The sequence below is a fragment of the Coptis chinensis genome, unplaced genomic scaffold, assembly GCF_015680905.1.
Source record: "Coptis chinensis isolate HL-2020 unplaced genomic scaffold, ASM1568090v1 utg2560_pilon_pilon, whole genome shotgun sequence".
NCBI lineage: Eukaryota > Viridiplantae > Streptophyta > Magnoliopsida > Ranunculales > Ranunculaceae > Coptis > Coptis chinensis.
In genome coordinates, this window is record NW_028238131.1 from 14,056 (window position 1) to 135,737 (window position 121,682).

The 121,682-nt window shown below is 35.8% G+C and overlaps 20 protein-coding genes and 1 pseudogene across 29 annotated transcripts; 11 read left to right on the forward strand and 10 right to left on the reverse strand.

Moving 5' to 3' along the window:
• The first annotated feature begins 11,252 nt into the window (after positions 1–11,252).
• Positions 11,253–14,744, forward strand: LOC147473399 (Haloacid dehalogenase-like hydrolase (HAD) superfamily protein). Its single transcript, XM_086587477.1, has 7 exons — positions 11,253–12,086; positions 12,162–12,231; positions 12,313–12,472; positions 12,587–12,668; positions 12,846–13,062; positions 13,558–13,622; positions 14,072–14,744. Exons 1-7 carry the CDS (start codon positions 11,892–11,894, stop codon positions 14,324–14,326), a joined length of 1,044 nt encoding a protein of 347 aa, XP_086443603.1. The 5' UTR covers positions 11,253–11,891; the 3' UTR covers positions 14,327–14,744.
• LAP3 (Calcium-dependent phosphotriesterase superfamily protein) lies at positions 14,245–17,303 on the reverse strand. The gene is made up of 4 exons (XM_086587475.1): positions 16,181–17,303; positions 15,780–16,064; positions 15,514–15,681; positions 14,245–15,406 (listed from the first exon to the last, which is right to left on the reverse strand). The coding sequence occupies exons 1-4, from the start codon at positions 16,546–16,548 to the stop codon at positions 14,998–15,000; spliced, it is 1,230 nt and encodes a 409-aa protein (XP_086443601.1). The 5' UTR covers positions 16,549–17,303; the 3' UTR covers positions 14,245–14,997.
• A 531-nt stretch (positions 17,304–17,834) lies between these two features.
• LOC147473401 (inositol polyphosphate multikinase beta pseudogene) lies at positions 17,835–19,921 on the forward strand (annotated as a pseudogene). 2 transcript variants are annotated; one of them, XR_015210454.1, is made up of 3 exons: positions 17,929–18,022; positions 18,759–19,695; positions 19,785–19,921. The product of XR_015210454.1 is annotated as an inositol polyphosphate multikinase beta pseudogene, transcript variant X2 (transcript). The 2 variants fall into 2 exon arrangements; XR_015210453.1 differs by having other exon boundaries at positions 17,835–18,022; positions 18,759–19,921.
• Positions 19,922–22,165: 2,244 nt separating this feature from the next.
• LOC147473402 (uncharacterized) lies at positions 22,166–25,310 on the reverse strand. Its single transcript, XM_086587478.1, has 7 exons — positions 25,170–25,310; positions 25,017–25,087; positions 24,869–24,933; positions 23,400–23,506; positions 22,791–22,840; positions 22,572–22,654; positions 22,166–22,493 (listed from the first exon to the last, which is right to left on the reverse strand). Exons 1-7 carry the CDS (start codon positions 25,225–25,227, stop codon positions 22,379–22,381), a joined length of 549 nt encoding a protein of 182 aa, XP_086443604.1. The 5' UTR covers positions 25,228–25,310; the 3' UTR covers positions 22,166–22,378.
• Positions 25,311–25,382: 72 nt separating this feature from the next.
• Positions 25,383–31,128, forward strand: LOC147473403 (uncharacterized). The gene is given in 9 exon segments (XM_086587474.1): positions 25,383–25,511; positions 25,590–26,029; positions 26,362–26,547; positions 27,050–27,157; positions 27,462–27,665; positions 27,746–29,604; positions 30,542–30,594; positions 30,697–30,950; positions 30,953–31,128. Coding segments are annotated over 9 exon segments (3,315 nt in total). The 5' UTR covers positions 25,383–25,435; the 3' UTR covers positions 31,088–31,128.
• A 148-nt stretch (positions 31,129–31,276) lies between these two features.
• LOC147473404 (protein IMPAIRED IN BABA-INDUCED STERILITY 1-like) lies at positions 31,277–34,627 on the forward strand. The gene is made up of 4 exons (XM_086587479.1): positions 31,277–31,747; positions 32,895–33,179; positions 33,530–33,847; positions 33,925–34,627. Exons 2-4 carry the CDS (start codon positions 33,009–33,011, stop codon positions 33,937–33,939), a joined length of 504 nt encoding a protein of 167 aa, XP_086443605.1. The 5' UTR covers positions 31,277–31,747; positions 32,895–33,008; the 3' UTR covers positions 33,940–34,627.
• Positions 34,628–36,045: 1,418 nt separating this feature from the next.
• On the forward strand, positions 36,046–44,487 carry ETFQO (electron-transfer flavoprotein:ubiquinone oxidoreductase). Of its 2 annotated transcripts, XM_086587427.1 has the most exons (18): positions 36,055–36,367; positions 36,450–36,526; positions 36,619–36,725; positions 36,973–37,054; positions 37,131–37,239; positions 37,723–37,769; positions 37,865–37,939; positions 38,990–39,106; positions 40,161–40,229; positions 40,958–41,050; positions 41,424–41,526; positions 41,615–41,739; positions 42,260–42,309; positions 42,397–42,463; positions 43,116–43,195; positions 43,566–43,694; positions 43,790–43,856; positions 44,225–44,487. In XM_086587427.1, exons 1-18 carry the CDS (start codon positions 36,079–36,081, stop codon positions 44,306–44,308), a joined length of 1,770 nt encoding a protein of 589 aa, XP_086443553.1. In that variant the 5' UTR covers positions 36,055–36,078; the 3' UTR covers positions 44,309–44,487. The 2 variants fall into 2 exon arrangements, with proteins under 2 accessions (XP_086443554.1, XP_086443553.1); XM_086587428.1 differs by lacking the exons at positions 42,260–42,309; positions 42,397–42,463; positions 43,116–43,195; ... (1 more) ...; positions 43,790–43,856; positions 44,225–44,487 and adding an exon at positions 42,050–42,253 and having other exon boundaries at positions 36,046–36,367.
• Positions 44,488–45,229: 742 nt separating this feature from the next.
• PEX13 (peroxin 13) lies at positions 45,230–47,728 on the reverse strand. Its single transcript, XM_086587429.1, is given in 6 exon segments — positions 45,230–45,422; positions 45,424–45,599; positions 45,769–45,861; positions 46,734–47,056; positions 47,133–47,360; positions 47,586–47,728. Coding segments are annotated over 6 exon segments (879 nt in total). The 5' UTR covers positions 47,602–47,728; the 3' UTR covers positions 45,230–45,379.
• A 634-nt stretch (positions 47,729–48,362) lies between these two features.
• LOC147473407 (3-beta hydroxysteroid dehydrogenase/isomerase family protein) lies at positions 48,363–51,958 on the reverse strand. Its single transcript, XM_086587472.1, has 12 exons — positions 51,657–51,958; positions 51,490–51,579; positions 51,265–51,398; positions 50,998–51,168; positions 50,715–50,831; positions 50,547–50,626; positions 50,201–50,396; positions 49,811–49,928; positions 49,347–49,521; positions 49,091–49,244; positions 48,851–48,917; positions 48,363–48,768 (listed from the first exon to the last, which is right to left on the reverse strand). Exons 1-12 carry the CDS (start codon positions 51,913–51,915, stop codon positions 48,590–48,592), a joined length of 1,740 nt encoding a protein of 579 aa, XP_086443598.1. The 5' UTR covers positions 51,916–51,958; the 3' UTR covers positions 48,363–48,589.
• Positions 51,959–53,127: 1,169 nt separating this feature from the next.
• FPA (RNA binding protein) lies at positions 53,128–64,343 on the reverse strand. The gene is given in 7 exon segments (XM_086587436.1): positions 53,128–53,370; positions 56,563–57,440; positions 57,443–57,981; positions 58,383–59,362; positions 60,080–60,202; positions 60,764–61,009; positions 63,891–64,343. Coding segments are annotated over 6 exon segments (3,099 nt in total). The 5' UTR covers positions 64,239–64,343; the 3' UTR covers positions 53,128–53,370; positions 56,563–56,577.
• A 211-nt stretch (positions 64,344–64,554) lies between these two features.
• On the reverse strand, positions 64,555–66,378 carry LOC147473409 (uncharacterized). Its single transcript, XM_086587438.1, has 3 exons — positions 66,107–66,378; positions 65,886–66,023; positions 64,555–64,905 (listed from the first exon to the last, which is right to left on the reverse strand). Exons 1-3 carry the CDS (start codon positions 66,233–66,235, stop codon positions 64,717–64,719), a joined length of 456 nt encoding a protein of 151 aa, XP_086443564.1. The 5' UTR covers positions 66,236–66,378; the 3' UTR covers positions 64,555–64,716.
• A 1,350-nt stretch (positions 66,379–67,728) lies between these two features.
• LOC147473410 (stearoyl-[acyl-carrier-protein] 9-desaturase, chloroplastic-like) lies at positions 67,729–70,674 on the reverse strand. Its single transcript, XM_086587437.1, has 3 exons — positions 70,424–70,674; positions 69,115–69,616; positions 67,729–68,648 (listed from the first exon to the last, which is right to left on the reverse strand). The coding sequence occupies exons 1-3, from the start codon at positions 70,660–70,662 to the stop codon at positions 68,088–68,090; spliced, it is 1,302 nt and encodes a 433-aa protein (XP_086443563.1). The 5' UTR covers positions 70,663–70,674; the 3' UTR covers positions 67,729–68,087.
• Positions 70,675–73,149: 2,475 nt separating this feature from the next.
• On the reverse strand, positions 73,150–80,089 carry FAS1 (chromatin assembly factor-1 (FASCIATA1) (FAS1)). Its single transcript, XM_086587421.1, has 12 exons — positions 79,347–80,089; positions 78,361–78,460; positions 77,527–77,665; positions 77,312–77,435; positions 76,428–76,789; positions 75,984–76,346; positions 75,552–75,633; positions 75,332–75,472; positions 74,312–74,725; positions 74,037–74,174; positions 73,904–73,949; positions 73,150–73,577 (listed from the first exon to the last, which is right to left on the reverse strand). The coding sequence occupies exons 1-12, from the start codon at positions 79,755–79,757 to the stop codon at positions 73,417–73,419; spliced, it is 2,481 nt and encodes an 826-aa protein (XP_086443547.1). The 5' UTR covers positions 79,758–80,089; the 3' UTR covers positions 73,150–73,416.
• Positions 80,090–80,244: 155 nt separating this feature from the next.
• Positions 80,245–87,462, reverse strand: LOC147473412 (C2 domain-containing protein / GRAM domain-containing protein). Of its 3 annotated transcripts, none has more exons than XM_086587424.1 (18): positions 87,066–87,462; positions 86,279–86,329; positions 86,000–86,097; positions 85,522–85,597; positions 84,947–85,075; positions 84,813–84,859; positions 83,945–84,056; positions 83,721–83,837; positions 83,534–83,563; positions 83,261–83,360; positions 82,367–82,473; positions 81,964–82,104; positions 81,777–81,881; positions 81,509–81,655; positions 81,344–81,397; positions 80,936–80,999; positions 80,580–80,641; positions 80,245–80,477 (listed from the first exon to the last, which is right to left on the reverse strand). In XM_086587424.1, exons 1-18 carry the CDS (start codon positions 87,303–87,305, stop codon positions 80,364–80,366), a joined length of 1,794 nt encoding a protein of 597 aa, XP_086443550.1. In that variant the 5' UTR covers positions 87,306–87,462; the 3' UTR covers positions 80,245–80,363. The 3 variants fall into 3 exon arrangements, with proteins under 3 accessions (XP_086443550.1, XP_086443549.1, XP_086443551.1); XM_086587423.1 differs by having other exon boundaries at positions 83,261–83,417; positions 87,066–87,415; XM_086587425.1 differs by having other exon boundaries at positions 83,261–83,417; positions 86,279–86,348; positions 87,066–87,205.
• A 3,893-nt stretch (positions 87,463–91,355) lies between these two features.
• Positions 91,356–92,564, forward strand: RBL13 (RHOMBOID-like protein 13). Its single transcript, XM_086587419.1, has one exon. The coding sequence runs from the start codon at positions 91,560–91,562 to the stop codon at positions 92,373–92,375; it is 816 nt and encodes a 271-aa protein (XP_086443545.1). The 5' UTR covers positions 91,356–91,559; the 3' UTR covers positions 92,376–92,564.
• Positions 92,565–92,833: 269 nt separating this feature from the next.
• On the reverse strand, positions 92,834–97,805 carry LOC147473414 (Ypt/Rab-GAP domain of gyp1p superfamily protein). The gene is made up of 10 exons (XM_086587418.1): positions 97,593–97,805; positions 96,834–96,990; positions 96,558–96,735; positions 95,933–96,003; positions 95,621–95,758; positions 95,428–95,519; positions 94,463–94,734; positions 93,588–93,673; positions 93,337–93,438; positions 92,834–93,250 (listed from the first exon to the last, which is right to left on the reverse strand). The coding sequence occupies exons 1-10, from the start codon at positions 97,697–97,699 to the stop codon at positions 93,089–93,091; spliced, it is 1,365 nt and encodes a 454-aa protein (XP_086443544.1). The 5' UTR covers positions 97,700–97,805; the 3' UTR covers positions 92,834–93,088.
• A 49-nt stretch (positions 97,806–97,854) lies between these two features.
• On the forward strand, positions 97,855–101,208 carry LOC147473415 (FKBP-like peptidyl-prolyl cis-trans isomerase family protein). The gene is made up of 7 exons (XM_086587420.1): positions 97,855–97,979; positions 98,871–99,148; positions 99,534–99,617; positions 100,162–100,211; positions 100,411–100,459; positions 100,694–100,768; positions 100,906–101,208. The coding sequence occupies exons 1-7, from the start codon at positions 97,943–97,945 to the stop codon at positions 101,023–101,025; spliced, it is 693 nt and encodes a 230-aa protein (XP_086443546.1). The 5' UTR covers positions 97,855–97,942; the 3' UTR covers positions 101,026–101,208.
• An 834-nt stretch (positions 101,209–102,042) lies between these two features.
• On the forward strand, positions 102,043–106,865 carry PTAC4 (plastid transcriptionally active 4). The gene is made up of 11 exons (XM_086587411.1): positions 102,043–102,325; positions 102,648–102,742; positions 102,829–102,939; positions 103,260–103,324; positions 103,406–103,487; positions 104,421–104,495; positions 105,200–105,270; positions 105,365–105,447; positions 105,576–105,640; positions 106,187–106,261; positions 106,402–106,865. Exons 1-11 carry the CDS (start codon positions 102,214–102,216, stop codon positions 106,519–106,521), a joined length of 954 nt encoding a protein of 317 aa, XP_086443537.1. The 5' UTR covers positions 102,043–102,213; the 3' UTR covers positions 106,522–106,865.
• Positions 106,866–107,289: 424 nt separating this feature from the next.
• Positions 107,290–111,975, forward strand: LOC147473417 (pentatricopeptide repeat-containing protein At1g55630-like). Of its 2 annotated transcripts, XM_086587410.1 has the most exons (3): positions 107,355–109,395; positions 110,581–110,927; positions 111,531–111,975. In XM_086587410.1, the coding sequence occupies exon 1, from the start codon at positions 107,791–107,793 to the stop codon at positions 109,261–109,263; it is 1,473 nt and encodes a 490-aa protein (XP_086443536.1). In that variant the 5' UTR covers positions 107,355–107,790; the 3' UTR covers positions 109,264–109,395; positions 110,581–110,927; positions 111,531–111,975. The 2 variants fall into 2 exon arrangements, with proteins under 2 accessions (XP_086443535.1, XP_086443536.1); XM_086587409.1 differs by lacking the exon at positions 111,531–111,975 and having other exon boundaries at positions 107,290–109,395; positions 110,581–111,415.
• A 104-nt stretch (positions 111,976–112,079) lies between these two features.
• Positions 112,080–115,699, forward strand: LOC147473418 (transcription factor bHLH153-like). Of its 4 annotated transcripts, none has more exons than XM_086587417.1 (6): positions 112,080–112,355; positions 113,592–113,711; positions 113,934–113,999; positions 114,503–114,568; positions 114,866–114,913; positions 115,040–115,699. In XM_086587417.1, exons 2-6 carry the CDS (start codon positions 113,613–113,615, stop codon positions 115,166–115,168), a joined length of 408 nt encoding a protein of 135 aa, XP_086443543.1. In that variant the 5' UTR covers positions 112,080–112,355; positions 113,592–113,612; the 3' UTR covers positions 115,169–115,699. The 4 variants fall into 4 exon arrangements, with proteins under 4 accessions (XP_086443543.1, XP_086443541.1, XP_086443539.1 ...); XM_086587415.1 differs by having other exon boundaries at positions 112,227–112,355; positions 113,596–113,711; XM_086587413.1 differs by having other exon boundaries at positions 112,234–112,355; positions 113,575–113,711.
• A 518-nt stretch (positions 115,700–116,217) lies between these two features.
• Positions 116,218–117,887, forward strand: LOC147473419 (B-box zinc finger protein 24-like). Its single transcript, XM_086587412.1, has 3 exons — positions 116,218–116,810; positions 116,965–117,267; positions 117,404–117,887. Exons 1-3 carry the CDS (start codon positions 116,628–116,630, stop codon positions 117,632–117,634), a joined length of 717 nt encoding a protein of 238 aa, XP_086443538.1. The 5' UTR covers positions 116,218–116,627; the 3' UTR covers positions 117,635–117,887.
• Positions 117,888–121,682: the final 3,795 nt, after the last annotated feature.

Here is a 121,682-nt window from a genome sequence, read left to right on the forward strand (position 1 = left end):
TGTGATTCAATATTAGAAAAGCCACAAAAAAATATTTGAAATTTTTTTTTTTTCCAAAAATCGTTGATACATCATGTGTTATAATACACCAGTTTGCTGACGAAATTGGAAAAAAAAAAAAATAGTGAATTTTTTTTTAGTCCTAAAAATTTTCCTTGATATTCCATATTAAAAAAACAACGCAAAAATCGTTGATACAGCATGTGTGTTGTAATACACCAGTTTTCTGATGAGATTGGAATTAATAAAAAAAATAAAATAGAGAACTGAATTCTTTGTCTTAAAAATTATACTTGAGATTCTATATTAAAAAAGCCACACAAAAACCGTTGATACATCACATGTGTTGTAAATACACTAGTCTGCTAAAAAAATGGGAAAAAAGAGAACTAAATTCTAATATACTTTAAGTTTCTTAGATTTGTTTTCAGAAACTTGTGGATCTTTTTAGAAGTTTGTATTGCTTTTCAGAAATCTCTACATTTGGACTTGAGGCTCGTAATTTTCCACGTTAGTTTTATAGAATAGTTTGCTCACGTTAACGGTCCTTGATGAAGAATATTGGTTGCTTATATTTCCATTTCAATTATTTTTCTTTCATTGTTGAGCAGTACAACAACAACTTATCTTTTATCAAGCCCAATTTGACTTTCACCTTTTTGAGTAAATGTTTGTTAGTTTTTGCATGTGTGCCTGGAATTGGTGATTGTTTCACCTTTATGTCCTAAAAATTATTATTGCGATTCAATATTAGAAAAGCCACAAAAAAATAGTTGAAACTTTTTTTCTTCCAAAAACCATCGATACATCATGTGTGTTATATATACACCGGTTCTTGTGAGAATTGGAAAAAAAAAATGAATTCTTTGTCCTTAAAATTATACTTGATATTCCAAATTAAAAAAACACCGGAAAAATCGTTGATACAGCATGTGTGTTGTAATACACAAGTTTTCTGATGAGATTGGAATTAATAATAAAAAATAAAAAAATAAAAAAATAGAGAACTGAATTCTTTGTCTTAAAAATTATACTTGAGATTCCATATTAAAAAAGCCACACAAAAATCGTTGATACGTCACATGTGTTGTAAATGCACCAATTTGCTAAAAAATATGGGCAAAAAGAGAACTGAATTCTAATATATTTTAGGTTGCGTAGATTTGTTATCAGAAACTTGTGGATCTTTTTAGAAATTTGTATTGCTTTTCAGAAATCTCTCCATTTGGACTTGAGGCTTGTAATTTTCCAGGTTAGTTATATACATGAATTTGGTCACGTTAACGGTTATTAATGAAGAATATTGATTGCTTATATTTCCATTTGAATTATTTATCTTTCCTTGTTGAGCAGTACAACAACAATTTATCTTTTATCAAGCCCAATCTGACTTTCACCTTTTTGAGTAAATGTTTGTTAGTTTCTTTATGTGTGCCTGGAATTGGTGATTGTTTCACCTTTATGTCCTAAAAATTATTCTTGTGATTCAATATTAGAAAAGCCACAAAAATATTTTGAAATTTTTTTCCAAAAATCGTTGATACATCATGTGTTATAATACACCCGGTTCTTGTGAAAAAAAAAAAAAAAACAAAAATTGAATTTTTAGTCCTAAAAATTTTCCTTGATATTCCATATTAAAAAAACAACGCAAAAATCGTTGATACAGCATGTGTGTTGTAATACACCAGTTTTCTGATGAGATTGGAATTAATAAAAAAAATAAAATAGAGAACTGAATTCTTTGTCTTAAAAATTATACTTGAGATTCTATATTAAAAAAAGCCACACAAAAACCGTTGATACATCACATGTGTTGTAAATACACTAGTCTGCTAAAAAAAATGGGAAAAAAGAGAACTAAATTCTAATATACTTTAAGTTTCTTAGATTTGTTTTCAGAAACTTGTGGATCTTTTTAGAAGTTTGTATTGCTTTTCAGAAATCTCTACATTTGGACTTGAGGCTCGTAATTTTCCAGGTTAGTTTTATAGAATAGTTTGCTCACGTTAACGGTCCTTGATGAAGAATATTGGTTGCTTATATTTCCATTTCAATTATTTTTCTTTCATTGTTGAGTAGTACAACAACAACTTATCTTTTATCAAGCCCAATTTGACTTTCACCTTTTTGAGTAAATGTTTGTTAGTTTTTGCATGTGTGCCTGGAATTGGTGATTGTTTCACCTTTATGTCCTAAAAATTATTCTTGTGATTCAGTATTAGAAAAGCCACAAAAAAACAGTTGATACTTTTTTTTTTTTCCAAAAACCGTTGATATATCATGTGTGTTATAATATGCCTGTTTTATGATGAAATTAGAAAAAAAAAAAATGAATTCTTTGTCCAAAGAATTATACTTGATATTCCATATTAAAAAAAACCACACAAAAATTATTGATACAGCATGTGTGTTGTAATACACCAATTTTCTGATGAGATTGGAATTAATAAAAAGAAATAAAAAATAGTGAACCAAATTTTTTGTCCTAAAAATTATAATTGAGATTCCATATTAAAAAAACCACACAAAAATCATTCATACAGCTTGTGACGTTGTAATGCACCAGTTTTTTTATTAGATTGGAATTAATAAAAAAGAAAAAAAAATAAAAAATAGAGAACTGAATTCTTTGTCCTAAAAATTATAATTGAGTTTCCATATTAAAAAAGCCACATAAAAATGGTTGATACGGCACATGTGTTGTAAAGACACCAATTTGCTAAAAAAAAACGGGCAAAAAGATAACTGAATTCTAATATATTTTAGGTTGTTAGATTGGAATTCACCTTTTTGAGTACATGTTTGTTAGTTTCTGCATGTGCTTGGAATTGGTGACTGTTTCACCTTTATGTCCTAAAAATTATTCTTCTTATTCAATATTAGAAAAGACACAAAAAAACAGTTTCTCCTTTTTTAAAAAAAAAACCGTTGATACACCATGTGTGTTATAATACACCAGTTTGCTAACGAAATTGGAGAAAAAAAACGGAATTCTTTGTCCTAAAAATTATACTTGATATTCCATATAAAAAAAACCACAAAAACATCGTTGATACAGCATGTGTGTTGTAATACACAAGTTTTCTGATGAGATTGGAATTAATAAAAAATAAAAAAAATAAAAATTAATTCTCTGTCCAAAAATTATAATTAAGATTCCATATTAAAAAAACCACACAAAAATCGTTGTTACAGCATGTGTGTTGTAATACACTAATTTTCTGATGAAATTGGAATTAATAAAAAAACAAATAAAAAAATAAAAAAAAAATAGAGAATTTAATTCTTTGTCCTAAAAATTTTACTTGAGATTCCATATTAAAAAAGCCACACAAAAACCGTTGATACATCACATGTGTTGTAAATGCACTAGTTTGCTAAAAAAAAATGGGAAAAAAGATAACTGAATTCTAATATATTTTAGGTTGCGTAGATTTGTTTTCATAAATTTGTGAATCTTTTTAGAAGTTTGTATTACTTTTCAGAAATCTCTCCATTTGGACTTGAGGCTTGTAATTTTCCAGGATAGTTATATACAAAAATTAGCTCACGTTAATGGTCCTTGATGAAGAATATTGGTTGCTTATATTTCCCTTTGAATTATTTTTCTTTCATCGTTGAGCAGCACAACAATAACTTATCTTTTATCAAGCCAAATCTGACTTTCACCTTTTTGAGTACATGTTTGTTAGTTTCTGCATGTGTGCCTGGAATTGGTGATTGTTTCAACTTTATGTCCTAAAAAATTATTCTTGTGATTCAATATTAGAAAAGCCACAAAAACACAGTTGATACTTTTTTTTCCGAAACTCGTTGATACATCATGTGTGTTATAATACACCAATTTGCTGACAAAATTGGAAAAAAAAAAAAAAAAAAAAAAAAAAAATGTCCTAAAAATTATACTAGATATTCCATATTAAAAAAAAAAAAAAAACAAAAAATCATTGATACAGCATGTGTGTTTTAATAAACCAGTTTTCTAATGAGATTGGAATTAATAAAAAAAAAATAAGAAATAGTGAACTGAATTCTCTGTCCTAAAAATTATAATTGAGATTCCATATTAAAAAAACCACACAAAAATCGTTGATACAGCATGTGTGTTGTAATACACCATTTTTCTGATGAGATTGGAATTAATAAAAATTAAAAAATAAATAAAAAAATAGATAACTGAATTCTTTGTCTAAAAAATTATACTTGAGATTCCATATTAAAAAAACCATACATAAATCGTTGATATGGCACATGTGTTGTAAATACACCAATTTGCTAAAAAAAATAGGAAAAAAGAGAACTGAATTCTAATATATTTTAGGTTGCGTAGATTTGTTTTCAGAAACTTGTTGATCTTTTTAGAAGTTTGTATTGCTTTTCAGAAATCTCTCTATTTGGACTTGAGGCTTGTAATTTTCCAGGTTAGTTATATACAAGAATTTGCTCACGTTAAAGGTACTTGATGAAGAATATTGGTTGCTTATATTTCCCTTTGAATTATTTTTCTTTCATTGTTGAGCAGTATAACAACAACTTATCTTTTATCAATCCCAATCTGACTTTCACCTTTTTGAGTACATGTTTGTTAGTTTCTGCATGTGTGCCTGGAAGTGGTGATTGTTTCACCTTTATGTCCTAAAAATTATTCTTGTGATTCAATATTAGAAAAGCCACAAAAAAATAGTTTATAATTTTTTTTTTTTCTAAAAATTGTTGATACATCATGTGTGTTATAATACACCAGTTTGCTGACGAAATTGGAAAAAAAAATTAAAAAAAAAATAAAACACTAAATTCTTTGTCCTAAAAATTATACTTGATATTCCATATTAAAAAAACCACACTAAAATCGTTGATACAGCATGTGTGTTGTAATACACCAGTTTTCTGGTGAGATTGAAATTACTAAAAAAAAATAGTGAACTGAATTCTCTGCCCTAAAAATTATAATTGAGATTCCATATTAGAAAAACCACACAAAAATCGTTGATACAGCATGTGTGTTGTAATACACCAGTTTTCTGATGAGATTGGAATTAATAAATAAATAAAAATAGATAACTTAATTCTTTGTCCTAAAAATTATACTTGCGATTCCATATTAAAAAAGCCACACAAAAACCGTTGATACATCACATGTGGTGTATATACACCTGTTTGCTAAAAAAATGGGAAAAAAGATAACAGAATTCTAATATATTTTAGGTTGCATAGATTTGTTTTTAGAAACTTGTGGATCTTTCTAGAAGTTTGTATTGCTTTTCAGAAATCTCTACATTTGGACCTGACAGGGGCGAACCCAGGAGAGGGCTACACCAGGCTTCAGCCCGGGGTCGTTTGAGTCAAAAAAAAAAATAGTATGTATAATGTATCTAAAGCCCAGCCCAATTATAAATAGAAGAAACTAGCGACAAACAAAAACAAAATAATAAAAATACAGCGGATGAACAAACAAACAACCCGACGATATCTCTTGATTCTTGAAGTCTTGATTCTTCATTCCTCACTAATAACTTTAATTGCCTAATTCTAATCCACTTTCTTCACTCATTCTACTATTCGTTCGTCTCGGGTAATTTATTATATATGTTTTTTTTTCCTTTATTTTTTTAAATATGAAATGTTAATGGTTAATTGGTTTTTGTTTTTGGTTTTGATTATTTGTAGCCATCTGATAAGATTAGTAAAGTGTTGTTTATTTGTTTGGTGGTCAGCTAACTGAGGAAGAAGCATAAAATTTTAGGAGGTGAGTTTTTTAGTGTAAGCTAGTTTGTTTATTGTGGATTTGTGAAATTGTGGAAAGAAATGATTTTGGTTATTTTTTTTTAAATTGCATTGCTTGATTTGGTGGAATGTAGGTTTTAGATATGTGAAAATTATTGTTTGAAAATTGAAATGTTGATATGGTTCACTGGTTGTAAAATTTTGTATGTTATCTGTTAATGTGTTGTCGTGTCGAGATGTATTGGATTTGAATTTTGGTGCTTGTTAGAATGGAAGTGTGTGAGTGTTTCTTACTCTTTTATTTTAATGTTGTTTCAGACGTCTAAAATGTCAAAGGGAGTGGGAAAGATAGATTCATTCTTTAAACCAAAAGAAACCGACACATCCAATGTTGATAGAACTATTTACTTGTTTTACAAGAAAAATAATATTGATATGCCTAATATGGATGCACGCTATACGATGGGCACGAGTAGTTCTAGTCAGTAACATTATTGCATAACGTTTGAGCATCGGTATAGCATTGATATATATAACTATGCCATAGATTCACCAAGTTAAGACTGGCTATCGTTGTTTAGCCCGGAGAGAATTGAAATGCTGGGTCCACCCTCGACCTGAGGCTTGTAATTTTCCAGTTTAGTTATATACAAGAATTTGCTCAAGTTAACGGCCCTTGATGAAGAATATTGGTTGCTTATATTTCCCTTTGAATTATTTTTCTTTCATTGTTGAGCAGTACAATAACAACTTATCTTTTATCAAGCCCAATCTGACTTTCACCTTTTTTATTACATGTTTGTTAGTTTCTGCATGTGTGCCTGGAATTGGTGATTGTTTCACCTTTATGTCCTAAAAATTATTCTTGTGATTCAATATTAGAAAAGCCACAAAAAAACAGTTGATACTTTTTTTTTTTTCCAAAAACCGTTGATACATCATATGTGTTATAATACACCAGTTTGCTGAAGAAATTGGGAAAAAAAAAAAAAAAAATAATAATAACTAAATTCTTTGTCCTAAAAATTATACTTGATATCCCATATTAAAAAAACCACACTAAAATCGTTGATACGGCATGTGTTGTAATACACCAGTTTTCTGATGCGATAGGAATTACTAAAAAAAATAAAAAAAAAAATAGTGAAGTGAATTCTCTGTCCTAAAAATTATAATTGAGATTCCATATTAAAAAAACCACACAAAAAACGTTGATACAGCATGTGTGTTGTAATACACCAGTTTTCTAATCAGATTGGAATTAATAAAAAATAAAAAAAATAAATAAAAAAATAGAGAATTGAATTCTTTGTCCTAAAAATTATACTTGAGATTCCATATTTAAAAAGCTACACAAAAATCATTGATACACATGTGTTGTAAATACACCAATTTGCTAAAAAAAAAATGGGAAAAAAGATAACTAAATTCTTATATATTTTAGGTTACGTACATTTGTTTTCAGAAACTTGTGGATCTTATTAGAAGTTGTATTGCTTTTCAAAAATTTCTCCATTTGGACTTGAGGCTTGTAATTTTCCAGGTTAGTTATATAAAAGAATTTGCTTACTTTAAAGGTCCTAGATGAAGAATATTGGTTGCTTATATTTCCCTTTGAATTATTTTTCTTTCATTGTTTAGTAGTACAACAACAACTTATCTTTTATCAAGCCCAATCTGACTTTCACCTTTTTGAGTACATGTTTGTTAGTTTCTGCATTTGTGCCTGGAATTGGTGATTGTTTCAACTTTATGTCCTAAAAATTATTCTTGTGATTCAATATTAGAAAAGCCACAAAAAAATAGTTGATACTTTTTTTTTCCAAAAATCGTTGATACATCATGTGTATTATAATACACCAGTTTGCTGACGAAATTGGAAAAAAAAAAAAAAAACTAAATTCATTGTCCTAAAAATTATACTTGATATTCCATATTAAAAAAACCACACAAAAATCGTTTTTATACAGCATGTGTGTTGTAATACACCAGTTTTCTGATGAGATTGGAATTAATAAAAAAAAAAAAATAAAATAAAAATAGTGAACTGAATTCTCTATCCTAAAAATTATAATTGAGATTCCTTATTTAAAAAAACCACACAAAAATCGTTGATACAGGATGTGTGTTGTAATACACCAGTTTTCTAATGAGATTGGAATTAATAAAAAATAAATAAATAAAATAGATAACTGAATTCTTTGTCTTAAAAATTATACTTGAGATTCCATATTGAAAAAGCCACACAAAAATCGTTGATACGGCACATGTGTTGTAAATACACCAATTTGCTAAAAAAATGGGAAAAAAGATAACTGAATTCTAATATATTTTAGGTTGCGTAGATTTGTTTTCAAAAACTTGTGGATCTTTTTAAAAGTTTGTATTGTTTTTCAGAAATCTCTCCATTTGGACTTGAGGCTTGTAATTTTCCAGGTTAGTTATATACAAGAATTTGCTCACGTTAACGGTCCTTGATGAAGAATATTGGTTGCTTATATTTTCGTTTGAATTATTTTTCTTTCATTGTTGAGTAGTACAATACAACTTATCTTTTATCAAGCCCAATCTGACTTTAAAATTTTTTTAGTACATGTTTGTTAGTTTCTCCATGTGTGCCTGGAAGTGGTGATTGTTTCACATTTATGTCCTAAAAATTATTCTTGTGATTCAATATTATAAAAGCCACAAAAAAATAGTTGATACTTTTTTTTTCCAAAAACCGTTGATACATCATGTGTGTTATAATACACCAGTTTGCTGATGAAATTGGAAAAAAAAATGAATTCTTTGTCATAAAAATTATACTTGATATTCCATATTAAAAAAAACTACACTAAAATCGTTGATACAGCATGTGTGTTGTAATACACCAGTTTTCTGAGGATATTGGAATTACTAAAAAAAAAAAAAAAAAATAGTGAACTGAATTCTCTGTCCTAAAATTTATAATTTAGATTCCATATTAAAAAAACCACACAAAAATTGTTGATATAGTATGTGTGTTGTAATACACCAGTTTTCTGATGAGATTGGAATTAATAAATAAAAATAGAGAACTGAATTCTTTGTCCTAAAAATTATACTTGATATTCCATATTAAAAAAGCCACACAAAAATCGTTGATACATCACATGTGTTGTACATACACCAGTTTGCAAAAAAAAATAGTAAAAAAGAGATAACTGAATTCTAATATATTTTAGGTTGCGTAGATTTGTTTTCAGAAACTTGTGGATCTTTTTAGAAGCTTGTATTTCTTTTCAGAAATCTCTCTGTTTTGACCAGAGGCTTATAATTTTTCAGGTTAGTTATATACAAGAATTTGCTCAAATAAACGGTCCTTGATGAAGAATATTGGTTGCGTATATTTCCTTTGAATTATTTTTATTCCATTGTTGAGCAGTACAACAACAACTTATCTCTTATCAAGCCTAATCTGAATTTCACCTTTTTAAGTACATGTTTGTTAGTTTCTGCATGTGTGCCTGGAATTGGTGATTGTTTCACCTTTATGTCCTAAAAATTATTCTTGAGATTCAATATTAGAAAAGCCACACAGAAACCGTTGATATATATATATATATATATATATATATATATATATATATATATAAAAAATTTCATTGATACAGCATGTGTGTTCTAATACACCAGTTTGCTGATGAGATTGGGAAAATAAATAAATAAATAAAAAACTGATTTTCTGTCTTAAAAATTGTACTTGAGATTCCTTATTAAAAAAAACCACACAAAAATCATTGATACCGCATTTGTGTTGTAATACACCAGTTTTCTGACTAGATTGAAATTAATATAAAAATAAATAAATAAATAAAAATAGAGAACTGAATTCATTGTCCTAAAAATTATACTTGAGATTTCATATTAAAAAAGTCCTACAAAAATCGTTGATACATCACATGTGTTGTAAATACAACAGTTTGCTAAAAAAATGGGAAAAAAGATAACTAAATTATAATATATTTTAGGTTGCGTAGATTTGTTTTCAGAAACTTATGGATCTTTTGAGAAGTTTGTATTGCTTTCCAGAAATCTCTTCATTTGGACTTCAGGCTTGTAATTTTCCAAGTTAGTTATATACAAGAATTTGCTCACGTTAAATGTCCTTGATAAAGAATATTGGTTGCTTATATTTTCCTTCGAATTATTTTTCTTCCATTGTTGAGCAGTACAACAGCAACTTATCTCTAATCAAGCCCAATCTGACTTTCACCTTTTTGAGCACACGTTTGTTAGTTTCTGTTTGTGTGCTTGGATATGGTGATTGTTTCACCTTTATGTCTTAAAAATTATTCTTGAGATTCAATATTATAAAAGCCACACAAAAATCGTTGATTAATTTTGTTTTTATTTTATTTTCAAAACCGTTGATACAATGTGTGTTGTAATACACCAGTTTGCTGATGTGATTGGGGAAAAAAAATAGAGAACCAAATTCTTTATCCCAAAAATTATACTTGAGATTCCATATTAAAAAAACCACACAAAAATCATTGATACAGCATATGTTTTGTAATACTCCAATTATTTGACGAGATTGGAATTAATAAAAAAATAATAATAATAAATAGAGAACTGAATTCCCTGTCCTAAAAATTATACTTGAGATTTCATATTAAAAAAACCACACAAAAATCGTTGATACAGCATGTGTGTTGTAATACACCAGTTTTCATATGAGATTGGAATTAATAAAAAAATAATAATAATAATAATAATAAAATAGATAACTGAATTCTTTGTCCTAAAAATTAAATTTGAGATTCCATATTAAAAAAGAAACACAAAAATCGTTGATACAGCACATGTGTTGTAAATACACCAGTTTTCTAAAAAAAAATGGGTAAAAAAGATAACTGAATTCGAAAATATTTTAGGTTCCGTAGATTTGTTTTCAGAAACATGTGTATCTTTTTAGAAGTTTGTATTGCTTTTCATAAATCTCTCCATTTGGACGTGAGGCTTGTAATTTTCCTGGTTAGTTATATACAAGAATTTGCTCACGTTAACGGTCCTTGATGGAGAATATTGGTTGCTTATATTTCAGTACAACAGAAACTTATCTCTTATCAAGCCCAATCTGACTTTCACCTTTTTGAGTACATGTTTGTTAGTTTCTGAATGTGTGTCTAGAATTGCTGATTGTTTAACCTTTATGTCCTAAAAATTATACTTGAGATTCTATATTAAAAAAACCACACAAAAATCGTTGATACAGCACATATGTTGTAAATACACCAGTTTGCTAAAAAAAACTGGAAAAAAAGATAATTGAATTCTAATATATTTTAAGTTTGCGTAGATTTATTTTCAGAAATTTGTGGATCTTTTTTGAAGCTTGTATTGCTTATTAATTATTATAATAAAGTGTATCCCTTTGTGTGTGTGTTTTTTTTTTTTTGCAGTTTCCATGCGTAGTTTTACGGATTCATGGCATTAGGCTTATCTTTTATATATATCATTATATTGGTCTATCGGGGTAATTCAGCCGCATTTGGATGCATTAATAATTATTTCTTATTCTTTGAACAGTAATCTATGGATGGTGAGAAGACGGACTTCTTTTCCTGTGAGCACATAGTCAAACCTTGGGGTGTGTATATTGGAAAGGAATTACCAACTTAAAAAACAGGGGACTTGGATTCTCTTTCTCCTCCTTCATAGTTCTTAGAAATCAAATTTTTTACACCTAGCAGAGTCTTTATAAAGAGTTGAGATATTCGGGACTGTGTACAGCAAAGAGAATTTCTTATTTGTTTTTTTTTTTGGGATATCGTTTTGAAGACTTGCTTAGATGAATTGTATATACTAATTATCTCATTGTATATACTGTTAGATCAATTGTGGATGTATAAATCCGATGGAATAGTGAATCATTTTTGGTGTGAATTCTCTTAGTACTGTGTAAAATGATCTTGTGAAGTGACCACATAAAGCTGGCCATCGCCTTGCTTGTATTATTTCAAATCTTTCGACTCTAACGCTCTTTGATTTGGCTCAGTTCCCACGAGTGACTGACGTTTGGCTCATGGGCTGTGATGACTAATGCGCACATATCAAGTTTGCTATTAAATGAATTACGCACATACAAGACAAAGGAAGAAAGAGATGTAAAGAAAATGAAGATTGGGAACAAGTAAATGAAAACACAACAACCAGTCTCTCACAGCCAAAGATACATCATATATAAATCATCAGACTATCGACGACAGAGAGTTGTGACTGGGACATTCCAAAGGAAAATGAGACCCAAATGTTCGATTTCTTCGAATGAGGTCCACTTATTCCAGAGCTTGAATGGGATTCGTCAACTTGCAGAAACTCGCCAATACAAGGTACTTATTATTATAATTTTTTTTACGCACGTACATATTCCAATCATTCATCACTCTTTCTTATTACTACTGTAGGCATGGTTGTTAGATCAGTTTGGAGTCCTTCACGATGGGAAACAACCTTATCCTGGCGCCATTTCGACATGTATGTGTATATATATCTTTTTATTCCATTCTTTCAATCAATTCTTGTTTTTTTTAATAATAATGGTAATTCATCTAATAGTGAATCAGCTAGCAAGCAGTGGTGCCAAGATGGTTATCATAAGCAATTCGTCTAGGCGTGCTTCAACCACTATTGAGAAGATGAACAGCCTCGGTTTCGATTCTTCTCTATTCCTTGGAGCCATTACTAGTGGTGAATTGACCCATCAATGCCTTCTCAGGTTTCGAGACTCCCTCACACATTCACACTTTCAAATCTTATTTGCTTTCTGTTTGTTTGTTCAGCCGCAACTTTACAACATCAACTTATTTTCTGTCTTTTGCCATGAAAAAAGGAGGGATGATGAATGGTTTGCAGCACTGGGGAGGTCTTGTATTCACATTACTTGGAGTGACCGTGGCGCAATATCTCTCCAGGTACATTTAACGATTAGATTCTTTCAGGATAACTAGTTTTCTTTCCAAGCATGATCACATATTAATATGGAGAAACACGGACCAGTTCGTTAAAATGGACTAGTCCTATTTATATTAAATGGTTGATACGAAGTGTTGATTTGCCCCAACTAATGATATGAAGATTTCTTCCATCAGGGGCTTGACTTACAGGTTGTGGAGAGAGTTGAAGATGCAGATTTTATTTTAGTTCATGGAACGGAAGCTCTTGGCCTTCCTTCTGGTGCCGTACTTCCTATGGAGCTGAAGGACCTTGAGAAAATGTTAGACCTTTGCGCATCAAAAAAAATACCCATGGTCGTTGCTAATCCAGATTTTGTTACTGTTGAAGCAAGATCTTTGCGTGTTATGCCCGGTAAATGCCTTGTTCATCGGTAATGCGACTATAACATGTCTGAATTGTGTTACACGCTAATGAATGTGGTCAGTAATAATGCATCTGTAGGCATGGGCATGGTTGTTGATTGTTTAAACTCTATCAGTTGGGTGGCTATCCTCTTCTATGAGATTCACTCCAAGTTGAAACCAGTTAAAAGATCAATTTTAATATGTTAAGGCCATATTTCAAAGGATACAACCATGCAAAACTCTTTAAAATTTACAAGAAATAAGCCAAAAGGCCCAATTTCTAATTTTAATCATAGTCTAGGACAGTTGGGTTTTTAATCAATAACCCAAAAAATCACACACTATTCTTTATTTTTTACTTTTCAAGTTTTTCTGTTCCGAATCTGTGGTTGGCATTCTTGTTCTTGCTTATCTTCTGTCTTAATAATAGTGTTATATTCTTCTTAGGTACTCTTGTTCTTGCTTATCTTCTGTCTTAATAATAGTGTTATATTCTTCTTAGGTACTCTGGCAGCGAAGTATGAAAAACTGGGAGGTGAAGTTAAATGGATGGGCAAACCTAATAATGTGAGCACCCCCTAAACTAAGACATTTTATTTTGGAATCATGCTGCACATGTAATAATCATAATCACAGATTTATCAACATTTTGTAACCACATGAAAGTGGTCTGGTATATGCTCTTTGAAAATATCCATTCAAGATGTATAAACATCAATTTTCTGCTTAGAGGTGCTTGGACTATTGTCATTATAGACGTTATAGATGTTCCTTGTGCAAACGCTCCTTTGACAGAGTAATCTCAAGCAGCCATTACAAATCACATTATATTATTAATTATTGTAAACGTGGAGCCCAAAAGGTGAAATTACACTCACTACATTTACACTACTCCTATGTTTGATGTGCAAATATCCTGATCAACTTTTTCCTTTGCCCTTTTGTTCATTTTTTCATTTTATTATGTTCTTCCTTCAACAACTATGGGGTTAATGCTTTCTAACATTTATGATCAGGTAATCTATAGATCAGCAATGGAAATGGCAGGTGTAGATGCTTGTGATTGTATTGCTGTGGGTGATTCTCTCCACCATGACATAAAAGGTGCAAATACAGCAGGAGTTCAGTCAGCATTTATCACTGGTGGGATCCATGCCAATGAACTTGGAGTATGTAGCTTCGACGGAGTTGCCAATGTATCTTCTGTCCAAGCTCTCGCATCCAAATACGAGGCTTATCCATCATACGTGCTGCCATCCTTTACGTGGTAACATCTCAAAGCTTTTGGTATGGAATCCACATCTGCTCCATTACGGCATAAGATGCATTTATTAACAAATTCAAGGCATGTAAGTTGACAGTTTTGGGGATTTCAGAATCAACTATTGAATGTCAACTGAGACCATCAGTGACTGGTTTGCTTGGTTGTTTTGTTGGCGTGCATTGAACTCATGTCCATCTTATGGAAATATACTAGTACTCTGTTTCTAGTTGTTCATATTCTGTTCAAGTATTGCTTCCTCACGAATATGTTTTGTTGATCACAACTTATTCTCTTCTGAGAAAACACCCTTCTATTGGAGAAAAATGGTGTCCACTTATTTCTTCCAATTTCAGGTTTCACTCTCAGGAATAAGAGGTATAACATTGTTCCAAAATATTTCTAATTCAATTCATTTTTGTATCTAATGAACTTGTAGTTGTCCTAATGTTTGAAACTTTGGTTTTTCTGTAGGAAGTTGTATCTTAGAATAGGAATTTTTTTTAATATGATTGCAGAAAAAAACTGAAGTAATCAACTTAATGGCCGTTATAAGAACTAGAAGCTCACTACAGTATCTGAAACTAAGATGCTCTTTCTTTCAAATTCAATTAAGTTAGATAAATTTGGAAATGTATGAACAGGAAGTAGATCAGGGACGAGCACAAACTGGATGGGGAGCTAAATACTGTAAGGGTAAGGAAGAGTAGCAATGTGGTTATGGGCTACTGTACCAATCCATAGCTTTCCATTCACCTCTTTAACTTCACTAACTAGTTTCATAACCTCACCCTTTTGATCTTCAAGGACTTCTAAGATGTCACCTTTCTCATTGAATAAGGATATTACTGTGTACATCTTCATCCCCATCATTCTAGCCAAGAAATTCATTGTTAAAGGCAACCGAAAGTAGAAGCTTTTGATCCAAGGATTACGTGAAAGTATTTCTTGGGGTGGGGTTCGACAGCAATCAATGGCGACCCAAAATTCGCCTTTATCATTTAATCTTACATTGTCTGGAAACCCTGGCAAGTCTGCAACGAGATCCACTAGCCCCCTTCTAGGGCCCTCTAGCCAGTATTTCATTAGCCTGCGATAGAAATATATAAATTTACGTTAAATGTTAATATTAGTAGAACTTGTGAACGAGTCATATTTCGATGCTAGAAGGCTTGTGTATGAGTTTTGCTACTGTACCTGCAGCTTGTGGTCTCAGTAAACAGGAGGAAGGATTGGTCCTTAGACAGTTGAACTCCGTTTGGAAATGTCAATCCATTTAGTACAATGTGAGTAGTTTTGGAGGGAGGATCATATCTAAGAAGTCTCCCCGTGGCTTCTCCTTCCAACAAAATGAAGAAGTGGTTCCTGCAATATAAGTTTCAAATGAATTTTAAGTATAATACTACCATATACAGTATAAAGAGATAGCTAATGAATTTCATAGAACCAATTCTTAAACTTACGCCCTATTGTATCTCTTGCTAGTATCCGTGAAGAATATGGAGCCATTCTTATGGATATCGAGGTCATTAGCAAAGAGAATTGGTTTTCCTTGGACATGAGTTGCCAAAGGAGTAGCAAGGCCTCCCTCTGGTCCTACCACCAATAGTCCATAGTAAGCATCAGCTATGTACAAGTCTCCACTATTTCTGTCAAACCTTAAGCCTAGGGGACGACCACATCGGTGCTCTACCTTTACTTGTTTGGAGGTTGTCGAGTCGATACCATTAGCACACAGCTTCTCTGACCTATCGTCAATGGGCCACATTTTAGAATGGTCATCAGCATGTACAAATCAACACTAGTAAATTTTTTTATAGGTATATTTATATTTATATTCTTATTTACGTTGTAATTAACTCACCAGTTGGCTGTGACAAGAGCAAACGTTTCCCAACCAACAGTGTCACCCATCCATCTAACTACCCTTCCATCGGCTAAACCTGTGTAGGGTCCTCTTCCCATGAGGTCAAATTCCAAGGACTCGGGGCCATAGACTTGGTCTACAAATTCCAATTTCCCAGACCCCAACCGACTCCGGTTGTCCCTAGGCCAATTGTTCATGACTTGCTTGTATGGCGCAACGATGTGCTTCACTGGTCTGTAGTCGCGACCACCCAAGGGACCGAGCTTTAAAGGGTCCATGAGTATAATTCCCAGTACCAAAATCAAGGAGAGAACCAACGGGTGTTGCACTACTCTCTCATCTCTCAGTGCCCATCTCTTCTCCATGAGGTGTACAGGTTGGTCACAGGGTAACAAGATGTGTAAGCTGTTAAAAATTTGTCTTATAAGATGAGATACATGCACAAATTTTGTGTGATTGCAGGTGTGGTTGAGAGTAGGTTGTCTTGTAGTTTGAGCGTGTTTTTGGCATTTTTACTGGAGCTTGAGAAGGCAAGTCTCTCATCATAAGTTATTATATAGAGAGCTAGGAAGTTAACAAATATATATGTTTTGCCGCGATGGTTTGAACTAGGAGCTGTTATATGCAGGCCTTCTGGTGACTAATAATTATTAAGAGTTTTCAGTGCTGACATTGCTTTGGCAAATATAATTCATTTTTAGTTAGTATTCAGCTGTCACTAGTAAACTCTTTATTAGGTGTCAATATGCATCTGCTGAACATGCCATGTCTCAATGAAGTAAGGCACTAGAAAACTCCAATTTATTCCGGTATACATGTGCCTATTTATATCCTCTTTTCTGCCAAGCCTTGCAATATATATTGGCAAAATTTATATATAAATAATCAGAGGTCCGATTTTATGTTAGATATCGATACTGTAGGCCTTACTATGTACGAAAGCAAGGAAGGGGCATTATGTGCTACAAAAGAATGTCACTTTGTCCAAATTTCAACATGGGGTGAGATAGATGATAAACCAAACTCATAAACAGACAATATTAATTACTTGCATGTTGTCATAGAGTATTTAAGTCCTAAAAAAGTAAACATACAATATTAATCTTTGTCCAATTCTACACTTGAAGATTTTCGATGGTAAGACAATAACATTTCTCTAGTATTCAGATTCCAACTACAATAATGCCCAAAAACAAACCATACGACATGCTAGAAAACTACTCGAGTATCTATAAAAGTGTAGAAAAAAATGACATCCTGCAGTGCAATCTATAATTCCTAATGACATCAAAATTCCAAATGGGATCACGGTCTATAATAATGCCTTAAGACATCTCTTGTTGACATTTAAATCTGGTGGCGCCATGTCATACATTTTGCTATATGTACAATTCTTTAAGAATGAATTTTCATTCTTGTTATATCAAAGAAATTAATACTAGCCTTACTACTTCAATCAATCAAATAATAACATTCACAAGCAGGGTTGGTCAAAATCATCACCCAAATAAACATTGGCCCCAGTACAAAAGCATGGGGCATTAAGTCTTGGAATCAGTAGTCAGAATCTATAATACTTTACTGTAGCTACACTTGAGCATTTGAGCAATTGAGCTACAACTTCTGTGACTCAACTCTCAAACCTCGGAAACCATTTCTGTACTTTTCCCATCTTCAACAGTTGGGCCAAAAAGCCCATAAATTCGACTTTAGGCATTGGGCTTTGGGCTGAACATACGTAATATAATGTGCCTCTATATTACTAAAGCTAGACCGTAGATTCGTAGACCAATAGTAGCTTTTCAATCTCTTTCCTTATCTGTACATTCGTTAACTACTGTAAGTACTTCTTGCTTTAAAAGTCACGTGCATTATTGAAATTTTGTTCACTGAACCTTAGTTTTCTGTTTTAATTTGTTATATATATCTTATTTTTAGTTATAATGTATGTTCTGGAAGTGGTTTTGTGAATATTTTATGTTGTTACAATGAGTTTCTTCATTTTTAATATTACTGAAATCATGACCTGGAATTATTAATGTGTTTTTAGCGAAGTATGATTATCATATTTTTTTTAATTATTATGAAAAGAACGTTGTGAGGGAAGAAATAATGCAGCAAGTGAAAAAGGCTTAAATGCTATTTTTGTTATGACAAGGTTAATATCATTGATACATTCAAACGAAATACTGCATGTACGTCTTTCCATGTCTGTGAATGTTGAGTTGAGGGGGAAATTTGAGACACAAAATGTTGCCATGATTTTGTTGCAAGCATATGCACAACTGAAATTGCCTTGAGTAACTTTAGTAGAATAAACGATAGCAACCGTCATAATTTTACAATATTGGGTGCATTGTGTCCGTTGCAAATGTATATTGCGTTGATTGCACTTGTGCATTTAGATATGAGGAACTCTAAGAAGGATTGTGTTTTCTTTCTTTTTGGCTGTTATTTGCAGTTTTTTTGTGTCTTATCGTGGAATTGACTGTTGTTCTGCAACTTCATTTGTGTATTCTTGCTCTTATCTCTCTCACATATTAGTTTGTAAGGGACTTCATACTCCATCTTTCAGGAATAAAATCTTTGGGCTTGGGGAGTGAAGAACATATTGTACTAGCTGTTGGTATTATATTATATCATCATTATGCTTAGGGTCCCGGAACATCAAGTGGCAGGTCATCAAGCTAGTGACGGAAAGCTTGGTCCACTTATAGATGATTCAGGCCGCTTCTACAAGCCCCTCCAAAATGGTGAACGTGGATCCAGAGAGGTGGCATTCTACACTAAGTTCTCCTCCAATGCTAATGTCCCAGATCACATCTGCCAATACTTCCCTGTGTTCTATGGTACTCGGCTCCTTGAGGCTTCAGATGGGTCTGGTCTGCAACCGCACATTATTTTAGAAGACCTAGTCTCGACTCATGTTCACCCATCTCTAATGGATGTCAAGATTGGTTCAAGAACCTGGTACCCTGAAGCACCAGAAGAGTATGTTCAGAAATGTCTCAAGAAAGATAGAGAATGCACAAGTTTGTCATTGGGTTTCAGAATATGTGGTTTGCAGACGTATGAAAGTGAAGAGTCAGGATTTTGGAAGCCTGATAAGAAGCGTCTACAGGATTTTACTTTGGAAGATGTCAGGTCATCTCTTAGGAGGTTTGTATCTTCTAACCCATTGTCGGACTCAGAACCTGATTGTTCTTATGCATCTGTTGTTTATGGTGGTCCCAAGGGGATTTTGGCACAACTGTTGGAGCTGAAAGCATGGTTCGAGGATCAAACTTTATTCCAATTCAACTCTTGTTCCGTCCTTATGATTTATGAGAAGAAAGCTGCCGAGGCAGGGATATCAAGTGCAAAGGTGAAGTTAGTTGATTTCGCTCATGTTGTTCATGATCAAGGTGTCATTGATCATAACTTTCTAGGAGGCCTCTGCTCTTTGATAAAGTTTGTCTCTGAGATCCTTGCTAGTCCAGTGGACAAATAAGATACATGGTGGTTTCCATCATGTGAGAAGATCCCATTTTTTACTTATGCACCTGAATTGCTTGTCATTTTTGAAACTGTTATTGAGTTTCTTGTATTTGCTTCATTGAAGGACGAGCATCAACCTTCAGAGTGAACACGAAATTTTCACAACTCTCTGTGACTTTTGAGTTTAAACTCAACTCGGACCAGTGGACTTCTTGAACAGAAACACCTAACAGTTAAAATGAGGCAAGATCTTCAACGAAATTTTGTGGTCATGAATTCATGATGACTATTTTGCTTGGACATAATCAGGATGAAAGCATAAGTTTCTATGAATTAAACTCTGAGAAGTGAGAACTACAGCGTACTTATAATTTGTCCTTTCCTTTTATCGACCATGCACTCTTTGTGAGTGATGAAACCTCCCACCCTCTTGCCTTTAATAATTTGCTTGTGTCATCCTCATATATCACAACGGCATACCAGGATGCAATCTGATTTCTGGAACCAATTCTATATTTAAACACTGTAGTAATGTGCAACATGCCTAAACAACTATTTGATTAAAATTAAATTCCAACTCTTCAAATGTTATACACTTGCTACATGCCCTACATGAACCTTTTATTACCAAATTACCAACGCTTACTAATACGCTCATACACGATAGCAAGCATCAGATTACATGCAGACCCTTACGAAGTTCCCATGCAAAATCTAGCATTAGCTGTTAGTTGATTTTGACCTAATTGATTAATAAATTCAAATTTCAATTTAACAGGCCAGCAGATTAAGAACAGTAACAAAAGTTCGTAAATACCTCGAAGAACTTGCATGCATGAAGGACACCCTAGAAGAGATTATAGTACACTTCTAAGATACCAAGCATGGCTCTAACTCGTATTCTGAGCGTATGCAAAGTACATTGATGCTTCTAGTACTTCACATGGTACAAGACTACAGGACCTTTTTGGTCATTGGCGTAAAAATTTACAGACTGTACGATGCATGTTTTTGTTAGAACGAAGTTGTCTGGTGAGATAGTGACCATCTTTTGCATACTACAAATAAATGCATATTCTAATAAAAATGACACAAAAATTCAAGCTCCAAAAAAGTCTTGAGATAATCAGCTTTCTTAAGGTTCAAGCAATTTAAACCTAATGAAAAGTCTTGAGATAATCAGCTTTCTTAAGGTTCAAGCAATTTAAACCTAATGAAAAAGATGTGGTTTAATTAATTTCTTTTAACTCATTCCAGGCCAAGTTCCAATCCCAAATCACAAAATATTCAAGCAATCACAACCAACCACAAACAAATCAGTCAATGGACCTAATGGCAGAGACAGAGACCTTTTGATATCGTTCATTGGACATTGCGTGTTCAAAAGCTGTGGCAAGAACTATTTCTTAACCTTTTATTTTTTAACTGATTCTGTATGTTACATTCAAACTAGAGAGATTAAACCATGGCTTCCAATCAGTTATGGTGCACACCAACAAAATAGAACCGTAGAAACTACAAGGTTCAAAAAGGAGCTGGACTGTAAAATATTCAGTTACCAAGTTTCCAACTGTGTTGAACAAGGAGCATGTTATTCTCCTTGGTCTTACTAAAGCAAAGTGTTCAGCAGATAGCTTTTTCAATTAGGTAAATTGTTATAGTCACACTTACTACCAGTATTTCCAAACTGACATAATCTAGTCTTGAATTTCATCATTCTTACTCAAAATTGGAGTCACCAAAACTGTTCACCTACCTTAAGGCTGTTTGACTACAAATACAAAGTTATACTTTGATATAAAAAATCGAACAATTCTTTTTGCTTTAAAATACTAACAGTATTTGACATTTTCTTCTCTTGGCTTTTGACTTCTGGCTTCTCATACAAGTAAATTCTCATCTATCTCACCTCATGTTGAAATTTAGACAAAGTGACATTCTTTTGTAGCACGTAATGCCCCTTCCTTGTTTTCGTACATAGTAAGGCCTATAGTATCGATATCTAACATCAAATCGGACCTCTGATTATTTATATATAAATTTTGCCAAAAGGCTTGGCAAAATAGAGGATATAAATAGGCACATGTGTACCGGAATAAATTGGAGTATCATCCATTTATGACAACAACAACCCAAATTAGAGGTTAGCTTATCAAGAATGAAGAGTATTCTTGGAGCATCACTTTAGCTGGTAATAATCATCATCATTGCCAGTCAATTGATTTAACCTTTCTTTTAGTTTATGTATATATATGTGCATTACACTTCTTCAATATTTTGATGTCCTTACCATTGTCTCTCACTATCATGTCAAGTTTACCACCAAACCACTTGCAAACTAAATCACATCCCCCAATTTGAGTAATAACATGGAGAGTAAGCCTCGTTGGCTTCGTCTGGTGCTCCAAAAGGAGATCAACAATAAGATTAATACAATTCCTTTTTCATTGACCACTAAGGAATAGTTTTGACATGATGAATAAAGGGCTTATATGGCACTTTGAATGAAAGCAAAAGGTTTTAAATTACCACGTTTTATGTTAAAGAATAGCAGATGATATTCTACTTTCTAACAACAGAAAAACAAATTAAATATTGTGACAATTAAAAAATTATAGCAGTGTTCTTCAATCACTACATGGAAAGCTACAAAACTGAAAGGAAATGCAACTCTTACAGTCATGGAGTGACCTGCCAAAGTTGTCCAATAGGAAACGACTAGTGTGGTTTTGGTATATATCCATCAACTGCAAAGTTACGAGTTGCAGCTGGCAATGCTAAGCGAATTCTGTCCAGTTCAGGCTTTGCAACCACTTGACATCCCAGCCGAGACCTGCAGAAGGTCAGATAAACAATTAGAACTAGTCTACGGGATGAAGCTCCGGAACAACATCAAAATAAAGAAGCTCACGTCTCTGTAAGACCAAAAGCGAGATCAAGCATGTCATTCTCCTCATCCACAGGATCTTCTAGTTTATTGTAGTAGTCAATATCCTACAAAAAAGACTGAGTCAACTACCCGCCTTATTTCATGAAGGTCTTAGAAGCTAGAACTACCATTGTTTATCAATGTTTAAGAACACAAAACCCTACACAGAATCTAATGAAGATGGCATTTCCAATAACATACCATCACAATCACATGGCATGTGGAACATGCTAGTGAGCCTTCACATGCTCCTGTAATCAAATTAGAGGGAAAAAAAATTTACACTGTCAAAAGCAAGAAAATATTTAAATTTTTAGAAACAAAAGGAAAATACAATTAGAGGCGACTACAATGACTAGTTAAGATAATATTGTTCTTTGCAAAGAATAATGTTAGAAGGATATAATGGAGATTTAAACTGGCAGATGCAACAGTTTAACAAAATCCACACTTTAATTAAAAACAATTCAAAGAAAACCTAAAAGTCTCTCTTTTATTCATAACAAATTCATAAACAGCAACTTAAACCCTAAATTACAAGCCCTCTTATTTATACTAGTTGAAACCAAAGAAACCCAATTAAATATGGCACATGGCAAATAACTATTTAAAATAAAATCAACAGCTAAAAGAAATGGGTGCCTAATGAATGCGACTCATGGGCTTGACTCAAATTCAATTCCTTTTTTGTCAATCTTGACTCAACTCGTTGTCCACATCATAATCACTCTCATATCTTGAACAACATCTGAATTTCTAATAAAAAAACAAATGATTCCATCTTAAATAGACAAACTCTCCGATACTTGCCTTCAAGTTCAATATCGTTTTCATGGGCAGCTTCTAGCATTGACATGGCAATCGGGACTTTGATACGCCTCTCGTCTCCATCCTTGTCAACAAATGTCACAGATATCCTGCTCAGTTACGAAAACAACCATTATAAACAGGAGGAGTATGTGACAAAATAATGAAACCAAGAAACAATGTGACGCTCCATATCACCAATAAGATATTTCAAAAAAAAATATTGTAAAGCTCATAAGTTTTATTTTGTTCAGTTTTGACACTTTCGGTTCCTTAACACAACAGTCCGTTGAGCTTCTTAAGAGATTGCAGAAAGTTATGGACAATAACGTAATAACAGCTGGTAGCAACGAATTTGTATTTAAAAGAATAGGATTTGCTATTCATAAAGGACTTGCGGCGCAACTTGTTGCACAATTGTCTTAATTATTTGTAAAACTCATTATCAATAAAATTTCCACTTGATTAAAAAAAAAAAAAAAAAACTCTACTTATACAATTATGAAGTGTACTTAAATGGTTGTGTTCCCTCGTCAGGTTGAACACAATATCTAAATCACAATCTGATTTGAATAGTTGAAGATGTTTACTCCTAGCAGTGGTTGCAACATTGATAATTCTCATTTTCTTATTAGCACTAACTATGTCAAGGTTCCCAATACACGCTTAATCAGTTTGATGGAGGAATGTCCTAAGGAAACTAGTAACTAGTTACATGCCAAAGAAATTAATGCTATAATTTTGTAGAAATTTAAGTTTCTAAGGAAAAGTTAAAAGCACGAAGAAGAACTATCTAGATGAACTACTTCAAGCGCCCAGAGCTACTTAATGTAGTTTCCGATCCCAATGAAAGGAACAGGAATCACTCTCGGGACTGGTTATGGGTTGTACAGCGGAAGCAAAAATATTTGAAGAACAAATACTTGATAAACTGAAAGAAACAGGGTGGAAGCTGAAAGCAAGAGTCTACAAAACATGTTCACATACTGCTGGTCCATATGTTAAGAAGGTGACAAAATAACTGTAAAAAAGCCTGGAGCAGACAAGTTATATGGCACCCATCAACCTTGCCCAACGCTGAAAGGTCTGAAAATGTGATAGACTTCAAACTTCAGTTTGATCAGGGAAGTACATAAAATAATTACCAAAGAATGTGCTAGCCTCCTAATTATAAATTTGTCATGATTTATCAATTGTGACTACCCGATAGAACTCTGATGAAATCCTTAAAAGCCAATGGCTAAGTGGGAACTGGTAAAAATTGACAAACGAAGCCTGTAGAGTTTATTATCTGAACTTGTAATTACATTATGAAGATGATGGAATTCAATTACAAGTCTCTATAGAAATAGGCCAACACAAAGGTCATATCAGCTCAATTATGAATACAAATGTCAGCTCAGAAACTTGTAAGGGTATATTGATGAACATAAAGTAACTCATGATAGTTAATGTGAAGAGCAAGAACTCACTTTTCTTCCTGTTGATTCTCCCCACTAGCATTATCAAGAGTGGAAGAAAAAAAATGGTGATGATCCTAAAAAGACAATGAGAAGATAGACAACTCAAACACATATACTAAAAATGTCAAACATCAAATTCCATCAATATATGACGAACCAGAGATTGTAAACGGCCAATGTATGGTACTCGGAAATAGTCTTGTTTGGCCGTTATAGGACTTAATCTACCTGCTCAAATGCAAAACTACTTGAATACATATTTCAAATTATTAACTAAAAATATTCAGATAGAAAGTGAAGAATTAAATACCTTTTGTTAGCTCCCTAACCATTAAAGATCCAACTTGTGTAAGTTTAGATTTTAACATAATAACAACTTAACCTGCACACACAAAAAAATATATATATATATATTACGAAAATTTCTTGTTATAAGTGGGGAAAAAAAACCAAAACTTGGGAATTGGGATTTGTAGTTATCAAATGGGTCAAATCTTTTTATTGGGCTTTTAAGTTTTACGCCCGAAACATTACTATGGAGAGCAAATAGAAAAGAATAGTGAAAAAGATATTACGATGGAGAGGAACTCAGCAGCATGTGCTATGGAATGGAGCATTGAACTCGAAAAAGGCCTTAGATCAAACAAACCAGGTGAGCTTCATTATATATAAAAATATATCTTTTTTAGTTTTTAGAATGTGGAGTGACATTGTCTTTATACCATTTTAGGCCGACGTATTGAGGCCATAACACAGATTGGACAAAGAATTGAGCAGTGGAGTAAGGAGGGTAGCTCGACGATGGTCATATCGAACATTTATGGTCTAGTTCCGGGGGAGGACAGGCTGTTTGCAAATGCGGTTCTTCTTCGTCTTGCAGATGCATTTAAGTATGGAGACAAACATACCCGGCTATGTATCCTAAAAACTTTTCTTTTAGAAAGAAGCCAACGTAAGAAGGGTAAGAAATATGTAGGTCTTCTGGCTAAGGAGAGGATTGCAAATTATGAACAACTTCTTAAAAGAGTGAAGATAGTTTTCGACAAAGGGGATGTTGAATCCAGAGCAATTACTTTACGCTTACTTGGTTGTTGGTCTCATTTTGCAAAAGACAGTGCTGAAATACGCCACATGGTCTTGTCCAGTTTAGAATCGTGCCATGTTTTGGAGGTATTGTTACTATCTCATGCAAGAGATTTATGGCTTTTAGAGTAGCAGACGTTAACACGAAACAGTAGAAGTAAAAAACGTTGAGTTTGCATATTCCGTTTCAAATATAAGTAAATTACGAGATGCATGATACTGAGAAATACATCTTGGTGTGCTATTTCGTTCGAATTTGTTGATTCTATTCTTCTTTATTCATCAATGGTATCTGCATTAGAGTAATCTACTTTTAGTTGAGTTGAAATTCATTATGGTTATTAGAAGTATTTGGCAAGTCCTTGATCACTGCACAATATTGACTAACAACTTTTCTTAATCTATTTGATGTCTATCAGGTAAAAGCATCAATTTTCACTGCGGGCTGCTTTTCTGAGTTGTCCGGGGATTTTGCATATATCCTTTTGGAGGTGCTTATCAACATGGTGTCCTCTTCAAAAACTTCTATAACTGTCAAGCTAGCATGTGTGAAAGCTTTTGCTAAACTGGGAATCTCATTTACCCTTGCAAGCCGAGGTTACAAGGTGATGCACATATTTTACTTCAACTGCTATCTAGTTAACATGCATGAGCACTTCTTTCCATTGTATTATGCAATTCTGATTCCCTCTGGTCCAATCTGCATTGGCCTGACCCTTAATAGTTTTAACTTTCAAGACAATAGTAATAACATATCTTGATTGAGTAGACAGGAAGATTAGAAAAAATGCGTTACTTTTTCTGTACTTTCTTATGTAAAGCAGGGTAAGGTATATTGGTTAGGGTCTGTTTGCTTTAGTCATTCTGTGTAAGGAGACGTACCTGGTTGACGAAATACCTTCTCTAGCAATTTCCCAAACATTGTGGCTTCCTCAACAACAATGCTAGTTGTTACTTTGTGTGTGTGTGTGTGTGTGTGGGGGGGAGGAAATGACAAAGGAATGAACGTATACTAGAAAAAGACTTACTTAAGTGCTTAGATAGTGGGCATAAGCCTTCCAGATTGATCACTAAGGGTTTCACCAGTGACTCTTATTTTTGTTACAGACAGGTAGAAAGCTGCTGCTAAACTCTTCTGAGGAGGAATTCATAGTTGAGATGTTGATGTCACTCTCCAAACTTGCTACTAAGTCATTGTTACTGATTTCTGAACAGGTATCATGTCTGACTTCTCAAGTACATTCTTTTGTACTCTTTTTCCCCCTTTTCATTTTTGTGGATCAGTTGTCAGGTAGATTTAGGCATTTAGCACGTGTATTTAGTGAATTCTAAACGAGGTCAATCAAATTCTGGGCCAATTAGATTTGGTACTGCACGTGGAAAAACGATGTGTACTTTGTAACTTTGTATATTATGTGGATGAGTGGGAGAAACAACAATTGAGGTTGAGGAATACATATAGACATAGTTTAGAAACAGATTTATTTATTTTTATTCTAAATTGATTTTGTGAATGTAGGTTGAGTTGCTCTTATCATTTATTATTCACAATTCTGTTTTGCGCGTGCAAGTGATGGCAATACGGTGTATGCTCTTTCTTTTGGAGGGCGGAGTTTGTCGTTTTCCTGTAGATGTGGGGTTGCTTGCAAGATTGTTCAATGTTCTGGATGGTAATGTTCTTCCAACAGCTGCACAATGTGACGCTCTACGGATATTGCTTAAGGTCATCTTTCTTTTCAGTAACCTTATCTAATTCTTGCTAATAGTACATCTCATCCATTAAGTATTCTTTGAAATTGACAGATCTTCCGGTCCACCCAACCAAGTGTTTATTGCATAGAGATGTCTGAGTTTGTGAAATGGGTGTCCATTGTTGAAAGTGCTACACAGTCTCGAAGTTCATCTAAGAGACTCTTGGCACGCCAACTTCTGGTTGATATCTCTCTCAAATGCAAAGGGGGAGTGGAAACAAATGCTTTGACAGATCTTCCATCCCGAGTACTTTTGTTAGTATTAGATCAGTTAGCACAGCTGGTGAAACCTGTATCAAAGCCTTGTAAGACTGCCTCTGAATTGGCACAGGAATGCCAAAGCTTGCTCAGTTTTTCTCTTTCTGTTGTCGAAGAGTATCCTTCCTTAGGAGTTCTTGCACTGACTAAAATTAGTTCATGTATAGAATCTTTGGTGAATATGGGAAAAGGAGGATTTGGAGAAAACCCAGCTTCGTCTAGTCATGAGGTTGTGCTGTTAGATGGTAAGAAGGATCGTTCTATTACTTCACAATTAGTCTTTTGCATGTATCAATTCGTGGAATGCTGTATTGAAATTCTCAATGAAGCCAGTAGTATTACTGCAGAAGTACATCAGATTGTAAAGCTACTTAGCAAAGTTCTGCACAAAAGCTACTTAGTCAGTGATGATATGTGCACAATACAGTTAATTTTGTTACACTCTCATGTTGTTTGGAGTTACTTTGCAAATGTTGATAAGAAAATCTGCAATGTTGATAATTTGGGTATTTCAGATAATGACTACTGGATTGAGTCTGAAATGATTACCTGTGAGTTTGTGAGGAAGATGATGGCCAGGCCGGATAAGTGGGCAGCGTACAAAGCTGGAAAATGTGCAGCATGTCACGGTTCTTGGTTTGCAGCTGCATTCATATTTAGGCAATTGATAAATAATGTGCAGTCAGACGCTTGTCAGAACTGGTTGAAATCTCTCTCTTTGTTTGCAAAATCAGGAAGCACTGTCATGCTACTCTTCCTTCCAGGACAAGACCAGAGATCAGTAAATAAGTCACATATACACAAAATTTGGACTACGCCATGTGGGTTTTTGGGTAAAAATACTGATGGTGCTTCTTGTAACGCCATTTTGTGGGACTACTGTAGAAGTTCTAATGAAGCTTATGGTGATGTTTGCTCTGCAGTGGAATTGTTGGAAGCTGCTGTCACAACTGATCACACCTTTTTCTTCCAGAGATGGTTCTTGAATTTAAGAGCTAAGTTTCTAGAAATTTTGGTTGTTATACTTAGACTTTTGGATCCGAATCCATGCAAAGAGGAAGATATTCACAACTCTAAGCTAATTGAAGGATGCACCGGTGTGGGACTTTCCAGACCTGCATTAGATGCCATTTCTTTCACTGTAATATCTTTACGGTTAAAGAAGTTGGCTCAAGAACTTGATCTTCTGGCCACATCTTTCATGGACATGGACCCCAAAAGCATTAGAATTATCTTTAGACTTGCACTGAATTGCTCACTACTGGCCTTCTGTACCGGATTTTGTGTGGAGGATTCGAAGAAGTGCTCACATTCAATGCTTATACAAGATTTGGCCAAGCGATTGTGTCATGTAGACAGTGAGATGAGTGCAACTCTGACTCAGCTTTTGACACTCGTTGGGGAGCCAAATAACTGCTTCCATCCACCACCTAGAGTGCCTGTATACAAGGCCAGTCAGGAAGAAAGAATTTTGTTTGATATCTGTAAGTTTGCTCTATCTAAATTTCTTTGCATGCTAGAAGAGGCAAAGGAAACTAAAGCTCAGGGAGTATCATACCAGGAGCCCACTACCAGATTGCAACTTCTTTCTAGTGTACTTGAAAGATGGATGAACATGTCCTTTCAGATACCCAAGTATTTCTTTGAATTGAGGTATGATATGACTACTAATTCTAGCCATTCCTTTCTAATTTTATAGGAAAATATTGCTATTTTTTTATTAAAGGGGAGAAGTATATAATCTGAAAGATTACTGGCTAGTATTAGTAGATGCCATTTAGCTTTCTAAAAGGGAATGGGGATTGCTGTTGTGTATTAGCTTAGGAAAACATGTCGTTGTTGTATTATCACAGTTTACTGAACATTCCCATGACAGCATTCCGTCAATCTTGGATTATTCCACACTCCCACTTATATCTCATAGGCACAAGACGATCTCTATCTCTACCAATTTGTACAAATTTTTATCTGTTAAATTTTAGTTTCTACTTTTAAATTAAATATTTAGTCTCCTTACCAGGAAACTAGGATGAATGATTTGGAATAACTTCTGGACTTGCAAAGACCAAGTCATTCAATTTGATGGACCTTCCATATGGATCTCACAGCTATGCTTAAGATCCAATTGACTTGGTTAGCGCACATGCCGAACAGGTCTATGGTCTGTATCTATAATGAATAGTACAACACCATCTTATTGGACACGTCAAACTTGAGATGTGCACAAATCCAACCAAGTTTGAGATTAAAAAAAAAATGAAATTATCCAATTTTTCTGACTTTCCCTTCACATATCAGGGCAGACTCTGACGAGAGATTATTTCAAAGTATAGACTGTTGTATGTCCCAACGTCCCATACACCATACCCCAGCTTCCATGGATGTTGGAAATAAATATGGGTACTCCAATGCCATTCAAAATTGATATGTATGCTGATCATTTTCATTTATCTTCATTTCATGGTTGAGTGAAATATCTCGAGTGTTATACTGTTATCATAGGAAAAAAAAAAAATGGGGTCTTCCTGTTTGCTTTATATTAATATCTTTTCTTTAGTAACATTACAATGTCAAATGCTATTTGCTTCAGATCTTGCATTGGCGCAGAACTATTTGTCTTCAATGCTGATACCAAAATCCCCAGTAAGTTACTTGTCTTCCCAGGCTTCCACCTCTCACTAAATATCTGCCTACAGTTGAAACATGTCCCACCTAGCCGGGTCACTAAGCTGTACTGTATTTTAGCCTCTAAGCCATCCTATTGGACACCTGGACATGATGGAGAAAGTAAAGGGAAAATGCTGTCAGAATTTAAACCCTGGGACTCTAATGATACAGTGGATCTGAATGAAAAGCTATGGATGTATGTGACAGAAGGTGCAAAGAGAAGTGGCAAAAAGCTTGCGCGGGCTAGCAGTGGAGATCCTTTGGTTTGGTCGTGTGTGAGTTTTGTACTAAATGGACGAGGGCAGGGGTTCTCATCTTGCTTGCTTGATGTTTCTCTGCGTTCCCAGTGGGTTCTTCTGAAATAAAGTGGCATATTTGTTGTATTGATAGTAAAGATTCTTACTGGAATCTCATCCCTTTGAATATGGGTCCTGTATTTAGTGTCAATAGGGATACAGTTGCTGGTTGATTGTTTATGCGATAAAATAAACTGTGTATGCTTGCATAAAAGTTTTGCTCTGTTTGCATCATTCTTTCTTGCTTCTATCACTACACACATAGCGCAACTCAAGCTCAATATCGAGAGGTTTTACATTACACTGACCAAAAAAAACAGAGGAGCATAAAAGAAAGGAACAGAGGTTTTAGCTGTTTATCCTTGTTTTCCACCTTCTAAACTTGGTTAACTCATATACCTTCTAGACTTTGGTACGTTCTTCATTCATTTTGCGCCATTTCGAGGAATGTACTACTCAATGTTTTGATAAATAACAATGGGTGGGTGCGTTTCTTCGAAGCAGGCGGTGGCAGTAACGCCTACTATAGATTACTCTGGTGTGTTTCATGATAATGGGACAGAGTTATCGGTTACATTGCTTCGATATAGAGCTGAATGTGAGAAGAAGAAGGTGGGGGTCAGGGGAGTGGTAGAAGCGAATTTGAAGATTCTAGGAGGGGTAGTTCTAATGGTGGGGGAGATTCATTTAGTTTGAGGTTGGGGAATTTGCAGAAATATGTTGAAGGTGAACAAGTTGCTGCTGGTTGGCCTCCTTGGTTGAGTGCTGTTGCTGGTGAAGCCATTCAAGGATGGATTCCTCTTAGAGCTGATTCTTTTGAGAAATTGGAGAAGGTATAATGTAGTTTACAATTTTTCCTAATTTGGTTTTTACAATTTTATTTGAGTTTTGCTATTGATTTGGAAATGCTTTAAATGCTGCATTGGGCTTTTGTTGTTTCAAGTTTCATAAGAAAAAAAGACTATTTATTTCACCTAATATTCTAACTCAGTGAAATTAAGCTTATTTTGGTTGTTTAATTTTCGGTTAGTTGGTCTAAGAAATTTTTGGTGTAAAAAGCCTCTTATGTTTATATGCAAATTTGTAAATGTGATCAAGTTTTTATATTTACAATATTAAATCTATGGTGTTACACTGTTTCCAGTGATTGTACTATAAAATTACAGTTTATGCTGTCATTCATAAACTTGTGAAAGATTTGCACATATAATTATAGAAGTCAGGTAACTATGGTTTTCTCTATGTTGCTTACCTACTGGTTTGGAAGGTCAAACCTATGTTGAAGAGTTTTCATTTGTAGGAGTAAACTAACTGGAGAAAGATATGGTAGTCTTTTCCACGAGTTTTAAGAAACTGACTAAAATTTTTTCTATGTACAATTTGTGATGTTTATGGGTTTTAGCTGTGTTAGATGTCCTCTTTCTTGGATTTTTACTCAATGTATGATATGCATTTTGCGTAGTATGTCCATATAACAGAAATGACACAGGTTCAGGAGATGTGTTTGGCCAGTGATAATTTCTATTGTACAGAAGATAAAGTTGCTAATGGAAATTTGGTGATGATGATTAGGAGTTATATCACACATGTGATTTAATTATGCTTTCTGTGCTAAACAGGAAATTTTACCTAAAAACATTAAAAAATAAAATAAAATGCATACTTATATGTGTCAGCGACGTATAAAGGCAACTATTCAGTATATCTTCATTCATATCATTTTTGTAGTATTACTGAGCAGGCAATGAGATGCTCGCTTAGAAGACTAGAACCTTACAGTGCCTTTCTTTCTTTTATGCTCTAGCCTACTATTGTTTATAGTTATTTTCCTTAAACTTATGCGTTTGAGTTTTAAGATTTACTTTTCTTTCTTATTTCCTGGTGTCACTAGGTAAGAAAAGCGCTATTTAAAAACCCTTTTTCTCCTCGAAAAGCTATAGCTGTGTCTAGTATCTTATTCTATGTGATTTGTATTTGTAGATTGGACAAGGAACATATAGCAGTGTGTTCCGAGCCAGAGATCTCGATACTGGAAAGATTGTTGCTCTAAAGAAGGTTCGATTCGACAATTTTGACCCAGAGAGTGTGAGGTTTATGGCACGAGAAATAACGATTCTTCACAGATTAGACCATCCAAACATTGTGAAGTTGGAAGGATTAATCACTTCGCGATTATCCTGTAGTGTATACCTTGTATTCGAGTACATGGAGCATGATCTCGCTGGATTAACATCTTCCCCTGACATCAAGTTTACCGAGTCCCAGGTTTGTTATTTGAATATTCAAAAAAATTGATAGAAACATGAAAATATTATGCCATAAATGAGTAGCAGCCTCAAGGTCATCACATGATACTGTCCATGTTCTGTCATATTTGAGTTATGCAAGCATAATGAGCAGGATGTGTTTATATTTGTCTTTTTGTTTTTCAAAATTGCAACCGGTGGAGTTACATATTCAGGATTGATGTAGTTGAACTTTGTTTCCTCTTATTAATTGCAAGTGGTTGTGTTCTTCAATTGAGATCAAGGCCAAATCACCTTGGCACAAATTAAGGTCTAACCTGCCAAATCACCTTGGCACAAATTAAGGTCCAACCTGCTTTTATTTTCTAGGTGAAATGCTATGTGCACCAGTTATTATCTGGAGTTGAGCATTGCCATTCACGGGGTGTAATGCATCGGGACATTAAAGGTTCTAATCTTCTAGTTAACAACGAAGGAGTTCTAAAAATGGCTGACTTTGGACTGGCAAATTTCTTCAGCTCTGGACAAAGGCAACCACTGACTAGTCGAGTTGTGACTCTTTGGTACCGTCCTCCTGAACTCCTCCTTGGGTCTACTGATTATGGAGCAGCCGTTGATTTGTGGAGTGTTGGCTGCGTGTTTGCAGAACTTTTTCAGGGAAAGCCTATCCTTCAAGGAAGAACTGAGGTAATCAACCTGTCCAAATTACACAGTTTATTTAAGTTACAGTTTTCTTCATATTTTTTATCTACCTAATTATGCAGTATTGCCTAATGTGATGCTAGTCATATACTTGAAGGAGTTAGGAAATGGAAATTTGGGATCCATAGTGCAATCCATTTACGCGTGAATGCATCAAACTTCCAAAGATTAGTGATTCTGAACATGACTTGGATCCGGATTTGGTTATGATGGTTCTAGTAATCAGTACAAGGCTGTTAGAATATTGTTTCGTGATAAATTAAACCAATGGCCTGTACATGTGTACACGCTCGGTAAGGATACTGAGTAGAGGAGTAAAGGAAGGTGGTATAATTCTTCGGGAGGTGTGGTGAATGGAGCTCTTCATTGGCTAACTGAGCCGAATGGTGTAGGCAGTTATGTAGATTACTGCTGCAGAATAGTCGCGTTTGATTTGGCAAGTGAAGAGTTTCGAGTGGTTCCATCACCATCTTGTGTTACACCTTGTAAAGTTAACTATGAATTAGTGCAGTTAGGAGGAATCATTATTGTTCTAATGGAAGTCTTGAAATTTGGATGAGGAAGGAGAACTCATATTGGACCAAGGAACACACCATAGAATCTGGTGGAGGCTATAAACCTTTAGCTCTTACCAAAGACTTTGGCGCAGTGGGGTGGTTCTTCTTTCTTATGATCCAAACACCGGAAGTTTAAAGGTCATCAAAGATCAATGGGTTATCATGTTACTTTTGTAATTGTCATTCATCTTAGTTTTACAGCTCTTGATATTTGCTTTTGGGTGGAACTCTAGGAAATATTTAGGAATTCTAATATGGTTTGTTAGAATTATACGGAGAACTCCTTCAAAGCATCTTGAGACCTTCTAAAACACTAAAAACACATTTTTTTAGCCCTGCAACCATATATAAACTGGACTTCGAGACACTTTCAAATATGATAAAAACTAAAAACGGGATTTACTCATTTTTGTTTAAACATGGCTTACTAAGAATAATTAAACCATGAAAGGTTATTTAGGCTTTAGTCCTATTTTTTTATTTTATGTACTTCCCTGATCAAACTAAAGTTTGAAGTCTATCACATTTTCAGACCTTCCAGCGTTGGGCAAGGTTGATGGGTGCCATATAACTTGTCTGCTCCAGGCTTTTTTACAGTTATTTTGTCACCTTCTTAACATATGGACCAGCAGTATGTGAACATGTTTTGTAGACTCTTGCTTTCAGCTTCCACCCTGTTTCTTTCAGTTTATCAAGTATTTGTTCTTCAAATATTTTTGCTTCCGCTGTACAACCCATAACCAGTCCCGAGAGTGATTCCTGTTCCTTTCATTGGGATCGGAAACTACATTAAGTAGCTTTGGACTCTTGAAGTAGTGCTTTTAACTTTTCCTTGGAAACTTAAATTTCTACAAAATTATAGCATTAATTTCTTTGGCATGTAACTAGTTACTAGTTTCCTTAGGACATTCCTCCATCAAACTGATTAAGCGTGTATTGGGAACCATGACATAGTTAGTGCTAATAAGAAAATGAGAACTATCAATGTTGCAAACACTCCTAGGAGTAAACATCTTCAACTATTCAAATCAGATTGTGATTTAGATATTGTGTTCAACCTGACGAGGGAACACAACCATTTATCTTCAACTATTCAAATCAGATTGTGATTTAGATATTGTGTTCAACCTGACAAGGGAACACAACCATTTTAGTACACTTCATAATTGTATAAGTAAAGTTTTTTTTTTTTTTAAAAAAAAGTGGAAATTTTATTGATAATGAGTTTTACAAATAATAAAAAATAAGATATCTAAGATATATCAATCTTTTTGAGTCCAAAGTTTTTAAAATATCGTATATCTTTATGAATAAGAAATCCTATCCTTTTAAATACAAATTCGTTCTACTGCGATGTTATTACGTTACATATCATCATAACTTTCTCCAATCTTAAAAAAAGGGAATGTTGTATTAAGAAACCAAAAGTATCAAAACTGAACAAAATAAAACTTACGAGCTTTACGATAGTTTTTTTTGAAATATCTTATTGGTTATGGAGCGTCACATTGTTTCTGAGTTTCATTATTTTGTCACATACGTTTATAATGGTTGGCCCAAAGCCCACATTGGAAAAGCCCGTGAAGGCAAATTGGATGTGAAAAGTAGGATGACAAAGTCAATTTTGCATGGGATTATCCAGTTTTCTTTATTAAAACAATGCTGAGATTCATGTCAAAGTACACCGGAGCTGGGTGGTGCCGTTTTTTTGGGCACTCAAGTGGGTCATCAACAGTAATAAGAAAAAGAAGCAGCAGCTTATTTCTTCTTACTGGGCCCCATCCGAGGAGATATTTGAGCAGCAGCCAGCGGGAGTCGATGGAGTATGATGTTGTTATCGTTGGAGCTGGACCTGCTGGCTTGTCTGCTGCAATACGGTTGAAGCAGTTGTGTCAGCAGAACGATACCGATTTATCTGTTTGCGTCGTCGAAAAAGCAGCTGAACTCGGTAATTGTTCCAGATTTTATAAATAAATTGGTCAATTGTGCTAATATAAATTAATATAATATTATTATTATTGTCGTTGTAGGTGCACATATTATCTCTGGAAATGTTTTTGAGCCCAGGGCATTGGATGAACTTCTCCCACAATGGAGAAATGAGCAGGTTTCGATCTCACTCACGTCCATCCATATAACAAAAACAAGAATATAAATGTACAAAACTTGATAAAAACTTTGCTTTAACATTATTTGCAGGCTCCGATTGATGTTCCTGTCTCAACTGACAAGTTTTGGCTACTTTCAAGGGATCGTGCCTTTTCACTTCCTAGCCCATTTGATAACAAAGGAAATTATGTAATAAGGTAGGTTTAAGATTTTACTCATTGTTCAAACCTACCATTTCCTTTTCCTTTAAACAGGAGAATTCAGTTTGGTAGCCTATCCTTTGTTTTACTTCCAAATTTCCATTAGAATGACATTGTTCAGTAAGTTCATGTTCACGTGATTTTTCCACCTTGTTTGAAGTTTTCATTTGTAAGGGACCAGTTTTTTTCCTTTTTTTTTTAATTTTTTATTTTTATTCTAACCAACACATATACCTTGACACAGTTTGAGCCAGCTAGTACGCTGGATGGGAGTGAAAGCCGAAGAATTGGGAGTTGAAATATATCCAGGCTTTTCTGCCAGTGAGGTATGTCTTTGACATTCGAATTTATGTGTTGAACTTTGAATTGGGCAGCTCATGCACTTATGACTTCGTCAAGCAGATTCTGTATGATGCAAATCACGAGGTTGTTGGTATTGCGACCAGTGACATGGGTGTTGCTAAAGATGGCTCAAAGAAGGAAAAGTTTCAGCGCGGTGTGGAATTGAAAGGTATGCTTTTCTCACCACCCGTTTTGAATCATCTATTTCAGTCTGTTGATATGCCTCATTTTTGAAACAGCTTTTGTCGCTACATGTAGGATTTTAGGATATACCTCACGCAAGTTGCCTGAGAATTAGTCTTTAGCAAATTTTGATCCAACTTTACAATCACAACCCCCAGAAAAACCGATATTTTGGGTCTTCCTTAGGACATAAAACGTTTGGATACTATCAGTTCGGTTTCCAAAGTAAGACATATTTGAAGAGACCGAGTGTTGGCAGGTGCCGACTAGCAAAGTCGGTAAAACCGTTGGGTGATGATACCAGAGGTCTAGGGCTCGAACCCCGCCAGCATCAAAGAGTTACTGATCTCATTTAAAACAGGCTTGCCAATCAAAAAAAAGGAGACCGAGTGTTGCTATGCCATTCTTTGTCATGCCAGCTGTCTCCCCCCTTGTGTTACAATAAGAAGTTTTGTGGACAATGGTGCAGGTCGTATTACGCTTATGGCTGAAGGATGCCGTGGTTCATTATCAGAGGTATACTAGAAATGAAATTGATTCCAGTGGCATTGCTTACGTTTTCTTCTCAACTCTCCTGCTAAATTTATAATGTGCAATGATTTGTTTTGTAGAAAATAATGAAAGATTACAAACTGAGAGACAAAGTGCAGGCTCAGCATCAAACATATGCTTTAGGCATTAAAGAGGTAACTGTTACGCTTTCAGTTTAGTTTTCCGTGTAAACATCTAATACTCCACAGTATGTTAGTCACTTAAGACGTAACAACATCTGCTTACTTTGGGTGCAAACCCCACTAGCAATTGAGAAGCTTTAATTGGTCAAATAGACAAATAGTCTTTCCAATAGTTTAAATGAGAACCCTCATTTATTTCCGGGTTTATTAAAGTACGGCTAGATCTCTTTTCCCAAAATTGATTTTTTTGTTATCTTTATTAAAGCACATGAAAACAATCCGAAAGGTTGTGTCCCTTTACTTTTCTCTCCTCAGTTGAAACAAACACGATAATATCATTTATCTGTGCTGTGTTCCTAGGTCGATTCTATTTTATACTTAAGTTGTGAAATGATCTCAAATCTCAAATCTCAAAATATAATTTAGTTTTGATGATTCCGTTTATATATATATCCAAATGGTCATCACAAAAAGCCTGCTCTATTAAGTAACTTTCTTAACAATGTAAGAGTAACTATGAGTTTTCTTAATATTGCATTACATGTATCTCCAATTCACCTCGATACTTGATAGTCAATTAGTATCAATGAATCATTTCACATTGCAGGGCACACAGATAAATATACAGAATTACATCTTCTCCTAATATATATGTAATATTTGGACTATTTGGATAAACAATGTTCATTTCACATTGATACAAAACCAAAAGTAACATTGTGATAGTTGTCAAACTTTGGGGCACCCAACTCAAATCCAATTGGTGATGAGTGGAGAGGCCCAAGAACTTATATACTGTTAGGAGAAGCTTTTAGTGTGCCATGTGGGACTAAAGCAAACATCTCAACACACCCCCTCACATTTGGCGTTACTTGAGCCTAACACGTGGATAAACATACTTGGGTAACGCGGAGTTAACCGCCCCTTGGGCCAAACCCAATAGCGTGTGTAAAAATTTCTCAGGTAGTTACTGACATAAATCTTATATGGTAGTTTCAAGCTATTTCTCTCTGTTTTTTATCCTTCGCTTAAATTTCATATTCGGCTCTTTGGCTTGTCTAGGTATGGGAAATTGATGAAAGCAAGCATAAACCTGGTTCTGTGCTTCATACACTTGGTTGGCCATTGGATTACAAGACATATGGGGGATCATTTCTCTATCACATGAAAGATAGACAGGTAAGTCTTCATTGTCATTACCACTTTTTCCTTTGCCTCTGCCTGTTAACTTTTTACCTAGTGACCTACTACACAAGGAAAGCGAAAAATTATTTTTACAACACAAACGAAGCATGGTCTCGGTCGTCTCATGAAGGACTCTCATCTTGAAAGAAAAGTGCCCCAAAGGAATATCATGGGTCTCCACACAAATGTTGGCCCAAAAGCGTAACAGGCCCTTAATATAATAATGGGCATTATCACCACCTCCATAGACATGGCTTCCCCTTAAAAGATTTTTTGTTCTTTTGCAACCAAATACCCCACATCACAGCAAAAGAAATCACGCTTCATATCCGCACACAAGTCTGTGAATGACTCTCAAATGCCATGAAGCTAGTAACTAACTTTGGCTGATTTAAAATTTGATGCGCCTACAGTTACTTGCATGCTTTTGTTATACTCACAAGTTTTTCTTATACAATCTTTGAGCAAAGATCAAGTAAGCCTCTAATGAAGTGTGAAATGTTAGTGCTTCTTATGTGCAAGAAGATTTGCTATTTCATAAGGGGGTTGACGGAGTATTCTTATGTAATTCAGATAGAGTGAGGTTGCTACTTTTCCCCTTGTAATAAGGATAGTCTACTTTCTCGCTCCACATATTAACACAAGGTTAATCAGTAATTAATCTGGACATCACCCGACCTATGTCGAAACACTGACAGATAAGGTGGTGTGATCTGATATAATGTTTCTCTGCACAAGGTTCTATTTATGGACTAGATGAACAGAACCTCCATAAACCATTCAACAAAACCATTACTTTTAGAAGATTTTCTTTAATGGGGTCATAATTATTATAATGGTTTTATTTTGCTATCTATTTTTTTTTTTTCCTTAGCATACATTGAGTATAATTTTTCGGTGTACACGTCGTTTAGCTTCTGAATGCCACTGTAAAAACCATATATTAACCAAACAATGACATATACTTAATTTTCTAGTTAAGCAATGACTCATACTTAATTGTCCTTGTCACATAGTTTTAAATTATCACGTCTTGTTCTGTTCACAGGTTTCTATTGGCCTTGTGGTTGCATTGAACTATCAAAACCCTTATTTGAATCCATATGAGGAATTCCAGGTAGCTTGACAATTGACATCTTAATCATTACTAGTGCCTCTCAACAATGATAACTGAGTTATACTATTTTACCCTGTATTTTTACGTTTTGTTTCTCATAGCACATGAGTTGCGTTTTACTTTAACATTCTAAATAGACAAAAGACGTTGAACTCCATTATCATCCTGTCACTAATTAGACTTAACATGTAATGAAATCTGATCCATTAGATATGATTTGATTCATCCATTTCTCCGTCACTGGGTGTGATACACCATATTCGGTCTAGTCCCTTAGACAGGAAGCTGTTCCAGATCCGGAATATATTCTAATGATTGAGTACTTACTTGTGTTGGGGCTTTTTTGAGGAAAACCCTATGCTCATATGGGCCTTGGGGTCCGGGTAGGGAAGTGGGGACAGTATCAACACTTGGTAAGGGTGAGTTGGTTACACTGGGAATGATATCCTAATATTGTGTCAACTATCATTTTCTTAGGCACCTTGAAACCTATACTTGTCTGCTAAGATGTGATTGTTAGCACACACTTTAAGGTTTATTGGCAGGATAGAACTATGATCAATCTTTTTCTATGTAATTAATAGCTTTCTGCCTAACTTTCTAAAGTTTCAATGGGATTTTCATTTGGTTTTAGCTGAAGGCATATTATGTATTTAGGTGACATCATGATTTATCTTTGATATTGACTTGCTTCAGAGCTTCATAATAATTGATTATCTTTCTGTTAGAAACTCAAACACCATCCTGCCATTAAACCACTTTTGGAGGGTGGTACTGTTCTCCAGTATGGTGCTCGCACTTTGAATGAAGGTGGCTTACAGGTGAATCAAACATCTCTTGTGTCCATTTTCTGAAGTATATACTTGTATCAGGATTGGAAGAGGAGAGGAATCTCCTTGCTCATGCCAGCTTAACTAGTTTCCCAATCTTTATCATGTCATGTCATGTGCTTGAAATCAGTTATATGATATGTCATCCTTACTTTCCAATTTCTTTCTTGATTTTGTCTGGTACAGTCTACTAGACAGCCAATAGATTTAAGTTGTTACATCTTATTTTATCATTTGGACTGCAAACCTAGAGTGGAGATTATCAACTTTAATTTCCTTTTTTATTTGTACATTTTCTTCATCTTTATTTTATTTCTCCTTTGCATATTACACAATTACGGATATGATGCTAGTTAAATTTCAGTCTGTCCCATATCCAGTGTTCCCAGGAGGAGCAATAATTGGATGCTCAGCGGGCTTCTTAAATGTACCGAAAATAAAAGGAACACATACGGCGATGAAATCTGGTAATCTCTCCGAAGAAATTGATGCCAGGGCATATAGAGTATATATTTATTAATCGATTTGGATGAATAAAACTTGGCCATCTTACAGGAATGCTAGCTGCTGAAGCTACTTATGGTGCACTGCGTGAAAACTCTAGTATGGAAACATATTGGGACAATCTAAAGAAGTCATGGATATGGGATGAACTTTATAAAGCTCGAAACTTCCGCCCGGTTAGTAAATGATCAGAACTAGAAAAATAGTAGTCCTGGATATGTCCTATTATCATTTTTGAGTTTTCTAATTTTCAACTATGGTGTACTTATATAAATCTCATCATGTACATGAACATGGATATCTGTGATTTAGGAACATATATTGCAGATGATAATTTGTTTAGTAGTGGAACTTGGGATGGTTGATATTCCCAGTCACTACCCCAATATTGTCTTGCAAATCTATAATAAGCTGGAGTATGATTCAGTATGCGACCTCTTGGACCACATTGATAATGTTGCTCTGAAAATGGTCAATTTTTTTTAGGATAGTGAGGATATCGTCGTTACTCACAACGATACCCGATTTCACATTGAATGGATGATGCAGGCTCTTCTGATAGATGACAGCCTACGGGTTAGGTACATCATTAGCAGATGCAGTTCTCATAGTTAGGAGGTTTAAAACTTTTCACCAGTGAGCATCTTATTACTCTTTGGCACCGTCATGTCACTTTGTCGTTGTGTACATGTGCAGGCATTTGATTATGGACTGATACCAGGTCTGGCTTTGTCTGCAATAGAACAGTAAGTTTCCTCATTCTGTAGTTACTGATAGAATTTTTGTTCCTTGCTTCTCTTCAAAGGAATCACTCTTATTTGTATGCTTGGCAGTTACGTTCTTAGGGGTAGGTCTCCTTTGACCCTGAAGCATGGGAAACCCGATCACGAAGCAACAGAAGTAAGGCCTATTATCTGAAATTCGTAGGACTTGTGGGTTAGCACATGCTATACATTACTGGCTTTCTTTTCAAGATGGATCACTTACTAAACGACTGTATTTTGGGTGGAACCTGACGTCATATTCTCTAGATGTTTCTCCTGAATCTATCATATTGTTATCAAGCATTAGATTGTTGAAGGTGGTCAAGATTTTTGAATAGCATGATTTTGCTGTGGTGGCTCACTTATTGAATGATTTAGAAACATACTAGTAAATGAAAGTAGTATAGGTGAACTTTAACTTGAAGGTACTCGCATATCTTGTCATCCATCGATCCCACCAGAGAAAAAGGTCTCATATAGTGATTATATTTGCTGAATACTACTTCCAACTCTTATTATATTTAGTAACTGTAATTTTTACACAAATACTCTAATGTTGGTCTTTTGAGCTGGTGATTAAACTTGTTAGCTTTCCTATTTAATAAGCAGTTCAGTTTCCAAAACACTAGTTTAGGTTTGGGCTACTGGGACACTTGTCGTGGAAATATCATTACCTTTCACCTGGGCTTACTGTAGCTTTTCATCTCAGTAGAAAAGACTGTTAACCTATGATTTTAGATGGTTTCATGGTCTTTGTGATCATCTGATGCATGCTCTCGCATTTGCAGCCTGCGAGCTTGCACTCTCCAATCCAATACTTAAAGCCCGATGGGATGATATCGTATGATGTGCCAACTTCTTTGTACAGGTTTGTTTGACCAGGAAATTCTTCTTTCATCTGTATATCTATGTTTGTAAATATGAAAGTTAAGGGCCTTTTAGTTTTAAAAGCAAGACATAAAACACTTTACATACATAGTGATGCTGTGAAATGTGGTGGTTGGGTATTAAACTTGATCAGCACCCTTCTATGCAAGCATTGAATCAGTTGTGTGTGCTACCATTCAACAGATCTTTTCTTATGGAAATAAGAAAAGTATGGCTGTGTCTTGACTTGGTAGAACTTGAGACTTTTCTTTAGATGATATATAAACGGGTGGTTGAGGGTCTGTAAATTTTCAGACATGCCTTTCTCTATTATCGTACTCGTAATAACAATGATGTTTCTCTTTCTGTAGAAGCAACACCAACCATGCACATGACCAACCTGCTCATCTACGCCTGAGGGATCCTGCAATACCTGAACTTATAAATCTACCACATTATGCTGGACCTGAATCAAGATACTGTCCTGCACGTGTATATGAGTAATAATATGCTTTCCATGGTTTGGATTCTAAATTTTAAATGTTCATATTCAGTACATTATCTGAAGTCTATTTCTTACTGTCCCAAAACTAAGGTATATCAAAGACTATGAAGGCCAGCCAAAGCTGCAGATCAATGCTCAAAACTGCCTCCACTGCAAGGTATTTTGCCGATTCCACTAAGTCATAGCCTTAACGAGGGATAACATGGTCTAACTATCATTTTATATCCAAATTCTAGCCTATCCAATCCTGGCGACCTCTGCAACATTACCCTCGCACATCTGTCTGGACTGATCTATCCTAAGCTATGTCACAACTTGTTTCAGAATTAAAACAAAGCATCACTGGGTTACTCCTAATGTGCTGGAACTTTCATGTGCCTAACTTTGACCCGTTAAACCCACATACTGATGCCACATCAACCATCCCGTCTCTCCGGCCCACTGAATTTCTTGTACTTATATTCATGTATATTTTACTATCTGTTCAAACGTCTTAAATCAATTGCATGCATTTTTTATCTTCAGGCGTGCGACATCAAAGATCCAAAGCAGAACATCGAGTGGACAGTACCAGAAGGAGGTGGTGGGCCTGGATATTTGGTCATGTAGATTCCTTATTTCTTTTGTAAAACATCCTCTTGTGTTTCACAAAAACATCTCATTGAGTTTTAGTTTGACAGCATTATTATCTTGGCTGATTAAAAATTGGGAGAAAGAAAAAGAGAATGTAATAAATGATATGTATGGCAATGATATTTCATCGGTCTTAATGCGACCATTTGTTGTTTTACTGCCCAAAGTTCATTACACGGTATTTATTTATTTTATTATTATGTTTTTTTTTTTCTGTTAATGCACTCGGCTCGGCCTTGCTCAACTTATTGTTATTGTTGTGAGGTCGTGAGGATAGTGCTGAAGAAGGCTCCGCGATTACATTGGATTTAAGTGATCATTTCTTAAGCTTGCTATTTTTCAAATTTGAACGGCAATTCTTCCTTCATCTTATTTGGCAACTAATCATCTTTCAATAACTTTTCTGTACATAATGGTTACAAGAAAACTGGGTCAGCTAAATCCGACGGTTTCAATTGAATGGTCGAGATCCTTAATGCATTATTTTCACCTACAAACGCAATTGTGCGATGTATTAGACTATTAGTACTCTCATTATTCGAACTCAACACTTGGGCCGGATTTGTCCAGTCCTTGAGTAGAAGTGTAGAACGCACAACCAGCCATAATTTATCAATGAATTCAATCAGCTAGAACAAAATGCATGCAGCTGAGTATCAAATGACATTTTCATTCACAAATGATTAAAAATACAAACAAGGATACATTCCATAAATGGGATACTAGTGTAATTGTATACATTCACACAACTTGATTCTCAGAAGTTCACTCAGCTTCCATCAACTTTTTATTACTGTCAATTTATTTCTTTGCATCCAATATTCAATCAGAAGCAAACAAAGTGAAGGCAGCAGAAGCCATCTATCCAGTCCACGCTCTGCATTATTCCACAACCATGCATCAAGCCCAATGAAATAAGCATACAAAAACCCAAAACCTCCATTTGATTTGCAACTGCAGGAACGTATCATTTTTACAAACTGGAGCAACATCTCTTCACTTATGTTTAGTGGATCATCCTTCTTGGATGCACCAAGCAAGGTTACATCACATTCCTCTAGCAGCACCATCACCCCAAACACCTTCCCAAACCAGTCGGAGCAGCCTTTGGTCCCTCAATGTAGTTCTGACCACCAGGAGTATTGTGATGACCAGGCAATCCCTCTGGACCTCCAGGATGGACTTTCCTGGACTTTGTTCTGACCCCAAGCAATCTCAATGCAAATCTAGCAAGCTCGCCATATAAAACTCCAGAGCGATCAAACAGCTGGAACAAATAGCATCAAAGATTATAACAGCCTGAGACAGACTAAAATCCGCTAGTGCTGAAGGTATGAACACATTACCCTAAACAACTCTATTTCCCATGATAATCAAGGATACTAGTCAATTTAACAAATATATATAAACATTAAACAAGTATCTAGTATGCGCACCTGAAGAAGTGCAGACATGAACATATGAAATGCCTGAGTATTCTGGTCTATAAGGATTGCAATTCGACCAAAAAACGTTACAACACCTTGCATCTGCCATTAAATTATAGACAGATAAAATCAACAAAAAAACAAACAGAATTCAATTAACCACCATTGACGCTACTGGTTGCTATAAGGTACTTTTTATGATCATGCTTCAAATCAAAGAGATCTAGTTGACCAAAAGGATCTTACATACCCTTATTCCAACTAAACAATAACAAGACCTCTGCCCTATACCCAGTGCTCTGGCCAGTTTAGTTAAGATCCATCTCTTTACAACTCAAATACATCCCATTTCAATAACACACGGTATTGAAAGGAGATAGAGATGAACTTGAGAAAATACTGGAAATTTGGGAAATAATGTCCTATATTTCTTCCTGTTTTCTTTTTCTCTTTGGGGTGAGGCTGTTGTAGGCACGGGGGATGCACAACAGAAATTCAAATAACCTATTCATCGTGCTTTTGAATTATAAGCTACAGCACTCTCAGGAAAGTCCCACATGATGGCTTCCGACAGACAGTTTTCTTCCCCATGTAAGACCCACATACTTTTTGATAGGTGCATAATTACATACTCAACTATAAACTATGGCCTCCATCAAGAATGTCCTAAATAATAAGCATAATCAGTCCGAAAACTATATGGACCACATACTGAATGGAAGTAGCAGCATACCCACAAGCCTGTTGTCCACCCAGTCAATGGCTAAGACTTTGTCAGAAATATGATCATAGCGTGCCATTAATATTCATCAATTTACTGGTAGCTACTGCTGAACTATTTGATTGCATAAAAGAGCTTACCAACCATAAATACTATATGGACAATCTTCAATATGCTGTTATTTTATTTAATTAATTACTAGAGCTGCCATGAAAAAAGATAATAGCAAGTGGGAAAGAAGTATAAGCCTTACCATTTGCAGGAAAGATAGCCAGAAACCTGGGGGTGATGAAGGACCACCAAATGGATTATTTGGATCCTGTTCACCATATGGAGGACCCCCCATTCCCGTTCCCATTCCCATTCCCATTCCCATTCCCATCCCATAACCACCACCCATTTGGCTTCCCAAACCACCACCATACATCCCAGAACCTCCATACATTCCACCACCATACCCTCCTCTATACATGGAATTCCCATACATCCCACCACCATAGGAGGATCCACCATATGTTCCAGAGCCATAGCCCGAGTTATAGGTGCTTCCATAGCTGTTTAGTCCTGAACCATACCCTGCATTAACTAAACATAGAAAATTATTAGTCCTGGAGAAGAGTGTCAAGTAAAGAGAGTTAAAGTTAACACATACCTCCTCCATAGCTGTTTCCATAGTTCTGCTCCCAAGGCCTTGAAGGTACAGGCCTTGTGAGAGCAGCTCCAGTAACAGAGGGATTCCTCTGTGCAACAACTTCCCCAGGTTTAGCAGTCCCTGAAGCCTCAACTACATCACTGGTGCTACCAGGAGTGGGAGGTTTAAAAGGCCCGGGACCAGATGACGCACGTGCTCCTTCCCAAGGTTTTGGCGGCGGACCATTACCTGCATTTAGGCCTTGCAACCATTCAAATAAAATAATAATAGGCCGAAAATTATCATTTTCTTTTGTAAGGAAAAGCAAACAAAGCAGATATGTCAATTAATAGCCAGATCAATTAATTGAATCGGGAAAACGAGAAGCTCATAAACCAATCTAGAGAGTAATAATAATAATAATATAAAAAAAAGAAGAAGAAGAAGAAGAAGATATAAAGATTGAAAATTTACCTGAGGAATTAGACATCGAAGGAAGAAAGCCGGCGATTGTCCGTCGAGAAAAGATAAAGAACGCGGAGGATTAGTTACTTTTTTGTGTTTCTTGAAATTTACCATTATTTATATCTACAATTCTACTCTACGAGCCCGGCCCGATCTTTAATTGGGCCTGGCCTCGGGCTTTTCTGTAGCCCACGCTGAAAGAATTTAACGATGTTGTTTCTGGAGGAACTTAATTAAATGATCATCTATAACACCTCGATGCGAGCAATCTAAACCAAGGCCCAAAATATCGATATTGATGTATATATCGGTGTACTCAAAAACTGATATATATCGGATATATCGGATATTTCGGATATATCTATTTTTTTTGGTAACCAGTCCAAACTATTTAAAATATCAAAAATATCAGATATATTGGAAATATAATATCAGAAATATCAGATATATATCGAAAATATATTGGAAATATTGGATTTATATTTTAAAATGGTCAAAAAGTCAACCGATATATATCGATTTTATCGAAATATCGATTATATTGGGCTTTATAAAGTTTCAAATCGGAAATTCCAATATATATTTGGCAAAAAAAAAAAAAGTTCTATATTCGGTAGATATTTTTGATGTTGCTCCTAAAATTGATATTAGTGTTTTTGGTTTACCAATTTTATCGTTCAAAATTTTTGTGTTTTTGGTTGCTCAAATATATCTTAATTAAATGATCATCTATAACACCATGATCTAAACTGATTTCAATATCTAAACGGAACTGCAACAAGTCAATAAGTAATGTTTCAATAATATTCAGGATTAAAAAAAAAAAAGGTCAAAGTCCTCTGATTCAACTGTTAGCCCCATACACTATAACTCCTTGAGCACTCACAAATCAGTGAATCAGCCACTGTGTATGTACAAAATTCTTCTTGAAATTTACAAGTAATAGAAAAATATCTCTGAATTTACATTGTTGTCACTTTCAGTATTTTGTTTCAATCCTACATCATGGGGAACTACTCTTTTGGACCCATTATCTCAGACTTGTCAAGTAGTGAAGCAACGCTCACTGGCACGTTTCTCAGCAAGAACATCTTCAAACTCTTTATCCCAGTGGAAGAAAACTCTGTTACTCTGTCAACTTTGTCTTCATATTGCATGTATATAAAAAATGCAGTGAACGCAAAGACAAGTGCTGCATTCATAAGAATGTGCTTTCATCAGCTGATACACAAGTGAAAAGTATTGGATTACGTGTATTTAGCTGAATCCCTTACCTACACCAGTTACTGCAGAGAAGGAAAGCGAGAATAGCAATTTCAACATATACAAAGTGCACATCACCTGTATCATTTGATAAGACCATCACAAATCTGTAAGTAACATCGACCACCAGCTGGACAGGGGTGTCTTTCAGAGAGAGAGTAACTAAAGCTTGCAAATTTGCCATGTATGATTAGAAGTTTTAATTGTGATCTTGAATGTGAAAATAACAACCATTAAATGATGGTACTTACCTTCAAGAAGATATTCCAATCACCTCCTTGACCAATCAAGCTCAGAGTTCTCATGCAATGGTTCCATGCAGACGCAAGGTACATAATAGCACCAGTCACTTTTTCAGTAACTTCAACATGAGATGGAGAGATTTTCTTAACTGTGAAGCCAAACCTGTCGCATAAACCTCTTAGTTAGCAAGTGGCTGCTACATATAAAAGGCCTTCAAAACTTGAGAGGAATGATACAGACACGATTGATTGGGTTGGTACCTACAATGAAGCTGGCAGGATGCCATGGCTAAAAAGGACAACTGAGATCAGCAACAGAAGCTTAGCTGCAGAAGAGACAAAAGTTCTTCCAGAAAGGAAAAACCAGTAAAACAACAAAACCAGACCCAAGAAGTACGTAAATGTTTTCTTCTCATCTCTCCATAGTAGTATGTCCGCAACTGCAATAAGACAATTCACATCAGTAAAATCATTTATTTTGCAGAGAACAAGTCAGACAGATGGTATAAAACTTCTTTGCTTCGTGCATAATGCCCAGTTAGCAAACCTGTTTAATCAATAATCGAAGTTTGGCAACCGTATCATGAGATAGGCTAACAGTCCCCCTCAAAACTAAACCACTTTTTGCATCTAATTTTTTGGGAATGCAATTTCAGTAGTGAATTAGTCATGAGATGTAACAGAATCTATTGTAAAAGGAATAACAACTTATGCAAGCAGAAAAGTCACCTCTTCCGTGGCCAAGGAATATGTCTGCTTTTGATAGTTCATTACAGTCTTCATATCTAAACTCAACTGAATCTTCTGCTGCGTGAGAGAATGATTCAATCGTAAACGTGACACCTTCCTGTTGACTCAGCAATAAGTGCAAACAAGCATTAAATGTCAACTTCAATATTAACTCTTAACATGCACCTTCTAACTAAGCATATTTTAGGACGAGCGTCCCCAATGAGAATGGAGAAAGTGAATGCATATGTTTTTGTCAAGGCTTGGAAAATACAACGCAAGGCCAGGAATAAAAATTATCAGTTGGCCCCGTTCATGTGACGGGATATTCTAAAAGGATTTACGCTAGATAGATTACTAAAAGAAAGTAAATCCTAAAATGAAACTCACCTGAAGGGAGACAATGGGTGAGTATCCAATATGGTTTCGAGCTTCAGAACAGTTGAAGGTCATACTGCATGAGAGTTGGTGAACAATAGTAGGAGTAAGAACTGAATGGGCATCTCTTCGCTCCAGTTTCTCATGCAACCAGTTGGAAAGCACAGCCACAAACAAGAACAGCTTAGCAGGAACCTTGAATCTGGGTCTGCAATTAGAATAACTTTTATCTTTATATTCAACCTCCAAAACCCTTAATCCAACTTCACATTCTCTTTAAATTAAAATTCACTGGTTAGCCTATACCACATAAGAACATCATTACCTTTCAGCACAAGAATGAGGGTCTGTAGTTTACCTTGGATATCCCAAACCTTTGAATATGAGAGATACAAAATCCCAAAACTTCATTGGGTCAAGATTGGTGATAAAGAAAGCCTGCATATGTTCATATGTTAAGAAATGTGAATCTATAAGGACAGTTGTTTATAGAAGTCTCTGCGCAAGATTCTCTATAAGGTAGTACCTTTCCCGCCACAAAAGCAGTCCTAGAGCGTAAAGCTTCCTCTGCGCACACATGAGCATGTGCAACATTATCAACGTACGTGAAGTCACAAACATTTTCACCAGTCCCTGCAATAAACTGGAATGGAAATTACGGTCACTAGTACTGATTTTGTTGAATAAATCCTACAAGTGCTAAGAAAACCTAGGTCACATGGGTTAGAATTCATAGAAGTGCTATAATACACATAGTTCCATTTCATAAACTTCAGTTAACTGTATCTGTTCAAAGACAAAGTATAGACCTTGGCCAGACCAGATTTTGCTGCCCTTAGGAGAAATGGTACAAGTTTCACATCGCCTGGTCCAAAGACATTGCTTGGACGCAACACAGTAGTTAATAGCCCATCAGAACGATTTGCAAACAAGACCAATGCTTCTGCCTGAGCCTTTAAATCACTAAGTGTGTCCCCAAACTGTACCATAGATAGAATTACAAAAAACAAGTTTAGTATGCATCAAGCAAATTCAGCAAAAAAGAAAGCATAGCCTTTCTAGAATAAACAACATACTCTCTCAGGATATGGCAAAGACTCATTCCCGTTAAGTACATCATGTATGCCATCAAAAACTACATCTCCGGAACTGGTGTATATCAACCTTTTCACCTTGCACTCGTGACAAGCATGAATAACATTTTTGGTACCTGGTTGTACAATTGCAATAATCAAAACCATAAAAAGTTATGTTTTTTACACATTTTTGTTTTGATAAATGGAAAACTAAGAGTGAATTACCTTGAACAGTGGTGATATACTGATCGTAGAAACCTTTTGAAGAAAAACCAGTGGCACCCGTATGATAAACGACAGTTGACCCTTGAACAGCTGCAAAATTCCAAGTTTAGAAATTTTTAGGTCAATCTAAGAGAGAACAAGTATAAGACTAAAAAATTCTTGTTCACCTTTGATGATTTGAGATTTGTCGAGAAGGTCTAGTTGAAAATACGAAGCTATTCCAGATGAAATTGATTCGGACAAAATGGAGGTGTTCTCGACGAGATCGAGATTTAAACAAGGATCAGAGTCAGCTATACGAACGATCCATTTCTTCGATTTCAGTAGCATTGAAACCAAAGGCTTTCCAATAAAGCTTCTTCCACCTAAAACCACGCAGATCGTTTTATTATTATTATTATTATTATTAGGGTTCATCATCGCCATTGGAGCAGTTGTGACTTGTGAGTGAAGAGATAGAGAAAAAAAAAAAAAAAAAAAAAAAGAGTGGAGCAGTTATTTATAGTTGCGTACTGATATAGACTATAGAGTATATTTGGCGCCAGTATCACGCCATCTCAACCGTCCATCACTTCGGCTGTGCTGGTCTACCATAAATTATGGGGATTTATGGCATTTTTTTGCCAAAAAATAAAACAATAATGGTTATTTTTTATGTCTTTTTACAATCTATATGCCCGATAGTTCTACAGCATCTGGTTGTCACGAAATCTCATCTTCCACAGCAGACAGTTGTCGATCGTTCGAATCTTTGTTGCGGAGTCTATAAATTATGTGTCCCCTGGTTGAATCATAACTACTTACTTCAATTTTAACTTATTTTGTGTTTTTGTTTTTTTTCCTACCTCAAATTTAACCTAGAAAACAGATCCTCAACACACACAATAAACCTATATCCCATACATCATTTTTTTTTTTTTTTTTCAAAATTTCTTTTAACACAAACAACATATTGATACATTATTTTCTTCCAAAAACAACATACAAAACAACCAAAACAAAAAAAAAAATGTACAATCGAAATATAATTTTGCTATCTCTCGGCAAATATATTTTATATAATATAAGAAAATTTTGTAATCAAATTAATGAAAAAGAGTTTTGATAATTAGCACAAGCAAAAACTCCATTTTAGATAACACAACCATTTCGCGGCAACTAACTTTTTTTACGGTGGCTATTAAAAAAAATTTTAAAGAAAAAATGACTCACGACAACCACCTTCTATGGGATATGGGTCTTGCGATAACCCGATGTTGTAGATTGTGCGATCTCGCAGCAATTTCTTGCCGTGAGTGTTTTTTTTATATGATTAATATAAGAGTGCCAATTCCAAAAGGTGGGGTGTCAATACCGCGACCTTAAATTATAGTGCGTTCATTTCAAACTTATTACTCTCGAAATTATTACAATTGTCAATTGAAACTTATTTGCTGTCAAACTATTGTCGTCATTCTTGTAACGATGGGCTTTATCTGAAACTGTTGTCGACTAAGAACGTATATATTTTTATTGAGATAATGAATATGAGATTTAAGATTCGGTTTAGAGTTGTATCGATGGTTTTGATGAATAAGAGTAGGGAAAAGGTTACAAAGTTCGCACCACGAATCACTCCTGATTCCTGAAAAACCATGATGACAATAAAACACCCAACCATTGAGCAAAAACAGGGATGTGCACTGGAGTCCAACAGGATACATATGATATATCGCAACAAATTCCATTTCAAAAATTTAGTCAAACAAGTCAAGGGAATTTTCTAACAAAATAAACGACTTTGTTAGACGCCATGGATTTGGATCGCACTTTGCTCGCCTAGTTCATCTTCCTCCACATCCAAGTCCATTAATTAGACACATCCGATGTCACCTACAAAGGCTGAAAGATCATATTAGCAATTTAATTTTTAATGTTATCTATAAGCACATTCAATATTTTCATTCACTTCAGAACCAAGTTTGAACAAAACTCCCGTAAACTACTTGTGTGTGCTCATTTAGTGGATACTTATCTGCTGATTGAAAAAAGTAGAGAGAACGGGCCTAATTTAACAATATCAGCCATCGCTCTTTTCTCTACTAAACCAACGGAGACAGAGATCAGAAGTTTCACTATAATAATCTTTTTAGTTGCACACCTAATGTCGAAGTTGCAGAATATCATAAACACAGCGGGTCTCCATTTACCATGTAAATGTCATAACAAGATCTAATATTCATACCTTCCAATTACTCAGTAGTCTTAATTTACGTAAGTTTTGAGCGTCTGGTTACCTTATTCCGACCCAAAACTTCAATCTTTTCTGTAACAACGAGTCTAATTATTTGATTGGTGCTTCCAAACTCTCCCTTGAAATGTAAATAATTTGCTTCTTGGCATATCATTGTAAGACCTTATGTCAGGCTTGGATTGGGCAAAAGCCCGTAGTACTCTTATTTTGACGTGAGGAATACGAATCCTTAACAGATGCTGAAAAATGAGAGTAGTCTGACATTCTAATAAGAAAATTAATTGAGCGTAGAGAACTATTTTCCCTTTTTATTTTAGAATGATCTCCACTATTTGCATTGAAGACTCCATGGTGAATATGCTTTTCATCATGAAAATATCTTACAGGAGACTAAGGGGAAAATGTATAACGTTGTGGTTGATGGCCGAAATAGAACACAAGTACCAACAAGTAAACGAGGGAAAATAAAACTTCTGTAAATTCCTAAACAGAGAGCAGATTGGTTCATCACATCAGTTTCCTGCCTGGACTGAACTGAGCACCCCAATTGCTTCGTTTGTTGAAGGGTGGTTTTATGCATATTAACTTCGCAGGTAATCATCAAATAAATGGAAATGGAAATTAATGTTGAATATAAAAAAATTGCATATTTTCAGACGCGAGTTTTATAGAAACAATGCTCGGGACCAAATTGAATAGGAAGTGATGGATATATCCAGTCAGTTTCCGGCTTTCGGCGGGTAGTCTGATATGTCGTTTGGGAAATAAAATGAATTTTGAAGGATAAATAACATTGATAGCTTATTTTCAACTCTCTTAGACAAATGGATTGTATCCATACTTATTAATAAATTGCCAGAGCAATGCTTTCATTTCTGACAATAAACCATTACTTGATGACTTCAATCAAACTCCACACCAACGAAGATGTATTCAGAGGTCGTGAACTAAGACTGGAAAAACTCAATCTCGTAACTAACCAGAACTGGCACCAGATGTTATCGAGCAGCACATAAGAGTATTACCTAAAAAGTAAAAACAGTGTGATAAAATACAATCCACTGAACTGCTCTCGGAGTTCAGCTAAGGGCCAAAAACAAATTCTACTGTAAGTGTGATCTGATCAACAAGCTGCTTAAATCCTTAAAAGGCTATGAGGCAGTCACAGACTCTTAGCCGTGAACTCATCTGATGTGCACATAAGTACACAACTTGGCACCAGACACTAAGTTGTAATGTCAGAGGTGTTGGGGTCAATTTGATAGCCACTACATTTAAAGTTAATAATAAATAAATTCCGATCTCACTAAAAATCTTTCATTACATTAAGCAAGATTGTGATAACGGTAAAGTATATTGGATCCAATGCCAAAGTTTTCTGTGTTCATCGTTGCAAAATAGTTGAGAAAGTTTTGTTTTTTTAATCAAAACATTGAGCTTATGTGTATGAACCTTAGTTCCACTCAAATTCATTGAAGACATACTCATCTTAGAAACATGCTCCTCTACATAATAAACATTTTTTTATTGGTAACTGGTATAACACAATTAAAATTCAATACACATAAGCTGGAAGATTGTAGACAAGAGTCACAAGACGGTAACAAAATCCTCCGAACAAATAAACGGAAAAATAAAACAAGTAAAACAGAACAATAAACTAAAAATACCAACACGGATAATTCAAACTTCAAAATTTAAGCAGTCAAAGGTGCAACATAATATTATGACAACCATGACAACATAAACTGACCTTGGATCGTTTTAACCATTGAAAAAAAATATTATGGCTATATCAAGATATGTATATGACAAATCCCCACTCCAAGCCAAAACAAACAAACAAAGCAACCCACCAACCAAAACAGAACAATGAAATGCAAACATGTTGGAGAGGCTTTAATTGCCTAGCAATAAAGCTCTCCCACAAGATTATAAATTCAAGGACGTTAAGGAGCATGTCGAACAAATTAAGGAATATTCTAACAATGAGTATGTAACGGGAAAAAAACATGGCGTGTTGTAAGCCAACCTCGCTAATAACGGAAAATGAAAGTAGCTAAAAAATTATCATCACGACTCACATAAAATTGAGATGTCAAGGAATGCTTGATTAGCCAAAACTAACAAAAATCAAAATCAAATATTTTACAGGGTAGGGATTCTTCATCAGCTCTCCTACTCTTATGGTAACTTATCTACCAACATTGCAATTAATCATGTCAATTCTACAAGGACCAAGTGCCCTCATCCCCATCAGTTACAATTTGGTGCAAGATACAAAATTACTCCTAATATTACAAAATAATAAAGTAAAAGAAAAGAAGTAACTAAAATGTAACTAGTTAAATCCCGATAGATAAGCAGTCGGGGTAAGTCTCCATCATAACATGAGGTGCTCTACTTCAAACCATTTAATTTCAGTCTTCATTCTATGCAGAGCATGCAATTAGCACCAAAACCCTATCAAGCTTTACCACCGACTTTCAATGTACAAACATATACTACCTCAATAGACCTCCAAGGTACAGAGCAGTCTAGAAGTACTCAAGTACCTCTCCAATATAGCATCCGATGTCAATTCAAAGAAAATCATACTAACGAGAACTACTTTATATGAATTGAGATGCTGAAAGACTACATGGCATAAAAGTAATGCAAACTCCTAGATGGGCACTGCTGACAGGTACAGCGAAAGCAGATGTAGAAGAAACAAACACATGTTCACAGGAAATATAACAATTTCTCAACATGAAACTATACCCTCATTAAACAGCTAATCTACAAATTTAAGTAACATTATGTATGTAATATAAAAATGTCAATGTAGGAGAATTTACCTGGAATAATGCATTTTACTGCTGATTTCCAGAGCCATTAGCTGCTTGGTTGTTACCTTGTTGCTGTTGCTGCTGCTGTATCTGGAGCAGTAAACTGGCAGCAAATTGTAAGGTTGATTGATAGCGTTGGTTTTTATCTGCCTCGCCATCAGCTGCGCCCTGACCAGCTCCAGAGAGAGCAGACTGCAGCTTTTGCAATTGAGTAGGTAAAACTGTACTCCTATTGTCATTCACTGATGGCACGCCTAACAGTGACTGGGATCGATTTGTCTCCTGAAGCTGACTAGATGTCGTAACAGAAGACTTGGGTTGCTGTAGAACTGGTGAATGGAAAAACCCAGTAGAATCTGTTGCAGTTCCATAACTCTTCTGAGAATGGAGAGAAGCATCAGACTGAAACTGTTGGTTAGCTTGTTGGGGGACAGTAAACTGTCCACCATGAGGAGTCAAGAAGTTATTTGTTGGCCTAGAAGAAGAAGCACCCTGTTGTGTCACATGCTGAGCAGGATTTTGAATTTGAGAGTTGCTAAGAATGGCTTGACCAGAGGTATCATCCCTATCCGCAACATTCCCGTAAGTCGGAAACTGTGACGCGGATGGTTGCTGAGTATTAAACTGATATCCTAACTGTTGTGAATGATTAACTGCCAGCTCCTCCTTTGAATGGTTGGCAGTACTAGTAAAGTTGGCTTGATGACCTTGTCTCCATCCCTGTGACAAAGTTGTTTTCTCGGAGTCAGGGAATGCCGTTGGCGCCACCATAGATGACCGTAAGGGTAGCTGGCCACTGGTTGATGACAATGACTGTGTGCTGGTGGGTAATAATGAAGCTAGGGTAGCAATGAGCTCTGGAGTGAGAGATACTCCAGATTGGGAATTGATCCAGGATTACTTGCATAATCTTGGGGCACAGACCTCGTTGGAAGGGGCTCTTCATTAGGTGGTAAAGGTGGTCTGGAGAGCTGAGACAGTGCACGTTCATTTGATACCCTATTGTAATCCATTTGCAAAACTTGATCATCCTTTGGAGGAAGTAAACCATAGTCATTTTGCAAAGGAGGTAACTGATGCCTATCTATGTACTGTGAAGAAGGAATGGGCTGTTGTTGTTGTAGGGTTGCACTCGGCTTTTGCAGTGGCAATTTAAGAACAACGCCATAAAGACGCTCAGGACCTGAAACATTCAGAACCTTAGTCAAAAAGTCTGATGGAGGAACCAAAAACAACGTCGTGCCATCGTCAAACTTTGCAACGCCTGCACGATTCTTTGCACCAAGGTAACGCAGAAATTCTGTGTAGGAAGCGAAGTCCTCTTCACTATCTGGTAGGAAAAAAACAATCTCAAAACCACTGGCCTCCGTGTAGTGTTTTTCGAGCATATCTAATCCTGTCCTTGCTGAGCAATTCACAATATCAGGCCTGCAAACATACAGCATCCATAATGAGCTGGGATCTTAAGTCATTTAATGGTTTTTTTTTTCACAATCTCCATGTTCTTTTTCATCTCAATATAACCCACGTAACAATCAAACTCCATAAGATGAATACAGTTTGGACTCCATACGAAAGATATTTTAACGAAAATATCCAACATACAGGTCATTAGCAATCTATCCCTGTGAAACCAAGCCAAACAAAGAAGCCTACTCATTCCAAAGAAGCGAAATCCTTAAAAAGAGTGGAACTTTTTTAAAAATGTAATTCTATTTTTTTTATTTTTGACACGGATGAAATTCTTGATATTGAAAATTCTCTGAGAAATCTTGTCTAAGGATCCAAAATATAAGCAACAGGTAAACATGCAGGAAAAGTATACTTACAGCTGAGAGCCTAATCCTTCCCCAATGGGCACACATCGGGCATGACAAACAGGAGTTCCACCTTTAGCGATGATTCCACGCCAGCAGAGATCATTGTCTGGTACAGCGTGGCCAGAAGCCCCTCCACTTGGCACTCTCATACCAAGTGGACTGTGATGACTTGGACCTTGAGCTATTGAGGCCACAACACCTCTATCAAGCTGTGGCTCATATCCGAAGAATTGGTCACCCATTCTTTGATCATCTATCATCCTTGCAGGATAAGGCGAATTATCACTAATGGGTGAAGGACCATCAACTCTTGATCTTTTAGACTCCCTTTGAAAAAGTTTTGGGTCAGATCCATCCCATGGACCAGATAATGGCCTGGTGGGTGGCAATGACCCCAGACCTGGTGCAGGAGACGGCCTTCTCCAATTCTGACCCAGTGGGCTGTTAGGATTAGCTTCCTGGATATTATGGAGGAGCCCCGCCAATTCATTGAACAGTTCGGGACGTGAGAGAATTTGATCGAGACCACCCTGTGGAGCGAAAGGCCTCATCGGCATATTTGGTGGAGGTAAAAGTCCAGCGAAATTATTTGGAACCATTGGACGATTATGACCAAGAAATTCCATGGGTCCCGGCCCAAATGGAGGATCGTTAAAGAGCATATCTGATCCAGGTCCTTTACCTCCGTTGAAAAAACCTGCGCTATCTTTAGGCGGTGCAAGTCCACTGCTTGAAAACATTATATGAATCCGGGGATCATTAAAAAGACGTCCTTGTAATCCATCTTTGGCACGTCCAGCTTCATCCACACTTCTAAATTCCACAAATGAATAGTGCCTCGACGGGAAACTTTTTATTCTTTCAATTTCACCAAATAAAATCATGGCATTATGAAGCATCTGCTCATCAATCTGAACCGACGGGGGATACCCTACCCACAAGATTTTGCTTGGTTGTCCTTCTCGGCGGCCTCCTGAATGCTGTGACGGCTGTGGCAAACATAACAGAACAAGCGCAGCGCACAATCAACGTTAATGAAAGAGGTAAGGCCAAAAAGTAAACTAAACACATTCTGGGTGAAGTAAGCAACTGATGCAGCAGATTGTGATCAGCCTAATTAATGCACATGCCACAACTAAGAAATATCCCAGTAAACTTTGGACTCGAACTGTTCACAGGGAGATCTCTATATTAAAAGCTGCACTGAATGCATTCAACTACTTCTTCTGAAAAAGATATGGTACTTGCTGAAGGGAAAACATCACTTGCCACACCATTTGGTTATCATTTGGCATTGCTTAAAAACAGCTTCTTGCAGGTTTTATAAACCAATAGCATTTGGCAACAAAAAAAGAACATTTAAAAAATAAAAAATAAAAAATAAGAAATAAGAAATAGTAACTACAAAGCAGATAACTGAATGCATCAGTGATGCTTTTGTTTTTCCACTTTTCAGGTTTCTGAGCAATAATGTTTTTCAAATTAGTAGATCCCAACACATAATGACATAACTACCATTTAAAGCAGTTTAGGAAAAAAGTGCTTTACTTGGGGAGAGGGGGAGGCATTGGCTAATGGGGCCTTATTGCCTTAATAAGATATTGTTCAAATACAGCCGCATGCAAGATACTGAAAGGAAAAGAATAGCGGTAACAAATAAAGCCAGTTAACAGAATGTAGATAAGAGAAATTCAATGAAGCCTTACCAGAGGCCTTTTATTTCCAAACTGGGACGGAGCATCTGGTGGTGTCAAATACTGCCCTGGAGGTCCAGTGCCCCTATTGTTGAAGTGTCCGTCTCTTGAATCATTAACATCTGACCAGTTTTCCTGTTAATACGAGATCTAGGAATCAATATCCACTTCATAGTCTAAATCAACACTTTCATTTCTCTCATTAGAATAGAAGTCAAGAACTTCCTAAACTCACTAGTCACTAATCCTTCTTCAATACTCTACAAGGACTTAACATCTCTAAAGAATATGACCATCTACCTACTCTTTTCAACTTTCAACTTATGTGATTCCCAGAGAAAAATTGATGACTTGAACGGACAACATCAGGGTTCTTATCCATCTAACCTGGTCTTGTTTGACACAGGAATGGGCACTCTTGCCACCAAAACTGGATGTATAAATAACTCACTCTGTTCATTATTTGGACATAATGCACACTCATTTCCCCCAAAACAAAGGAACCATTCCCATAGGCGTGGTGGAGATGGGACTGATTAGAATTGTGACCAATCCCCAAAAAACCTCACAACAGTTTGGTTCATGATAATACATTACAACATGGAGACAACTATGGACGAAATTCAGACTAAATGTAGAAAGGTAGAGACTGAGAGAGGGTGAAATTCAAAGAACTCTAGAAAAGTGTACACATACCCTTCTCGAGGGCTGTGACCTCAAATAGTCCACACGCATTTGTTCACCTCCTAAACGCCTTCCATTCATGTTTTTCAAAGCTGTTGCAGCATCTTCTAATCTATGATAGTCAATGAGTGCAGAGTTCCGGTCCCTGAGGAATTTAAAGTCTTCAATTTTTCCAAACTTCAAAAATGCGCTTTCTAGCTGCTCCTTTGTAACAGATGAACCAATGCCCCCAACCCAAAGATGCTTAGCGGGTTTGGCCTGCAAAATGAAAACTCATATGACATTAAAAATGCTGACAAATAACTAAACATTGCACATCAACAACTTACAAATAATTGAACGCAGTTGAAGAAATAACAACCCCCCCCCCCCCCCTCCTCTCTCTCTTATACAAACACGCATAACAGATCTCTAGCACAGCTAATGTGCTGTAGCAACAAGCCAAACTCCTTCAACCTATCACTCTTCAATATTTTTGTCAACTCCAGAATCTAAACACCCAAGACTATCTATAGTGACCCATCAACTCAAGCTGTTTGAAACATATACCCTAGAAAATAATCAACCCTCAGCTCAACTTTCGTACGACCTGCATTATCTTAATTCATCGCTAGCATAAGCAACAAGGAGGTAAGCAATCATCACAAACGGACCAAGTACATAATTCATCGAATTGAAACTAACGAACACATGTAAGTAAAACTTGAAGTTCCCAATCAAGAAATTAAAATGCTCGAGAAAGAAATTCCACAAACAATTTGTTTCCAAACCAACAACAATTTCTTTTCTCTTTTCTTTTCAATCGGACGAGAATCAATTTATTAACTAGAAAAGGTAACCAAAGGTAAGACCATATGGCCTGCAAAAGGAACAAGGAAAAAAAAAAAAAAAACAAACAAAAAAACAAACTACAGTGAGAGTAAATGCTAAACGTTTCAATAGATAGGAACCTCACGACACTGCAAAACTATCAAACAAAGTGCTTTCAAGCTTCGCCACTGTCAACATTAAAGAGAGAAGACACTTAAAGCCTGGAATTTTGTGAGAGGTTCTCCTGACCAAGACTCACAATGTGTTTGGTTCCAGTCCATCCAAGAAAAGAAATGGCACCAAGTTAAAAGAGCCTTTAAGCAAGTGAGAAATGGTTACCTAATGTTTATGTCCATTAGCTGTAAACAACACCTATCTAAAGAACCTCCCATACAAAACAGAACAGGCAACTGTAACTTTAGTCGACAAGACCTAATATGAATCTAAACACTTAGAACTTTTTCAAGGCATTTGAACCTCTTGATCAAACCACAAATGTGTATGTGTAAGAAGCGCAAGCAGACATTTTAAAGCTTCATGGTTGTTTATGAAGTAAAAGTCATTATAAAGACTTCCATTCCACAAGTAAGATTTGAGCAAATTCAGAATAGCCATCAAAACATGCCCAGAGTCTCCGCCCTCCAGTAGATGCTTACATTTTATATCACATAATGGCCATTATTTGGCTTAAAATAGTGTCTATACCACTCCCTGAGTCCCTGTCAAGTTCACTTGTAACTTGTTGTAAGGGCATTAAGCAAGCTAGGTGCTTCTGGCACATGTTCGCATTTAGATGAAAATGGAGCCTATCTGGCTTGGCATGACTCATTATGCGTGTTTCGGGCAATAGAAGTTAACTATATTATTTGGAATTAGGCATTGATTATAGGCGTTCCCGACATGCTTCATGGTGACCTTTTGAAAGATTTCAAATTTAGAGAAAAACCAACTTGTAGGTCAAAACAAGGCCATTTGATCATTAGCCTGACTCATTTTGCTTCTCCCAGTCTACTTTCTTCTGGGAATTGGACTAATGACTTTGGATCTGCAAAATACAGTTTTTGTTGTGTACAAATTTTGATTATATTTTCTTCTTATTTTTCTCATAATTTGGCGAGAAGTGACTCCAGTTGCTGATTAATTCAATTGGGAATTTGATTCAGTGCTTATTTATAGTCAACCAATAAGTTTAAGTTTTGCAAGCTCCACAATGCTACAACATTAAATTAAACTGTTCATTGAAAGACTGATACCAGTCTGACACAAACTGAAGGCATAGTAAACCCTTCTTTAGGGGAAAAAAAATTAACTGACAGGATTTTGACTTGGCTATAGCTTATATTCAGAATTGTGTCAGAAGCCAGCTAGAACGAATTTTAGCAATTACCTCTGCTGAAAGAAAGAGATATTGACAGCCCTGCTTGTATACAGAATGGACTGAATAGCAGAAAGTTATTTGAACAGGCATCCTTTACTATTTGAATAGAGTAATATGTTTGATTTTGAATATGTAACGAAATCTGCCATGCAGTATTTGTCCTTCCATTTCTACTCAATTGCAGAATGCCTTTTGAGTAACGTCATTGATATATTGAAGCATTGCGGATTGTCAGCACACAGAACAACTTGGAAATTCAACAGAAAGTTTGAAATAGGTGCCTTCAGAAGTGAAATGCGCGCAGTGCCTATCTTCCATTAGGTATTTAACGTGATTCATTAGTTACTCTTTCAACCTAGCTAAATAGCAGACAATCTTAGATGGGGTATTTGATGTGTTCATTATTGCTTATCAGATAAAATGTTCAACTATAACCACAAACTCATATATCGGTAACTACAAAATTTACATTTGCAAATTACTAGGGCACTAGACGCTTTTCTAACGATCTGAAACCCTGTTTGTTTGGAAACCATATTACAATACCACAACTTCACACCTATCCATCTTCCTCTTACTAATCGTCTTTAAGAACAACGTAGCAATCCCTTATCATCTTGCTATTCCTTTCTACAAGCTATTCGTGGTGACTTTCAATCTTTGGGTTTGTAATATTACCTGAAAACCTTCTATGCAGCTATACTTGTTAATTTTTTCTACGTCTTCATAAAGTAAAAACGTATGATGATTGAGTAGTGATTCCAATGATTTGCCTTGTTTTTTTTTTTTTTGAACGATGAATGTTGTTTTTGATAAAATTTGTTAGGGAAAAGGGAAATTTAGAGCGGGCAAAACATATAAGCGTAAATTAAGAAAAACGCTGCAATTAGAAAAAGAAGAAGAAGCTTTATTAATAGTAGAAATACAAGGAGAAATAAAGGAAGCACAAACCGGTCGAGCAAATTCAATCCTGATGGAATTGCCATGTAACAATGCATTCTGAAGAGCATCTTTGGCAGCACGAGCATCTTCAAGGCGTTTGAAGTAAAGAAATGCGTAATTCCTCGAAGAATAATTAGTAACAGTCTCGATTTCTCCAAACTTTGAAAACAATTCGGTTAAATCTTCATCGCTTGTTTCGATTGAAAGATTCCCAATCCAAATATTGTTTGACGGCGGCGTGGTCGATGAATTATTATTTTCATCTGATGACGTTGTTGTTGTTGCTGTTGATCTGTTGTTGTTATTTTTCTCCGCCATCACGTTTGATCTGTTAACTCCGCCTCCTGGATTTGGCATTATTCGATTCCAGACAGTTTTTAGGGTTTGCGATTCAGTTTTCTGACTTCCATTTCTACGCTGCTCGAATATCTATATATAGGTTTTACAAAACCAACAGGCCCAAACGAACAGGCCCATCATGTACTAAAGGGCCCATGGTTATTGACCCTTACTAATTACAGTAATTAGTGTAACTACAACTAGTAAACTGCACAGCAGTGGGGCGTGAGCGGAGAGGGACGAATTGGAGAAGATAAGGACAAACAGAAACCAACCAAATAACGTTTTGGGCCACCTTACCCCCACCCGGGCCAAGATCGTTCGCTCCGCTCACTTGAAAAAAGTTGGTTTATGTAGAAGGAGTTGTAACCTCCAATGGAATAGAAAAAACAAGATTATAGTTTGACAAGATTATAATTCCAAAAGCCCTCAACATAAAAGAGGTTCAGCCTCGTAAAGGCAAAAATGAACGAAGAAAGATATGCAGAGACAAGATTTAGGTCCTTCCGTTGATGGAAAGGCTGGCCTTCAATTTATCAACAATGTGAGGCAAAAGCTGGACGCTCTCATGGATTGCTTGGTCAACACAAGACTCTAATTCAGTCATGGCTCCAGTTTTCTGTTGTTGAAGCTTGGCTGCCTCAAACTTGTCTTGGCAAACCATCATAGACCTGTTCATTCGTTCCTACAAAATATGCAATCTCATCATTAGAAGGATGAAAAAAATAAGTGCAAATTCCTGTTTGTATAATAAGTATTAACAACAACGTACGTATAGTTGCTACTCAAAGGAAATTCTAGGTAAATCAACTAGCATACGTATTTCGTGAATAACCAAAACTGGATCCAATATCTGCAAAGACGCAGTATAGTACAGGTTATTGTGTGTGGGTACCAAGTCCATAGTTCATCATGTACACGTTTTGCATTGGGACCATGATGCTGGAGGGGAGCTGGGAGAGGAAGATATGTATCTATTAGAAAACAAATCCAAGCATCCACTTCTTTTGCAAATAAGTTTCATAAGATTTTTGCTTCAACTTGTTTTGCTTTGTAGCAAGGAAGTAAGATTCATTTAACAAAACACCACAATACAACTCACAACTCACAACTCACAACTCACAACATGAACAAAGCCATGACTCTCACCATTTGCAGCCAGCAGTTCCCAAGTAAATCAAGCATGCTCATGTACTCGTGTTTCCTAAAAAGTTGACGACAGACATTCACGTTATCTACTTTCCTTATTATAAATTAACATAACACTCAACGATATCCATATCCAAATTACGAACAGCCAACCTGTTTGGACAGAACTTGTAAATTGAACCAGAGCTTAGGAGGTTGCAGGAGGCAAATACTTTTGCATTTCCTTATCGAAGGTCACCCATCCTACACTTTTAGTATTGGTCTAGTGATTTTTTGTTTTTTTTTCTTTTTTGTTAAACAGAGAGCTATAAAACAACATGAAAAACCAACAATGACATCTACAACTCAATCCTGAATTTACAATAGAACGCAAAAAAGTTATCCCCTTGCCTTGGTCACTATCCTTAAAATGTCTCCGATTTCAGACCACAGAATGTCTAAACTAAACTACTGCGAAAGTAACGATGCTCCAAATCATCTTATGAGAACAAGGAAATGAGGAAAATGGTAACATACTTGAAACTTAGCCATCTCAGCTTCAACCACATTATTAGCCTGCATAACTGGAAAACTGCAATTTTCGACACAAGTGCTGATCTCTTGTTGATTTCTACGCCTGTCAAAGCATTCGTATGCGCATTTGAAATAAGCTTGCTGCAATCACCATTCAATTTTGACACCAATTATACCCAATATTAAAACTTTCATCTCAAATTATTAAGGAACAAGGAGAAAACCTGCATAGTGAAATTGACATGGTCGGTGATTGGAGTGAGATGGGTTTCAGCGGCAATGTTCATATCTTTGAGTTTGCGGTGCAATCTATCTGATGCCATTCGCTCTTCTACTGCTGCTATGTGATCCATCTTCTTTTCACTTGTTCTTCTTCTTTCTTGCAATTGATAGAACACACGATTTTATTAGGGTTTTAGCCTTTTTTTTATATTTTTCTTCGACTTGAACAAGGGTTTTAGGAGCTACCTTCTTTTTTCCCAAGCTAGAAAACATTTTCAGACTATTGGACTGGACTTGGGTCTAATCAAATGTCAGGCCCATTAGAGTATATGATATGATAGGTTTAACGATTAAATTAAGGTTAACACAACACATCATCATAATTTTCATTAGCATGATCCATGGAACAAATTTTGTCAACCCAAATCCACAACACATCAGATGATCTTATTAATTTTCATACGTGACTATAAACTTTTTGGGCCACCACCCAAGCCAAACGAGTTTAAGTTTGTGTCTGATCTTATTAATCCCATAAAATAGGGTATGGAACTTAGACATTATAAACTTGTTATTCACAAAATTATTAAGATCCCACTCAATTAAATTGTTCATGACAACACTATCAGATGGTTGGGAGAGAAAAATGGTAAACTCACATTATGTTAAGTCAGTGTATAAGTATCTTAGCAGTGATCACCAAGAAAATTCACCTTCTTTCTGGAATTACATCTGGCACCTCGACACTACTCAACGGGTAAAACTCTTTTTATGGAAAACAGTAAAAAATGTCTTGCCGACAAAAAAAAATTGAGTTATTGAAACATAGTCCAGTCATCTACCTGTCCAAGATGTAATAACCAAGTGGAATCTACTTCCCATGCTCTCTTCCATTGTACCATGCTCAAACATATTTGGTCCGATTCTAGTCTTAGCCTAAGAACTAAAAATTGAAATTTGAGTGATGATCTTAGCTCTCTCTTGTGTAGTCTTCTCAATCGACACAATAATAAGCATGATACCATATATATGCTTAGCTCCGTAGCTACAACCATGTACTCCATATGAATCGATCGAAATAATCTCACCTTCAACAACAAGCAACTCCTATCACCGCTATCCTCTTCAAGGCAAGCACTTACATTATCAAGAACAACCAATCACTTATCATTAGTACCGATTGGCCCAAGAGAGACTCATATCGGTCATATATATCTACATATGCATTTTGGGTGCAAAGTAAGCGTAACATGCGGAATTTAATAATGTGTCGAGCAATTCTGAGCGGATGTTTGAAATTCCTGGCCATTGACCCACACACAGCAAGGACACTCGGTACTGTGCAGAAGGCGACGTGCTTCTTCCCCCAAATACACTACCACTACTAGTCATGGGATGAGAATACAAGACACATATTTTACTTTTTCATTAATAAAAATTTGTCGAAATTTGACAATCTTAACTTTTTTCAAATCTTACAAGAAGTTCGAAAACATCTTAAAATTAATCTGTGGAAGCCAAACCCAATTATTTGGATACTATTAGTGCAAATGTCTCCATGAACTGGATAGTGAGGACAAAAGGTATGATAAAGAGTAAAGCAATGAAATGTAGCACCATGACATAACCAGAGCCAACGACATGGCTTACATACCATAACTATAAAGATTGATAGTATGGTTATACACTCAGAACTGCTACCGACCACAAAGCAGATACGATTATCGAAAAAAAAAAAAAAACAAACAAAGCAGATACTCGTACATTAGAGCCTTAAACCAACACTGAGCTTTCTAGAAGAGGAAAAGACATTAAACGAGACACTAGCTAAACACCCGACCTCATCTCCTGGACACACACCGACGAACAAAATGGATGGAATCAGAATCAAATGAGTAAATCCACTTCTTTACCTTCACCTATATAGTTTGAGTAAAGACATGCGTAGAGGAGTGTAGGCAGACCTTACTTTCCACGCTTAAGTTAAAGACACACTTCTCTACCAAAGATCCAGCTGAAAGGGATTTTGGGTCCTTGCTTGGCCCTCGCTTGAGCCCGTTCCTCCAGCCTTCTGATCCTTGCAGGCAAACCACAAACATATTCCTGCGCATTTTGACCCTCGCCAGATAGACCTGTTATCTTCTCCACATTCCAACGCCCTACCAAAAATTCCAAAATATCAGCATAGTCCTTTGCTGTGTAGACTCCTAGTCTCTGGGCAACAGCTGAGAAATGGTCAAAGAGGCTGTCATCCTGGCCATCAAACATCAGGTGAGCTGGCATTGAAATCTTCTTCCTCATCATGTCTGCAAATGCCAAAACTGTACCATTTGGATCAATCTCAAAGAGCTTCTCCACAATCTTGGTGTAGGCAGTCTCATGACGCTTCTCGTCGGCAGCAATGATTCCACAAACTTGTGCAAGTTTCAAGTCCCCATAATCCTTTGCGTGCCTTGCAGTGTTTCCATGGGAGATGGCAGTTGCCCTTTCTTGGAATGATGTATAGATGAACCCAAGGTAAGGGTTGTTCTCCGTCCTAGGATCCTATGAAAAGTAACAAATTACAGTCAAAATCTGAAATTATGAGAGTGAAGTAAACGATCTTCCCATCAATCTTACCAAAGTCACTTACTGCAATTAAGGTCCCACAGAATACCACCAAAAATAAATAAATAAATAAAATAACAACAATCACATGCCTTTCTTGATATATCGAAATAAGTACTTTAAAGTCATAATGTTGGCCTTGTTCTAGCTAATACATTCTCCTAATGCATGTTTTATGGTATGCTCCAGCAACTTAAACGCCTGCCTAGAGAACAGCGGGGTTGGGGGGTGGAGCGTCATTTAGAAAGATTTAAAACAAAGAAAACTGCAGACAAAAACACGTTTTTGTTCGTCAAATTAATTCAAGTCGTTTATTATTCAAACCAAATTAGACAGTTCAATACCAAAATCAAATAATACAACAAATGTTCTCAACACAGATTTAATGAACTAAGGAACTTACCATTCCCGAGCCAATCAGATACTGAATTGTCTTCTCAACTTGCCGCATGTCTACTCTTCCAGTCAGCCATAAGTACTTGTTGAGAAGGTCCCCATGCCTGTTCTCCTCTGCAGTCCAAGCCCTTGTCCACACTGCCCAGGGAGTGGGGCTCGCACCTGTTTCATCCCTGACTCCATCTAGCGTGTTAAGCATTGTTTGGTATGTTGGGAGGGCCTCTTCTGTAATCATATCCCCAACCAAGACAACAAAGTACTCATCCGGTATCTCCTTGGAGCGCTTCCTCAGCTCAAAAAGTTCTTCATTATAGCTTTCCTGAGAAAAATCTGGCAGAAAATCCTGCGGTTGCCAACACTTCTCCACTGGCTTCAGGTGTATCAAGATGTTCTTCTCAGCCCAACCTTCTAAGGATCTAAAAATCTCAGCCTTCTCAGGAGGCAAGGAGTGTGTGACCTGAATATGTGCCTCACGAGGAGGGCTAGAGGGCTTCTTCAGATTAACCTCACTGAATCAAGCATAAGACATAAACAGACAGTTATATTAAAAACATTAAATAACTAGATAAATAATGAGGTTCAATCTTTAAATTTGCTAAGCTGCTGCATCGCCATTTAAAAAACAACAACCAGAGTTTGCATGTCAAGTTTTCAATCACTATGAATCACATTAGTTTCCATCCAAAACAACTGAGAATTGTTCCATCACCCATCATGTGAATGTGATGAATACACTAAACCAGTACTGTCATAGATACCACAGACAGTTAAAGCTCAATTAACAAACAGATATGTAGTCACATGACAGCATGTGACTCATATTATGACTCAACAGGTTCCATAAATTGAACTAATTCATTTTGTATAAAAACTGAAAACCCTCACAACAGCTAACCAAATTGACCTAAAACCCTCAAACCTAATTTTCAACAGATTAAACAAATAAATGAATAAAAAAAATAGAATAGCATTTAGTCTTACCAACCATGCTGACAAAGGACAAACACAAACCTAAACACTCATCAATTATATCTAATAGAAAAATATCTGGTGGAATATCGACAATAACTAAAATATAAATAAATAATATTAAAAAAAAATGACATGCGTCATCAACCAAAATAATACATGTATTTCCTTCCAAATTACTAGCTCAATCCCAGAAACAAGCCGATCATTACGTAAATCAAACTTACATTAAAAAAAAAACAAAAAAACACGTCATTAGTTAATTGATAATCGAAATGCAATATAAGAATTTAGTAAAAATGAAATAAATATAAATCCAATGATGAAAAAAAGATGGATGGAATTACTTGGAAGGGAAAACCTTGGAAGGAAGAGTAGAAGCCATATAAACCCTGGAAGATCTGAGATTGGTTTTGGAAGAAGTGAAACATGCTGGACGAGATTGAAACGAAACAGGATTTGTCAGCTTCAAAAGAGCCATTCTCTTTTTTTTCCCTTTCCTCTTTTTAGCAATGAAAATGAAAGAAGAAAGTGAGAGGCTCTCCGCACCACAATTACACACGTACACAAAATCAAACCCGTTCATAAATAAACAGATTCCTCACTATTTTGCCCCTTCTTTTCAATCAAAACCACTACATTTGCCATTCACTTTTCTCAAATATTTTCTTTTCAGATTTACCAAATTAGCCTTGCACATATCCATGTGTGGGGTGGGGGTAGGAGTGGAATTTGAGCTGAGTAGCTCGTTTAAGCTTGGCTCAAACTCGTTCATTTAACTAAATGGTGCTCGCTTGATTATAGCCGCTTAAATAAACGAAAGCGGGTGAAACTCGGCTCAATAAGCTCAAATATCATCATCACGAAGTGTAAAATAATAGCCGACCTATTCTGGCTTTGGCTCGGCTCGGTTCTACTCATTTTAAGCTCTCAAATTTCGGACTTCGTTAATATAATATATGAGCCAAGCTTGAGCCTATATTAAAGCTCGTTTAAATAAATGAGTTGAGCCGAGCTTAGTGAAACTCGGCTCGATTAGCTCAAATTCCACCCCTATGGGGGTCTAATTCAAAATAAGTTCCTTAAAATGAAATTATTCGACCAAACTATATTAGTAGTTTTAGGTGCGCTCTGGTACAATCCACTCTTGATTAAAGACCCTGCCATGCAATACACTCTCACTCTTTTTCTGATGGAGGGCCCAAATTCCATAACACAGGTATAAATGTATAATATGCGTACTCTAGAATTTGGTTTTTACTAATTATGGGATTGATAACTATTTGTTAAGAATAGTCCTCATTTATTATAGTCTTTTGGGCCACCTGTTTTTATAGATGATCGTAGAGAGACGCGCTGTTTATTCGGAATGTTGATTGTAGATTGGGATGAATAGCTCAGCAAGCTAAAAAGGACCCATCCATATATCTCATCATTTCAAACTATTAAATGCTCTCCAGGACAAGATGATTTTTGAATTGTGAAATCATCTTATTGCATATTGCTGTCGACGGGTCGGTCCAATGTTATTTTCTTCGCAATATGGATGCATCATTTAATCATGTATCTTAATTCCTAACTCTTAGTATTAATATGACGGTGGATAGCAGCATGGGAGAAAACGACGTCAAGGGGCATGTTTGGGAACTTATAAGGACCTATTTTGTTGTGAGGTAAATTTTAAATTTTAAGTAGGGGAGTAATTAAAGAAGGCTAAAAATGGAAGGTGTAGAAATACGCATTGTTATTAACGTCACCCAACTGACTCTCTGCTATAGAATCCATCAGTTTCTGATTTCTGAAATGCCAAGTGAAAGGCTGAAACAAGAGGGATATTCCACTTGGCATCTGCATGTTTTCCACTCTTCATCACCTGTTTGCTTCCCTCCTAACAAATCATCCAGCTTAGATTTCGATACGTACATGAATATATATATTGAATACCATCAACATAAACAATGGCCCACTGGACCACTTGGGTGTCTGTGGTCAATGGATGTTGAAAACAAAATTCAATGGGCGAATGAATACAGCTGATACTGTGGGCACTAGATTATTCAATAATACTCTACAAACCTTATATCTCCCCATTTAATAAGGTTTTTAGTCCAACTTAGCTCAACGCTTTTATTTGAGCTAGTATTAACACTCAATCAGACCAAGTCGTTTGGAAAAAAATTCTAACAATTTCCTTAACGGACACTTTTAGCTGCACACCTTTTACAATTAGTATATTAACTAGTAGATCATGCATGCACTGATGCACTTGTATGTTTGTGTGAAAGAACTTCCTCCTGTAAAATGACAGAAGCAGCGGGTTAGAATTCTTCAGCATTTTGGACAACTTCACTTCCATGACAGCCATTTTAAAAACATCAAATGAACTAATGGAAACCTACAATTCATTCTTTTGGATTTCATTGATAACAAACATGTTTACCGACCTCCAGCTACGAAAACATGTGGAAATATCGAATGATGGAATACACAATGGCGTGGAAGCCTAAACTCAGCTGTACCCGTTATTAAATGTTGGTTATATAAACACCACTAAAATTATAAAATAAATTGACAAAAATAGTCTTCTCATAATGAAAAATCTCCCCCACAAAAAATAAAAAATAAATCCAAATAAAAATGTTTAACATTATTAAAATTTATTTTGAAATTTGAAAAATAAAATTTGAAAAATCTTGACTGTTGAATAATTTTATAACATTATAAACAAATTTTAATACGTCTAAACATCTTTAAATGTGCCAATTTTTTCTAAAAATGATCTACAATGAGAAAAGAACATCTCTATCAAAAATCAGCTTCTGATTCATTGCTTTTTATAGAGTTTTTTTTTTGGAGTTTGTATAAGTGGAGTTTGCAGTATTTTAAGGGGAGTGATACAGAATTACAGACCAGAAAAATAATACTTGATTGATAAGCATCCTATCAATTTTTACAAAAGTTGTCTCCCATTAGTAGCTCAGTGCCTCAGCACATTGCTACCACAGTACCACCTGTATACTATAATTCAATCTTCAATACCTTGGCACGAATATATATTCGACAAGAAATGCAATGCTAGAAACTGGAGAATACCAGAAAATTTTCCATAAAATTAGTAGGCTACATACGGTATTACACTGTACAGTCTAGGATCATTGGACAAAAAGAACAGCACACTCATGTTTTTATATTATTGATATCAACTTGACACTGAAGGGGATCACCCTACATACAAAACGCACATGTGAAATAGAAGTTACCATTGGCCATGTAATACTTCACCAGCAAAATAAAAGCCAGAATCAAACCAAGTTTTCCATCTACGCACAGCATGAGATTGCTACAAAAGCTCCTCTACGCACCTTTCCTCGTGGCAATGCCTTTCAGTCTTACAACACTGTTGAGGTGACGTTTCATCTGTCTTCATTGGGCCACCAGTAGGAGGAAGACATCTTTTCGAGAAAAAGGTAGCAATACCTCTGGAATTCTCAATACTCTTTCCTGCAAACCCAAATAATTACTAGATTAAGTTTCAAGGAGAAATTCACTCATTTCAGATACATCATGAACAGAAGAAAAACAAACAAACAAACAAACACAAACAAAGTGTATTACAAAATTGTGGTAGCTTTAAGATCTTCAGGATTTAAATCAAGAACTAAACAGACAATGGGGAGAGTTTTCTACCATTGTTCCATTGCCAAAACAAAGGCTTAAATTAGTTCCCTGAACAGAGAATAGTAGGATGTAGGAACCTACACCAGTGGATGGTGTAAAACAACTACTTGCTGCATTTCTTCTAAATAAATTGTTAAATCTTAGTATACCTGGAGAGATTGAAAACCCAAGCTTGCCCAAAACCTCTTTCTTAACCTGCACAAGATGATGCTAAAATTTAGAAACAGGCCAGAAAAACTATAGGCTATTTAACAATGAAGAGTAAAACTTTGCTTCACTCACCTTCCATCGATTATCCACAAACTCTGATATTTCCTGCACTTTACTTTTTAAATGGGACTTCGGAACATCAGGGAAACTCCTGCGCAAAGACTCTACGACCTTGCCAATCCTATGAGGGCACGACTGTATCAAAGACACCTGAAAACCCAGTAAAATTTTTGTTTACAATTAAAATTGTAGAAGAGTGAAAGTTGTGTAGTCTCTCTTTTAGTGCCTCTTCCTTCAACAACTATCATATTGTCCAAAATAAATGAATAAAGATAAACCAAACTTACTATTTTAGGCAAATCCTTATCCACTAAACTGGTTACCCGAGTGACAGATGTATTACTACTACTGCAGTGTAATTCCTGAAGCTCTTCATCCTCATCTAGCTTGTCGTTTTCTGTTAATATTTCTATGGGAGAACTACCAGGAAAAGGGCGCAAGCTCAGAGCTTGCAAAAACATGTGTTCGAGCTTTGCAGTACCATTGAGGTCTTCAGCAATCAACTGTGTCTTCTCATGCATCAGGTTAGATATAATCAAAGGCTGGTTCTTTTGAAGAGCATGTTCTGTTAAATTGTTGATATGCTTTTGCTGTCGAAACAATGCCCTGAATTCGTCATTCTCTAGATCTTGATTGCACCTTGGTGAACTTCTGGTGTTGTCGCCTTCGGTATCAGTCTCCATGCTGTCAACTTGAACTCCCTGCAAAGTAATATGTCATTTCTCTAGTGTAAAAAAAAGTGGAATAGAATTAAAGCAAGATGGTTGAAGTTGGGGAGTGCCTGGAGAGTATTGAAGGGAAACATTTTAGATGACTAGCTATGCCTTGTACAACACCTTCCATCATTCCAAAATGGTCAAATCCACCTCTTATCTTCATCTCCAAACCCCCAGTGGGAACATTACTCCATTGTTGAATTGCTCCCACCAAATAGTAAATCACTTCCATAAAGTGATGTCATAACTCATAAGATCCCCGGGGAATTTTTTCGGTCTCTAAACACTTTCTTCCCTCATACTTGTCCACTACTACCCTCCTTTACTAAAGTTCTCTCACACACACACCCCCCCCCCCCAAAAAAAACACACACACAAACACCAGCTTGGTGAGGAGACAATCTATCCCACCAAATTCAACTTCCTTGCATATTCACTACTCCCCTAAAACAATCTTCCAAACCCCATCACTAGTTTATTACCTCTAGGAATAGGAAAAACAAGATAAAATAATTGAGGACCTGCTTTAGAGTAGATTTACAGGTTTTGCCGAGCAAACAGAAAATAAATGGAGTGGTGACGTGAAAGTACCTCATTTTCAGATAAATATCCATCTGGTACAAAGAAGTCGTCTTCACTTCCGTCTTCATCGTCTATTTTCAAATTTCCTTCCATTAGATTCTCTTCTTCTTCATCCTTATCACAATCTGACAAGCTTTCACCGGGATCTTCCTGTGAAAAAGAAAGTTTGTAGCCAGTCTGGTAAGCTAGCAAAAATTTGCCAAGAGAAGATAAGAGAACAAAACTATACCTCCTCCCATTCCTCGTCACTCTCCACATCATAATCCAGCTTAGGGTCCTTTTTCAACGGACAACGGGGTCCAATAACATCACTGTAGTGAAAGGAGAACAACCAAATCAATCGAAGGCCTTACAAGTATGAAACACCATACTCGAAGCGTAAAGAATGCTAATCTTTTTTCAACAAAGAAATCAGCTTTCAACAACATAAGAGTAGTGCAGGAATCCCTACCAATAGGGCATGAAATAGGCTACACAGCCAAAAAGAAATATATAATGAAGATCTCAATCAGACCATATGACTATATGATGGTTCTAACTCCACACCTACCATGCGTGTAATATACTCTTACACGAAGAATTTTTCAGTGTTTCTTCCAGGAAACAAAAGAAAACTAACTATATTTTGCACTAAAAGCGAATTCAAAAAACAAGAACTTGCCTTTTCACGGACATAGTTCCATAATATGCTGGTCTGTGGCTCTTATCAAATTGCAATAGTTTTTTAGTTCTATTGCAAATCTGGGTGTAAGTTGGACAGCAATTAGCACTGCTATCATATAATCTATCATCTGGAGTATTATCTGCCCATCCATCTAGAACCTTCTCTGAGTTTGAACCATCACCACGAACAAGATTCTTATTGGCAATAGTGGTGTTACTCAACACCCCAGTTCCGGAGGACGAACCCTGTAGTTTGAGTTCCTTAACCAATGCAGCCTTGGGCTTCTGACGAATGCCCCAGTGCATCGAGCTTCCGGAATGGATAGAACTCCCAAACTTACTCCAAGCATCTTTCTGTATCCTGTAAATTAGTACAATTGATGTTACTATGAATACTCAAGGTTGTAGAACCCACACACAGAAGAAGCCGTATATAGTTTACCTTTGAAGTTCATTTGCATCCATATCTTCTTTCAAGGAAAAGATGGAATCCATTGACAATGTAACAGCATTAGCTGTTACTACATCCCCTTTCCCAGGAGAATCTGAAGTCACAGCCTTTGTGGATGAAGGGTCTCCCTGATGACTTGTAGTCTTACATTTGAAAAATCGCTGCATCAGTGTAGCTTGCTTTTTTAAAGAAAGCTGCTCTTTCAGCTGAGCTGCTTCCTTCTCACGACGTCGCTGCTCCTTCTCAGCCTCCTCCTGCTGCTTCCTAATTGTCTTCTTCAATTCAGCTTCTTCTTTCTCCCGGAGCCTTTCCTCTTTTTCTGCCTCATCTTTCAGACGCTTTTGCTCTTTTTCCTGTAACGAATCCATGTGGCTCAGCTAATAGTATAATGTGTTGAGAAAATAACATCAAAGACAATGCAATAGAAAGAAGCGAGCACATTGGCGAAGGATGTGCATAAATCTCAACCACTAAAAGGTAATAACAGACCAAGCCAAGAAAACCCTAGGTATTGCCAGACTAAACAAGCGGCTACAATCTACACATCATACAAATGCACTGGAAAACAATAAAATGTAGCTATTTCCTCATACAGGAATATATGGCATAAAGAAGATGTTTAACATTGTTTGAATAGAGAAGACTTGTTAGTCAGATATCAGTATTTCCACACAAAGCTACCAGCCTCTGTTTGTTTTGTCAGAGGCATTTGTGTTCCGTTCAATGGCACAGAACAAGTTGTTGGTGCAGATATTAAACACAAAATGTATGTATTACCATGGGTGTGCAGTTACAAGAAGAATATAGTGCATATTCCTTCTAAATCCAAGACCACAAAACATCACAGAGGAAAGCACATGCAAAATTGCACTTACATTCTGCAATTTCTCCTTCAGTTGTTCACGTTCTATTCTTTTTTTCTCCTTTTCAAGTTCTCGCTTATTTTTATCCAGTTCCTTGATAAGCACTTTTTCTTTCAACTTTGCTTCTTTGTCAGCCCTAGAGGTAAACATGAAGAATAATATTAAATCAATTTTAAGTTAAACCAGAGTAACTGTGTGGATGAGGTAAGGCCAATGTAGTAACACACATTTCTGAGCCACTCTTCTGTAGCAAGTTTTCCACCAACAGACGTATCTCTGCCTCATTCAACACTTTCCCTAGTTTCTCGGAGGCTTTCATCACATCGTATTTGTGATCCGCATGGCTGTCCAGCACTTGCAATGCGGCTATCATTGAAAGAAATAATAGTCAACCTTATGTTGAATCATATTTATAAAAGAAAAGCAGGGTGGTGGTGGTGGTGGTGGTGATGGTGTGTGTGTGTGTGTGTGGGGGGGGGGGGGTTCTCACCACCAGAAAGAAAAACCACTAAATTAGGCATCACATAAGGAAAATAATGAACTTTTTGATAAAATACATCACACACCTCCCTCCAGTATGTGTTTATATATAGCAAGAATAAAAAAGGAAAGACAAACTGAACAGACCGCAATTTAATGATCAGGACTACTATTTCTAGTGTTTTCCAGCACGCAAGTTAATAACTTTTTTCAAAATAGAAATATAGGAGATTTCTATATTTTTTATAATTTACCATATATTAATTTAAAGTCGTAAATTCGGTTAATTACTGATGCATCACAAGAAGACAAATAATCGAATACACATTAAAAGCTTCCAATATTTCTATTTCCTGAAGAACTCAGTGCTCTACCAAGAAGCAACCCAGGTGACAAATCCATCGGCACACACAATAAGAAAAGGAGTTTATATTCAGCTAGACACATTTAAATTTTATTCTGCTCAGTTTACATGTAAATTAACTTTTTTGTAAGTTGTAACAAACATACTTAATGTAAGTCCTTAAGACATACTCAGTGCAAGTAACATGGTTAGAGTTTGGTCTTGGATATATACATACCAGAAACAGCAGAAATTCTGTCTTGAATTTTCTTCCGACAAGTTCTACGGACATGCAGAGGTCCCCGCTGTGCTGTGGGTATAAGTTTCATATCTCTCGTCTTGAGAAATAAAACAAACAAAACAAAATGAATGATTAAATTGGGCATATGTTGCTTGAAAACAAAAAACATAATCAATGCAGTAAATGTGGTGACACATGCGGCCAAACAAAAAATGAGGTACAATGCCTATATGTCTACACGGCCCCAAACATGATAAATCTAAAATGGGAGAGTTAAATCAATAATAAGTTGCTTAAGTACAATGAGCTGCAATCAATATATTAAAGTATTTATCTCGTCATCTCGTGTAAGCACACGCACTGTCAGATAGACAAACAATGAGTTGTGATCATTTATAATGTCCACACATGAGTACATGACACATACAATAACATAAAATGGGGAGACTAAATTAGCAATAGTTCACCCGCTAGAAAAGAGCGAAAATTAATACCTAAAACATCGCCATGCGCAAAACACATATGATGAGGTAAAATCTTTTTTGTTAAACGGGCATGCATAGAGGAATAAATAACATAGATAATCAATCCGAAAAAGATAAATTTAATTGAGATTGATATCGCCCGCCAAAAATGAGCTAAAACTAATATTTCAAATTTGCGCGCGCAAAGCTACAACACGTGCAAGGAGCTAAAATCGATATTATAAAAACAAAACAAAACAAAAGCAAGCAAATAGATAAATCTTCGGCATGTGGAAATTTATGATAACGTAAAATCATTGATGATACACGGGAATGCAGAAGCGCAGATAAGGAAATACTAAATTATCATGATTGGTCGCCCGCTAACAGCAAGCTATAATTAAGATTTCAAATTTTGCGGGCGCAACGACACGAAAACTTACAAGGAGGTAAAATCAATAATTCAATATACTAAAACTAAAAAACACAACAAAAGCATAGCAAGGAAAAAGTAATCACCTCCCAACACCACAAGCATTCTTCGGAACTATCTTCCAAAACATCAGCATCTGCATTAGCAATACCATAAATAGACCTCTGCCCAACTAAAAGCACCGCACTTCTAACAGAAGCAATAGTAACTCCATCTCTTGATCGAACCTTGCCATAAATCTTGTCAACTAACTTAGAATACGGAAGATTACTCCCTTCAAGCAAACATGCAATCACTGAATTAACCGAACTAACATCATCAATAATAATGACATTTTGATCTAAAACCTCCTTGAAATACTTAAACAGACCATCAATCTCCTTCTTTAACTGATCAATTCTACTTTCTTTATCCAAAACTGATAAAGAATCTCGCTTTCGTTTGTTTACTTTCTTTTCTATATGTTTTGAAACATCAATCACCATTACATCTCCCATTTAAAAATCTCTAAAGAACTGTAGTGACAGACCGAATCAAGAAAAAGAAGATAAAAATGACCAGATCTAGAGGCCTTGAGTTCGAAACCCAGTAAAAGAAATGATTTTTAATTGTTTGTATCAAAATTGAGAGTTAGGGTTTTAGATAGAGAGAGAAGTGAAGAAGAAGAAAAAGAGGGTTTGCTTAAAAATGAAATGAATCCCAAAAAAAGGTTTGCATCCAACGGCGTAATAGTCAAGTGTTTGGTAATTTAATAATAATAATAATCATTTGTTTCCCGCCAAGTGTCAAACCAAAATTAAAACGAGTGTCTTTTCGCTTTTCGCGCCTCGTTCTAATTTTTTCGAAAGGGGCTTTTTCGTACTTTCGACCCAAACAGGATATGGACTATGGAGCAGTGTTCTGATACTTGTTGACTCAACTTACGAAATATATTTTAGTTTTGGCTTGGTTTAGTTTAGAAAACTCAGGAGTTTGCCAAACGTTCATATTGATGATATATATATATATATATAACTTAAGTTATGCCATCATTTTACATCATTCATATCACAAGTAAAACTTATATCACATGTAAACTTATACAAAGGGGAGCAAAGCATGCTTCAATTGTTTATGCTGGGACTGTCTGAAGAGGCATCAGGCTCTGTATCACTAGTGTTTGACTTAATCAGATATGCGCGGGCCATCGCCAACATCAGCTCCACACCTTTCTTACACTGCCATGGATGACAAACAATCAGGTAGATAAAAAGTAACTCCTACATCCGAAGAAGCAACAAGCTGAGATAGAAAACCACAATTTAATTAAAGCTACTGACCTCATTAACTGCCCCTGTTCTTATCTTAGATTGCATTATACACCATTTCTTAAAATGTGCACCTGTGGAGAGCCAGAAGTCGTATCAATTTAAGAATAAACTGGAGCCAAGTATGTTACATGAAATTCAGAGGGACGGAGCTTAAATGCAATTACAGTAAAAAACTAAAGTACATAAAGATGCTAGAGATCTAGCAAGCGACACGGAGAGCAACCAAAAACAGATCTGCCTCTCTCATTTTCCAAGATGAGCAGAGTTCATTAGGATATTCTTATACCAAGGATATGGCCGTGAATAGGTTCAATTGCTGGTAACATCATTTAGAAAAAGAACACTCAAGGATATCAGAATCTTACCCACTTTTATATCGAGGGTGGAAGATGACTCAGAGTCTGTCTCAAGAGACCACCTGCCGTGGATCTGAGAAAGACCAGCGCACCTATGTCGTTAGTATCACGCAGGAAGTCATACTTTTTTAGAAATTAAGATTTGCTTTAATAATGAAGTTCCTTATTCATATACAAACAACGACTAGAGAAAACAGAGAATTTGATAGACAGCTACTTTCAGATAACATATGCACAATTATTTCCTCATATAGGATGAACTCAAACTACAGCATTAATTAAGGAATACATTTCTCATGAATAATCCTATGCTTTGACATTTCTGAAGTACTATATTTGCATTTATCTAACTTACTTTTCATAAAAAAAATAAACTACATTAATCAAAGATGATTTTAACTAATAGCTACAAGATACCTCAAAATAAGATCCGAAAGGAACATCATGGGCCTGTTGCACAGTCTCGAAAACCTAACACAAAATGATCAGATGTGAAACCTCTCGCAAAAACAGACTTTGATATTAGAACTTTCAAACAAAATCAACTAGTAAACACACTAAAAGTTTGTTCTCGGTGCAAACCAGTTTTTTTTTATCAGTAGAAAGAACAGCATGCTGCCACTCGGTCATGCCTGTGTCTGGAGGACACATAGGACTATTACAAAGTGATCTAAATGTTATCTCGCGGACCTGGCCATCATATTCTTCTGCAGCATGCCACTGGCCCAACTGATAAAAACAGTACATAAAATTGACAATGTGAGAATACAATGAGTATTGAGTATTAAATTCAAAAGTATGACAAACCCAGAAATCAGAATGAAATGTCACAAGCTAGATTAATACTTACATTAAGATTTGTGTCCTTTCTTTCTAGCCGATACTCATTGGTAAAATTTGAATTGTCACTCAATAATGCATTAAAGAACTGCTCAGCCGTGCAAGGAAAGGCATCCTGGGAGAAAGTTGAAAGACTCAGCTCAATATATTGAAATGCCCATAAATTCAAATTAAAAGGAGTAAAGGTTTCTACATACATGGTATACGTCAATGAGGACTTCTTCTTTGATAAAAGCTTGAGATTTTACAGCCTTGGGAACATTATCTAGAGGAATCTTTGTTTCTCTCCTAATCATTCTAGAGCTGCTATGTGCACGCAATGCAGATTGCGCTTTCTCCTATTTAAAAAGAACAGTCATCCACCATAAGCAACATAAAACAAAACCAACTTTCATCCAAAAAACGTAGGGGTGTGTAATATAACTGTCTCAGCATATTCACGTCGTTTTCTAACGATGCTTATGGAAGTTCAGTGATAAGCCTCCAAAGCTGACCTCATTATTAAGCATAACACTTTGATGACACAACCTCCTCCAAAATGTTTGCAACATAACAGTGTCCATGAGGCCACATGAAACCATAAAGGAATTGAAAACAAACCTTCTTTTCAGCTTCTAACATAGCTCGAAAGTTCTTTGCTGTGCGTTGTAAAGCTCTAACCGCGTGATTTCTGTTCCAAAACGATGCGAATTTATATCTGACTCTGCCTGTAAATTCGGCCAATGTAATGCCACAAGTTCAAAAAAACAAAATAAAAAATCCTTTCAAGACGATATAGATTCCAAAATCAACCACTTATATATAAATAAGAAACAAAGATCAATATCTCTATATTAAACATTCACCAAAAAACAGCCTCGATGACTAGAGAATCTTTTAACCGCAAAAGATTATGCTTCATGAAAAAGAATGCATAACAGGAAGCACACCTTTTTTTAATATACCTTTTAAATAAGGCATAAGCCTTCAGATCATATTTAGGTTTCCACGATCTTTTAGCATTCACATGAAGAACCTATTATATGTTGTTTACAATTCTTTTGTTTGACCATGCAGCACCAACATGTGATTGCATTCTTCCGCTCTTCTTATAACCTTCTCCTTTAAATTAATTTTATGTCACCCAAATTTAAAATGTAAATTCTTTTCCAGATTTCTATTGATATTGCTGATATATATATTACCACCGCCCCCACCCCCAACACACACCCACAATAGGATTCTCAGTAGAATTACAATTACCCTGTTGCGTGTCTAATGATTACTCTTAATCAGTTACATGTGTGTTGATACTGTGTCTTTAAATCTTGGAGAACACTAAAGACATTGGCAAAAATGCCCTTGTCTCCTGGGTTGGTGTCAGCTAAAGCACCGTAAGACGTAATTGTACTAGAGAAACAAGCTGTACAATGGTTTATTGACCAATTTCAAATGATAAGAATATATATAATAAAATACGTATATATGATAAATCTATAGAGAATAATTACCAACCATCTGGACTTCCCAATGGAGGTACACCATGGCCACCAGCACCCATACGAAGAATAATAGTAATAGCAGGATTAATGAAAGCATGCTGACTCCTCCTTACCTGCATGTAAATCATGTATTGATTTCTCAAGAATTTAGGCAACAACAGTTCCTTCTCCTTCATGTATCAGCAATATATGGAAAAGCAAATCATGTGTTAAATTATGAAGAAATTTGTAAAATAAAAAATTTATTTCTTTAGGTACCAAAAGTAAATCAGAAAAAGTTTCGCACCTCATCCACATCTTCAAATGGAATTATCACCTACAAAAATATAATCTCATCGTTGTAAAAGCCGATTTCTACCAGATATAAGAAGTTGGTCAATTCCCCAGTAGAAATTTAGAAGTGTAAATTAATCATCCATCTGATTGCATTATGAATAATAACATGAATAAACAAAAAGAATAATTAAGCATACCTTCATTTGCTTAGAAAATACATTAGAGTGGAAGCAAATATGCCATGAAGAGACATACATCCGTCCATGATAAAGGAATGATCTCTCAAGTGCACATGAATAACTATGTTCAACAACCTGAAACAAAACTGCAAATCATTAGACAAGTAGACAACCAACAAGGATAACCAAAAATACTGTACACAGGAAATGTTGAATCAATGCTAGAAGTTAATGATACTCGCCTCATCAGGAAGGAGATCGAAGATCATTTGCAGAGGCCCAGGTTTTTGATGAACCACTGTGGGGCCTTGACTCCTTCTTCGGGCATTGGCTCCAGCATTGCCATTCAAAATCCTTCCACCCATAAACCAGAAATAAGTAGAAGCCATGATACAAATATATCACCAAAAAGGAAAAGAAAAACAAAAAAGAGATATGCATGAGCATGAGTGACATGACAATGAATTAGTATTGTCAATATCGAAATGTCAGCCAGAAGTATATGAGACACAGAACATTTACAAAAAAAACAATTTCCATTTACCCATCCCAAGTCCCAACAGCTGGAGAGTGATCAAGATGGACTCCAGATCATACTTAGATTCTAGTGCAGGCATTAGCACAGCATACTATGTTCCTAATTAATGACTTCATGGCGGGATAAAAAGTGCTATTAGCAGTTACCGGAAGGGCAAAATGGGTAACAAAAGAGGGCTTGCACCAAACTTAATGTTTTGGAAGTGTGTGTGTGTGTGTGTGTTGGGGGAAGGGCAAAATGGGTAACAAAAGAGGGCTTGCACCAAACTTAATGTTTTGGAAGTGGATGTGTGTGTGTGTGTGTGTGTGTGTGTGTGTGTGTGGTGGGGGGGGGGGGTAAAACTTTTAGTGGATGGTCCCCTTTGATTTAAAATAATCAAAACTGCATTACTAAATTTCAAATTCTTGAAACAAATTTTAGCATCAAAATCCAATGTGAATGATTTATAGGGTGGATGGACATAGAGTAGCTAGTGCGAACCAAAGGGATTAAACTATTTAACAACCAATGACTAAGGGTTGGAGAGCTTAACTAATTAATAAATAACAATTAAGGATAAATCATTCCCTTACCTAGAAGAATTTAAAGGGAGCTTACTCGTTTTGATATGAAGACAAACCTGACAATATAAATGGATGCAGACATGTTCAGTGTAAGAAAGGGCAAAATGGAATTTCAAGATTTTAACAACAATTATCAAATTTACCTGCCCAGATGGGCTATCTAATGTATGCCACAATGCTCCAGTTTGACCCTCACCTTCAACAGGAACAGTCACAGAACCAAGAACTGTGCTTTTCCAGATTATGTCCCAGTCATATATAGTCACATTGACCTAAGTAAGTAAATGGAAAGATTCAATTCAGATCGACCAAACTGCATCAGATACATGCACACTGTATTTATTGAAAAAGAGCTCCCTATTATTGATGATTTCTTACAAGTTACAATTAGAAATAAAATGTAATGTTCCAAAATTTGCGAGAACTACACCTCAAATTTTACGTCTATAAATTGATAAAGACCTACAAATCAGTCAAAGAACTTCTTAATCTTATAAACACCAATCAGACAATTCATAAATGTAGTTAAAGATTAAAAAAAACATGAATCCTACATGTTAAATAAACGAGTCAGAAGTAGATGTAAAATAAATAAGGCCAACAAACAGTCTTGCGGGAAGTACAAATTCACACATGTAGAAACTCACAATACAGGATATGAATAATGTCCCATGCAGCAACTTATTCAATTAGTCATTGAAAAACAACCTCCGTATACCTGGACAGGCAGCTCATTAACGAAAAAATTGAACTCCTCTCCCCACATTGGATTTCTTGAACCAGGAACCATCGAACTGCATCAGCAGCAAAGAGTCAAAAAGAATGAAAAATAACAAATCATGAAGCAATGACGACCCACTTTCTCCAATTTTTAATGTTAAGATCAATCTGCAGAACGCCTAGGGGTACAGTGCAATAGGTCATGTGCATTCAGTTGGATTCGTGTGTTTGACATTTTGTACATTTGCCTTTTTCTTTGTCAAGGGAGTAAGTAGAAAACACAATGAATGCAAGTAAAAGATCAATAAGAGGAGTTAAAGAACTCTGTCACTTGTTAGCAAACAAAAAGGTTAAAAACTATATCAGAGAAAACAAACTCATACTATCAGTTTTGCTAATTTTTTCTTTTATCAAATTATCAGATTGGCATCCTGAGCTTCAAATGTATAAGATCTAACAACTTTAGATTCCATCACCTAAATCGCTTCTGTTCACCGCAGGTAATGATAGCATAAGGGTCTGATGTGCCATTCAAGTTTGCACCAATTAAATTCTTAGCCGCCAATAGTTCCAACTGAAATAAACAAAAGCTGAATACATTATTTCCAATGTAATTTACTCAATTAGTATGAACAAAAGGAAAGGCACAATAAGCTCAATATGCGTATTAAAGATCTTAAAACCAAGAAAACGGAGTTCACGCTGATCTGAGATCCGGACAAAAATGACATATATTTTAGAAGATAGGAAAAAACCTTGATTACATATGTTGAATTGCTTTGTGAATCCCCTTTGAAGTGGCCCATCTACAAAATAAGTGCACAACTGCATGTCAAACAAGGGGAAATTATTCCATGAAACAAATAACAAGTAGAAAAGAGTATTGAAGTCGACCAAAAATAAAATTGAACCTTGGTACAGTTAAGATACACAAAATGTGTAACATTTTTTATTTGATGAATGAGGAATGATAATAAACCAAAATATGAAAAGGTCTTGGTATTAAAAAAACCTACAAAAGGGCAAAGGTCAAATAAAAGTGAAAAGTGCCCAAGGAGAAAAGGAGATAGATTCTTTGCCCATCTCCTCCCAAGGTACTACAACGATGACTTGCCACATATATGTCTGTGTAAAGCATTAAATTAAACACGGAAACTTAACTGAGGCTATATGTTTGATCATGGCACTATCAAGTTGAACACTAATAAAGTAAAAATAGTTTCTTGAATACTAACAAATATTGCATCCCCTGAAATAGTAAACAAATTATACACCAAAATATGAAAAGGTCTTGGTATTAAAAAACCTATAAAAAGGCAAAGGTCAAATAAAAGTGAAAAGTGCCCCAAGGAGAAAAGGAGAGTGATCCTAATAGCCAAGGATACAATGTAACCAAATGATTTAGCCCGTCTCCGACTTGCCACATATGTCTGTGTAAAGCATTAAATTAAACACGATAACTTAACTGAGGCTATATGTTTGATCATGGCACTATCAAGTTGAACACTAACAAAGTAAAAATAGTTTCTTGACAAATTATACCTTGTCTTTGTCGTCGAGAAGATCACCACAAATATCAACAGAATTGTCACAACGATTACTGTTACCATCACCAGAAGAGAAAAACCAAATCATTGCAACCAAGAAAATAGCAGCAGCAATAGATATCATGATCTCCCACCACGATGGAAATAAAACGTTTAATATTATTTCAGTCATTTTAATTGATTGGAAATTTAGGGTTTTGTTTGAATTGTAATAGTTAGGAATGGTGATCATCATTTTATTTTCTGGAGAGAGAGAGAAAAATCAAAAAAAGAGATCAAGTCAAACAATGTGGTTTATTAAGTTAGGTGGAGAGACTTTGGAGGGAGATGGTGAGAAATTACTCGACATTTATAGCCTCTGTATTCCCATTTTTAACCCCCCTTGTTCACTTGTTCTTCTCAATGGGCAGAGACTGTTATTTTGGCCAAAAACGTCCTAAAAAAAATAAAGTGTGGGCTTTGGGCTAGATAAGGCTGAATCCAAAATTGGGTCCAATTGTTTCGAACATAGTCACATACTACGCCCCTACGCCACTTCAACTACGCGTAGTTTTGAAATCATCCAATTTATTACTTTTATCTTCAAAACCAAGGGACAATAATCTTTACCAAAATAACAACACCTATAAGCTTTGAGAAGTGATACTTAAATTTTTCATACTACAATGCAATTTACTAATTTTAAACCATTTAGAAATGGTGTACCAGCTGATTGAATATCATGCAAAATTATTACTTCCTCTAGTGAATACCAACTAAATTGGTTTGGCTTTGTAAAAAAAACGCAAATTAAAATATTTCCATACAACTTGTAAACATGACCAATCTTGTCTAGCAACTTCAAAATATTATAACGACTTTTTAGATGCTACAGTTCCACCCGAGTTTAGTCAAATGCAATACCGTTCACTTTGGCATCGCCAAAATGATGCTGACAATATCGATCTTTCAATTTTTTTCTTGTTCAATTTCAACCTCCTACAGGCTACAACACAACTTTAGTACATAGATTTACTTGACCCGGAGCTTATGCAAAAGATTTAACATGTTCGTGATAAACAAGACAACAAAGCAACTAACCAGTTACACATATTAAAAATATTTTTATTTTATTTTCGCTAATATATTAAAAATCCTTTAGAAAATCACATCCTTTGGAAGAAGTTGTCACCTTTCTTATGTCTTGTGGTATACATGCCTATAGATATACACAATAAAATCATGAAAAACAAACATAAATTCTTAGTGGGTGTTTGGATCTCATTTTTTCTCAAAAAAAAATCAAATTTTTGAAAAAATGTTTATTACAAAATAAATATATATTCTGTAACTATTATAAAGTAGTATTACAAAATAAATATATATTCTATAACTATTATAAAGTAGTCAACAATTAAAAAACTCATCGTTTGTTAGGAAGTAGTAAACAAATTCGCGTTCATTAAGACACATCAAGGCCGCAATATGTTTGAGATGCTTATGAAAACTATATTGCATTGTATAGTGACAATCTCGCATAATGGAAAGCGATTAACCGACAATAAGATTTCTTTATTAATAAAGACAGTACAACAAAAAATTTATTGTTAATAACCTAATAATTATAATGATATTTGCACCTCTCAAACTATTGTCTCTTATGCGGACATGTGTGATATATTTTTTTTCTCTCTCTCTATTACTTATCTTAACTATTGTTCTTTATTTAAATCTTAAAGCTTTTTGCTAGCTTATTTACCCATCTCTTCTCCCCCCCCCCCTTTTTTAGGTGTAATACATGTTTTAGATGAGGCAAATATTATATTTTAGATATAATTATACTTTGAAGAGTTATTTAAGGAAGCGTGCATCTTAATAATATATGTAAGTTTTTATAAGGAATAGGACTTTGGTTTAACTTTGAAAAAAATGTTATTGGTTTCAAATTGTTTGAATTATTAAATGATGATAAGTTTTCAGAAGTTGGGAGTGCATCACATTTTGAAAATTGAAGATTCGATAACAAGTATTGTTTTTCCGATTTTGTCGAAATTCGGGATGTGATAGTTTTGCTCGATATCAAATGCATTGCATTAACAACATAAGATAGTTAGATTATGATTATTTCTTTTATGATTTCATTTATTGTTTATTATTATTATTATTATGGTTTGAACATATATATATACAAGAATAGGCCACACTAAGATAGAAAATAAAGGCTTGAAAATTACTGGAAAAAAAAAAAATCGCTTCAATCACTAAAAAACTAGTTATCAGTATCCCTAAAACAATAATACAAGTTTCTTTTCTAACCCAACCCTAACTGATCCACTAACATGGGTATAAAGAACTTCCGATCGTTCATTCAAGATCAAGGGTTGTTGAAGCTAACAAATCTTACAAAATCTAGGGGAATGAGGGTTGGTATAGATGGAAACGCATGGATTCATCTTGTTCAAACAAAAACAAATATACCACTAACAAAACAAAAATACCACCAGCTACTAAGAACCCTAAAAAGCAAATCATTGTAGAACAATTATCACCAAGGCTTAAAGAGGTGATCGAGGCTGGTATTGAACCAATTGTGGTTTTCGATGGTTGTCAGACTCCAATGAAACTAACGCAGAGTACTAAACACGATCAGTACGCATTCGTCTACGAAGAAGCAAGAAGGTTCATAATTCACTATTGTAATCCTCCCATTCAGGTTTTACAAGATCCTTATGAATTCGATTTCCATATAGCACATATGGAATCAACAGGGGAGATAGACGCTATAATCAGATTTTCCATGAACTATGATATAAAAAGTGTGGTAAATGGAACATATACCATAAAACTATGATATATATTTCAACAACCATAAGACTATACCATAAAAGGTGAACGTGCATCATCATATTTGCCACATGGTTCTAAAACTAAAATAGAGTCATTGATAAAAAATTTGGCCAAATTTAGCCACAAAAAAGATAAATAATGTAATTGTTTTTTAGCATTTGACACGACTACTAGAGGAAACTTATAAAATTATAATGGATGAGGATGCTCTTATGTGAGCATAATGAAAATATGATTATAGTCATATCCTAGTATATAAACACACTAGCCTATCAAAAAAGATAAAAGAATTCCAAACAAACTAAATGAAAAAAAACATAGCGCACCTGAAAAGATGATTTTTTATTTTCGTAAGAAACCGATCGAATCAAATTTCTTTGTAAGTAGTCGAATTTTTAGAGAAGGAAATAAAATGTTTACTCGTAAAAGGTTTTTTTGGTTGGGTTTTTTATTTTTAAATAAAATGTTTACTCGTAAAAGCCTTTTTAATAAAGACAACAAGATTTCTTTATTACTAAAGACAATACAACAAAAATCTTATTGTTAATAATCTAATGATTATAATGATATTTGCACCTCTCAAACTATTGTCTCTTATGCTGACTTGTGTGATATATTTTTATTTCTCTCTTTCTATTACTTATCTTAACTATTATTATTTATTTAAATCTTATAGCTTTTTGCTTATTTACACATCTCGTATCTCTTTCTCCCACACAAACCTCTTTGTCTCTTAAAAAAGTTTATGTTACGCCCCAAATTTCGCCAAAATCGGAAAAACTATATTTGTGAAGCCAATTGTTGCATTTGGTTTGTATATATTGCGTTGTTTTATTTTTTAGGTGTAATACATGTTTTGGTTGAGGCAAATATTGTATTTTAAATGTAATTATATTTTGAAGAATTATTCAAGGAAGCGTGCATCTTAATCATATATGTAAGTTTTTATAAGAAAGAGGACTTTGGTTTAACTTAAAAAAAGTGTTATTGGTTTAAAATTGTTTGAATTATTAAATGATGATGGGTTTTTTGAAATTAAGAGTGCATCACATCTCGAAAATCGAAAAATCGAGAACAAGTATTGTTTTTCCAATTTTGTCGAAATTCGGAACGTGACAATTTTGCTCGATACCAAATAAATCGCATTAACAACCTAAGATAGTTAGATTATGATTATTTCTTTTGTGATTTCATTTATTGTTTACTACTATTATTATGGTTTCAATACAAATATATATCATTTTCCTAAATCCCCAACAAGTTACATCTGTAAAGCCCAACCTAATTACTCAAGGTTGCTCCATGCCTCCTTGCCTAAACCCCAACCCAATTTTACTCGTACGTGCTACATTTTTCTAACTAATAAAGCCTCCCCAAAAAACAAATCCAAGCCCAAACCAAGTTACACCGCAGTTATGTTGCAAAAAAACTCCAAGGAGCAGGTGATCAGGCTGCTTTGAAAATGTATAAATAGGAGACACGAGAGAGAGACAGCAGAAATCTAGGGCAAGCAAAAATTGAGTCCAACTCATTCCGCTGATCAATTTATCATATTGTTCAGGTAAAAATTTCATTAAATTCAGCTAAGATTTCGTAATTGTCGATATATTGAATTCTCCAAAGTTCCACATGTGTGATTGTATTTAGAAAAGTTTGTTAAGAAATGGGGAAACCCCTATTTATTGAGATATTAGAGAAACCTGCTACAAGTTGTATGATTGGAATATGTTGTGCAATATGGTTCTACATTCAAAAGAAAAACATTGGGTATGGGAATGTTGGGTTGAGTTATGAAACAGCCATTGAAGGGCATTATTGGAGAATAATTACCTCAGCGTTTTCGCACATAAGCGTGATTCATTTAGTGTTTAACATGAGTGCTCTATGGAGTCTTGGAGTTGTAGAGAAGTTGGGTCATATGGGACTTGGGCTACAATTCTATCTGCATTATACTATTCTATTGGTTGTTTTGTCTGGCGCCCTGGTTTTAGGGATTTACCATGTTTTGATCCAAAAGTTTAAGATTGAGTATTTTCGAAGAGTGACTGCTGTTGGATACTCGTGTGTTGTGTTTGGATGGATGACCATACTTGCAGTAAAGCAACCGTCTTCGAAGCTTGAACTCTTTGGGTTTCTTTCACTGCCTATAAGTTTTGCACCATTTGAGTCTCTTATATTTACTTCCATAATTGTTCCCCAGGCAAGTTTTATTGGTCATTTGTCGGGAATTATTGTTGGATACTCCATTGCTTGGGGTTTAATACATGGGATGAACAACTACTGGGCCCTTTCGATCCTTGGATGGATTGTGTTTGTGTTTATCTTCAGTTTGAAGCGTTCTGGTGCTTTTGATTTCGACTTTATTGAGATTGAGCCAGTTACAGAAGCTTCACTGCCATCAGTTGGTTTTCTTGCTTCAGGAAATGGCAGAACTTTGCAAATGAGTGCGCTACAGTTAGGAGGTGCTGAACTTGTTTGACTTGTCAAGGCGCATCTCAGTTATGGATGTGTCTGGGAGCCAATCTTAATGCTGTGTCATGATCATGTAATTTTGTCAAGCGAGCAGTTCCCGAGAGAATGTCTGTTTGATCCACTTCCATGTATTTAATGAAAATAGTCCAAATTTTTTCAATATGTTAATGCTATATACAAAATCTATTCAGCCGAAGTTTTAAGAATGTCCTTTAATGTCTCGTAGCTCTAGGCCATTTTCCAAATGACCATGTTAAAACGTGGCACAGTAGCTTAAATTAAGTTTGATTTCCGTTGGTGGCGAGAGGTGTTTAAGTTTAATTGTTTCATTACAACAGAAATGGTCTGAGATTTGATCTTTTACTATTTGTAACCAATGCTGAAGCAATAAGTCAGACTACTTGTTTTCTGCGCCTGGCTTCTCAGCGTGCCTTACCTGTTATACACAGGCAAGTGGCAAAAGTCTAAAAGAATTAACAGGTTGCTGCTCGATTCCATTCACGAAGAGTGAGTTTACAAAATCGAAATACATGGAAACATACACAATACAATATTAATAAATTATACAAAATTTGAAAGGCTAGTTTGTTCTGCCTCTAAGAAAGAAAACAAACACGGGATAGAAACCCATTTCCAGATAGACACAGAAATGAAGCAAAAGAAGGAAATATGCGCTCGGTTCGAGGGGTATTCATAATTAGTAGGATGTCTTCTTTCTGTTTAACTGGCCAAGTGACTTGGGGAACTATTGAACATGGTGTGCCACATATACGCCCTTGAAAGCACCATCTCGAGTTCTTGGTGTGTCCAGTTCTGAGTAGGAAGGTGCTGAAGGAACATTACCATGTCTTGAAAATCAAGGCTCTGGAGCTTATCTGACCACTGAACAGTGTATTATAGAAACTTGTTGTTAGTCTCTCATGTTTTCTAACTGAAGAGATCAGAGCAATAGAAGAGATGGAACTCACCGTCAAAAGAAAACTGGCAAAAATATAAACAAGAAAATCAGGCAAAGCATCTCCTTCCGCTAGATAAGTGTCCCACAGGCGTGCTACGAGATGGAAAGGGATCTACAAAATCAATAGGGATGATATTAGATCTTTCATCAATGAAAAACTAACAAGTTGGAGCCTATTATAGTACTCAAACCTTTTTAACATATGAAAAGGGGAAATGAAAGAAACTGCATTAGAAGACTTGTGTCTTTTAGAAAGCAAACCTCTCGTATGAGAAGGCAATTAAACCAACGGAAAGCAAATTGAAGAAAATCCAGCCCTTGTTCATCCATGTGTCTTGAAACAGGTTCTTTTATGTACACAAAAAGAGCAACATAACGAAAAATGAGCACCAAAATAACATACGAAACTGATGTAAAAGAAGCCGCGACAATTAAGATAAAAGATAATTACAAAAGAACTTATATGAGACAAAAAAAATAACCTATATGCCACAGTAGTGAGTGCAGAAGCAGATATGCAAGTTTTACAAAGAGATATTTAAAAACTGTAAGAGTTATAGGCACACATGCAGTGATTGCAGAGGCAAGTCTGACGTGTAACATATTTACCTGATTTGTTGGGCCACAACCACCCACTGGATTGAGTTGTTCACCATAAACACTTTTACTACCAGAAGAAGAGATTTTCTCCATCTTCATAAGTAAAAAAGTTAAATATTTTCCATTGTGAAATACAGAAACATCTATGCAATCCACCTTTGTGTTTTCAATATGAAGGTGGTAGAGTCTTGTCATTATGTCACTGAAGACACGTCATAATAAGCCCAAATTGCTCCATACGGATACCCTTCTTAAAGGAATAGTTCTTAAAGGGAAACACTACTCTCAGTTGGCAATTCAAATTTATTTTCCTTCCCTAATGAAGTAAAATGTTTTAGTACAATAGTACTTACTCTTTGTCCTTTTTGTTCAACATTAAGCCAAATTAATGGGATTCCTAGAGGCACAAAAATTAGCAAATCCATTGTTGACATGCAACTCTATTAACACTCTATCACATGTTGGCTAAATTTCCTTGTAAAAGCATAAGCAAAATAGAGGGACACAAGTACGAAGAGGAAGAAGAAGACATATACCATCTATCCGTCGAACTAACTCTTTCAGCTTAAATACAAGTCGCTGGATTCCAGGTTGAGCAAATGTATAATGATCTTGCATACCATCAAGTAACTTCGATAGACACCAATAGCAATCAGCTTCTACGTCAGAAATCTTTTGTCTCGATAGGTTCAAGATAGACCAATTCTCCATGTTCCCTTGTAAGTGTTCTGACAAAAAAACAATTAAAAATGGAGTGACAAGGTCATTTATTCCCTGAACATACCCACTCGCTGGATGTCGAATTGCCCTGAAAACAAACAGAAAGAGGCAGATTTTTGTGATTAGAATGGAGAGAAGACGAACTATTAATCTGTAACAGAAAGACTAGGTAAACACAAACGAAGAAATATCCCACTTGGAAATCACCAAACCCACTTCTTACAATCACACGGCCAATGTGTACATATGTATCCCAGCAATCAATGAGACCCCCATGGGAGATCTCCGATTCCACCCTAAGATTTATCAGAAATTGTCAAGACTCGACAAAGGGTTTCACACACCAAATATGTACATCTGAATGGAGTTCCAAGTCTTTTTCCTTGTGTATATTGCATCATACAAGTGAGTTTGAATGGAATAAAAGATTTTGGACGCACTATTCCTTAGCAATAAGTCCTTCAAGGAAAACAAGAAAGAAAGATTGAGATGGAGATGACTGGAATTAGATAATGGTGTGAAAATCCTTCCTTTTATAGAGGTAACAGTAACTGGAGATACAACCACCAGGGTTTTGTTTACAACTCTTCATGCTTGTGACACTTCAATCATACATTTGAACTGTATGGTTAATCTAAAATAATCCCAATGTTTGCAAGTCACCAGGACATTACTGTTTAGCAATACTCCTTTCTTACGTATCAGCAATTATTCTTTTAAATGCCTAAAGGTCTGCACAACAGTATACATTTATCCCATATAATCATGTAAAGGAACTCACCACGTATATAGAATTCGTTCCAAGGATTTCTGAACCTCCAATTGCTGAAAGAAAGTAACATCAGGTACAGTCCTAGGGCAATCAACAGCAATCTGAACAGCCAAAGCAAACATCACAGAACACCGCGGGTGTCAATCATCTCATCTTGAACAAAATGTGAAAATAAGTTACGCAATGTTAAACGACAGAGCACCTGGCGGAGCATGCTGATCTCATCATCAGAACGCTCAGTATCAGGTATTTCATAATATTGACCAACACAATCAAGGTACTCAAGCCGCTTCCTTGTCAGAACGCCCTCCCTTCTATCTGAATTAGGTGGTGCATATCCCTGTTGTCAGCTCATGTTTAATTTCAAAGAAGAAAAAATATGAAACAGTAATAAGATCAGCTACAGTAATATGCCAAAATAGGAATATTGATGAACATTTTTCCATACCATGTCCAATACTAGCCAATCAAACTTCCAAGTTTAATTTTTTCACTTCTAAATTACTTGACTTACCAAAAGAAGCCTCCATATAGTTGGTCGCATATATGGTGGTACACCACTCCACGCTAACTCACGCAGTGTCTCTACAAGTGGAAAGAAAAGCATCAAGGAAATTAAAAGAAAAGAAAACAAGTTGATAAACATTTTCGACTGAATGACTTTATGAAAATAGTATATGCAAATTGTCAAATCAATAAAACATGATAACAAAGGTACTAGTTACACCCTACAAAGACATTGTATCTCAAAAGTTACAGTTACATGTGATGTACTACAATAAAGAAAACCAATAACAGTTGGACTAGACACTGTTCTCCTACCAATTTTCCATATGGTTTGCTTGTATTATTCATGTCATAACATAAACACTGTTCTCCTACCAATTTCCCATATAATGGTTTGCTTGTATTATTCATGTCATAACATAGACACTGTTCTCTTACCAATTTCCCATATAAGAACTACAACATGGCAACTTCCTCAACAGGAGTGGGAATTGTTTGTACCTAAGTTAAACTTTCCCATACTTTGACATTAATGCTCAACAAAAAGGTTACAAGATAAATACATATAAAGAAAGTCTGAAGAATTTTCAGTATGAGATGTAACATAAACAAAAGGATTTCATACCTCATACCTAATCTCAGAGTTGTCCCAGACAGCTCCTTTGTAAACTTCATAACCCTTGCTGAATCTGTAGCTCTAGCACCAATTATTGTTTTCTGAGTCTCACATGAAGTACTCTCAATATTCGAAACTGATTGTTTTAACTTATTAGCTGTAACGTCTTTCATGCTTGTATTTTGAGTTTCTAACTGCACGAAAATTGTATCTTCTATTATGGAACACTTTAGGTAATTCTATGCAAAGAGTGAAATGACATAGTACTAGAAACAACTTTTTCTTAAAATACCTCCGAAGCCCTATCCATGAGTTCACTTGGTTCGATATCATTTTCTGAGTAACTTCTTTCAATATCTGGGGAATGTGTAGTTAAGTTAGAATCATTTGGTGTATCAGCTCTTCGCGTTAGCAAAACTTTTCCAGGAAAACTCCGACCCTGAAGCAACCTGAATGACAAGGAAAAACAAAAGTAAACTTCTAATGGTAAGCAACAGATAATTCTATAAAAAAAAAAAAAAAATCATTAAGATGCATCAAAACATTGGTATAAAAACAAAATGTCGATAATAATCCTATTACTGAAATCAATCTACCTTAAGGGGTAAGTTACTTAGCTCAAACACTCTATCTAGATTTTAGAATTTCTCATATGTAAGCAGTCTATACAGTTTAATTTCCTGAAACTTTATCTGATTTGAAAATGCATCAAAAAAAAACTATGGCTCATTTTACCAAAACAAAAGTGTAATTCGAAAGAAGCCCATCATTGCATATATGGCAATAACGCGAAAATAATGGAACTTTACAAGAACGAAGAGATCTAAAACTTGATATCCAAACAACCCTCTAACAGAAACGATGTAAGTTCCAATACACAGATCATAAGGTGCCAATCAGATCAACTGATTTAAGGTGAATTCTATCTCATGACAAATCTTTCTGCAATTAGAACTCGAAATTTGGTTCATTGTCATTGTGTTTATCATACATGTGACTCTGTAAGCAGTGAAAATGAATGAATTGTTATATTAAAGTGTGGAATGCGTACCCTTGAACGTTACGGAGAGTTTGGTTGAACCTGGAATCAAGATTAAAAGTGCCCTCCTTTTCTCTACTATTGCTGCTGCTGCTGCTGCTGCTGTTGTTGTTCTTCATGCTGAGATCTTCTTCTTCTTCACAACGACCATGCCTACTTCTTCGCTGGCCTTTTCCTTATTTTTTTATTTATTAAAGGTCCTAACTTGTTTGAAATTTTAAGTAAAGACCTTGTTTTTAATAAGTCAACAAGGCAACAAGGCAACAGAGTATGACACGTGGGTGACGCTAGTTAAGAAAGCATGAAGCTTGCGTATCTTTCGTTATCCGTTTCAAACTAAAACACAAAAACACTTTTGAGTCATGGCTTCTTCTTCTTCGTCCCTTCTACTCCCATTAGGTACCGTGTTTCAATTCTCTTTAGAATGTTACTTTGTTTAAACTGCAATGTACTACGTTACTAACTTTGTACACTTTTCTAGCTACTTTATGTCTAATATTTCAGTAATTGTTATTGGGTGCCAGCGAAATGTTATGTACCATACTCAATAACAACTCGTTGCACCTCCACATCATGATTATTATAGCTGTTTGCTTGAGTAGTTTATTGTTTACTTATTTTATTTGAATCACACGGCATGATACAGTATTGCAAATTTCAATAGAGAGTTGCCCCACCCTCATTTCTTGATGTACTGTTGCGTCTCCTTCTGCATAAGGGTGGAATTCGAGCTAAACAAGCCGAGCTTTATCGTGCTCAAGCTCGGCTCGCTAATTACACGAGCTTTAAATTGAGCTCGAGCTCGGCTCATATAATAAACGAGCGAGCTCGAGCCGAGTTTAAACGAGCCAAGCCCAAGCTGCTCGGTGTTTTTATACTATAAATATGCTATTTTAGCTAAATGAGCGGAGCTTCATCAAACTCATTTCTTACACGAGCTTTAATTTAAGCTCGAGCTCAGCTCATATAGTTAAACGAGCGAGCTCGAGCCGAGCTTAAACGAGCCAAGCCCAAGCCGAGCTCCGAGCCCTCGGCTCAAATTCCACCCTTACTTCTACAGTTGCATCCTATGTTCAAGTGGTTGACGTAATCAATTATGTGTATGCTCTCGGCTGAGTATTTTGAGTTTCACTGTGTCATAAGTTATGCAAATGCAACAAATAGACGCTTCACATGTTTCTTTAGTATTAGGATATTAGTATCAAATTCTTTTGCTTTTTGTTGTGAATAGAATTTATTGGAAAAGTTCGATCTTATTCCTGCTTTTGTAATATTATCTATTATCTCTAGGTTCGGCTTTCATCGCTAAAAGAGCGTCCCCAACGTATCAAGCCATCTTGAAGCAAAGAATCCAAAATTCTATGGTGCAATGTGCAATGCAAGAGCACAAATCTGTGGTCATGAGAGACTATGAAACTGACATGAATCGAGTTACACGTAGGGATTCGATTGCATTGCTTTTTGGCGTATCCAGTTTTGTGGCCACACTTGATGCCCAAGGAGCAGGTTTGCCTCCAGAAGAAAAGCCAAGACTATGTGACGCTGCTTGCGAGAAAGAGATAGAAAATGTATGGTGAGCTTACCACCTTACAAATTAAACTTTAATTATTCTTTGCCTTTACTTTGCAGTGTGACTATGAGAGATTCAGGCCCTGCTTAGGATAAAGCAAAATAAGTGCACAATCTCTTGGCAGAAGATGTTGCAATATTTCAGCAAAACTTTGGTTTTTATCTTGCTGCATACTGAAAAGCTGATGCTAATTGTCTAGATATGCATGACCCAGTGCTTCTAGTAATACTTAATTAGGTTTTCCCCTGAGTCTGAACTTTGAAGTAGCATAGCCTACATACATTAGCATGCATTCAGTTAACGGTTCAGGTTGGTTGAACTATATCAGTGATTTTCTATATATACTAGGAACTAAGTTATGGAGTCTCTTTTTTTCTGTGAAGGTCCCTATGGTAACAACTGAGTCGGGCTTGCAGTACAAGGACATCAAACTTGGTGCTGGTCCTAGTCCACCTGTGGGCTATCAGGTATGTAATTTTAGCTGCTATAACTCAGAAGTAGGTTGCTGTTGCTTTAAACTTTTGGTACTATATTTACCCTGGCCGCATGCCAACTTTCTGATCTCACAAACCCTGGATTAACAAGCAAAGTTTAAAACTCTTAATCGATATTGTTGGAGTATATGATACACTGAACAAAAATTGCATCATTCTTGCCGCTATCATTAGAATAAAATGTGGATATATCTCCAATATTTCTCCAACAGGTATACTGCGTCTGAGATATTAACACTGCGAATGTTGGGTTGTTTGATTTCAATCACATGAGATTTGGAGTTATGGCCGAGTTGTAAATACAATAATGCGATCCCTGAACTCATACAACGTATATAGTCTTGTTAATGGTAGGATTGGCAGCCAAGGAATTCATGTTATGTACACTCAGATGGTTCCCAGATAAAATGTTTAGTGTAGACCAAGTTTAAGCTCTCCTGCTTAGCCATCTGCTCATTAAGTCAGTCCCACATTGTTCAAGACAATATTGCTTGCTAATTGTCTTTCACTTTCACAGGTTGCAGCAAATTATGTTGCCATGGTACCATCTGGACAAATATTTGATAGGTATTTATCTCTAACCTAAAGCTATATTACCGCACACATTTTTTATGTAAATGATTCTGCTGGCATAAAAATTACATAGTTTATAGATGCGTGAGTAATTATGACCAATGCACTTGGTATTTCCTCTCTCTCTCTCTCTCTCTCTCTCTCTGTTTTTGTTTAGAGTAATCTCATACTTGTTTTCTAATTTTAATCCCAGCTCTTTGGAGAAAGGGCAGCTATATATATTTCGAGTTGGCTCCGGTCAGGTAAATTTTAATGGAAGCACCTCCCTGTCACTTAACTATAGTGTTCGATACTCGCACCCATATTTTGGTTATTTAATTCGTTATTCTGGCTGAGTCAACCGTTGTTTCTCATAATCTGAACGCAAGTGTCACTTGAGCCTATCTTGGTTGCATTGATTTTAAAAAAAAAACTAAGTTGTGCTCTTTTTGTTTTCCCTTTATCTGACTATAATATTTTCTCTGCAACTAGTGTAGGTGATCAAGGGACTTGATGAGGGGTTGCTAAGCATGAAAATCGGTGGAAAACGCAGACTTTATATTCCAGGACCTGTAAGCAGTCTTAACATACAAGTTCTCTTGCGATTTTTTCGATTTGCCATACATAGACAGACACTTTATTCATCCATACAGTTTTATATGTGCTGCCCATACTGTACTTAAACTCTTCCTTTTATGTTCTTCTTTAGTTGGCATTTCCAAAAGGACTCACTTCAGCCCCAGGAAGGCCAAGGGTGGCTGCAAACAGTCCAGTAGTTTTCGATGTGAGCTTAGAATACATACCAGGTCTTGAAGCGGATGAAGAGTGAAAGAATACTTTCCTTTTGCAGCTATGCATTGTACTTGCTGAGTGACAAAGCTGAAGCCTACAAGCGCCTCAAATTTTCCACTATTCATTTTTCCATTTGTTGTATAAAATACTTTCCGTGCGCCTATTTTTACTCCCAGTTGTTGGGTTCTAGCATTCTTTGATACCAAATCTCGTTTCTTTTCGTCTTCAGAGTATTTATGTGTGCACCACTTCACCCACTGAAAGAATACAAACTGTTGTAAGTTGTAACTGTACAATATTTACACTCGAACACATTTGAAGTGCATACGATTGAACTCCAGCTAGGGGTGATAATTTGTCCCTTAACCCGTCAGTCCCGACCTGCCTTCAAAATTGCATGTTCAAGCCCTCAAAAATTGGCCTCACATATTTGAGAGGGGGTCAGCCTGGCTCTCATGTTTATAAGGAGAGGGTTAGGGCCTAGATTTTGAAATATGAGTCCGGCCCTCATTAATCCCTCACTTGGGCCTCATATGTTTTATTGTTATTTTACATTATATTTATGTATTATACTTATAATTATTTAAATTGTATAAAAAAAAATCACTAAATTAGTTTTCAATAGGAAATAAATTAGAACATAACACAACATATGCGTTTTTTGTAATTTATTAAATGATAGGTATATAAATCATATATAAAAGCAAATCCAACCTAACAACATAGTTAAATATGCAAAATATAGATGTTTTAATGTAGATATCTTTTTCAATCATCTCTATTTCTTTTTTTGTTTTTCTAAAGGCATAAGAATTAGTTTTGTATACTTAGTTAAATTTAATATACATAACCAAAATATGATAAAAATAAATTAAAAAAAGTAAACTAGTAAAATATAATTAGACCCGGACCGCCCTTAAAAATGAGGGTCCGAGTTAAGGGCTTGAGTTTTCTCCAGCACATTTCTCAGCAGTCAAGCAAAATTAGTATGGGCCTATTAAAAGCCCAAAATGAGTGCCGGTTTCGGGTTTGCGTTAATGGGTAAATGGTTCATGGAGCAAAAGAAACCGAGAATGTGAAAGCCCCTCCTCCTCCTTTCAATAGGCAATCCGAAATCCCATCACAAAACTAGACACGAACTAATAATAATAATAATAAAAATAAAAAAAGAGTGGAGGATTAATATTAATATTAATATTTGTTTGTTGAATTGGCTGGCTCGAAAATGGCTATCAGAGCTCCACCTGTTACTGGCTTATGCTTAGCATTTTCACCGTCTTCATCTTTCTCTTCTAATCGAATTGTTTTCTTGAGAAATTCTTTTCTCAATGGTGGAGGTATGTCTAATCACTTCTTAATTAGTATTGTGTTTCCTCAAATCACTCAACTAGTGGCCCTATTTAAGTGAACTAATACTTAGGCGCCTCACATTACTTGGATATCCATCCTGAATAATCTGTTTTTTCTAATCATTTCATAAAGATTATTATTTTTTTTGATTGGCAAGCCTGTTTTAAATGAGATCAGTAACTCTTTGATGCTGGCGGGGTTCGAGCCCCAGACCTATGGTATCATCACCCAAAGGTTTTACCGACTTTGCTAGTCGGCACTTGCATTTCTTGAAGATATATATACTAATAACATTATTTTGTGTGGCAGTTTTAAAAGTTGCAAGGTTGCCGTTGCCTCCAAACAGGTTTAGATGTAATGGAGTCCGGATGAACCTTTTTGATCGATTTGCTAGAGTTGTCAAGGTCAAGTTTCAGACATTATTTTTCTTGTTTTCAACAGTAATATTATTGGCATAAATCACCCCTACCCTTTTTGTCATAATATGCAGTCATATGCCAATGCAATCATAAGCACCTTTGAAGACCCTGAGAAGATCTTAGAACAAAGTGTACTTGAAATGAACGATGACTTGACAAAGATGCGTCAGGCTACTGCACAGGTAGCTTTTGTTTTCTATTTTTCTCCCTTTCTGTTTGTAATAATTGACAAAAAACATTAGTGAAGCCGTTAATAAGTATGATAAGAGTATTGGCCCAGATAGGGGTTGATCCCTTGGTTACTTAGATGGTTAAGATTAAGTAATAAGTGGATTCGACACTGAAAATTATGTATCCTATATAAATCTTTCAGTATATATTTTTTTTTTTTTTTTTAAAAAACTCTTTGGTCTTCTTATTCCTTTCAATGATGATTTATAGTCGAGCAAAAGCATAAGTTGGTACTGCTCTTAATTTGTTCTGTACTATTTTTTTATTGAAGGTGATGGCATCCCAAAAGCGTTTGGAAAACAAATGCAAATCTGCACAACAAGCTTCTGAAGATTGGTAATTTGGTATTTCTATTTAAAGATAATGTGGAGAGTATTAGTATCGATTTGTGTAATTCTGTCTCTCTTTATTGTACAGGTATCGACGGGCACAACTTGCTTTGGAGAAAGGAGATGAAAATCTTGCTCGTGAGGCTCTAAAGAGGCGTAAATCTTATGCCGTATGTATTGTTTTCTTTTTTAGTGCTTCTGGTGTTCTTATTGCTGTTGATTTACAATCTTTTATCCTAGATATTCAGCATGCAGTCAATAATCTAAATGGAGTTCTATAATGTGCATAGAGAGCATTGAAATATGTGTCTTTCCTGCTTTCTTATTTTTCCACTGATTACAAGGAGAAATGGAGAATCAACTCACTATATGCAATAGATCAATAAATTTCCTCTCAAGCTACTGTTTTAGAAGTCATATCATTTATCAAGGTCTTGAGGTGTATCATGGATGAGAAGTCAGACACTGTGGAAGTATCCCAAAAGAAGTTGAATTTTCATAGAATCGCATTTTCTTAATATTTTTGGAGTAATAAGGCTTGTGGATTTGACCATATTTCCATTTCAATTCATCTGAAGTCCTAAATAAAGTACCACAATTCCCTTGAAATTCTTTATTCTTGATTAGTGATCCCTTAGAGAACTGATACCTCTAAGTAGTATGTTGGAGTATGAATAGGGTCGTAGTTTCATTATGATTTTGATTTGTATGAATTACTCAATGCATACACGACGGCTAACACGAGAAGGGATGTCGGATCCATCCAAGCTCTCCCATTTTTACTTATTTAACTTCACATGTACCTCATCTTTGTATATATATTGTGACCCTGTGTCATCACTTGGTCCAAGAACTATGCACTTAGTTGTCTTCTTGGGACTTGGGAGGTGGAATCTGCTATCTTCTCTGAATGTAAAAGGGAGTCTCTTAGTTGGAGTTCTTTGATCCTTTATGGGTATTGGTAGGCATGAACTCTTCTACAGTTTTACGGAGGTTAAAACCAGTTAGGATACTCCTAGCAGGAAGGAAAAGTAACCAGTAAAATTTAGGATTATGGTGTTGCTTTTCTTGAGGCTGATGATTTTCACAACATTGTTTCACAGGATAATGCAAGTTCTATGAAGACTCAGCTTGACCAGCAGAAGACTGTTGTGGACAATCTTGTCTCCAATACTCGGGTGTGTTTTAACTTCTGTTTTCACACAAGTCACAGACCCGAACAAAACTATTGTCATGCATTTGTTAGGGCCTTTTCACATTTATATTTTGTTTAAGTTAGTTTGAAGCTACCCTTCTGCCATCAAGTATCTCTCTTGGGGACAATTTTTGTGGAACATCCTAACAATGTGTGCCGAAAGTATCAGGCAATAGTCTCCACCACCAATTATATTAACTATGTATGGTAATAAGAAACTGCTTCCACAAGTACACTTGTATGCGAAAGTTTAGTTTATTCGCTTTATGGAATCCTGAATTTATAAGTCCCACTCTTGCGTGTTATTTCCTGGCTTGTCCATTCATCCACCCATCCATCCATCATCTGTCTATTTGTAAGTTGGGTATTGGTAAGACTGTCCTCTTTGGAATGTACTTGGTGATGTTGTCCTTATGAAACTTATAACTAGATTTTTTTTGTAAAAGAAAAATAGAAAAACAAATGAAAATATGTTTTTAGGCGTACTAGACTGCTAGAGGCAAGAGGAATCCCTGAATCTCTATGGGAGTATATATGAGTTAGAGCTCCTTTAAGGTCAAATCTATGGCGCACCGTGACTCAGTGTTGCGGACTGTTTTGGTATATCACTGGTGTATTGTAGAGATGTATTACATACTTTTATTAGCCAACAGAGGTTTGGTTTTAACATATTGTGGTTTGCTGTAGCTTTTGGAGAGCAAGATACAGGAAGCGAGGTCAAAGAAAGATACTCTCAAAGCACGTGCACAGACTGCAAAGTTTGTCATCAGATCTGATCTTATTATTATTGCAATTGATTTTCATTCTAATCCTTAAATTTATCGCTAAATGGATTTCCCCATGTTGCTATAGGACTGCAACCAAAGTGAATGAGATGTTGGGAACTGTCAATACAAGTAGTGCTCTTTCAGCTTTTGATAAGATGGAGGAAAAGGGTAAGTTTCTTCCATGTTTCTTGTATAAGCCCTCATTTTGTCTTTTCCACTTGAGCAATTATTTAAACAGCGTAAAAGGAAAGTGTTGGTGACCACTGCTGTTGCAATAATTGGTTTTCTGCTTACAGTGTTGGCTATGGAGTCCCAGGCTGAGGCACTTACTCAATTAGCTACTGATGATCTTGAAGGAAAGGTATAATTTCGTTCTATGACACTTAATGTGTACGTTCTCAAAGTTATGCAATTTCCAGTAAAAAAAGACATTCTGATACATCTCTACTACTTATAAGCAGCGTGGGTGAGTTAGCCGTTTGCGCTGTAACTCTGTTCTGCCAATTCGTCATTTTCTGACACGTGTTATAAGAGCCGTTTTAGCCGCTTAAATTTTTTGGGGTGTCCCGCACATATTTAAGGATTTGTAAACACGTGGCCCTACCACTATAAAATTTTGGAGCTTTTCGGTTCTACTATTTGGTCTGTTCAATGGCCCCACTATAAAGTTTATTATTATTTTAGTTTTTAAATCCATATAAAACAACAAATTATCCATATAAAACAACAAATTAGGACCCTACCACATAATTAAAGAAAAAATTGAGGTTCACGTGCAAAGCACGTGTGCAATTGCTAGTTATGTATAATGTATCTGTTTGTATTTGTTTGGTGAGTCCTTCCTTGGAAATCTCATGGGATAAAACTGAAATGTCCCAATTATTTTGAATCCATCTGTTATTTTCAGTTTGCAATGCTGGAGACCTCCTCAGTAGATGATGATCTAGCAAACTTGAAGAAAGAATTATCAGGAAGCTCAAAGGTATATCCTTTACTTTTTCTTTAAAGAGCGTACAAGATCCATGAGGTTGAGACTGCATACCTTAATGAAGTAATTGGAAATGGAAACATATTTTAGATATTACTAACTTCAGGGTTTTTTTTTTTGCCTAAACGAAATAGAAAGGAGAGCTTCCACCTGGTAGAACGACTGTTAGTAGCACAAATACACCATTCCCTTTTGCAGATACAGAGATCGACAAGGAGCTTAATGAACTGAGAAGAAAGGTCAAGGAGTTCTAAGGGTGTTTTATTGTTTTCCAAAGCACTTGAATGCTTCCTTTGATAGTGTGGTCTGTTGCACCCGAAATTAGTCTTGTACAGTCAAAGGGCCAAATGTGTCTCATAAGTTGAGAAGGCTTACTATCTGTGTGTTTGAGAAGGGGAGGTAAGAAAGAGGGTGGGGGTAGGGGAGGGTACTCAGGGTAGATGAGATAAAATACTGTCTGACATCCTGGCTCAAGTGTAAGAGCAGAAATCACATTTTCGTAAATGTTTTGTAAGCTCATTTGATATACATGTATACCTATTGTGAACTTGCATTGAGTTTTATACATGTCATAGATACATACCCGTTATTGTTCCTAGTTATCTCGTTATTAGATTTGTGGTCGTTTGCAAGGAATTCTGGATGAATAAAACCAATTAAAACTGTACCAGTCGGTCCTTTCCTGTCCAAAGTTAACAAATGGTATAGGAAGCAGTCATTTGGTTAGAAGAATAAATATGAGTGTATTTTTAACAGCCTGTTGTATCCTAAAACCCTACTAATTACAACTTTCAAAAGGTGCACTGAATGTCATGTACTTGAAGCAAGAACTGAAAGGAAGTTGCAACTCTTTTAGCCAAATCTAAACAGACAATGGGACTCAACTGAGCAAAACCCTCTGAATAGTGATAGAATGCCAAGGGCTGGCCCAATCCATTTTATTACTTTGAAACCCACTGGATCTGCACCCATTTGACACAACCTATGTCCTATGATGATGAACTGATGTTTCACAAAATAACAGGAAACACCTTGGTGAAGAGAGAGCAGCGTTTTACAAAATAACAGGAAACACCCTGGTTGAAGAGAGAGCAGCGTTTCACTGTGTCAATAACAGGAAACACCCATCCATTTTATCACAGTGTCACTAAAACAAACACTACTGGTAAGTAAACATTTCCATTCTTCCTCTCAAACTTCATTCGTAAAATAACCTATATCAATTGTCAATATCTAGTTTTAGCTAAAAGGCACTGTTGGCATAAACCGTAAAGGAAATGCTAAGCATTGTAGCTCTCGTGATTGAATTCTAAGACGGGTCTGTTTTGTTTCATATTAGCTCAATAGGTTCCAAAAAGATACCTTTTTTATGATTCATGGATGGGTTTTTGTCATTACAAAAGGTTTTGGGTACTCGTAACGTGTTTTTCCCACTGAATTAAACTTACAGAAGAGATGAAGACTTCTGAATACTATTACCATTTTGTTGGTTGATGTATATAATTAGATAACTGGTTCTTACTATGAACTTTACAATTCATTGTGGTCGTAGAATCAGTGGGGATTTTCTAAAATTTCGCGTGATTTTGCGGTCAATGTGTAGTGCTAGTGGGAAAGACAATGGTGGGAAGAATGGGTATGAACAAAACTTGGATTTAGATTCTACTTTGGATTGGAAGCCTATTGGGGACGACACCCTTCTCGGAGTTTCCTCCCAATTAAGTGATGATGACGAACAAAATGATACTGGAGAATCTTTTTCACCTCGACGGAGATTCTTTGAAGATGTTAGATTTAGTGTTGATAGAGTAATTGAAGTTCTTCAACAAGACGGGCCAGGTTTTGATACTAAATTGGCTTTGGATGAGTTAAGGTTGAGAGTCTCAAATTATCTTGTTAGGGAAGTTCTTATAAGGGTCTTGAAAAGCATACACCACTCAAACAAAAGTAGGTGTGCCAAGTTGGGATATAAGTTTTTCGTGTGGTCTGGTCAGCAGGTAAATTATAGGTACACCTCGAACGCATACCATTTGATTATGAAGATTTTTGCAGAATGTGAGGAGTTTAAGGCTATGTGGAGACTGGTTGATGAGATGACGGAGAATGGTTTGCCGACTACTGCTAGGACGTTTAATATCTTGATATGTACTTGTGGTGAGGTTGGCCTGGCAAGGAAATTGGTCGAAAGGTTCATCAAGTCCAAAACATTTAATTTCAGACCATTTAAACATTCTTTCAATGCTATTCTACATTCACTTCTCGTGATTCACCAATACAGGTTGGTAGAGTGGGTCTACCAGCAAATGGTACTTGAGGGGCATTCCCCTGATATTCTGACTTATAATGTGCTCATGTGCACAAAGTATAGGTTGGGGAAGTTGGACCAGTTCCATAGATTACTTGATGATATGTGCAAGAATGGGTTTTCCCCAGATCTCCATACATATAATATTCTTCTCCATGTACTTGGAGAAGGAGACAAACCTCTTGCCGCCCTTAATCTCATGAATCACATGAAAGAAGTAGGATGCGAACCTAGAGTTATCCACTTCACTTCATTAATTGATGGATTAAGTCGGGCTGGAAATCTGGAGGCCTGCAAGTATTTTTTTGATGAGATGGTTAAGATAGGATGCATGCCTGATGTGGTATGTTACACAGTTATGATAACAGGATATGTTGTGGCAGGGGAATTTGAGAAGGCTCAGACAATGTTCGATGAGATGACCATCAAGGGTCAGTTACCAAATGTTTACACCTACAATGCAATGATCCGTGGCCTTTGTGCTGCTAGAAAATTTGACGAAGCCCGTTCTATGCTGCGCGAAATGGAATCTAGAGGCTGCAATCCCAATTTTATTGTGTACAGTACTCTGGTGTGTAATTTGAAAAATGCCGGGAAGCTCTCTGAGGCTCACGAAATAATTACACAGATGGTGGATAAGGGGCAATATATTCATCTCCTCGCCAAGTTTAAGGGATATAGGAGATGCTGAAATGTGTCCAGAAAAGTGAGAAATCCCTGTTCATGTTCTTATTGGAATGTGTACTACAACGCATCACGCCTTGTTGACAAGTTTACAGTCGCGGGAATGATATGACCAAGAGAATGATCATCACCAATTAAAGTACGTTTCTTTTCCCTTTACTTCTAGAAAAAACGTTAAGACTCAATGTCTTGTCTCGTATGTAAGATTTGAATTCTGTATTTTGTAAAATTACATGCGAGCTCCATCTATAGTCATAGCGATCATGCTTAAATGTTAGAATAGTATTGAACCATCTTTGCTTTATGACCACCTTAATAAACTGCAACCACAAAAGACTTCTCTCCTTCTCAAATCCTTCAAATATTTCTCTTGGGGTGGGTTGTCTATAATTTCATCTCAACAAGTTATTGAATTATAGGTTGTGAAGATTGAGATTTTGCTATTTCTTGTGAGGACATTATTTTGTTTTTGTTATCGGGTAAATGAATGGGGTTTGCAGTGCTGATCACAAGTGTTTGTCCATGCGTAATCAAGACAAATATAGATGTATGAACTATGAAGGAGTGAGAATTAAACTAGAGTAATTTAGAGAAGATATCAGTACATTTTGATAGGGAGATAAAAAAAGAGAAGCTTTTAATACGTATATGGTGGAAAAGTAATACATGCATTGAGCATACGGTTTACTACCTTCTCTTGGTAACATCTTACTGAATAGAAGTATGGTGGCTTTAAGTTAGAATACCATACACATTGTATGTCAAGTTCAAAAAACAATATATATGCACAAACCAAAGTATACAATATCATGATATCTGTTGGTGAAAGGTTCTTTCTTGAACAAGTTTATGGTTCTCTCATGTTATGCAATTTCTTTATTGGAAACAATCCCCACATAGAAGCTTTGTTGTATAAAGGGAGTGCTATCTTAGGGATACCCTTAAACCTAGGGCTATGTTTTGCATATGAAACTTAATTTAGGTACATATGACAAGTTTCACAAAATTGCATGCCATAAATCAACCTGATTGGAAAAATTTAGCAGTTGGATTTTGCTCTTATACTTGAGAAACCAATGCTTTTTTCCTGTTCAACCCTGCCCATCCCTTTTCTTTTCCATCAGTTTTTTGTTTGATAATCCATATAGGGTACTTTTGAGTCTAATGCTCTAAGCGCAAAAGTTATACCTGTACTTTACTGAGTTTCATCAGTATATGCATGTTCTGTCAATATTTATTATGTAAATTACTTTGTACTATGTTCATTCAGTTGCTATAGGCGCCTGTATGTAGATCAGAGTTATGATTTAATGTAATTGTACAGATCCCATTATGATGATGTATCTCTGCTGTTCAATGGTTTTCATTGTGAGATTCTGTTAAAGAAAACTGGAGTCTGAAGAAGCTAGAGGAGTTTGGTAACACAGTACTGATTGTCCACTCTTGGGCTCTTCTTTACCTTTCAAAGAGAGAAGTTTGGATCAAAGCAATCTTTGAAGAGGCGGAGCTCAGCATTTTGAACTACTGCCATAGTGCCATCCTAATTTGTGACCTGCATTGTATGTGAAATATATCTCGACACCTGAAGCTCTCTCAAGTCCTCGAATAAGGAAGATTCATCTGAACAAACAGGACAAATATTAAGGATGATAAAAAGAAGATTCCCAAGAGGTACCACAAAGACATTGTCCGTGGATCAAGTTGTTTCATATGTTTTACCTCTCAGAGCTTCTTCACACCATGTTCCTGATGTAGTTCTTGTTGTCTCCCAAATTAGTTGAAAATATGTGATTCAAAAGATCCAATTCACTGAATGAAGGCCGACATGAAACCCAGCTTTTTGTCATTCTATAGTGCCAACAAGTGACTTAAAAAATGTTATGACGAAGCCATCAATCTCATTATCCCTGATATGAATACCTCTTAGCAATTATTCATGCTGCTTTTTGGAAGGATTGTATTTGTGTGAGCAAAATTGCATGATCTCAAGTGATGTATCTGTACAATTTCTTTGGTCTGTGCCAGTAGTTGAGCTTTTGCAGAACTTGCAGGCTGAGTAATTTCTTTGTTTATAGGTTTGGCACAAAAGATGTAGAAGTTAGTTGTTTGTTATACTGAATTCATTTCGCATTCTTTATAATCTGGATTTGTTTTGCAAATGCCAATAGGAATGTTAGTTCTTAATCAATGTCATATCTATGCTATAGCTATTCTTATTCTTGTTAGTTGCTATTGTTCTTCACTTATTCTTTGTTAGTTGCTATTTTTGTGCAGAATTTCGTTGGGAGTCGAGACTAACTGAGACTATTGTTACCAAGATAGCCAAACAGAATTGTGAACACAATCAGGCGGACTGATTCCTACTGGAGATGACTTTGGTAGCCCAACAACAACTCCTGTGGCCCAGAAGCCACCTATTTTCTTCATAGGCTTTTGAGATGGTCAAGTTTCAACGAAATTCGAACGGTGCTGCTGGACACTGCTAGTCACTATCGATTTCACCGCCTTTGAGTGAATAAGAAAGATAGCAGGCAGGCCCTGCTTTTTTTGTCACACACAGACAAAATGTGCTATCAGTTTCTTGTTTTCCGTTAATTGCGTTAATTGTGTATAGCTAGCGAGTTGAGGTTATTTCGTTGTACTCAGTAAAAATCTGTAATTTCAGTTGGCTTATTTACAAAACGATCGTAATAAAGACATGACATGTTTACATTTTCAATTTACGTGCTTGAAAACGAAAACTTGTTATTGGACCGTAATGTTGAAGATAGTTAATAAAGGGGACAGCACTGGAGAACAAAAGAGAGTAACGAAACTGGTTCCAATGATGCTAAAGTGCAAAACAAACAATGGTCAAAAAGAAGGAAAGAAAAAACGTCACTGTGTTGATGAATTGGTTGGAAATGAGCTGTCCAACCAACTGAAAGAGAGAAAAAAACAGGGGTTTTGTCAGGGTTTTACACTGTTTACTTGACAACGAGTTTTCAGTTTTCACACCTGGTAGTGTGTTTCTATTCAAAAGAGTGAGCTTCACACGTCCACAACTCACTACAAGCTTTCAAGTTCACTGCTACAAGCTCCCACATCAACATATTCAAGGTGAAGTTTGCACCTCTTCTTCTTTTTTTTACTTATATTGATGATTGTCAACTTACTATGATCAGCCATTCTTTTATAATTTAAGACGTTCAAAGAAACCTTGCAGTAGTAGATAACCACTCCAAATAGAAACTAGTCGTTGTAGCACCATGACTGTCTTAACTCTTAACACTCTACATACTAATTTCGTCTAGTAACTTGTTAAACTCCAAATAATTGATCCTATGTTGTTCTTTTGGTATGAACTCTTCACGAGCTTTATCTGGTACTGAACATTTACCATATTCAGAACTTATTAATTATGCTTGGGACATTTGAGGCTCTTCACCATTTCGTATAGTATTATTTTAACAACCATAAGGAGTCAGCATCCCCTAACTATGAAGTTTGAATCCAACTTTGATTAATTCTAGTCTTGACTAGAGAATGAATATATTTAGCACACCCCCAATTCTGTGTGTAATTAGCACTTATTTCTGAAATCTAATAAAAAAAAGAAAAAGAAAATTGTTTTCAAGCTAAGGATTGTGATTTGTGTTCCCCTGCCACTTCAATGCATTGATCTTACTGCACAAGCCAGTCGGTTCAGCGGTATAGATGGCACATGAAAGCTGATTACTACTACTTCTAGCATGTTTTGATGATAAACCAAGGGATGAGTTTTATATGTTCATATATAGTTAATTCTTATATATTAATGGGGTTGGTTGTATGCTGACTTCCTCACTTATGTAATTTATCTTTTGTCTGTTAATGACCTAATAAGCAATGATTTTGTATGTTTTTGTTTAAGGTCCTAGAAGTTTTTTTGATATTTTGATTTTGTCATGTAATGGACCTGTCTACCTAGACCAACAGTTGCGATTTATTTATTTTGTAGTTCTGTAACTTTGGAAGTGTATTAGATCCATAGAAAACTCTTTACACTGCATATAGTCCCGCCAAGGCACCAACAGATGTTAACTCCACAAGCTAAAGGGAAATGATACAATCTATTATATATTAACATTATCTGTTAAACTAGATGTTAAGGGATCCATCCTTATTCCCTCTCTTAGATCAGGAATTCAGGACTCAGGACAAGACATAATATATTAGTATAAACCAATAAAAATTGAAGAGTGGTCAAGATGACCTGTCATACAGAGAAAGCAGAAGAAAGGAACATTTCCATCTGTTATTGCTACTATTTTTATGTTTTCTTTCTCTAATTTGGTAGAGCATTGCACTGTGAAGATAGGTAGAGAAGAAACCAAAATGACAGAAAATAAAAGGGGACCGGCATCACTTGACCGTTGTAGCGTCCTTTGCGATACAATGAAGCGACATAAGACAGAAGTCTTGATCTCCAGAAAGGTGATTTCCATTCTCTTTACTAACAAAATCCACCTACCTACTGACCATTTTTGCGTTTTTTCATTGAGCTTAAGATTCCTGTTGGAAGTTCGGTTTAGAAAAGGCGAAAAACATTTAGGCATGAACTTGATACATGCTTTTGTATTTAGTATTAGGTGATCTTCCCATGTGTGGTTAGCCATTCTCGCTAGATAACCAAGTTGGTTATTTTGCCATTTCCAGGAAAGAAAAGAGATGATGGGGGATAGAATTGCAACTCTGCAACAGCTTGTTTCACCATATGGGAAGGTCTGAGATTGTCTGAGATTGATTTTGTCTGGACTATAAATGCATAAATGGATCTTCAGTTTTGGTGGTTGGTATAGCACTGGGTTCATCCTATATCATTCGTGCACTTCCATAAGGACTGTTAAGTGTTAACCCATGTTAAAGATCATTCCTTACAGATCATTTGATTTTTGACATGTCATTGTGATTTTCCAAAAGTGTGAGGTTGTTAAACTGGTTGATGTATGTGTGAATGAAGTTCAACAGACATTGTTGGATTGAAACTGTATAAGTCCCATATTCTTATTTGAGCATGCAGCATTGTGGCCTCTAATATATGCAGTGAAAAAAAGCCAATGAGTTGACCCAAACATTTATTATACTAATTTGTTAATTTGGAATTCCAAGCATTGGGAAGATGGTACACATGTCGTTGAGTCTATTAAAACGTTTATCCTTAAATCTTAGACATTATAGTATATGCTTTTAAATCTTACTGTGAATCTTACTTGAACTGGAAACAGACTGATACAGCATCTGTCCTTTTTGAAGCGATGGAGTACATCAGATTTCTTCATGATCAAGTTAAGGTTAGATAAGCCTCAACTTTGTCTTATTTTTCATTCTATTCAGAATTTTCCACCAAACTAAGGTAGCTGAGTTAGAAGTTGTAGAGAATGTTACACTTGCACCGTTCTTGTGTTGCTCATGACTCATGAGTATGAGATAATGTAGCATAATCTTAACTATTTCTACTGCCTTAGCAGCTAACATCACTGGTCCTACAAAGTTACCAAGACTTATGAGTTCTGAACTTTGAGGCTTTCTCGCTTAAGTTCATTCGCTTTTGATCTTATAGTTTCTTTTCAATATATGACTTGCATCAGGCGCTGAGTGCTCCGTATCTTGTGAGTTCACCAACAGTGGAGATACCGGTAAATTCTGCATCTTTATACATTGGTCAAATGGTCTAAAAGGCCATCTGTTGATTATACCAAAAACACTTCATACTGTAAACCAAATTACATCGCCTTCTGGATGTTGGTTTTGTTTTGTTTCAGGAACAAGAGCACTACAATCTACGAGGCCAAGGGCTATGCCTTGTGCCCATCTCCTGCTCTTTGAGAGTTGTTGGCACCAATGGGGCCGATATCTGGGCGTCTATGAAGGGCAGTTCGCCAAGGCTCTAACTTATTTTACAGAACTTGATCCCGGTCTTCAGACCAAATTGGAGGTTTTTCACAAGGCAATAGTATTGACAAGAGTCCCATGAAGATGCGTGCTATTGATCAGGATGCTTTACATAAGGACTTTTTGCAAAGCTCGAGGAGCGTGCATCAAATGTAGCACTGTAGTAGTTGGAGACTAGTCAGTTAATTAATGTTTAGGAAAATGCTACTTCCAAATGAGGGATGCTCCAAGAAGGTCGTTGCATATAATTGCATTGTAATATGTTTGTATATGTTTGACTAGTATATAAAAAAAAAACGTAGAAAAGTGCACTACGGAATCTGTCTGGATATCAGTATTCTAAGCGTGTACGAAAGATGTGGGAGAAAATTGGAACGGGATATATAGTTTGCTTTTTGACATGGCTTTGCCTGTCAACAAGATTATATAGCAATTGCAGAATGTAATGCTTGAAACTGATTGAGGCTCCGAGGAACCAATATGTTGTTGAAATTTCATCCTAATTAATATCATGAAAAAGTTTTATATGATCAGTTATCTCCATTGCACATTTGCACTTGAGCCTGTGGCTCAGCAGTTTAAAACTAGCTAATGGCCCCCAGGGAGTTTTAATCGTGTAATTAAGTTGATGAGTTCGATTACCCCATGCCCATGGTTGATGGAGGTGACACGGCTATTCAGGTGTATAGGAAGCAAGTCTTTTCTCAGTAACATGGCTATGATGACATGGAGATGATGTGAATCCTAAGGTACGAACTCCTCGTGAGTCGTGAGGTTAGTCAGGTAACTAAAATCTTGGACATAAAATAGCTGTTTTAGCTAGCCTATGTCCAATTTGTGGACATAGCATGCCATTGGAAAGCAACCTAGCTATGTCCAATTTGTGGACATAGCATGCCATTGGAAAGCAACCTAGACATTTGTCAACTTTTAGCAGCGTATAAATCGTTAATATAATGTGGTCCGGATTTAGGAAGAGGAATAAGGTGCCCTACAAATTGACATTCTAATAATATTAATATCTAAACTAATTATTGAAGCAAGTTGTTATGAAAAAGAAAGACAAAATGTAGTGAATTGAGTGAAGAAAAAATATTATGGCCACTAGTATTATTGCAAGCTCCTACAACCACATGTAGAACACCTACTCAACACTAAATTAAATTAAATGTTGTGAGAATCCAAACATTATCATTTCATGCATATAGTATCTCATTTGAACCAATCAAATATTTTAGTGGATCCTCTCTGATTGTCCTACATTCCATCCTTTCCCTCTTCTTATTCAAGTTCTTGTTCCGTTTCAACTCTTTTTTTCTTCTTCTCTTTTCTTCTGACTCCTAGTTGCTAAAATCTTCTCGGCAAATTTTGCAAATAATACTTTGAAGAAGCAAGCTAGTGTGAAGGAGTTATTGTTTAAAGAATAAAGAAAATAGTAGATCAGTATATAAGGGGAGGATGAAAATTCAATGTGATGTGTGTGAGAAAGCTCAGGCTACTGTGATATGCTGTGCCGATGAAGCAGCTTTGTGTGCAAAATGTGATGTGGAAGTTCATGAAGCAAATAAACTTGCAAGCAAACACCAAAGGCTCCTTCTTCAATGCCTTTCCAACAAGCTTCCTCGATGCGATATCTGCCAAGTAACACATATTTTTCTACTTCCTCTTTCGCTTTTAAGATAGAGTATTATTAGTCATCAATCTTTCCATTTGTGTTTGTATCATTCATTTATCTGATCGGGGAATAATTTTCATACTTTTTATAATTCTCACCCACCTCATCACCAATCTGCAGGAGAAAACAGCTTTCATATTTTGTGTTGAAGATAGAGCTCTCTTTTGCCGGGATTGTGACGAGCCAATCCATTCAACTGGCAGCATCGCTAGCAACCATCAACGTCTACTGGCCACTGGAATCCAAGTGGCGTTGAGCTCTAAGTGTGCGCAAAATACTGAAAAATTATGTTCGGATCCTCCAAGTCACAACTCACAACCAATCACGTCCAAAGCCCTGCCTACTCCGCAACCTTCTGTTTGCACATCTCCTTCTGCATGGGACGATTTGCTACACTTTTCAGATTTTGAAACAAATGACAAGGTAAGATAAGTCGATGCCTATTACACTACTGACTAGTAATCTAATTTATGTATATATAGTGGTTGGCAGATGTAATATACCAGCAGTCCGAAGAACGAAACTAACCTATACTTTGTTCATTTCATTCCATTTGCAGAAAGAAGGTGTTGGCTTTGAAGATCAGTTTGAATGGTTTACAGATATTGGTCTGTTCAATGACCAAGTCGCTCAAGAAGCCTTAGCAGCAGCTGAAGTTCCTCAACTTTCAGTGTCAAGACCAAGTGTGGCTCTGCACAAACCATTCAAATCAAACACGCCGCCTCACAAGAGGCCTAGGATTGAGGTTTCAGATGATGAGGAATACTTCACTGTTCCTGATCTTGGGTGAATTGGAAAAACTCACTAAGGTGTATATACACACTTTCAGTGTATTTGGCTGTTGTAGTGTACGTTTACCACCGTTGTATTCTTATCAATATGGTTTTGGATGATGAGTCATGTTTTGACATATATATTTTGATCATCAGACTTCACGGAATCAAGTTGAAAAACACTTGACATGCTCTCAAAATTTTATGCAAAATCTTTATTTGCATCCTTGTGCTGTGGCCGTGTGGCGAATAAATTGTTTTACATGTGGCTGCGTATTGTGTCAAGATTTTGCGTTGTACTGTACACTGATGTGATCTAAAGATATTGTTAGAACTGTACAACGTCAAACCATGAACACTTCACAAGTTCAGAATCTAATTAACAACCCCTGCTAGCTTATTTGTTTAATCTCTGTCTTGGAAAAACCTCTTCCTAGCGAATCTTTTCCTTTTTCCCGATGGAGAAATTATTGGATTTTTCTCTTGGCCTGGAACATTCCACGCCATAGTTTGAAATCATCATCGAATTTATTACGGCCACTTGCATAGGCGTAGAATAGAAACCCAAAAGTGCAAAGAGACGACAGTGCCATCACTGTTGCATATCTCATTTGTGTATCCTTAACACTGTAGTCATTCAATTAAAGTAAAACAATGAGGCGCAAGAAAGCTTATAATCCAATTATAGGCAAGAGGTGGTAGCGTTTGAGTCTTTGAGATGACAATTGGTGGGTGTTTTTTTGCCTTTCTATTAACGTTTTTGTGTAATGAGTAATATCCTGGCGGAGTGTCTAACACTATTGAGGTTATCAAAAGGTGGACACTGGGGTTTATTAGGAAGATAGCGCCGCACAAGTGTCATTGTACTTTGAATATATAACTCCATTAATTTTGGTAGGGCTTTTATGTGTAATTCAGACTTTCAGATACTATTCTCATTTTTTTTGAGAAGTTAAAAGAAGTTCTCGATGGTCTATCAAAATTACCTAGTATGTCCGATTACTTTGATGAGACAGTGAGCTATAGGAATTAGGAACATCCAGTTTTTGGAAGGTTGTGATTAGGAAACCAACATTTAGCCTCCACACTCTAGATGGTTGTCAGTATTCTTCAGAATAGTTTCTTGTAAGTTTTAGTTACCCACGTACACTCACACACACCTTGTAATGCTAGAGTAAACTGGTAGGTCGTACTGAGCTGTCATTGGCTCAGCTAGGCTAATTCTAGTAACTAAATTTGAATCAATAATCCTCGTCTCTGAGGATTTTGTAAACTTTGAAGAGCTCTTGTTGAGATAATTCTACCCTATCTAGGTATGTCTCACTTACGTTTAATCTAAAGTTGTATCTTATTATATATAAAAACTGTCTATACTAGTTTGAGCTTTTAGAGTAACAGAACAATTTGACATGATATCAGAGCTTTTATAGCAAGAGGTTTTGGGTTCAAAACTCTCTAGACCCCGAGCGGTCTCTTGATGGGCATATGACATCTAAGTAATTTGAGCGTTTAAAGTAATCAACTAATTGACAAGTCAATGGATAGTAGTTATAGTTTATATTTATTTAAGAATTATTATTATATGAGTTCAATGTAGGGCAGGGAACGGGTCAGGTTCAAGTCGGATATGGCTATATCCGAATCCGAATAGTTTCACAATATCCGAATCCAAACCTAAATCCAAATCAAACCAAAATCTTCAATCTGAACCCGACCGACCTGATCCAATAACACTACAAATTTAAAAAAAAAAAAAAAACCCAAAAAAAAAAAACCGAATCTAACCCAAATAAATAAATAGATATGAAAATCGACCTTAACCCAAACTATTCAAATTCGAGTCGGGTCAGACTCGGGATTCCCTGCCCTAGTTCAATGTCATTTTGAGTTGGATTTAGAAGAAAGTTAACTCCCAAATGAATCATGATCGAGTGAACATATATAGGATTGTCAGCTGTTACACTTTTCAAGGGCATTTTAAGGATATCACTTGCATGGGATATAATGAAATTAATTGCATGCAGATAAATTTCTTAACTTTTTGTGCAATTCGGAAATCAATTAATGTGTTAGATTCCATCGTAATTGCATAACAATTTGAAAGTTGATTACCTGGTTAAATAGTAAGAAAATTTTGCTACGAAATTACAAATGTCATAAAAAAACAAATGAAAAATGTCAGTCTGCTTGCATAAAAAACCACCCGGATTTCTTCATTTTCAAAATTTACATAGGAAAGAAAGCTTCAGTAATGAGAAAGTCACAAGAGTTCAAAGGAGTAAGGTGGAGAGAAAAGTTGAATTCTTGGGTAGCTGAGATCCGACATCCTCCAACGTAAGTTTCATATATAGATGCATGGACGCTGATAAACCACTTTCAACTCAATCTAAATTTCTTATAGTTGTACATACATTATATAAACATATAATTTCTTTTGGTCACTAATTTGTGTCATGATGTGGTGTGATTTTCAATAATAAAAAAAATTGCTGAAGTTTAGACAGACTTATGGGTAAGCTAATTTGTGCTCATATGGTTGATTTCTTATCACGGGTCAATTTGGTTATAGGAAAAAAAGAATCTGGTTGGGTACATTCAAGACAGAGGAAGATGCAGCCAGTGCATACAACGAAGCTGCATATTTGATGACAGACCACAGCGATCCCAATTTTCCGATGGATCTTGAGAAGGCAAAGATTTCCTCTGTATTATGTGCAAGAGCAATGGCAAGGATATTTGAGTGTGTTTCCATTTCGAGAGAAGAACCTAACCATTAGTAGAAAGTCGTAGTGGAACAAAGACATGCAATATGCAGTTGTTTGGAACTTGTTTAAGCAAATACACCGTGATCTTTCCGTCTACATTCATGTCCTTTACTCAAAATAAACACTAGTTTCACTCATAACTAGTAAATTCGCGTTTAATACCCGTTTTATATACCTTTTATATATTTTTACGTATAATATGAATAATAAGGCCAATGTTTCAAACCTAGGGATTAATACACAAATTCTATGATCCAGGCTTATAATTGCCGAATAATAAGGTATGTATTTTTTAAATAAAAAAAACGTACTATAAAAAGTATGATGCAACTTCAAAATGGAAGGTTTTGAAAATCCACTTAAGTTAGAACCTTCCATGCCTAGAAAATATGGAAAAACTAAAGTGTTAGCAAGTAAATATAAATGAAAATTTGAGTTATGTATGTGTAGTTAATGAGCAATTCTGACAAATTATTACATTCTAAACTTGTAATGCAACAAAATATATACGATTTTTTCCGTATTATACAAGTATAAAAGATTAATTGTATGTTTGGCATTTTTTCCGTTTTTTTGACCGAATTTTTAAATGTATTATTATTCAAAATGTTGAATTTTTGACGGATAATTTTCGTATTGAATTTTTAAAGTGAGGAATTATATAGTTTAATTTGCCAGAGACTTTTTTCCTAACACGTTATAAAATATAATTTCTATAATAAAGCAAATTGAATTAATTGGTACTCCAAGTGATTTTTAAAATTTGGAACACTAATCAAAGAACCAATCTTAATTGTTCAACCTAATTACCAATATTGTGAGGACTCTCTATGAAAGGAAATAAATAAATTTATAAATAGATATTATTGAAAAGACTGTGTCTATGTCCATTATTTCAATATTAAATCGTAGACCAGGACCCCTTCTCAGTGGCGGAGCCAAAGTGTGCAAGGGTGGACAACTGCACACCCTAAAACTAGTTCCCCCCGGAGTATTTTTGTTTTCCCAAGGTGCAAAACTTTGCTACAGTACTATGCCTACCCCTCGAGAGGCACCTAATTAGGGCAGGAAACGGGTCTGGATCTGGTCGGATATGGCTATATTTGAATCCGAACCCGATTAGTTTGACCATATCCGAACCCGAATCCGAAATCTTATATCCGAATCCGACCAACCCGATCGGATAACACTAAAAATGCAAAAAAAAAAAAAAAAAAACCCCAAAAAATATATCTGAACCCGAACCCAAACCCGGCCCGAATAAATAAACGGATATAAAATCGACCTGAACCTAAACTAT

Coding starts and splice junctions, on each gene's coding strand:
- LOC147473404 (XM_086587479.1), top strand. CDS start 33,009: ATGGCACGAGAAATAACGATTCTTCACAGATTAGACCATCCAAACATT. Junction 33,180..33,529: donor TCAAGTTTACCGAGTCCCAG/GTTTGTTATTTG, acceptor TTTATTTTCTAG/GTGAAATGCTATGTGCACCA.
- LOC147473419 (XM_086587412.1), top strand. CDS start 116,628: ATGAAAATTCAATGTGATGTGTGTGAGAAAGCTCAGGCTACTGTGATA. Junction 116,811..116,964: donor CTCGATGCGATATCTGCCAA/GTAACACATATT, acceptor ACCAATCTGCAG/GAGAAAACAGCTTTCATATT. Junction 117,268..117,403: donor ATTTTGAAACAAATGACAAG/GTAAGATAAGTC, acceptor TTCCATTTGCAG/AAAGAAGGTGTTGGCTTTGA.
- RBL13 (XM_086587419.1), top strand. CDS start 91,560: ATGGGGAAACCCCTATTTATTGAGATATTAGAGAAACCTGCTACAAGT.
- LOC147473410 (XM_086587437.1), bottom strand. CDS start 70,662: ATGAACGGGTTTGATTTTGTGTACGTGTGTAATTGTGGTGCGGAGAGC. Junction 69,617..70,423: donor TCCAAGGTTTTCCCTTCCAA/GTAATTCCATCC, acceptor TGCTTGATTCAG/TGAGGTTAATCTGAAGAAGC. Junction 68,649..69,114: donor ATCTGATTGGCTCGGGAATG/GTAAGTTCCTTA, acceptor TACTTTTCATAG/GATCCTAGGACGGAGAACAA.
- LOC147473414 (XM_086587418.1), bottom strand. CDS start 97,699: ATGAAGAACAACAACAGCAGCAGCAGCAGCAGCAGCAATAGTAGAGAA. Junction 96,991..97,592: donor ACTCTCCGTAACGTTCAAGG/GTACGCATTCCA, acceptor CTTGTCATTCAG/GTTGCTTCAGGGTCGGAGTT. Junction 93,251..93,336: donor TTGCCAGTTTTCTTTTGACG/GTGAGTTCCATC, acceptor TACACTGTTCAG/TGGTCAGATAAGCTCCAGAG.
- LAP3 (XM_086587475.1), bottom strand. CDS start 16,548: ATGGAGAAGAGATGGGCACTGAGAGATGAGAGAGTAGTGCAACACCCG. Junction 16,065..16,180: donor GCTCTTGTCACAGCCAACTG/GTGAGTTAATTA, acceptor CATTGACGATAG/GTCAGAGAAGCTGTGTGCTA. Junction 15,682..15,779: donor AGCAAGAGATACAATAGGGC/GTAAGTTTAAGA, acceptor CTTATATTGCAG/GAACCACTTCTTCATTTTGT.
- LOC147473415 (XM_086587420.1), top strand. CDS start 97,943: ATGGCTTCTTCTTCTTCGTCCCTTCTACTCCCATTAG. Junction 99,618..100,161: donor GTCCACCTGTGGGCTATCAG/GTATGTAATTTT, acceptor TCACTTTCACAG/GTTGCAGCAAATTATGTTGC. Junction 100,460..100,693: donor TTCGAGTTGGCTCCGGTCAG/GTAAATTTTAAT, acceptor CAACTAGTGTAG/GTGATCAAGGGACTTGATGA.
- PTAC4 (XM_086587411.1), top strand. CDS start 102,214: ATGGCTATCAGAGCTCCACCTGTTACTGGCTTATGCTTAGCATTTTCA. Junction 102,326..102,647: donor TTCTTTTCTCAATGGTGGAG/GTATGTCTAATC, acceptor TTTGTGTGGCAG/TTTTAAAAGTTGCAAGGTTG. Junction 103,325..103,405: donor CAACAAGCTTCTGAAGATTG/GTAATTTGGTAT, acceptor TTTATTGTACAG/GTATCGACGGGCACAACTTG.
- LOC147473402 (XM_086587478.1), bottom strand. CDS start 25,227: ATGTTAAAATCTAAACTTACACAAGTTGGATCTTTAATGGTTAGGGAG. Junction 24,934..25,016: donor TTGGCCGTTTACAATCTCTG/GTTCGTCATATA, acceptor TTGTCTTTTTAG/GATCATCACCATTTTTTTTC. Junction 22,494..22,571: donor GCTTTTGGTCTTACAGAGAC/GTGAGCTTCTTT, acceptor GACCTTCTGCAG/GTCTCGGCTGGGATGTCAAG.
- LOC147473417 (XM_086587409.1), top strand. CDS start 107,791: ATGAACTTTACAATTCATTGTGGTCGTAGAATCAGTGGGGATTTTCTA.
- LOC147473409 (XM_086587438.1), bottom strand. CDS start 66,235: ATGGATCACATAGCAGCAGTAGAAGAGCGAATGGCATCAGATAGATTG. Junction 66,024..66,106: donor ATGTCAATTTCACTATGCAG/GTTTTCTCCTTG, acceptor TGGTGATTGCAG/CAAGCTTATTTCAAATGCGC. Junction 64,906..65,885: donor CTGAGATGGCTAAGTTTCAA/GTATGTTACCAT, acceptor CATATTTTGTAG/GAACGAATGAACAGGTCTAT.
- LOC147473412 (XM_086587423.1), bottom strand. CDS start 87,305: ATGATGATCACCATTCCTAACTATTACAATTCAAACAAAACCCTAAAT. Junction 85,076..85,521: donor TTAATGAGCTGCCTGTCCAG/GTATACGGAGGT, acceptor TTACTTACTTAG/GTCAATGTGACTATATATGA. Junction 83,838..83,944: donor TCGATCTCCTTCCTGATGAG/GCGAGTATCATT, acceptor GTTTTGTTTCAG/GTTGTTGAACATAGTTATTC.
- LOC147473418 (XM_086587416.1), top strand. CDS start 113,550: ATGTTTTCTTTCTCTAATTTGGTAGAGCATTGCACTGTGAAGATAGGT. Junction 113,712..113,933: donor AAGTCTTGATCTCCAGAAAG/GTGATTTCCATT, acceptor TGCCATTTCCAG/GAAAGAAAAGAGATGATGGG. Junction 114,569..114,865: donor TTCTTCATGATCAAGTTAAG/GTTAGATAAGCC, acceptor GACTTGCATCAG/GCGCTGAGTGCTCCGTATCT.
- FAS1 (XM_086587421.1), bottom strand. CDS start 79,757: ATGGGAGATGTAATGGTGATTGATGTTTCAAAACATATAGAAAAGAAA. Junction 77,666..78,360: donor CAGAATTTCTGCTGTTTCTG/GTATGTATATAT, acceptor TTTCAATGATAG/CCGCATTGCAAGTGCTGGAC. Junction 74,726..75,331: donor GATATTTATCTGAAAATGAG/GTACTTTCACGT, acceptor ATTACTTTGCAG/GGAGTTCAAGTTGACAGCAT.
- ETFQO (XM_086587427.1), top strand. CDS start 36,079: ATGCTGAGATTCATGTCAAAGTACACCGGAGCTGGGTGGTGCCGTTTT. Junction 37,055..37,130: donor CAGGCTTTTCTGCCAGTGAG/GTATGTCTTTGA, acceptor TTCGTCAAGCAG/ATTCTGTATGATGCAAATCA. Junction 40,230..40,957: donor ATCCATATGAGGAATTCCAG/GTAGCTTGACAA, acceptor TCTTTCTGTTAG/AAACTCAAACACCATCCTGC.
- LOC147473399 (XM_086587477.1), top strand. CDS start 11,892: ATGAAAACACAACAACCAGTCTCTCACAGCCAAAGATACATCATATAT. Junction 13,063..13,557: donor ATCTTTGCGTGTTATGCCCG/GTAAATGCCTTG, acceptor TATTCTTCTTAG/GTACTCTGGCAGCGAAGTAT. Junction 13,623..14,071: donor GGATGGGCAAACCTAATAAT/GTGAGCACCCCC, acceptor ATTTATGATCAG/GTAATCTATAGATCAGCAAT.
- LOC147473407 (XM_086587472.1), bottom strand. CDS start 51,915: ATGGCGATGATGAACCCTAATAATAATAATAATAATAATAAAACGATC. Junction 51,169..51,264: donor CTTTGCCATATCCTGAGAGA/GTATGTTGTTTA, acceptor TCTATGGTACAG/TTTGGGGACACACTTAGTGA. Junction 50,832..50,997: donor CAAAATCTGGTCTGGCCAAG/GTCTATACTTTG, acceptor TTTCCATTCCAG/TTTATTGCAGGGACTGGTGA.